This window comes from Eurosta solidaginis, chromosome 5 (genome assembly GCF_040869045.1).
Source record: "Eurosta solidaginis isolate ZX-2024a chromosome 5, ASM4086904v1, whole genome shotgun sequence".
NCBI classification, from domain to species: Eukaryota; Metazoa; Arthropoda; class Insecta; order Diptera; family Tephritidae; genus Eurosta; species Eurosta solidaginis.
This window is the reverse complement of record NC_090323.1, coordinates 67,890,177-68,034,355: the sequence shown is the minus strand read 5'-3', so window position 1 is coordinate 68,034,355 and position 144,179 is coordinate 67,890,177. Positions and strand designations below refer to the sequence as shown.

General features: G+C 37.8%; 1 protein-coding gene across 1 annotated transcript; it reads left to right on the top strand.

Moving 5' to 3' along the window:
- Window positions 1-46,409: 46,409 nt before the first annotated feature.
- LOC137254171 (piggyBac transposable element-derived protein 4-like) lies at window positions 46,410-99,133 on the top strand. Its single transcript, XM_067791903.1, has 3 exons — window positions 46,410-47,354; window positions 47,424-48,185; window positions 98,945-99,133. Exons 1-3 carry the CDS (start codon window positions 46,410-46,412, stop codon window positions 99,131-99,133), a joined length of 1,896 nt encoding a protein of 631 aa, XP_067648004.1.
- Window positions 99,134-144,179: the final 45,046 nt, after the last annotated feature.

Genomic DNA, 144,179 nt, shown 5'->3' with positions numbered 1-144,179 from the left:
TTCAGGATTCGTCCGGGAACCCGTCAGGGTATTTTCTGGACTTTTCCGAAACTATTTCGGGATAATTTTGGGACCTTCCCAAGATCATTTCTGGATGGATGTCGGGATCAGTCCGGGATGCCGTCAGGGTCATTTTGGGACTATTAGGTGATCATTTGAGGACCTTTCCGGCATCACTTCTGGATGGTTTTCGGTATCCGTTCAGGATCCCGTCGGATTCATTGCGGGACTTTTTCGGGAACATTTGGGGTCCCTCTCAAGATCATTTCTGGATCGATTACGGGATCTGTTGGGGATCCCGTCAGGGTCATTTAGGGATGCGTTCGAGATCCCGTCAGGGTCATTTCGGGACTTCTTCGGGACTATATCGGGATCGTTTCTGGATGGTTTACGGGATCCGTAAAGGGCCCCTTAAGGCTAATTTCGGGACTATCAGGTGATCATTTGAGGACCTTTCCGGCATCACTTCTGGATGATTTTCGGTATCCGTTCGGGATCCCGTCGGAATCAATGCGGGACTTTGTCGGAATAATTTGGGATCCCTTCCGGCATTCTTTCTGGATGGTTTTCGGGATTTGTTCGGGATCCCGTCGGGGTTATTACGGGTCCTTTTCGGGGCTAATACGGGATCATTTGGGGATCCTCTAGGGGTCGTTTCGTGACTTTTTCTGTATTATTTCGGGATCATTTGGGGACCCTTCCGGCATAATTTCTTGATGGTTTGCCGGATCCATCAGGGTCGTTTCGGGACCATTTTGGGATCATTTGGGGACCCTTCCGAGATCATTTCTGGATCCGTCCGCGATGCCGTAGGAGCCATTTCGGGATTTTTTGTTACTTTTCCGGGATAGTTTTTGGACCCTTCCGGGATCATTTCTGGATCTGTGCGGGATCCCATTTGGGCCATTTCCGGACTATTTCGGGATCAATTTGGGACCCTTCCGGGTTCATTTCTGTATGGTTTTCGCGATCCGTCGTGGATCCCCTCGGAGCCATTTCGGAACTTTTTCTGGAGTATGTCGGGATAATGTAGGGACCCTTCCTGCATATTTTCTGGATGGTTTTTGAGATCCGCCCGGGAGCCCGTCATGGTCATTTCGGAACCTTTTCGGGATCATTTTGGAACACATTCAGGGATCATTTCTGTGTGGTTCTCTGGATACGTCTAGAATCGTGTGGTTGTCATTTCTGGTTTTTTTGGGACTATTCCGGGATCTTTTGAAGACCCTTCCGGGGCATTTCTGGATGGTTTTCGGGATCCGTCCGCAATAGCGTGGGGGTCATTTCGTAGCTTTTTCTGGATAATTTCGGGATCATTTGGGATGCTATCAGGTTATCAACTCATTTAGTTCTTTTTTTTACTCAATTACAAAAATAAAATGCATTAGACAAAAAAAAAAATTTTAAACAGATAACTTGATAAGTAGGCTAACGCGAATAGCCCATATATTTAAATTTCTCCTTGCGGACGGGGCCGCGGGTAAAGGCTAGTATATTATAAATGGGAAAGTTTGGATGTTTGGATGTTTAGATGTTTGGATGTTTGTCCAGACGTTTGTTTTTGTGACTCAATCACGCAAGAACGGCTGGACCGATTTGGATGAAATTTTACACACGTATAGCCAATAGTCTAGAAGGATCTACTAGCTATATATTTTTCAAAAGGGGCGTGATCGCCACCCCCCAGGAACAGTTATAATTTAGTTATTATATTTTTTCGTCTTTGTGACTGAATCACGCCAGAACGGCTACACGGATTTTGATGAAATTTGAGACACAGACAGTAGTCTACTAGCGAAATTTTTTTCGAACATGGAAAGAGGGGCGGGGTCCCACGACCCCTTCGAGCAATTATTTTTTAATAATTTCTACACATTATAACTTTACGTATACTGGCCTTCACCAATATCACAGACTCAAGGGGTCAAATAAGTCGAGGGCTTACAAAGTAAGCAGTGACACCCTCCCCCCCCCCCCCCCCCCCCTTTCTCTACCCCTCTGGTGTAAAATCTATAAATTGTTATAACTCAATATAAATTTTCTCCTAAATCAATAGTTTTTGGTATCTGGCACATACAGTTTATAATTAGCTTCACCTTATTTGTAATCCCGTAAGGGTCATATCGAGACCCTTCCGGCATCATTTCTGGATGGTTTTCGGGATCCGTCCGGGATCTCGTCGGGGTCATTTGGGAACTTTTTCGGGATCATTTGGGGGCTCTTCCGGCATCATTTCTGGATGGTTTTCGGGATCCGTCCGGGATCTCGTCGGGGTCATCTGGCGACTTTTTCCGGATCATTTGGGGGCTCTTCCGGCATCATTTCTGGATGGTTTTCGGGATCCGTCCGGGACCCCGTCAGGGTCATTTCGCGACTTTTTCGCGACTAATACGGGATAATTTGGGAACCATTTCGGCATCATTTCTGGATGGTTTTCGGGATCCGTCCGGGGTCCCGTCGGCGTCATTTCGGGAATTTTTCGCGACTAATACGGGATCATTTGGGAACCATTTCGGCATCATTTCTGGATGATTTTCGGGATCCGTCCGGGATCCCACCAGGGTAATTTCGGGACTATTAGGGGATCATTTGGGGACCTTTCCGGCATCATTTCTGGATAATTTTCGGGATCCGTCCGGGATGCCGACGAGGTCATTTCGGGACTATTTCGGGATTATTTGGGATACCTACCGGCATCATTTCTGGATGGTTTTTGGGATTCCTCCGGGATCCCGTCGGGGTAATTTCGGGACTTTTTCTCGACTAATACGGGATCATTTGCGGACCCTTTCGGTATCATTTCTGGATAGTTGTCGGGATCCGTTCGGGATCCCGTCACGGTCATTTCGGGACTATTAGGGGATCATTTGAGGACCTTTCCGGTATCATTTCTGGATAGTTTTCGGAATCCTTTCGGGATCCCATCAGGGTCATTTCGGGACTTTTTTCGGGATCATTTAAGGATGGCTTTCAGGATTAGTCCGGGAACCCGTCAGGGTAATTTCTGGAATTTTCCGAGACTATTTTGGGATCGTTTTGGGACCTTCGTAAGATCATTTCTGGATGGTTTTCGGGATCCGTCGTGGATCCCCTCGGTGCCATTTCGGAACTTTTTCTGGAGTATGTCGGGATAATTTAGGGACCCTTCCTGGATATTTTCTGGATGGTTTTTGAGATCCGCCCGGAAGCCCGTCAGGCTCATTTCGGAACCTTTTCGGGATCATTTTGGAACACCTTCAGGGATCATTTTTGTGTGGTTCTCTGGATACGTCTAGAATCGTGTCGTTGTCATTTCGGGTTTTTTTGGGACTATTCCGGGAGCTTTTGGAGACCCTTTCGGGGCATTTCTGGATGGTTTTCGGTATCCGTCCACGATAGCGTGGGGGTCATTTCGTATCTTTTTCTGGATAATTTCGGGATCATTTGGGATCCTATCAGGTTATCAGATCATTTAGTTCTTTTTTTTACTCAATTACAAAAATAAAATGCATTAGACAGAAAACTAAATTTTAAACAGATAACTTGATAAGCAGGCTAACGCGAATAGCCCATATATTTAAATTTCTCCCTGCGGACGGAGCCGGGGGTAAAGGCTAGTATATTATAAATGGGAAAGTTTGGATGTTTGGATGTTTAGATGTTTGGATGTTTGTGCAGACGTTTGTCTTTGTGACTCAATCACGCAAGAACGGCTGGACCGATTTGGATGAAATTTGGCACACGTATAGCCAATAGTCTAGAAGGATCTACTAGCTATATATTTTTCAAAAGGGGCGTGGTCGCCACCCTCCAGGAACAGTTATAATTTAATTATTATATTTTTTCGTTTTTGTGACTGAATCACGCCAGAACGGCTACACGGATTTTGATGAAATTTGAGACACAGACAGTAGTCTACTAGCGAAATTTTTTTCGAACATGGAAAGAGGGGTGGGGTCCCACGACCCCTTCGAGCAATTATTTTTTAATAATTTCTACACGTTATAACTTTACGTATACTGGCCTTCACCAATATCACAGACTCAAGGGGTCAAATAAGTCGAGGGCTTACAAAGTAAACAGTGACACCCTCCCCCCCCCCCTTTCTCTACCCCTCTGGTGTAAAATCTATAAATTGTTATAACTCAATATAAATTTTCTCCTAAATCAATAGTTTTTGGTATCTGGCACATACAGTTTATAATTAGCTTCACCTTATTTGTAATCGCGTAAGGGTCATATCGAGACCCTTCCGGGATCATTTCTGAATGGTTTTCGGGATCGGTCCGGGATCCCGCAGGGGTAATTTCGGGACTTTTTCGGGACTATTTCGGGATCATTTTGGGACCCTTCCGGGATCATTTCTGTATAGTTTTCGGGATCCGTCCGGGATCCCGTCGGGGTTATTTTGGGACATTTTCGGGACTATTCCGGAATCATTTCGGGACTATTTCGCGATCATTTGGGGACCCTTCCGGCATCATTTCTGGATGGTTTTCGGGATCCGTCCGGGATCCCGTAGGGGTACTTTCGGGATTTTTTGCGAACCTTCGAGAGATAAATTCCTGGTGGTTTTCGGGATCATTACGGGACTTTTTCGGGGTTATTTTGGGACCCTTTAGGCATCATTTCTGGATGGTCTTCGGGATTCGTCCGGCATCCCGTCGGGATCATTTCGGGACTTTTTCGCGACTAATGCGGGATCATTTGGGGACCCTTTCGGCATCATTTCTAGATGGTTTTCGGGATCCATCCGGAATCTCGTCGGGGTAATTTGGGGACTTTTTCGGGATCATTTGGGGGCTCTTCCGGCATCATTTCTGGATGGTTTTCGGGATCCGTCCGGGATCTCGTCTGGGTCATTTGGGGCTTTTTCGGGATCATTTGATGGCTCTTCCGGCATCATTTCTGGATGGTTTTCGGGATCCGTCCGGGATCCCGTCGGGGTCATTTCGGGACTTTTTCGCGCCTAATACGGGATCATTTGGGAACCCTTTCGGCATCATTTCTGGATGGTTTTCGGGATCCGTCCGGGGTCCCGTCGGGGTCATTTCGGGACTTTTTCGCGACTAATACGGGATCATTTGGGGACCCTTTCGGCATCATTTCTAGATGGTTTTCGGGATCCATCCGGGATCTCGTCGGGGTAATTTGGGGACTTTTTCGGGATCAATTGGGGGCTCTTCCGGCATCATTTCTGGATGGTTTTCGGGATCCGTCCGGGATCTCGTCTGGGTCATTTGGGGCTTTTTCGGGATCATTTGGTGGCTCTTCCGGCATCATTTCTGGATGGTTTTGGGATTCGTCCGGCATCCCGTCGGGGTCATTTCGGGACTTTTTCTAGACTAATACGGGATCATTTGGGGACCCTTTCGACATCATTTCTGGATAGTTTACGGGATCCGTCCGGGATCCGGACGGGGTCATTTCGGGAATTTTTCGCGACTAATACGGGATCATTTGGGAACCATTACCCATCAGGGTAATTTCGGGACTATTAGGGGATCATTTGGGGGCCTTTCCGGCATTATTTCTGGATAATTTTCGGGATCCGTCCGGGATCCCATCAGGGTAATTTCGGGACTATTAGGGGATCATTTGGGGACCTTTCCGGCATTATTTCTGGATAATTTTCGGGATCCGTCCGGGATGCCGACGAGGTCATTTCCCTTCCGGCATCATTTCTGGATGGTTTTTGGGATTCGTCCGGCATCCCGTCGGGGTCATTTCGGGACTTTTTCTTGACTAATACGGGATCATTTGAGGGCTCTTCCGGCATTATTTCGGGATGATTTTCGGGATCCGTCCGGGATCCCATCAGGGTAATTTCGGGACTATTAGGGGATCATTTGGGGCCTTTCCGGCATTATTTCTGGATAATTTTCGGGATCCGTCCGGGATCCCATCAGGGTAATTTCGGGACTATTAGGGGATCATTTGGGGACCTTTCCGGCATTATTTCTGGATAATTTTCGGGATCCGTCCGGGATGCCGACGAGGTCATTTCCCTTCCGGCATCATTTCTGGATGGTTTTTGGGATTCGTCCGGCATCCCGTCGGGGTCATTTCGGGACTTTTTCTTGACTAATACGGGATCATTTGAGGGCTCTTCCGGCATCATTTCGGGATGATTTTCGGGATCCGTCCGGGGTCCCATCAGGGTAATTTCGGGACTATTAGGGGATCATTTGGGGACCTTTCCGGCATTATTTCTGGATAATTTTCGGGATCCGTCCGGGATCCCATCAGGGTAATTTCGGGACTATTAGGGGATCATTTGGGGACCTTTCCGGCATTATTTCTGGATAATTTTCGGGATCCGTCCGGGATGCCGACGAGGTCATGTCCCTTCCGGCATCATTTCTGGATGGTTTTTGGGATTCGTCCGGCATCCCGTCGGGGTCATTTCGGGACTTTTTCTTGACTAATACGGGATCATTTGAGGGCTCTTCCGGCATCATTTCTGGATGGTTTTCGGGATCCGTCCGGAATCCCGTCGGGGTCGTTTCGGGACTTTTTCGCGACTAATACGGGATCATTTGGGAACCCTTTCGGCATCATTTCTGGATAGTTTTCGGAATCATTTCGGGATCCCGTCAGGGTCATTTCGGGACCTTTTCGGTATCATTTAAGGATGGCTTTCAGGATTCGTCCGGGAACCCGTCAGGGTAATTTCTGGACTTTTCCGAGACTATTTCTTGATCATTTTGGGACCTTCCCAAGATCATTTCTGGATGGATTTCGGGATTTGTCCGGGATGCCGTCAGGGTCATTTTGGGGCTATTAGGCGATCATTTGAGGACCTTTCCGACATCACTTCTGGATGGTTTTCGGTATCCGTTCAGGATCCCGTCGGAATCATTGCGGGACTTTTTCGGGATCATTTGGGGTCCCTTCCGGCATCATTTCTGGATGGTTTTTGGGATTCGTTCGGCATCCCGTCGGGGTCATTTCTGGACTTTTTCTCGACTAATACGGGATCATTTGCGGGCCCTTTCGGCATCATTTCTAGATAGTTGTCGGGATCCGTTCGGGATCCCGTCAGGGTCTTTCCGGAACTATTAGGAGATCATTTGAGGGCCTTTCCGGCATCATTTCTGGATAGTTGTCGGGATCCTTTCGGGGTCCCGTCAGGGTCATTTCGGGACTTTTTCGGGATCATTTAAGGATGGTTTTCAGGATTCGTCAGGGTAATTTCTTAACTTTTCTGAGACTATTTCGGGATCATTTTTGGGACCTTCCCAAGATCATTTCTGGATGGATTTCGGGATCAGTCCTGGATGCCGTCAGGGTCATTTTGGTATTAGGCGATCATTTGAGGACCTTTCCGGCATCACTTCTGCATGGTTTTCGGTATCCGTTCAGGATCCCATCGGAATCATTGCGGGACTTTTTCGGGATCATTTGGGGTCCCTCCCGAGATCATTTCTGGATGGATTTCGGGATCTGTCCGGGATCCCGTCAGGGTCATTTCGGGACTTCTTCGGGACTATATCGGCATCATTTCTGGATGGTTTACGGGATCCGTCCAGGACCCCTTAAGGGTCATTGAGGGACTACTAGGTGATCATTTGAGGACCTTTCCGGCATCACTTCTGGATGATTTTCGGTATCCGTTCGGGATCCCGTCGGAATCAATGCGGGACTTTTTCGGAGTCATTTGGGATCCCTTCCGGCATCATTTCTGAATGGTTTTCGGGAATTGTCCGGGATCCCGTCGGGGTTATTTCGGGACCTTTTCGGGGCTAATACGGGATCATTTGGGGATCCTCTAGCGGTCGTTTCGTGACTTTTTCTGTATTATTTCGGGATCATTTGGGGACTCTTCCGGCATAATTTCTTGGTGGTTTGCCGAATCCATCAGGGTCATTTCAGGACCATTTTGGGATCATTTGGGGACCCTTCCGAGATCATTTCTGGATACGTCCGGGATGCCGTAGGAGCCATTTCGGGATTTTTTGTTACTTTTCCGGGATAGTTTTTGGACCTTTCCGGGATCATTTCTGGATCTGTGCGGGATCCCATCTGGGTCATTTCCGGACTATTTCGGGATCATTTTGGGACCCTTCCTGGATATTTTCTGGATGGTTTTTGAGATCTGCCCGGAAGCCCGTCAGGCTCATTTCGGAACATTTTCGGGATCATTTTGGAACACCTTTAGGGATCATTTTTGTGTGGTTCTCTGGATACGTCTAGAATCGTGTCGTTGTCATTTCGGATTTTTTTGGGACTATTCCGGGAGCTTTTGGAGACCCTTTCGGAGCATTTCTGGATGGTTTTAGGGATCGGTCCACGATAGCGTGGGGGTCATTTCGTAGCTTTTTCTGGATAATTTCGGGATCATTTGGGATCCTATCAGGTTATCAGATCATTTAGTTCTTTTTTTTTTACTCAATTACAAAAATAAAATGCATTAGACAGAAAACTAAATTTTAAACAGATAACTTGATAAGCAGGATAACGCGAATAGCCCATATATTTAAATTTCTCCTTGCGGACGGGGCCGCGGGTAAAGGCTAGTTATATATATAATTAAATTAGCGGACAACAACAGATGATGTTCTGGGTCAACCTGGTCCACCTTTTAGTCGATATCTGGAAAAGGCCTTCACTATACAAAGACCACCACTCCCTTTTAAAAGCCTCATTAATACCTTTAATTTGATACCCATATCGTACAAACAAAGTCTAGAGTCACCCCTGGCACAACTTTATGGCGATATCTCGAAAAAGCGTCCAACTATAGAACTAAGCCCCACGCCCTTTTGAAATACTCATTACCACCTTTCATTTGATACCCATATCGTACAAACACATTCTAGAGTCACCCCTGGTCCACCTTTACAGCGATATCTCGAAAAGGCCCACTGCCTTTTAAATAATCATTAACACCTTTCATTTGTGTGAAATTGACCACTGCTGATATCGATTACATGAAAGCAAGTAACGTAAAATTTTGCTGCGACAAATGTACATCTGGCCGTCGCAGTTCTCTTAATCAAGATACGTTTTCGCCACTTCAGCCATTGCAGCAACAATTGCCATCAACATTACAACAACAGGGCATAAAGGTGGACCAGGGGTGAATCTAGAATTTGTTTGTACGATATGGGTATCAAATGAAAGGTGTTATGCGTATTTTAAAAGGGAGTGATCCTTAGTTCCATAGGTGGACGCCGTTTCGAGATATCGCCATAAAGGTGGACCAGGGTGACTCTAGAATGCGTTTGTACAATATGGGTATCAAACGAAAGGTGTTAATGAGTATTTTAAAAGGGAATGGACCTTAGTTCTACAGGTGGACGGAGATATCGCCATAAAGGTGGACCAGGGGTGACTCTAGAACGCGTTTGTACAATATTGGTATCAAATGAAAGGTGTTAATGAGTATTTCAAAAGGGCGTGGGGCTTAGTTCTATAGTTGGACGCTTTTTCGAGATATCGCCATAAAGTTGGGCCAGGGGTGACTCTAGACTTTGTTTGTACGATATGGGTATCAAATTAAAGGTATTAATGAGGCTTTTAAAAGGGAGTGGTGGTAGTTGTATATGTGAAGGCGTTTTCCAGATATCGACTAAAAGGTGGACCAGGTTGACCCAGAACATCATCTGTTGGATACCGCTAATTTATTTATACATATAATACCACGAACAGTATTCCTGTCAAAATTTCAAGGGTTTTTTATTTCGCCCTGCAGAACTTTTTCATTTTATTCTACTTAGTATGGTAGGTGGTGTCACACCCATTTTACAAAGTTTTTTTATAAAGTTATATTTTGCGTCAATAAACCAATCCAATTACCATGTTTCATCCCTTTTTTCGTATTTGGTATAAAATTATGGAATTTTTTCAATTTTCGTAATTTTCGATATCGAAGAAGTGGGCGTGGTCATAGTCGGATTTCGGCCATTTTTTATACCAATGCAAAGTGAGTTCAGATAGGTACGTGAACTGAGTTTAGTAAAGATATATCGATTTGTGCTCAAGTTATCTTGTTAACGGCCGAGCGGAAGGACAGACGGTCGACTGTGTATAAAAACTGGGCGTGGCAGCAACCGATTTCGCCCTTTTTCACAGAAATAAATTATCGTCTGAGAATCTAAGCCTCTAACAAATTTCACAAGGATTGGTAAATGTTTGTCCGACTTATGGCATTAAAAGTATCCTAAACGAATTAAATGAAAATGGGCGGAGCCACGCCCATTTTGAAATTTTCTTTTATTTTTGCATTTTGTTGCACCATATCATTACTGGAGGTGAATGTTGACATAATTTTCTTAAACACTGTAAAGATATTAAATTTTTTCTTAAAATTTGACTTTAAAAAAAATTTTTTTTAAAGTGGGCGTGGTCGATCTCCGATTTTGCTAATTTTTATTAAGCATACATATAGTAATAGGCGTAACGTTCCTGCAAAATTGCATCATGATATCTTCAACGACTGCCAAATTACAGCTTGCAAAACTTTTAAATACCTTATTTTAAAAGTGGGCGGTGCCACGCCCTTTGTCCAAAATTTTAATAATTTTCTATTCTGCGTCGTAATTTCAACTCACCTACCAAGCTTCATCGCATTAGCCGTCTTTGGTAATGAATTATCGCACTTTTTCTGTTTTTCGAAATTTTCGATACCGAAAAAGTGGGCGTGGTTTTAGTCCGATATTGTTCATTTTAAATAGCGATCTGAGATGAGTGCTCAGGAACCTACATACCAAATTTCATCAAGATACCTCAAAATTTACTCAAGTTATCGTGTTAACGGACGGACGGACATGGTTCAATCAATTTTTTTTTCGATGCTGATGATTTTGATATATGGAAGCCTATATCTTTCTCGATTCGTTTATACCTGTACAACCAACCGTTATCCAATCAAAGTTAATATACTCTGTGAGCTCTGCTCAACTGAGTATAAAAAGAGAAACGCTATAAGTATTTATGGGTTAGGAATTCTAAAATAATGTTAAGAAAAGCTGAAAGAGGGGTTGTTGTTTTTGTGAGATCGTTTGATGATTTGTCTGTGTTACCAGACTAGTTCGTTTACCAACTTTTTAAAAACCTTAAGTATGATAACATTTATACCGAATGATCTCTACAGCGACAACATACTTAATGACAGCCATATACGCAGTGCAAATCTGATTGTTTCTGATAAATATTGTCTTTATATAGTCCACCAAAACATTCGTAGTCTACGGCAAAACTTTGATTCCTTGTTGTGTAACTTGGGAGCACTTCCCGTTCTTCCTGATTAAATATTCGTGTCAGAAATATGGATTTACTCCCATTAAACTGAGTTTTATAGTATCCCCCACTACAATTTCTTTGCTAATACCAATGATGAATATTCTGGAGGTGGTGTAGGAGTTTTTGTGCATAATACAATTGAATGCGATATATCACGCTATAATCTGTCGAGCACAGACGTATTGAAAGTTGTATTAAAAAATAATAATAAGTTTTTAACTCTAGTCTTTGTATACAGACGTCATACTGAATCTGGTCTATGCTTTCTTTAAGAATTTACAAACCTTAGAGATCGAGGAACGTTATTATAGTTGGTGACTTGAATCTAGATATACTCCAATCGAATACTATATCTGAAAATTATTTAGCCCTTGTGGCAATTCATGGATTTATTTCTTATGTAAATGAACAAGAATTAGGTGGAACTTGCTTGGATCATGTTTTTTGTAGATTCAGTAGCATTTGTGCTTGCGCGGGTGTTGATTTGGATCTTCAAATTACCGTCCATACTATGACTGGAATTAAAGTTGCCAATTTCTATTACGAGAATAAGAAACCAAAAAATAAAGGCGTCATAAATAAAATCAATTTATCGATATTGAATGACAGGCTACGCCATGAAGATTAGGTTGGTTGGGGTTTACAATGAGAGGAATATCTCTAAAGCGTACGCAATTTTTATCGACATAATGCATTCTCACATACGGTCTGCAAGCTACAAATATACTCCACGGAAGCTAAAAACTAAACTTAAAACCTGGATTAATAATATCCTCATTAGGAAAGCTAATCTAAAAAATAAGCTAGGTGGTAAATGTCGTAAGCATCCATCAAAACGGGAACTTCGTTCTCGATATAACAAATTATGCAAGCACCTAAATAAAGATATTCAATCTCAACGTGATAGTTATTTCCGTGATAGATTCTTAGACTGCCGAGGTAATTCCAAAAATGAATGGGAAGATATTAATAGTGTCGTTAAACGGAAACGGGTATATGATGAGCAGGCTGTCACTCTAACCGAAAATGGGAATACTATCTCCGACCCTTCCACTGTGTCTGGCATCTTCAATGATTTTTTTGTATCGGTGGGGCAATCTAGCTCTACTCCTTGCAAGTGTATCTGCTCTGACAATGATACATATACTCACAATAACAGTTTTTAATTTGAAGCTTTCACAGGTTCTGAGATTCTAGCAGTTATAAAAAATTTAAACAACTCCAATTCTTGTGGGTATGACGGTATTTCAAATAAACTACTTAAGAGCACAGCACTTAATTTAGTGGGTATTTTGAAAAATATTTTTAATAACAGTATATGCTCAGGAACTTTTCCTGACCTGCTGAAATGTGCGATAATCGTCCCTTTATTCAAAAAAGGTAACAAGAAAGATAAAAACAATTATAGGCCGATTTCCCTACTGCCATCTATTTCAAAGGTTTTTGAAAAAGCATTTAAAAATCGTATTTTAAGTTTCCTTGAAAGAAATGGGTTTTTTAGTTCAAAACAGTTTGGGTTCAGGTCCGGACGTTCAACTGAAGAAGACCTTTTAGAATTTTGCTCCTTCATTTACAAACAGCTCGATAGTAATCTAAAGAGCTCTAGTCTCTTTGTTGACATTACTAAGGCTTTTGATACGGTGGACCATGAAATTTTACTACATAAATTATACTACGCCGGCTTCCGGGGGTTCGTACACGAGTGGTTTAAGTCATACTTGTTTAATAGGGTCCAAAAGGTAAATTACACGGATATCTAAGCAGCAGTAATTCAGTAACGATTGGGGTTCCACAAGGTTGTCTCTTGGGTCCTATTCTCTTCTTAGTTTACATTAATTCATCATTTGCCTTTCGTAGAAAATGTCACTGCTTTTGCTGATGACCTTGCGATTGCGTATGGCTCAAGCAATGCTGCTGACTTAATAGCAAATATAAACTACGACGCTTCTCTGTTAAGAACTTGGTTTGGGAAACAAAAGCTCGTAATTAGCAGTAAAACCAAACTAATGTTTTTTTGGTTTTACCTCGAGGCTATCGCCAGATATGAACATAACTTTTCGTTCTTCAGGTTGCGAAAGTGTCCGGATTTAAAAACCAATACTTTTAATTCTCGTGTACTTGTAGTACCAATTGCTTTGTAATTGACGCGGTAGATGAATTCCAGTATCTAAACAAAAAATGAATTGGGGCAACCACATAACGCGTTTAAAGCAATATCTGAAATTTTCATTACGCTGCTTCTATCACCTCAGAAGTTACTGCTCAAAAAGCACCCTTAAAACAGTCTACTACTCATTATTTCACTCTAAATTGCTTTATGGTATCATTTGCTGGGGAGGTGCTAGCCTAAACAAGATCCAACCTTTATTAATATTGCAAAAGTGTGCTATTCGAAAAATATGCAAGGTAAATCGAAGGGAACCCTCAAGAGAGCTCTTTAGGAGTTTACAGATTCTTCCACTAAGAGACCTTTATTATTTCAAAGTCTTAAAATTTTTTTTTTTACAAGTGTGGTTAGGTGTGGAAAGCTTGACATCGGAAATTTATAGTCTGAGGATAAACTCGCACACTACCGTAATAGTACCTTCTTGGGGAACCACGCTTTATAGCAGGTTTTATACTATCTTTTTTCGTAAGCTATTTAACGCGCTACCTGCCGGCATTCGAGCCATAAGAAATATGAATCAATTTTTAAAGAATGTGAAATCCTTCTTTTTACAACAATCATACGACGAAGTCGAGTTTTTCCGCGGATAAATACTTAATATTTGTATGCTCGATATTGAAAATATATTTGAATATTCTGAAATTTGCTTTTACTCCTTTTAATCTTTCTAAAAACCTTAAAAATGTTACCCACGTACCTGATGTACATTTTTTATACTCAGTTGAGCAGAGCTCACAGAGTATATTAACTTTGATTGGATAACGGTTGGTTGTACAGGTATAAAGGAATCGAGATAGATATAGACTTCCATATATCAAAATCATCAGTATCGAAAAAAAATTTGATTGAGCCATGTCCGTCCGTCCGTCCGTCCGCCCGTTAACACGATAACTTGAGTAAATTTTGAGGTATCTTGATGAAATTTGGTATGTAGGTTCCTGGGTGATCATCTCAGATCGCTATTTAAAATGAACGATATCGGGCTAAAACCACGCCCACTTTTTCGATATCGAATATTTCAAAAAATAGTGCGATAATTCATTACCAAAGACGGATAAAGCGATGAAATTTGGTAGGTGAGTTAAACTTATGACGCAGAATACAAAATTTGTAAAATTTTGGACAATGGTCGTGGCACTGCCCACTTTTAAAAGAATGTAATTTAGAAGGTTTGCAAGCTGTAATTTGGCAGTCGTTGAAGATATCATGATGAAATTTGGCAGGTACGTTACTCCTTTTACTATACGTATGATTAATAAAAATTAGCAAAATCGGAGAGCGACCACGCCCACTTTAAAAAAAATTATTTTTTTTAAGTCAAATTTAAAAAAAAGAAGTTAATATCTTTACAGTATATAAGTAAATTATGCCAACATTCAACTCCAGTAATGATATGGTGCAACAAATACAAAAATAAAAGAAAATTTCAAAATGGGCGTGGCTCCGCCCTTTTTCATTTAATTTGTCTAGGATACTTTTAATGCCATAAGTCGAACAAAAATTTACCAATCCTTGTGAAATTTGGTAGAGGCTTAGATTTTAGGACGATAACTGTTTTCTGTGAAAAAGGGCGAAATCGGTTGAAGCCACGCCCAGTTTTTATACACGGTCAACCGTCTGTCCTTCCGCTCGGCCGTTAACACGATAACTTGAGCAAAAATTGATATATCTTTACTAAACTCAGTTCACGTAATTATCTGAACTCATTTTGTATTGGTATAAAAAATGGGCGAAATCCGACTATGATATCGAAAATTTCGAAAAATTAAAAAAAATGCCATAATTCTATACCAACCACGAAAAAAGGGATGAAACATGGTAATTGGATTGGTTTATTGACGCAAAATATAACTTTAGAAAAAAACTTTGTAAAATGGGTGTGACACTTACCATGTTTAGTAGAAGAAAATGAAAAAGTTTTGCAGGGCGAAATTCCCTTTTAAAATACTCATTAACACCTTTCGTTTGATACCCATATTGTACAAACGCATTCTAGAGTCACCCCTGGTCCACATTTATGGCGATATCTCGAAAAGGCGTCCACCTATAGAACTAAGGCCCACTCCCTTTTAAAATACTCTTTAACACCTTTCATTTGATGCCCATATCATACAAACGCATTCTAGAGTCACCCCTGGTCCACCTTTATGGCGATATCTCTAAAAGGCCTCCACCTATAGAACTATGGCCCACTCCCTCTTAAAATACTCTTTAATACCGTCCATTTGATACACATGTCATACAAACACATTCCAGAATTACCCTAGGTTCATTTTCCTACATGGTGATTTTCCCATATTTTGTCCCCAAAGCTCTCAGCTGAGTATGTAATGTTCGGTTACACCCGAACTTAGCCTTCCTTACTTGTTATTTATAAGATTTAATCATATAATAAATTATCAGTTTGCTCTCTTTTTAGCAATTATAGATTTTTCCGGCTTGGGTTGTTCCCCAAGGGGTAACGTATTTGGTAGCTTTTCGGTTTGTGTGAGAAACAAAAATTTGCAACATTATTTTCTGAGTAGTTCCAAAGATATCGGGATGGTAAACATGTAGACCGACATTTTCGCTATCTATAAAATTATGGAATCTTGAAATTAGCATGCATAGTATTTGTATAAATTTACGCTAAAGTGAATAAGTTCAGGCAGAAACTGCAACAAAATGGGGTCAGCACTCGGTTTGCCCTTTTCCAGCGCATTCGACATGCTTTTAATGAGTTTTAGCCCACCAGAAGAGGCCAGCAACATCACGATGTGCCAGAGCAAGTGAATATCTATGCACATTAACATACGTAAGTATTTCATTTTTCTACAAATCTTATTTTTCATGCATTTAAGCTTTAGTTGCGATTTGTTCACGTATCGAATGGCAGTAAGTAGAGAGATACTTTTATTACTGAATGTCTTGTACTACAAATACAACCAACATTGAGTTCTGCTGTGGATGTAAACGCCGACTACTGCATGCTTTTATTAAAAACTCCGAGAGAATTTCACTTTTTTTTTTTTAGTTTTAATTTCTGCTTTATATTTGTATTAAAATTTGTATTATAAGTTATGTGGGAAAGCAAATGTTGTTTATAAATATACACATACACATATATACATATTAGGCTGACTGCTTTGGTATTACTTAAATTTTTTGCCGGTAGTTTGGAATATCTTTCATACAACCGGGATATAAAACTTACTTAGGCTGCCAGGAGTCTACATTTGTAGCAAGAATGCGGCTGCAGCCTAAATTTTACTCCTCCTCTTAGTTAAAGCACATAAGGTCCGGGTTAAACTCGTTTTAGCTGAAACTGTTAAAAAAATGGACAACGTATAGGATGAGTAGGCTGTGCTCGTTGGAGACAACATAAGTCGCCGAAATCGATCGATCTAGTGACATTTCGATAGTTATACGCGTGTGTTATATTCTGCCGTCTCTTACTCCTCACACTGGTTGATGAACCGAGGCTTTCTCGCAGCAAAACTCTTGAAATACATACGGCGTATGTCTACCGCCTCAAGGCTCATTCCAAACGCCTCCTCTCCAGGTCTGTTGTAGCGATCACAGTTTCTAAGCTCTATAAAATTTTTAATACTGCTATGTAGTAGGCGAGACTCATGCTCACTCTGATCCGTATCTTTCTCCAAACTTATTCTCTAATTAAAACTCCCGACGTTGAGTTTACGGTAATTTTGCTCTCAGAGTCCGTCGCATCGCTTGTAATGCTATTGTCTTATCTGGTTTGTGGCTCTATTCTCGCTCTTTCCTCTTTGTTATCAACACAAGATATTGGGAAGGTTACATTGAAATACAGGCCGGTTACATCATCCTACTGCAAATTAACCAATTAACACGGATGTTGCTCGGCGGAGTCCCGCCGCGCTAATATGAAACATAGCGGCGCAGATGAAATGCTGTAAAGACTTCAGACACATAGTTATGGTTCGATTTGTCTAAAATTTGGTATATAAAGCCCTTTGCCTTTATAAGTATTTATGACACTTTTTCCGGGAAATGGAGAAAGGATCGACTGGGACTGGAACTTGGGCTGGGACGGGACGGGGACTGAGACTGCTGCTGGGACTGGGATTAGAGGTTTAAACACACCTTTGAAGTTATACATATTGTAACGAATTTACTGCAAATCCTCTTATTTGCAACCTTCTGCTAACGTTCGTATCGCTAAACTGTTGAATAAATAACTCCAATATTTAATAATGCAAAATGGCCTTTATTCAAGTACTTCACAATAACTCTACTATTGCCCGACAGATAGCGTGCTTAATGTAAACTGAGTTATTGCAGCTCTACAGTTGTTGCCTTTTATACTCACTGATTTCTTTGTTCGCATCTTCTAGGCGCTTCCATTCCAGAATCTACTAGTTGGCCATCAGCTATCAAATTTCTCAGCTGTAACTACAATTCCACGATTCTATAGCTTCTCTCATTGCATACTTTCGTGAGTATCTCGATATATGCATGTGGTTTTGCGTTGCTTCTAAGCTGCGTGTCCGTACATATGTGTAGACATAATTATTGATTCGTTTGTGTAGATACAAGTGACTGTCTGCTTTATTGTTGTTGTGACTTCATTTACTTAGCATCAGACTAGGGATGTGAGTATCACTTAGAGTCAATCATATTCGTCACGTTGCCCTCCACCTAAGTCTGATCGTCCCGATCAGACAAATCTCCCGATCTAAACGCTGCTAGCATCTCCAAATGTACCACTCTTCTACTCCGTGGTTTCCCAGTGGTTTGTATGCGGTAGATGGTATCACTGATCTTTTTCACAACTTTGTAGGGGCCTTTCCAACTGCACCGAACCTTGGATGGAACACCTTTCCGCCGGTGAGGGTTGTATAACAGTACCAAATCTCCCTCAAAGAAACCTTTCGAAATATTGTTCTCATCGAACCTGCGTTTCATCTTACTACTCAGTATCCTGGATCGTTCACTCGCACTCTGTTGTTTGGCCAATGAACTACTTTGAAGAGCTTGCTCTTGACGGATTGGCTTCACATATTCAGTTCCGTTCCGACGTTTCCCAAGAGTGGTGCGTCCTGGGTTGAAACCACCCTTGCATTCTTTCTGGAAAATTCTTTCAGTCATTTTTGTGCGTCCCTTTGGTTCTGTTAATGCCAGTGGTTCTCTCGCAGGTACTTTTGATTTCGCTTTATTTGGCCCATTCATTCTATCAACTTTTACCTTTGACTTTCGTGGTCTTTGTCAACTCTTCTCCACCAGTACTCGATTACTGCTGAACCCCTTTTCCAAACTGAAGCTAAGTGGCACATCCTGGTTCTTATAGCGCATAATTTTCTCCTCATATCGATCCTGATGTCATTCTCAACCAAGAAATCCACTCCCAATATGACTTCATCAACAATCTCCACCACAATGAATTTGTGTAAAACCATGAGCTTTCCAATTAATACCTCACATACTACTTCTCCTTGGACTTGGTTATACTCGCCAGTGACCGTATGAAACCTTGCTCCAGGTAACGGTTTTACTCTCCTGTTGACCAAGTCAGATCGGATTAAGGAATGAGATGCGCCCTTATCTACAGTCAGTACACGCTCCTTGCCATCCAGCTTTCCTTCGACGGCAAGACTGCTCGATTTTCTCCCAATTTGCGACACATATATCACAGGACATTCAATAACTGGGGCAAATTTTCGTTCTTTACATCTGTCACGCTCTTGCTCATCTCCCCCAACTTTGCGTTTACGGCCACCCACATGGTTGGAACTATTAAGACCAAGATCGCAAAGACGTGCAATGTGACCGGGCTTCCCGCATTTGAAGCATTTGATAACTCTTTCTTCACTCCGCTTTTGCGATCCTTTCAGCGCCTCCAATATTGCCTCTTCCCACTCTGGCCTTTGTACTTCCACACGGCGTGCTTTGAAAACTGGCTTACACAGAAGACACGCTGTTTCCTGAATTAGAGCTTTTGACACGTTTTCTGCGAATGTTGGCTTTGGGTTTGCGTATGTAGCTCGCCTTGTTTCAACGTCCCGTATGCCATTTATAAAGCTCTGAATCTTTACCCTTTCCACGGGTGCGTCCGTATTCGCTAAATGCGCCAGCCTTTCAACGTCCGACGCAAACTCTTGCAATGTCTCACCAGGCTTCTGGAAGCGGTTCAGTAACTCCATTTGATATATCTGTCTCCTATGCTCAGTTCCGTATCGTCTCTCTAGAGCACCCATCAATGCTTAATAGCAGTTCCGTCCGCCTTCTGGAATGGTTTGTAAAATCTCAGCTGCAAGCCCTTTCAATGACATGAACAGTGCAGCAACTTTATCTTCAGCATTCCAGTTGCTCACTACTGCGGTCTTCTCAAAATGTAGGTTAAACACCTGGAAAGGAACAGAACCGTCAAAGGATGGTGTTTTTACCTTTGGTTTACCCGCCAAAACAGCTGGGCGGTTTAGTTGTAACTACTCCATACGAATTGTAACGCTTCTATCTCGGCATAAATTTTGTCCTTGAGTTGTAAAATTTGTGCATCCTGTTCTTCCAGTTTCACAAAGAGCTGCGATGATACCTGTTCCGAAATTTGTGCCGACATTTCAGATATGCGTGGCTCTTGTTCTTCGAGTGGAGATGCCAAATATGTCTTCTGTTCTTCCAATTGTGATGTTATACGGGTTTCCTGAGATTCCAATTGGGATACCATATACGTCTTCTGTTCTTCCAGTTGTGATGAAATTTGTGTTTCTTGTGCTTCAATCTTTGATGTTATGCGTGTCTCCTGTGATTCCATATATTATTTATTATTAATTATTGCGCCTCTACGGTTGTTGCCTTTTATACTCTCTGATTTCCTCGTTCGCATCTTCTAGACGCTTCCATTTCCAGAATCTACTAGTTGGCCATCAGCTATCAAATTTCTCAGCTTCTCTCATTGCATACTTCCGGGAGTATCTCAGATATATGCATGTGGTTTTGCGTTGCTTCTCAGCTGCGTGTACGTACATATGTGTAGACATAATGATTGATTCGTTTATGTAGATACAAGTGACTGTCTGCTTTATTGTTGTTGTGACTTCATTTACTTAGCATCAGACTAGGGATGTGAGTATCACTCAGTGTCACTCATATTCGTCACAATATGTACGTATGAGAAGGGTTTGAAAAATTACTTAGCCTTATATTCAACCATCTGTTGTTTATTTGCAAAACTTTAAAATAGCGTCTGAAATGTTAATTTTGAATTTCACACTTCATCATTCAACACATTTCTTAAAGTTGCCGGCCTTATCCCAACTTGTCCCTTTGAGTTAATCACATTGATTATAGACAACAGGTTGGACTTACCTTAACATCTTTCAACTTCGGCTCGTATAGTTTTCCTGACGACACCCATATTTGGACGTAGTGCAAGTGGAATACCTGCATTGAGTTGGGAGGAGTGTTCGACAGAATACTTGAATCTTCTTAGTGCTGTTTATAGGCGTAAATTATTGCGAAACAGCGATAGCTGGCGTGAATTATTACACATAATTGCCTAGGCGGCTTATGACGATGTTGATGGGTTTAGTCTTTAAAAATGGATACGTTATGGCGGTTGAAGCACTTAATTTATTACTCTCGGTGATTCCCTAGGATTAAAACCGGACCTGGTTGTCTGATGGCCGCCAGTATAAAACGGAACTTCAAGTTAAAGTTTCCAAACAAAACAAAGAAAAAAACTACCCTTACGTGTGTATGTAATTGCGTGAATGACCGGATAAAAAGTTGTCATATCTTTCGTAACACCCATCCCCGGTATAGCATATTTTTCAACCACCTCTCTTTCCGATACATTTATATAAAATACGGTGAGCTTCGTCTCAGGCCACTCGTAGGTACCAGTCATAGGTTTTAACTTTCGCATTTTTCACCTTGTCATCAGGACTTTGCTTGAATTTTCCTTTCTGCGAGCACATTCTTGGCCATTGGTGTTCAGCTATGTATGTCCCTCCTGGATAGGTTTCACTTCCTCGAGCTACTTGGTAAGTCCCGAAATCAAATCGATCAAGGCAAATATTCATTGAATCGTTGTCGCCAGAAGAGACCAACCACTTTTTGTGTATATGTGCGGGTTCGTCATAAAATTTTACTTCTCATTCCACTCTAACAGCCTAGCAAAAAATGTTTGGTAGTAAGAAAATTTGTTAATGTGTTTGGTAAAAAGTTGCATATTTGGTACTCTTAATGGATTAGAAATATTTGACCCAATTTATACAAACCTTTTAAAAAGTGCAATTTTTTAGTGGGTTTTTACATACATACATACATACGCGTGTAGTCTCCCTGTACTCGATAACAGAACACAGAGTATCGACTTAATTGTTTACTCAAGAATGTTAAGTATATGGTCCCCCATTCCGGCCACCTAGCAACTTTCTTATGACCGGTAACAAAAATGATAAATGATAGTGTTGTCAGGGATGGAAAATAACCTCTTATAAATTATATTTAAATTAAAAAAATCACGAAAGGAGCCAAATTCGAAACGTTGATGGAAACATTATCACGGGCTAGCCAAAAAGATTCTAAAATCATATTAAGAGTATTATGACAACTGTGATGAAATTATTTTCATACATGCACATATGCTTGTAAAATAGTAATAAGAACTGAACGCGATTAAAGTTAGATAAGATTTAGGCCAAGCTCTTCCAATTCGCGGCCTGCTACTTTTTCACCGGCGGGACTTAACCTTAATATTTTATACAGACTCCGAATGACAATTGAATTTTCGCTCAGAATCTCATAAGAAATTTGTTGGTTGCAATATAAATGGTAACGGCTGGAATAAACCCGTAGGAAATATATTAAATACTAGTAGACCCGGCAGACATTGTTCTGCCCTAAATTTGGTCTATCTGCATATATTTTAATAAGCTCTTTTTCCGTCTAACTCTGCCCCCCCCCCCCCCCCCCCCCCCCCCCCCCTCTCCCCCCCCCCCCCCCCCCCCCCCCCCCCCCCCCCCCCCCCCCCCCCTTCTTCACTTTTTCTTAATCCTTTTATTCACTTCTCCCTCCGTCTTTTTCGCCTTCATCTATCTCTATCTTCGTCTCACTCTATCTCTTTCTCAATCTCCTTCTCCTTTCCTCTTTTCTCTTCTCTCAAGTTCTTCTCATTCTTCTTTATCCCTAATTGCCAGTACCAGAGGGTGGTATGTAGTCCTAATCCCAGTCGTCTCTGGTCTACTTCCCGGAAAAAGGGATCGTATATACAAATATAGGCAAATTTATATACCAAATTTTAGGCAAATCAATAGGACATATGTAAATAGGTATATTTGTATTATTAATTCATGTCTATATTTCGGCTTCGCATGCATACTTATCAGTTTTGCCGCGTTGATGCGACTAAATCGAATATCACAATGAAAATTACTTTAAAGCTCTAAGCAACAGCTTTCACTTGATATCCATATTACACACACATTCTAGGGGTATCCGGATCCACGTTTTGGCCTATATCTCGAGACTCTAGTTACCCAGAGGTATAAAAAATACCTTGTACTGAAGCACCTTTCAACAGCTCCAATTTGATAACCATAATATATAAACACATCCTAGTGTTACGCTGACCAACGTTTTGGCCTTTATCTCGAGACCCTAGTCACCCGGGGGTATGAAAACTACCCTGTGCAAATACGTATGAAAATTACCCGGTACTAAAGCACTAATCAACAGCTTTCATTTGTTATCCGTATTGTATAAACATATTCTAGGGGTACCCGGGTCCGCGTTTTGACCCATATAACGAGACCATAGTCACCAATAGGTATGAAAACTACCCTGTACTAAAGCACTAATCAACAGCTTTCATTTGTTATCCGTATTGTATAAACACTGTCTAGGCGTTCACGGGCCCACGTTTTGGCCTCTATCTCGAGACCCTAGTCACCCAGGGGTACGAGAAATACTCCGTATCAAAGTACTCATAAACATCTTCCATTTGGCACCCATATTGTACAAACACATCCCAGTATTACCTAGGTCCACGTTTTGATCTCAAGATGCTATCCGGAACGGGATGAAAAGTATCCTATGTCCGTCTCCTGGTTCTAAGCTACCTCTCCACCAATTTTAAGCCAAATTGGTTTATCCGTTCTTGAGTTATAAATAGTGTAACTAACACCACTTTCTTTTATATATACCTATATCTTTGATACCCATAATATATGTATATAAGCCTTCTGAGGTTACCCTGGCCCACATTTTCGATATCTCTTAAACCAACTAAGGTAACAAAATTAAAACTACCATGCATTAATATCCTCGTCAATGCCTATCGTTTGATACCCATATCGTATAAAGACATTATATAGTTATCCTGGTCCACATTTTGGTCGATATCTCGCAAACTAAGTTGGACATTGAAATGAAATCAACTCCACATTAAAACCCTCGTCGAAACCTATCGTTTTGATACCCATATCGCATGGCCACATTTTAGGGTTACTCTCGTCCATATTTTGGACCATATCTCGAAAACCTTTCTAAATCTTTACAGTGTCTTTAGCCTATAACCATGTCGAGCTACCATCTCAATCGGTTCAGCCGTTCTCGAGCTTTGCGATGCAGAAAAAGCGGCTTTCAAAATATATATTAATATAGAAGTGTAGATAAGTAGTTTTACTTAATTAATTGTTATCATTTCCATTTGCAAGTTGATTATTTAATAAATGTTTATGATGTGTGCACATGCATACTTATTAATTGAATTGTCGCTAATGTGATTCAATACTCAGCACTGTTAACACCTCAACAACAAGAATACACATGTGGATGTTGCAAATGTAGAGTTTTAGACGCCCATAGAGGAGTTTCCACTCTAAAAATCGAGATACTTTTGTGCAAACTTGATAAGAAAAAACTGTTAAAATAATCGCTAAAACATAGTACGCGAAAATGTCTGTCCTAAGTGTGCCCTCGGGCAGCAACTTCAACCTAACCTAACTAACCACTTTAGTCAGAGAGAAAACAAAAATTTCGATAACTTTACCAACTAAAGCTGGTGAAATCGGCGCGCAGAAAAAAAATTGTAGAACCCAGAATAGGGTAAAGAAGAGCGTAATAACGGGCTCGACGTTGGAAAATTGATAATTAGTCTGGAATCTATTTCTATAAGATCCCGTTAAACTTATTATAATGGGCTTCAGTCAAGTGCTAAGACTTTATATCTCCATCATCCCAGAATGTTGGTGGTTGTAGGATACAGTATCTGGAACGTAAGTTTTTTCATCCTTGACATTATTTTCGATAAAAAAAAGGTCAGTAAGTTTCAAATTTCATGCAAAATATGGTCTGACGAGTGCATGTGCGATGATTGGAATCCAAGTGTTCTTTACCCAATTCACAGCGCTTGCTGTAGCGAAATCTGCCTGCTGTGTTGTGCGAAAAATTGAATCTACTGATTGGACCTGATCATGGCGGCTTCAGATCTGGCAAATCTACCATCTACCGGATTTTCAGTCTGCGCCAAAATTTTGGGGAAAAAATCGCGAAAAAAGAATTGACGAATATTACCTCTTCGTCGATTTTATAGCCGCCTTAGGCAGTACGAAAAGGACCTGTTTTTAGCCCGCTAGGTGGCCTAAACGCCTGCGCTGTTACTCCAAACTGGAAAGAGAAACGGAAAATATGGGTTTGATGTTGAATGAGAATAAAGCGAACTACCTGTTGTCATCAAGCAAAGAGTCAGCGCATATGCATCCTGGCAACCACGTCAATGTTGGCGGCTATAATTTCGAAGTAGCAAAGGACTTCGTTAAGTTGGGAACCTACATCAACACATACAACATCATCAGTCTACATTACACCTTTTCCAGTTTAAGTTCAGAAAATTACAATTTAAGTTCAGAAATTTACAACTAAAGTTCAAAAATTACAATTCAAGTTCAGATATTCCAATTTAAATTCAACAAGTTACAGTTCAAGTTCAGAAAATTTCAATTCAAGTTCAGAAAATTACAATTCAAGTTCAGAAAACTACATTTCAAGTTCAGAAAATTTAAATTAAGTTCAGAAAGTTTGTCAGGAATATTTTCTTTCATGCAATGGAAATACAAGTGTGTAAGATGGTAAATGTTATAGCTTACAATTTGATACAAGGATAAGAAGGCCTACTATCTGTTAAGGAAGCATTGGACTTCTTAACTCAATCAAATCAATTTTGCTCACATGAAGGAGATAGCTAAGAAAAAACCCCTTCCTCTCTTCTCTCTCCTCCTCTCATAAGAGGTCAGTTACAAGGAAATCCAGCTATCGAATATATGTTGTGGGTCACAAACATTGATCAGCATTGAGTATGACAGAGTGATGGCGAAATCAACGGTGCGTCCACAATCCCGCGAGCAATGTATAAGTAATGTGTGCACAGATCAAGTTATCCTCCACCTGCCTCTCGCAACTCGGTGGATGTCTCCCCTTTCCACTGCTTCCAAACTGCGATTTCGACTGAACTACGTTCATGGCCGGAGCGTCCTCATGTACTTCTTGCAAAGAGTTATCCTCCGTTTGATTTCTTACCTCGGGATGTACACGCCTTGGGGAAAATTTGGGGTACAGTATATCCAAGCCACCATTGTCAACGAAGCATCAACACATCCGCAAATAACATATAAGTATTAGATTAAGTAGTATGAATTGGAATAAATTTTGAAAAATAACACCCTACTTATAATTTTCTGAATTGGAATTGTAAATTTCTGAAGTTTGATATGTAATTTTCTGAACTTGAATTGTAATTTTCTGAACTTAAATTGTAATATTCTGAACTTGAACTGTAGCTTTCTGAACTTGAATTGTCAATTTCTGAATTTAAATTGGAACACCTGAACTTAAATTGTAATTTTCTGAACTTGAATTGGAAATTCTGAACTTTAATTGTAATTTTCTGAACTTGAATTGCAATTTTCTGAACTTAAGTTGTACATTTCTGAACATAAACTGGAAAAGATGTAGAAACCCAGGGAAGAATCAATCTTGAAAGCAAATGCTACTTTGGACGGAGAAGGGCTTCTACTTTTCGACGATGGTGAGTACCCACGAATATTTTATGATTAACTGGCCCAGCTTTATGCAGCAGCTACTCTGGCTTGGTCGTGTTCTGCGAATGAAAGATGATCCTTCTGACAAAAAGGTATTCTTTTAGGAACCCTTCGATGGAAGCAGAGGAAGACGGCGATTCTACTTCGCTGCAAGAGTCAAGTGGAGAACGTTTTAAGTCCCTTGGTGTTACCAATTGACGCTAGCTAGCACAGCGAAGAAGCGTCTGGTGCTCCTTCTTTAGGCTAAACCTGTTTACACGGTCAAGCGCCAATTAAATAAGTAAGGATAAGCTTTATTTAGAGCAACACTAAACAAAATCAGAACCGCCCCGTATTGCAAAATAAAGCAAATTTTTGAAAAACTTACAAAAAAATAATTATGCAGATCCCTTCTTTGTCACAGTTAATTTTGAGCTTAACATGCGTGGCGTAGAAATCGATAACTTTTGCAGCTACAACAAACAAACAAATGTTGGAACTTTTTTAGACTGTGTTGCACAGGTAACTGCAAAACAAAAGTGTTCAAATTATTGCGTGATATTTGTTATCTTCAGGTTGCTTGTTACTTTTTACCCATATCTCAAGCATATTTGATTTTGAAATTGCAAACCTCTACCAAAAATTGACCAATGCCAACAAATAACACTCTGAAACAAATAAAAAATGTACATACATAAATAACTTCGCAAGATTTCAAGTTCAGTGTTCAAAGTTTCCATCAGCTTTTGTGGCTTTGTTGTTTTTCTATTGTTGTATGCTCATCACTGCCGTGCTGTTATATCTATAATAGTCTTCGAATTTGGTTCGAGTTCAGCACCTTCCCTTGATTCCAAAAAGCTGCCTTTATCTCAATGTATAAAAAACACGTGTCACAACATTTTTGGGCCCAATGGACTCCTAAACTACTGAACCGATTTTGAATTTGTTTTGCATGCGTGTGTGGTTTGATCTAACTTGAGAGATAGGATAGGTTATATCTCAGTTTATAGTCGCAATATGATTTTATTGCAATTTTTTATTTGTTTATACGTAATAATAAAATGTTACGTATACGCAGTGGTACTCACATTTTCAGGTGGTGCGGATATACTTCCGTGTAATTGCTTGGTGTTTAATTAAACAACCTGCTTATCAATAAAAAATATTATAGCGAATGCTATCAAGTATAGCACATCACCAGGACCGCCGAGAGGGTAGGGGGGTTTCTGAGGGGGCCCGCGATTTAGAGGTACTATGAAATTTTTTTTTAATTCAGGACAGTCTTTGGTTGTGTAGAGGGTAAGAATGAGAAGGAATTGAGAGAAGAGAAAAGAGAGAAGGAGAAGGAGATTGAGAAAGAGATAGAATGAGACGAAGATGGAGATAGATGAAGCGAAAATACGGAGGGAGGAGTGAGTAAAAGGACTAGAAAAAAGGGAAGAGGGGAGGAGGGCAGATTCAGACGCAAAAAGCTTATTAAAATGTATGCAGAGAGGCCAAATTTAGGGCAAGACAACGTCTGCCGGGTCTTCTAGTTTAATTTAAAAGATAGGTGCGACCTTCATAATTTAATCACGCTCTCGCATTCTCACACTAATTGCTAATAAGCAGTTAATAATTAAAATTTAGCAGGGAGCACTCAATACTGTGACCATTCCTGGTTTGTAAACAACTTTTACAAAAATTTAACGGTGAGGTTTCCCTCAAAATGGGACTGGTCAGCCGACAAAGTTTGCAAAGAGGTTTTTTACCTCACTCTTCACCGGCAGGTCCAAATTGACCTACGTTGTTGGTGCGGGGGTTCTCTCCGAACAGCTAAATGTCACAATATCCATCCATCCCCAGATACTAGGTTCAGAGAGGGCCTCTCTTTTCCTGTTAGCTAATTGGGTAAGCGACGGTGAGATACGCATATATTCGGACAACAAAGCAGGCGATCGAAAACTGTAATAGAGTGTTTCGCGAAGTCACACGCCCATCACGATAACTTGGGTATACCCGGTCACGCTCACTTGTGTATCCGAAATGAAAAAGCGGATAAACTGTAAAAGACCGGTGCATCGTTAGACTCCTCTGAGGCAGCGCTCTGCACCGGCCACTTGCAACAATAAAAAGTGACGTTGTTATCAAAATCAAGAACACTACAATTCGCACATGCGCTGACTACGGCCAGAGAAGAACAGAGTCACTACTGAATATGTCCAAGAAAGAAATATTTATATTACATACACCATTACATGGCACTAGCTATTTGAACCACACGCGAAGAGCATTGTAGTCCACTTTAAAGAAAGGTGCAGGAGCTGTAGTGTGGACGGTTGTAAGGAGACAGTCACCCATTTCATCTGTGCCTGCCCACCGCTGGTGAACCCTAGGCAGTTTTGTGATTATCCGACTTTAGGCCGTTGTCGAAATACTTCATGGAGGACTTTAGAAGGTTCATTGATCTAATTATATGTTTTGAGTATACACACAGGTGCCATTATGCAATTGGTTCCAGGTCTATATGGCCGGACAGCACAGTAACCAACCAACCAGACCTACAACTTGAGTTATGTCTCACATTGAATATACATATTTCCACTGAAACACAGTGTAATTAATTGGTTTATGTCAGCGAGATGTAAATTTCAAAGGTAAATAGTGCACAAGTTAAAAAAAAATGTAGAAATATTATTTATCTATTATAAGTTCCGTACTTGGTAAAGATTCCTTTGAAAATTTTAGTATAAAAATAAATATATTTTAATGAACTTTCATTCCATTTTTGTATTTTCTACACCTGGTACAAAAGTCGCCAATAAGAAAAATGAGATTTGGTATGTCAGAGCAAAAAAAGTGTGAAATAATAACGCAACGGTTATACATATAAATATATCTTCATCGGAGCAATTCCATTGTGAGACAAAAAAAAAACTGTTTATCCTTTTTGAGAGACAAAAATCACGTCGTAGATCCAGTCTAGTTTAAAACAGCAAATTAATTCCCAATAGACCCCAAAATCTGGGCGGTGAACGTGGTGTGGAGGTGCAATGCTCTCTCTCATCCCAAATATTCGAGGCTCAAGTCCCGGGAACAGAAAATAAAAGTTCGGCAAACACCCCGAGTGTATATTTGCCATAAAAAGCTGTTGGTCATCTGTCTGCAGATTCCAATTTGAAAAAAAAAAAAAATAGCAATACACATACCGCATTTATATCCAGCAAAGAACAGTTCATGTCCAGAGGTAGGTAGGTAGGTTGAACTGACCGGCCCATGAGGACCTCACATAGACTGATTGAGTCCGTAGTGTTACAAGAAGTTTGTTTTAACGACCAAACTGAAAAACCCTATCAAAAATCGTGTTATAAAATAACTTCGTCCTCTTGGCAAATACTAGAAGCTTCCTAGGACTTAAGCCACTGCTGCTTCTAGATCTGACAGCTTTTTTCACTCCTAATAGCTGGAGTCTTAGCCTGGCAAGTGCAGGGCACGAGCACAGAACGTGCTCGATCGTTTCCTCCTCCAACCCGCACTTCCTACATCTGCTATCACTGACCAAGCCTAATTTAAAGGCATGTGACGCCAGAAGGCAGTGTCCAGTCAAAATACTCGTAATGAGTCTACAGTCATCTATTTATAATGATAGAAGCAACTGTGTTTGTCTAAGGTTGTAAGACCTACACATAAACTTCGACACTTTACAGCCCCTCGCTTGAACCCACGCCTTTCCCGCTTGGTCGATCATGTGCATCCCCCGCATTCGCTTAATCTCGCCCAATCAAATTGGGACATCTACGGAGCAAGCTTCAAGGGATGCGTCCGTTTTAGCTAGTTCGTCCGCTTTTTCATTCCCATCTATTCCCATATGCCCTGGGCCCAATATAGATGTATGCTTCTCCCTGTCCCGATCTCCAGAGACTGTTTACACTCAAACATGCATTTAGATGCTGTGCTATGCGAGATTATTGCCTTAATTGCTGCTTGACTGTCAATATAAAAGATAACACGGTTGCAGCTTAAGCTATTCTCCTCCAGGGTTTTTGCTGCTTTCGTTACGGCCAATATATCCGCTTGGAAAACGCTACAGTAATCCGGCAGCCTGTAGGATCTGCTTATTTCCGGATCAGCGCAGTATGCCGCAGACCCTACTCCTTCCACTAATTTAGAACCATCGGTATACACATGTATCGCCCCGTCCGCCATTTGCGCAACCTTGCGCCAACCGTCCACATCTATTGTGGCCTTAAGATCTCTCTCGAGGCGCAGATAGGGAATCATGTAGTCTGTTCGTCTTGTTATTGATAACGCTATACTACTATGGCCATATGGTCGGCGCTCAAGCTGTCCCGAAGCACCGATCCTGGTTGCGGTCGTTAACGTTTTGTTCTTTGCTACCAGGTGTACAGGTGGGATGTGCAGAATGGCACACAGTGCAGCCGTCGGGGTTGTTTTCAAGGCTCCCGTAATGCTAAGCATCAATAGTCTGCATACCCCCTCTAATTTTTTGAGGTATGTTGTTTTTTGTGTGGCTTTCCACCAAACAAGAACTCCATAGTATAGAATAGGGCTTGCAATCGCTGTAAAAACCCAATGAGAAAGAGAGGGCGATAGGCCCCACGTACACCCCAGCATTCTTTTACATGCATAGAGTGCCGTTGAGGTCTTCTTGGCCCTCTCCTCTACGTTGAGCTTCCATGGCAGCTTACTATCTAGGATGATTCATAGATATTTTTTGCAAGGTTTCTCCTGTAAGGGCAGCCCTCTCAACTTAGGCCTGGTCCAGATTGGGACCTTGTACCTCTTTGTAAATAAGACCATATCCGTCTTCTCCGCATTGACTTTCAGCCCGACATTAAATGCCCAGGTATGAATATGCCGAAGCGCCCGGTCCATAAAAGAACTAATCTTTGGAAGGCACTTTCCACTTATGACAATTGCAACGTCACCTGCGTAAGCCGTTAGTTTTACGGGTCCCTCAACGAATTGCTTGAGCAGTTGGTTGATGACCAGCGTCCACAGCAGAGGTGATAGCACCCCTCCCTGCGGCGTTCCCCTGTCCACTGATTTCGTGGCCTCATACAATCCCCATTGTGATGTCATCTTTCTGAAATTTAACATGCAGCCGATCCATCTGACTAAGGCAGGATATACTTTAACGTAATTAAGACCATCCATAATCGCCCATTTTGCAACATTATTGAAAGCCCCGGCAATGCCCAAGAAGACTCCTAGAGCATACTCCTTATATTCCAGGGATTTCTCTATGCTTATTACCAGCCTATGCAATGCCGTGTCTACCGACTTGCCTTTGTGTTCGCATGCTGTGTTGTGGAGAGCAGCTTTTCATCCACGTTGGACTTTATGTACAAATCTATCAGCCTCTCAAAGGTTTTGAGCAGAAATGATGTTAAGCTAATGGGTCTATAGTCTTTGGGATACACGTGACCGATCTTCCCCGCCTCTGGTAGAAAAGCTACATGAGCAGTTCTCCAAGAGTGCGGTACATGATTTAGTCTTATGCACCTCTCGAATATTATTTTAAGCCATTCCACGACCGCCCTACTTGAGACTTGTAGCATGGCCGGGAATATACCATCTGGGCCCGGTGATTTAAACTTAGAAAACGTCTTCACTGCCCACTCGATCTTGGTATCGGTCCACAAGCCCGGCACTACTAAATCCGTGATCGAAGTGTGAGTGATGTATGCTGGCTCTTCTAAACCGTCTCCCGATGGGAAATTTGTATCGAAAAGCACCTCAAGGGATTCCTCTATATTACCTGACCATTCCCCGTTCTATTTCTTTATTAGTCCCTGGACTATGTTTCCTGTTGCTAGGACTTTTTTAAACCGTGCTGTTTCGCTGGAGCACTCTATGTCCGTACAGAAATATTTCCATGAGTTTCTCTTCGCTCTAGTAATTTCACGCTTGTAGATTCTCAGTAGATCCCTGTACTCGTCCAGACACGCTTCCCTTTCCGCGGTCTTTGCGAGCTTAAACATTCCTTTTACCTGTCTTCTTAGAAGACTCAGCTGCTTGCTCCACCATGGCGGCTTTGCTTTTCCTCTGAATCTTCTTAGAGGGCAAGCTTTGTTATACGCAGTCATAAGCGTCCTTGTTAGGAATTCATTCGACTCCTCCAGTTCCTCTACATTAGCAACTTCTTTGGGTTGTCCCAGTTTTTTTCCACATCTTTCTGGAATTTAGTCCAGTTCGTTGACCTAGGGTTTCTAAAGGTTCCTCCCTTCTCTACCCTCTTTAGGGGGATGCTGAAGCTGATATACTCATGGTCGGAGAAGGATGGTCCATAACCCTCCCGTAAATCTTCCACAAATGCAAGGCATTAGTTGTGCTTTTGCCGGTCAAGGATATCCCGTATACCTTCGTACAGGTTTCGAGTGCAAGGCAGTAAGTCGCGCTTTTTCCGGTGAAGGCTAAAAGCAGAAAAAAGTTTGGCCTGCGGTGAATGAGGGCAAGACAAAAAATGTCAGTCTGGATTTCCAACAGGTAACAGCTCCAGCTATTTTAAATTTAGCTGAATAAAGCCCTCTCTATTAACAAAAAAAGCTAAAGCTACTTTGAACTAAGTTGAATACTGAGAAGTAAAGTCTTCTCTTGACGTACAAGATGTTGCGATGGTTCTAAGGTTTATGAATTTTGCGAGGAGTTTGCGAATTTGTATGACCTCATTTGCTGTAAAAAAGCGCATATATACATATTTTTTCATGAGTTTCAAAAATATATTCAAAAGTCTACATATATTTGGAAATAAAAAAAACGGCCACAAAATTTAAGCATTTTCACTTATGTGTCCGGTGGTCAACTAAGCCTTTCTTTTACCTTTACTAAAAACCAAAATCTTTGCTTAAGAAATTTTATGCAAACATAGCATATTTTAAAACTTAGTGATTGCATAAAAACTTATACATAAATCTTTATATATTTTTTCATTTCTTTTAGTGTTAGCTTTCTTCGCTTTAGTCTTTGTTGTGGCAGTTCACGCCATTTGCGACCCATTTGTGACTCCTCTAATGAATGCTGTTTCGCGAAACTTCTGGGATCCAACTCAATACTGGCAATGCCAAAACGGAAGTGCTGTCAACATGCGGTGTCTAAGTCAAACAGGTTTCTTAAATGCTACTGTAGGCTGCGTTCCATGGAGCCAATGGAGATGGACGCCTCCATGTACATGGAGAAGTTTTAAATATCAGTTATTATAATTTGTAGTCTTGCCCATTTCTATATAAAAACACTCTATGTGGAGCTTTTTAACTTTACTGCAAAAATTAAAGTGTTTGTGAAGAAGATTAGTTAAATATAACAAAGATTTTGGCAATTCCAAGGTGCCGTATTCGTAATCTTTTTTATCTTTAAGAGGCAAAAATTAGTATCGATTAACGCAGCGACGATATTTTACGATAAGTACAAATTGTACTGGACACACAACAATAGTTTTTTATCTTTCTATATATAACCGAAACTAAGCCAAGCTCACAATGTGGATTAATTTCGTTGACATAACTGTGGCTTGTAACGGCATAAGCTAATCGAGATAAATATTGACCTCCATATATATATATAATGATCAAGGTGAATAAAGAAATTTAGCCATGTCCTTTCGTCCGTCGGTCCGTCTATGAACACTATAAATTGTGTAGGTTTTGGGGTATGTGGGCTTTAGAAAAATACCAAAAGAGTGCATATTCAGTAACTAAATTGAGCTAAAATAATCAAGTTTCATGTGTGTTCAAAAAGTGGTGCCGCACCGCTGGTTTATGTTATCATTACAAAACTCGGCAAACTGCTTACCCTTACTTACTCACTTAATTGATGCTTAGCCGCTTAAATGGCTATGGCCGTCCAACAAGAGGTGCCAGTCGCTACTTCGCTTTATCAACTGGCGCCAATTGAGTGGGGCCGCTTTCTTTCTCTGGAAGTGCGGGTTGGAGAAGGAAACGATCGAGCACGTTCTGTGTTCGTGTCCTGCACTTGCCAGGCTAAGACTCCAGCTATTAGGAGTGATACAGCTGTCAGATCTAGAACCAGCAAGTGGCTTAAGTCCTAGGAAGCTTCTAGTATTTGCCAAGAGGGCCGAGTTATTTTATAACATAGGCCCTGGTTTTTAATAGGGTTTTTTCAGTTTGGTCGTTGAAATAAACTTCTGGTAACACCTTGAACTCATTCAATCTATGTGAGATCCTTATGGACCGGCCAGTTAAACCCCCCTGTCTCTGCTCCCACATACGGCTTCCGATAAAAATACTTTTTTTTTAGCCGAAGCATCATTGTTCATTCGTATTCGTAATTCACTGGATTATGCTGACGTCTGCGTGAAGCACGTACAGCTCATCTTTAAATCTTCTTCGGTATTCGCATTATGGGGTTCACCCTGTCTGAAACCTCGTTTAGTTTCGGACGTTGCGGACAGGTCTTTCCAAATTTTAAACGAGCTGATGGGGTTGCTTAACGTCATTTTGCACAGGCGTTTAAGTTTTGCGTTGATGTGTGTATATTCTTTTTTCGTCATGTTTTTCCAAGATTTGGCGAATAGTGAAAATATGGTCGATGGTAGATTTACCAGGTATGTAGCCCGCACCTCAATCCAATTACGTGTATTTCGATCGGGGGACAGCCATGTAGCTTGATATATATATTTATGATTAAAGCTGTTGCTGGCTATGACCGTGTCTCGAGCACCTGCTATAGTCCATTAGCGTGAGTCCCATAGGGGAGGTTTTTTTGTGGAAACTAAACTTTCTGACCATGGGGACATGAAATACCTTTTATACTCACCCTGACATTAAATTCGCCAAGCAGGACAGAGGCAGCGTTCGTATTTGCGTTCTAAGTGTTTAAAAAATGCGTCTTTAACCTGATCGCCTTTTCTTCCGTCGGTGTATGGGAGCAGATGATTGGTATATTTAAAAGATTGTTTTTTATTAAGATAGCGGCGAGACTTTCGTCCACATGCATGCACGACGAAAGTACTTTGCGACAAAGTATCTCTCCCACCACGAATCCGAAACCCGAACTGTGCTCATTTTCATTACCACACCAGTTAATGTCACATTTATTGATGCTTTGTTGCCATTGTCGTTCGAATTTCTTGTATGGCACTGATGTAAGCTTTTGCCTTAACGAGGACATCGACCAGCAGGGCATCTGCACCAATTCAAATAATAGTTCTTTAAATGTTTGTAGTGTTCGTCATCAGTAAAGGGTTGTGTTTTTATTCGAAGCTTTTTGTTGCGTTTCATGGATGTATAGTAATACGTGGCGGGTTCCAAGCCCAGCCCAAACCTGCACTGCGTTGATGAAAGTATTACTTGCATGTTTATAAAGCGAGCCGCTTAATCCAAGTAAACGCTCGCTTGAAGCCGCATCTTATGGTGCTGATGAGATCCCCGCGCTAGCCCTTAAACTGATTATATCGGAGTGGCCAAGTTGCTGCCTTCTCACACTAGGGTCCAGATTATTTAAACGATTTCGATATCGGTACCGTGAATAAAGAGTTTTTGCGATCTGAAGAAGTCAACGAAATAATTCTTCGAGGTCATCAAAAGTGTTCTGTTATTTTTCCATGTGATTGTCATGACGAGGCATTTCCTAACTCGTTGTTAAACAGAATCTTGTCAAATGGAGAGAAAATGGAGCGTGACTGGTTAGTGTGGAGTGCCAGTAGCAATGCTTTTTATTGCCTACCATGTCGTCTATTAAGCACCAATACTTAAAATCGACCTAAACTTTGTTCTGCGGATATTCGAATTTCCATGACAATATTTACAAAATCTAATTCAAAAGGAGGCTATAATTGATACACTTATCAATGAACAGGTAATCACTGAAACTCAAAAGTGGAAAGAAATTTTATATATAATTGGGACACTATTTTATTTTTGGGTGAAAGAGGCCTAGCTTTCGAAGGCGAAAGTACATATCTTGGTGAACGAAACAATGGACATTTTTTGGGTATCTAAGATCTCATAAGCCATTATGATCGGATACTTAGAGATCATTTGGAGAAAGTTAGGATTTCACAACAGCAGCACAAACGTTTACAAGTCCCACTATCTTTCCCCAGACATTCAGAACGAATTTATAGAAATTTATGCAAAGCACGTGAGGGAAACTATATTAGATCAAGGCAAGAAAGCCAAGTATTTTGCTATTATCGTTGATGCTATGCCTGACGCTACTCACGTTGACTACGTTCATTTTGCGCTAATTTCATTTCAATTCGAAATCAACAAATTTTACAATTCAAGAACGGTTTTTGGCTTTCGTGAATTGTAACCAAAAAACTGGTCAGAAAATCGCTGATCTAATTTGCCATACTCTAGGTAAACATGAAATCCCATTAAAAGATTGTCGTGCACAAGGGTGCAATTACGGCGCCAATATGAAAGAATCTTACAGCGGAGCACTACGTCACATTCTAGAAAAAACTCGAATGCTGATTACTCGCCTTGTGCAACCCACAGTCTCAATTTATGTGGTGTTGATGCTGCAGAATGTTGTACGACTGCAATTACTTTCTTCGGAGTTGTACAAAAATGTTTTATTATTTTCAGCAGCAGTGCACAACAATGGGACATCCTCAAAAAAAATGTACCGAGCAATCTTCAGAGTCTATCAGCCACTAGGTAGCCGGCTAGGATTGAGGCAATCAGACCATTCGCAAACCATGTTCCAGGATTAACACAAACACTAAACGCATTACTTAAGCTAAATTTGACTGCACAAGCATACGGAGATATTACCGGAATCCTAAAGTACATCAACAAGTTCGAATTTATCTTCCTGTCCTCAATTTGGTTCAAAATACTGACTACCATTAATGAAAGAAACGTCGTACTCCAAGCTAGAGACGCCACGATAGATGTTGAGGTACGACATCTGGTCCCCCATAAATTCAGAAAAAAAATTCCGAAACACATTTTTTCAGAAAACATTAGTCACAAACCTTTTTTCAGAAAGCCAGAATTCAGAAACAAAAATTCAGAAATAAATATTCAGAAGTCAAATTTCAGAAGCCAAATTTCAGAAGTGAAAATTAAGAAGTCAAATTTCAGGAGTCAAAATTTAATGTTTTTTGCTGTCTGATTATGGAATATGTATAATATCACAAAATTCGGTGAAGTCCGTACAAATAATTTTATCAACGTCATTCGAAGTGTGTTTGGGTCACACGCTAACATATTTAATTTCATAAATTAAATAAAAAACGAACATGCAATAATAGAAACAAAACTGCAGCAATTTTCAACTGGACGTGAGCCATATCGGAAACGCAAGATAAAAAAAATATAAAGACTTCGTTTTTTTAACATTGTAAATTCATTTCAAAAAGATAAACGCGAAAAGATTTAATTAATTACATGCTTGCTATTGTACACAAAATAAAATTTTAGATTTTACTACTTTTTCATTATACATAATTCCTTCCAAATAAATGAACGTTTCTGAATTTTAAGAAAAATTTTATGTTTTTTCTGTCGTCTGATTACTTTCTGAATTTTCAGTTTTAAATTTTGCCTTCTGAAATTTGAATTCTGAATTTTCACTTCCGAAATTTGACTTCTGAAATTTGATAAAGGTCTGTCACCACTGGAATTGCAGTCTATTTTCAAAATCTGTATACATTTTTCTCCAACATTTGTGTTGCTTTACGTATCTTTTGCACTATACCTGTCACTGCAGCTAGTGCAGAATGTTCCTTCAGCGTCCTTTCAAGAATCAAATACTTTCATAGATCGTGTTCATCTCAAGAGCGAGTTTCAGGACTTGCCACGCTTTGTGTTGAATCCGTTTTGGCAAGATAGTTAAAAAGCAAGAAAAGCCACTCTTTGATATCCGAACCTTCTATAGTGAATAATTAAAATTTATAATCAGCTTTAAAATTATCAGAAATGTATTAAAATGTTACCAAATAACTAGAAAAGATTATTTGAAATAATATGTGGCTGTTAAAGAATTTTATTTCTACGTTACAATAAAATAGTATAAATAGTAAATATTCTGTGTTAATTTTATTTTCAGCTCTTAGTCAAAAAATCATTTATTTGGTGTTGCAAAATTTTTTTTTGATGTAGTCTATCAATACTGATTCATGAATAAGACGTCATTAATTCAAATTAATCAAATGTATTAGTGGCTTTTTTATAGGGGGGCCCGTAAATTGTTTAGTCCCGGGCCCGGATTTTCTCTCTACGGCCCTGCTCAGCGTGCTTTGCGCACAGAGTATATTAACTTTGATTGGATAACGGTTGGTTGTACAGGTATAAAGGAATCGAGATAGATATAGACTTGCATATATCAAAATCATCAGTATCGAAAAAAAATTTGAGCCATGTCCGTCCGTCCGTCCCTCCGTCTGCCGTTAACACGATAACTTGAGTAAATTTTGATGTATCTTTATGAAATTTGGTATGTAGGTTCCTGGGCACTCATCCCAGATCGCTATTTAAAATGAACGATATCGGACTATAATCACACCCACTTTTTCGATATCGAAAATTTCGAAAAACCGAAAAAGTGCGATAATTCATTACCAAAGACGGATGAAGCGATGAAATTTGGTAGGTAAGTTGAACTTGTGACGCAGAATAGAAAATTTGTAAAATTTTGGACAATGGTCGTGGCACCGCCCACTGTTAAAAGAAGGTAATTTAAAAGTTTTGCAAGCTGTAATTTGGCAGCCGTTGAAGATATCATGATGAAATTTGGCAGGAACGTTACTCCTATTAGTATATGTATGCTTAATAAAAATAACAAAATCGGACAATGACCACTCCCACTTTAAAAAAAAAATTTTTTTAAGTCAAATTTTAACAAAAAATTTAATGTCTTTACGGTATATAAGTAAATTATGTCAACATTTAACTCCAGTAATGATATGGTGCAACAAAATACAAAAATAAAAGAAAATTTCAAAATGGGAGTGGCTCCGCCCGTTTTCATTTAATTTGTATAGGATACTTTTAATGCCATAAGTCGAACAAAAACCAAAAAACAAATCCTTGTGAAATTTGATAGGGGATTAGATTCTAGGACGATAATTGTTTTCTGTGAAAATGGGCGAAATCGGTTGAAGCCACGCCCAGTTTTTATACACAGACCACCGTCTGTCCTTCCGCTCGGCCGTTACCACGATAACTTGAGCAAAAATCGATATATCTTTACTAAACTCAGTTCACGTACTTATCTGAACTCACTTTATATTGGTATAAAAAATCCGACTATGACCACGCCCAATTTTCGATATCGAAAATTATGAAAAATTAAAAAAATGCCATAATTCTATACCAAATACGAAAAAAGGGATGAAACGTGGTAATTGGATTGTTTTATTTACGCAAAATATAACTTTAGGAAAAACTTTCTAAAATGGGTGTGACACCTACCATATTAAGTAGAAGCAATGAAATAGTTCTGCAGGGCGAAATCAAAAGCCCTTGGAATCTTGGCAGGAGTACTGTTCGTGGTATTACATATATAAATAAATTAGCGGTACTCGACAGATGATATTCTGGGTCACCCTGGTCCACATTTTGGCCGATATCCCGAAAACACCTTCACATATACAACTACCACCACTCCCTTTTAAAACCCTCATTAATACCTTTAATTTGATACCCATATCGTACAAACACATTATAGAGTCACCCCTGGTCCACCTTTATGGCGATATCTCGAAAAGGCGTCCCCCCTTAGAACTAAGGCCCAGTCCCTTTTAAAATACTCATTAACACCTTTCATTTGATACCCATATCTTACAAACAAATTCTAGAGTCAGCCCTGGTCCACCTTTATGTCTATATCCCGAAATGACGTCCACCTATAGAACTATGGCCCACTCCCTCTTAAAATACTCTTTAATACCTGCCATTTGATACACATGTCATACAAATACTTTCCAGGGATACCCTAGGTTCATTTTCCTACATGGTGATTTTCCCTTATTTTGTCCCCATAGCTCTCAGCTGAGTATGTAATGTTCGGTTACACCCGAACTTAGCCTTCTTTACTTGATCTTTTTGGTGTTTACGGGTGTTCTACCGTACCTTCTACATTACAAACACTAGGGTGTCTGAAAACGTTAGTGAGAATTTTAAGGTGGAGTTGAATAGGCATACCCTCTTTTAATGTGCTCACGATCGAAATCAGACAGCAATTAGACATCATCGCAAAACAGGGCAAGGAAAGGAAGACAAAAAAAAGTAAGCGAAAAGAAAGCAAACAAAAGGTTTGTTATAGGTGTTTCATCTGCGGGGTATAAGAGAGTAATCATATGTTATCGATGTGCCAAAAATTTGCTATCGATTGTTCTTCGATAGATATGTTTATTGTCGAAAGGTTATGGATCTCTATTATCGCAAAAACATCGATTATTTAACGAAAGTTATCGATATGCTATCAAAAATATATCGCTTTTTTCTTATCGATATATTGTCGAAAATAGTCGATATGTTATCAAAATTATCGATTTAGAATAGCAAATGTATGGTGGTTTCAAGGAGTTTTTATCTTTGCCAACAATGTAGCAACCAATCCATTGCAAAAGTTGTTTCAGAGAACTTTTGGCAAGTTTTGGTTAGTTGCATTCTATATATTTAAGCCCCTTTGCGTAATTGATTTTTTGGAAAGAGAATTAAATATTTAATTTAATGCAATCATTAAAATGTATAGATTACCTTGAGAAAACATGGGATAATTTTCCATATTATCGAGTGACGGCTCTTCATAAATAAAACTATTTATTTTTGTTACCGTTTTTTATCAGTTATTGATGTGTACTCGACTTTTTATCGAAGAATTTTCAATTTGTTTTCAAAAAGTTATCGATTTCTTTTCGGCGTGTTATAGATTTGTTAACGACGGCTCATAGGTTTGTTATGAAACGGATACCGATAAAACTTCAAAAAAAAAACTCGTTGACGCAATTTAAGCCCATCTATAACAAGACGATAAGGAAGCAACGATTATCCAATGACGATAGCAACCCATTACTTACTTAATTGGCCCTTAACCGTCTAAACGGTTATGGCCGTCCAACAAGGTGCGCCAGTCGCTCCTTCGCTCCGCAAACCGGCCCCAATTGGTCACACCAAGGGAGTTTAAATCGTTTTCCACCTGGTCCTTCCAGCGGAGTGGGGGCCGCCCTCTACCTCTGCTTCCATAGGCGGGTTCCGACAGAAACAATTTCTTGGCCGGAGCGTCATCTTTCATTCGCATAATATGGCCTAGCCAGCGCAGCCTTCCAGCGGAGTGGGGGCCGCCCTCTACCTCTGCTTCCATGGGCGGGTTCCGATAGAAACAATTTCTTGGCCGGAGCGTCATCTTTCATTCGCATAATATGGCCTAGCCAGCGCAGCCTTCCAGCGGAGTGGGGGCCGCCCTCTACCTCTGCTTCCATAGGCGGGTTCCGATAGAAACACTTTCTTGGCCGGAGCGTCATCTTTCATTCGCATAACATGGCCTAGCCAGCGCAGCCGCTGCGTTTTAATTCGCTGGACTATGTGGATGTCTGCGTATAGCTCGTACAGCTCACCATTAAATCTTCTTCAGTACTCGCCATCGCCAACGCGCAGAGGTCCATAAATCTTTCGAAGAACTTTCCTCTCGAACTCGTGCATTTTTGCGCATCCGACAGCACTTTATCGCCAAAAGCGATGGAAACTTTGTCATTGTGCCTAGATGGATTCGATAGGGACTTTACGGTGGACCAAAGTTTACCTACATCGGAAGAGAGGTTACAACCGCTTAGGTGCTCCTCCCATTTCGCCCGCTTGTGTTCATCCACAAGCAATATTCGGGGGTCTTATAAGGTCACGTTCTCATTATCATTGCCGACAATCTTCAATCTGCGCAAAGCAAAATTTAAGATCTCTAATTTTTTGTGCAAGAAGCGCGTAGGCAGCAATTGAACGAAGGGTAGAATCACACCAAAAAACTTGAATTTTGTTTTCGAGAGTCCGGAAAGGCGCTGTCATTTATATCCGTAAGCAAATACTATCGGAAGAAATTATTCTCTTTATTTCGGAGTATCTATAGAAAGCAACAGTTTACATGCAATTGACCTAATGAATCTAATACACTTTATTTGATCATTCTGCGCACGAAACCAAGTTTCTCAATAAAAGCTTGCATAATAAACAAAGATTTCTTACACTTAACTAATACTTATTAAGTGCTGATACTAGCTTGGGATCCCCGAAGTTCTTCTGATGCGTCGTTTCGTATGCCTTTGCTTGAGTTCTTTTGTAGCGACCTGGATGGTGTTGTAAAAGTAATTGCCTCGCAGGTTTATTTATACTATGTTCAAACAGAAAAATAAATTGAGGCAATTTTGATTTAAATTGAGTGGTGTTCATACGGCTCAATTTAGCTTACACCATAGTAATTTCACAGCTGGTGGCGTTCTCAATTTAAAATTTATTTGTGAAACGTGTAAACGTGTGTTGTTATTTAAAGACATAGAATTAAGTTTGGTTTCCATGTTGGCTTCTAAAATTTAAAATTTACTCACCATTTACGTTGTTCGCCGCAATTTTTAACAAAATATTGATTTATTTTATTTTTATTTGACGTTTTGTTAATTTAACATATGGGGTTTTCGTAAAACTGACGTTTAAGTCTACTCAATAACCACATTTTAAAAGGTTGCATTTGCAGTTTGAAGCAATTTATTACGCAATTTTTTTAAATTGGCAATTTATTATATGATAAATTGCGTAATAAATTGCTCAAATGGTATAAATTACCAATTTGGTGTGTGTTTGTAGGTAGTATTAGATTGTCGGCTTTCCTCCTCTGCGGGGCTCTGATGCAAAATATCATTTTTAAATTAGCTGACGTACGTTTAAAGTCTCCAAACGCTACTATTCATATTAGGGTGTAGCTCTAAAGAAGCAAAACATGCTTAGACGACATTGACACGCGATAAAAGCACAGTTTAGGAACGTTTTCGACGAGGCACACTTCATGTAATCTTTTGGAACTTGTTTGCGACCCCTAACTTTGGGTCTGTACACGTATACATATATCTTCTCATGGTGAACCACTTTTAGTTATTCTTAGTTGAGCTCTGACTTTAATCGCAATCATACATACGGAGTAATCCATTTGTAGAACAATTTTATATAAAAAATTAGTATCTTCAATTGTTTACATTTACTTTGTTGAAGATTCAGATGGTGAAAGCAAAAAACAGCAGCCAATGTGTCTCTTTGAGGGGCATAGATACAATTCACTTACAACAAATTGTAAACTTTACTTAACGCTGTGAGCATCACGAACTTACTTCTTATATAAACAATTTTAAAGTTCAATAAAAATTGTTTCTGCAATATGAACGACATTGGTTATTGGAATTGTTTAAATTAAGTTGCACAGATTATATTTTTTTGGTGTGTAATGCGAAATAAATACAATAAAGCTTTTTTCGGGAGATCTGCTATCATCTTTCACTCCATCATACAAAATTCATGCAAAATTTGTCAACAAGTCCGGATTGAGTTTAATGGTACAAATTGATCCAGTAATCGATTCTTATCTCGCAATATCCTGAGAAATAGCACCTAAATCCGAGGTTCAAAATATTCACTTCCAAGAGCAACAAAATAATAACCTTTTCTTAAATGGTGTCCCTTCTCCATGAATATAGTCGTGATTGACGTAGTGAAAACCCTAGTTTACCCATCGCATCTGAAGTACCCGTAATAAAGTCTCAGATAGCTACATGAGAGTAAATTAATAGCCACGCCAGCTAGAGATGCAGCATCATGCGTCGGTAGACGAGTAGAATTAAGTAAACAAAAAATAAATACTTGGCGCGCTTTACCACCGAGGAGATATCCGCCGAGCTTGTCTTCTTTTACTACATAATACATACTTGGAAAACTTTTGAAAACACCTTTGACCCCAACTAACCAACTGGTCAGTTGGAATCATTTTAATGGCAGTCATTTTGACCTAATGAAAATCAAGCATTCAACAGCAAGCAATTCAACAGCAGAAAAACTGTTGATCTCAATATAATAATATTCTGTAAAAATTACAGATTCTCAATCAATCTAATTGATTTGTCTTTTAATAGAGAAATCTCTGTAATATCAACAGTCACTGTTATATTTCAACAGTTTACATTGGTATTGTAGAGCTACGCGTGCTACGCTTATCACACCAAAAATTCTGGTCTCAAGGCATGAAAAAAGCAACGTCAAAATCTTTGGAAAAAACTTTTCTATTTGCATTTTTTCCTTAACAAAGCTAAAGTTCACTTTGATGAAATTTGATTGATTTGGCTATTAAAATGGTTGGTTCAACAATTTATACGAAGTTATTTGCGATGGCTAAAAATTTACAGAAATATTGGTTGAATTGATCCGTAATTCGGCTAATTTTACCAGTTTTTATACCTTTCATGAACATGAAATGGTATATTAACTTTGGTCCGATGTTTGTAACGTTGAGAAGATAGACTCACCATTAAGTATACCGAATTGATCAGTGCGACGAACTGAGTTGATATAGGCATGTGTCTGTCTGTCCGTCCGTCTGTCTGTTTGAACGCAAACTAGTCCCTCAAATTTTGAGATATCGCAATGAACTTTGGCACAAGGATGTATTTTTGTATTATATTAGACATTTGTCGGATTCGGACCACTATAACATATATCTCCCATACAAGCGATTGTTCAGATAAAACGATTTTGGTCATTCCTGCCGCAATTAAGAAAGTATAAACGTGAAACTCGGTGATATATATTCTAATATATCCTAGAAGATATCCTGAAGAAATCACTTTGATCGGAGCTATGTATAGTTATATCGCATACAACCGATCGTTCAGATAGAAAGATTTTTGGCCATTTCTCCCTTAATTTAGAAAGTACAAACGTGAAACTCAGTGATATATATTTTAATATATCATAGGAGATTTTCTGAAAAAAATCACTTTGATCGGAGCTATATATAGTATATATCCCAAACAACCGATCGTTCAAATAGAAAGATTTTGGCAATTTCTCCCTTAATTTCCAATATAAAAACGTTAAACTTGGTGATATTTATTTTAATATATCATATAATATTTCATGAAAAAATAATTTCGATCGGAGCTATATATAATATATATCCCATACAACCGATCGTTCAGACAGAAAATTTTTTAGTCATTTCTCCCTTAATTTCCAATATAAAAACTTTAAACTTGGTGATATTTATTATAATATATCATAGAAGATTTTCTGAAAAAATCACTTTGATCGGAACTATATGTATATAGTATATACCTATCCCATACAACCGATCGTTCAGATAGAAAGATTTTTGTCCATTTCTCCCTTAGTTTCCAATATAAAAACGTGAAACTTGGTGATATATATTCTAATATATCATAGAAGATTTCCTGTAAAAAGCATTTCGATCGGAGCTATATATAATATATATCCCATACAACCGATCATTCAGATAAGGGGGTTTTTTGCCATTTTTTTTTTATATTTATCTTAAAAATCATTTAGGTGTATACATCGGTTCACTATATATTTCTTATCTTATACATCCTATTATTTGGAGATGACGAACGGGATAAGATTATTGTTCAGCCCCATTCATGAAAAGTATGAAGTCTTCGGCACAGCCGAACAAAAGCACGAGAGAGGGCTGATATGATGGCTTTTCATGTTAAGTTCGTTTTAGCTCTGCAAAGAATTTAATGTTTTAACCTTTATGTCAACAGCAGAACTTTTTTACGCACGTCAACAGCAACACACCCGGGTATGTACATACGTTTTATATGGCAAATGGCATGCCGTTATAACCCGGCAGGTACACATCTCTGAAAAAATCGATAGTACCTGCGTTAATCACTTGCGCTAAAAAGTATAAAAAAGGGTTTACCAGTATTACGGATTTTATCATGCACGTATGATTCGAAGTGAAAGGACGTTTCTGTTTATTTTGTGGAAATAAAAAAATAATATCAAAGTGAAATGGCAGATGGTAAATGGTTTAATCCACGACAACTAAGCGCACTTTCGTACGAAGAACAGCAAGCATATATTCGTCAAACGCTTGAAGAGAGCCAAGAAGAAATAAGTGACCACGATTCAGTAGTTGGTGACGAGGCTTTAGATGAATGTGTAGGTGATATTGGTGGTGATGACTCAGACTTAGAAGAGCCCACGTTACCAGAATATGACCCAGAGGACGGCAGTGATTCAGATGAAGAACTTGAAGATGCACCAACTGAAACTGGGGAATATTTTACTGCCAGAGATGGTAATGTTTGGTCTTCGATACAACCACAACCTGTAAGATTCCGTACGCACAACATTCTAAGAAGTGCACAATCTGGACCAGTACGGGCAACGCAAGGTTTGACCATTTCAGAAACGTTCAAATTGATAACGTCAGACGAAATATGCGACATAATTATTCGTGAATCAAATCGAAAGGCAAGGCAATTCTTTGATGATGACAATGCAAAACATCCAACAAGAGAACCGAGATCATGGATTCCCATAACAGAAAGTGAATTTGATGCATATTTGGGCGTACTTTTGCTAAGTGGCGTTACACATTCTGGTTACGTGCATACGAAAGATTTGTGGAATACTAAATCACATCCATTATATCGTGCTGCAATGAGTTTACGACGATTTTGGGAAATTAGCCGCTTCATTCGTTTTGATAATGGAAACACACGCCAGCAACGCAAACAAACTGACAAAGCAGCAGCAATATCGGACGTTTTTTTGATGCTAAACAACTGTCTTCGTAGATATTACGTGGCAGGAGCCAACGTCACCGTAGATGAACAATTGTATGCTTATCGTGGTGGAACTGGCTTCACGCAATACATACCATCAAAACCTGCCAAATATGGGATAAAAGTGTGGTGGGTGTGCGACTCCATTTCGTTCTATCCATTGCAGGTACTATCAATATTGTTGAAAATTGTTGAAAGTATAAATAACTAAATTGAATTTAATTTTTCAATGCAGGGACAAATCTATACAGGAATGGCACCGTCTGGTGAACGTGAAAGAAACGTTGGTGAAAGAATAGTCAAAGATTTATGTATCAACCTTTTTGATGGAAGTGGAAGAAATATTGTATGTGACAACTTTTTCACTAGCTACAACTTGGCAAAATCTTTGATGATAGACAATAATTTATCTATATTGGGTACTTGCAACAAAAGGCGTACATTCGTGCCAGCAGCATTTGCCAACCCCAAGGGACGTGAAGCTGAATCGTCAATGTTTGGGTTCTATAATCACGTTACGATGTGCTCGTACGTGCCCAAGAAAAACAAGGCAGTTGTATTATTTTCCACTTCTCATTATACAACAGAAACGTCCGGTCCTAAGAAGAAGCCATTGCTTATATTGGACTACAACAAAACCAAAGGTGGAGTTGATAGCATGGACATGTGCTTGTCCGAATATAGTACCAAGCGGCGCACAAATAGATGGCCTTTGGATTTCTTTTATAATATTGTGGACGTTGCTGCGTTTGCTGCATACATAATATACGTTGACAACAACACTCACCTGAAGTCATATACAAGCCGCCGTAGGATGTTTCTCCATCAGCTAAGTGAGCAACTATGCATGCCAGAAATAGAGAGAAGGGCGAATAACAGCAGAATATCCAGAGTTTTTTCAACGCGCAACGCCATCGAAGCCATGATAGGGCCCATCCGAGTTGTGGATGCTGGAGCACATGAAGCGGAGGAGCGTGATAGTACGGGACGCCTAAAAGTAAAGGGGAATTGCTAAATCTGCTCCAAACGACGCCCTACTCGTAAAGCATGCACATTATGCAACAAACCAGTGTGCGCAGAGCATTCCAAAGACTTGCCGCAATGCGATAGATGTAATTGAATTTCAATAATTTTAAATTTTTTCGTAGTTTTTTTAATATTTTTTTCATAAGTATTTTATAATTTATAATAATTTTTATGCCATAAGTATTTTTTTCACTCAAAATAAACTATACTTTTCAAATATTATAATATTTGTATGCGATTTACTATACATATGGTATGGTATACCCTGGTATGTATGCTGTTGACGTAAGGGTGCAACTTTGTAAATGGGCTTTATCTACCAAACGGATGATCCAATCCTAACCAAAATTAGGACTCTTGCGTAAAACAGTTTTCGCTAGGATATCCCGAAATTTCAAGTCGATCCGATTATGCAGTTCAGAGCTACAGCGTTTTGAAAACGCAAAACATACCCAGGTATGTTGCCGTTGACATAAGGGTTAATAATAGGACAATTCTCTCAGTTTAGGAAGCGTAGTAACACAGTTGCCACACCATGTTTTCATTTGGAATTCGTCGAAAAAAATGACCAAATCTCAAAAAAAAAAAAAAAGTACCACATTTTTGTTTTATTTGGTTGGTATAAAAACAATTCGGCAGTTCAATTGAGTGTCGTATTCGTTGTCCTATATAAGTATAGCGCATAGGCTTTGATTGAATTGGCTTTAATTCAAATTGCACAAACAAAAATAATTGTACCTTTAGGTATTACATTTCCGCATTTCTAGGATAAGTATATGACTTTCGAAAACCAAACGCTGTGAACTTAATTTTGCTTGATTGCAATGAAATAAAATGTATGGCGCAGTTAGATTGAGAAAGGAGCGGTCCAAAAATTTGCGTTTTGGCAAACTCTATAAACGAGCTAGGCAATGAGGCTAATGCTATTTCTATAGATGCTAAGTTTATACCTAAACATTTAAACTTCATACCAGAGCCTAGATTCAGTATGTGTGAATTTTGAACTCACATTTACTGAATCTAGCGCGAGGCCTCAGATAACAAATCAAGCGTCTTAAAAGTTTCAACTGTGCAATAACATGTATCAGGTACGGGAAACTAGTTAGCACTGTTGTTATTGAAGTTTATGGGGTTTTGCAAGCACCTACAGTAATAACTTTTCACAAAACGCTTCTTCCGAAATCATATATTTGTTGGATCAGCTTCAAAAGCTGAATACAAAAATATATCTTTTAATCGCAATTCGTTGAACATTTATAAAGTTATCGCTTTCAAAAAGTATTTCTGTTCTACTTCCAGTTTAAATATTTCTTGTACCAAGATACTTAGTTTTCAAGTGTCTTTCGTGGCTTTACACCACAATAGTCCTGGAATTCCTTGAGCTGGGTAAGAAAGTTTTAAATATCCACATTCCAAACGAGAAGTCACGCTTTCAAAATTTTTGCATATAATTTGTTTGTAAAAAATTTTATAAGTTTTACTTTTTGTTGGGCACGTTGTACTTCACAAATTTTCAATACCTCTCGGTATGTTATTTATTTATTTATTTAAAGTCGACCATAAACGAAAACGGTCGACTGGTAAAGTATAAAATTAGTACAAAAAGTATTATAACTAGTAAATTATAAGGTTAACATGGAATAAAAGTAAACTTAAGCATTTAACAATTCAAATTGATCAGATCAGTCATCGTGAGGAGCTCAGAAGGGAGCTTACGCGAGGTGCTCAGAAAGAGCCGGATGCCCACTAGGGGGATCACGCGAACTCGTGCCTGTTTTCTACGGAAGAAATAAATGACGTATTAGTAATTAATATACATACATATAATGGATAGAATTAGTAGAAAATAAATTAAATATATTAATGAATGCAGTTAGTTACTATTAAGAGAGGAAAGAACAGATTTTTTAATGCAAAAAAGCGAATCCGAAACATCAAATGTGCTAGAGTGGGAGTTATAATTCTGACACAAACAGCGGAAGGGCTCATTTAATTCAAAATATGTTCTACAATGTTTTAGGTAGAGAGGTTTGAAATGTCTTGAGTGCCGGGAAGGGACATTGAAGCTTACTTTGCTCAACAGAAATGAGCTAGAGACCGAACCATTTAATAAATTAATCATAAATACAATTCCAAGCATTTCCCTACGACTAGCAAGGGTGGGAAGATTAATAAGTTTCTTGCGGTTAGTATAAGGTGGCAGATTACACGTAAAATCCCAATGGAAATCTCTTTAGTAGAAAAGTAAGAATTGTGTTTGGACTGATTCTAGCCGATCAATATGAACCTGGTAGCTCGGGTTCCAAATTATTGCGCCATATTCTAATATCGGCCTGACTAATGTTGTATAAAGAGCTTTAGTAACGTACGGGTCACTAAATTCTTTAGACCATCGCTTTACAAACGGTAGCCGTATTAACAGTTGCAGTAATATGAAGGTTAAAGTTAAGTTTATTGTCCATATTAACACCAAAGTCTATAAAACTGTATACCTGTTCAAGATTATAATTGGTAAGAGAGTAGGAAGCTGGCTGAAGTAATATATGAGAAAAGCACATAAATTTGCTTTTTTAAAATTAAGTTGCATATAGTTGATGGTGTACCAATTGTGCAATGCGTCCAGATCAGATTGTAAAAGAGACCTTTCTTCGCTTGACGCATAGGATAAACAAATTTTTACATCATCAGAGTACATCAACATTTTAGAAAATTTTATTGTTGTAGAAATATCGTTTATAAACAGCAAGAACAGAATTGGACCAAGATGACTGCCCTAAGGAACTCCAGAAGTTACATCAATGACATCAGGCAAAGCATTTTTAAAGATAACTCTTTGGGTTCTATCAAGAAGATAAGACGACATCTACTGCGTGAGACCTGGTTGAAAGCCCAGAATGTCCAGTTTATGAGTAAGTAGCGAGTGACTTACTTTGTCAAGCGCTTTACTAAAATATGTGTATTCAACGTCCGTGTGGATGTATTCTCGAAACCCATTTGAGACATGAGTTGTGAATTCAATTTGAATTTAGTAATTGTGGATTTTCCCTTGCAAAACTGGCAACTAGCAATTGATGTAGAGATCGGAAGTAGGAGCAGGCTGGTAACAATAGCTTCAAAAAATTTTGAAATAGCGGAGAGCTTAGCTATGCCCCGATAGTTTTCAATGAGAGACCTACTCCCGTTCTTATGAGGAGGAACGAGACAAGATTCTTTCCACGCTTACGAAAAGATGCCATACTTCAAAGATAGATTAAACAAGATAGTTAAAGGCTTATTGATATAATATGCGCATTTTATTAAAAAGCATGTGGGAATCCTATCAGGACCGCTTTTGGAAAATTCCTTAAGGTCCTGAGGTAAAATAAAACATCTTCATGAGAGATAGTTGGCGTAGTGATTAAGGTGCTAGAGTTAAAATGATAGGATAATTGTGTGACTGAGCAAAGCCATCTATGGAAAAATTAGCTTTGAAAAATTGTGCAAAGAAATTTGTAGTATCTTGATTATCGTTGGATAAAAAAATCTCTGAATTTCATAACTGAAGTGAACCCCTTTACGTTGCGTTTGGAGTTTACGAAACCACAAAAAGATTTCGGCTTGCGGATAATATTATTTTTCATCTTAAAGATATAAGCCTTATAACACTTTTTATTGAGTTCAAAATACTTCTGACGTAAATTCGAATACCGTATTCTTTGCTTAAACCTGATTTCTTGTATAACTTAAATGACCGGGTTTTTTTTATTTTTTAAAGCTTTAAGTTCTTTAGTAAACCAAACTTGTGTTGGTTCAACATAGGCAAAATTACGTTTAGGAACATACTTTTCGAATAGGCTGTAAATGGTGTTATTAAAATGCGAGATGTAGACTTATATCTCCACTATATTCAGGCCACGTGAAATTAGATCGTTCTCGGTTTAAGTTTTTAAAATTGGCTTTGGCAAAATTAAAGTCAAACCCAAAGTCTGAAGCACACAGATTAGTACCGCAATCTTTAACGGTTTTTACAATTTCGTAAAAAATCTCTACAGAAGGATGGTAAGCGTCTTCTGGTAAGACCAAAGGATCACAACGGCTCAAAGAAAATTTAGATGTGTCGTCAACGTATACTAAATCTAATATTCTTCCAAAGTTTTTAAGGATAATATTAATCTGGTTAAGGTAGAGATTTGACATATCGTCCAGAAAATCGTTATATGAATACATGCTTGAACATAAACTAAGTGAGTGGCAACTACACTTAATATAAAACGAATTAATTTCATTCTGTTACTTAGTTTTCAGTTCACATTTTTTTGTACACTTAAGACTCTAAGTGACCCTTGTCTTTGAAATAAAATTAAGTTGAAACTATAAGTTAAAATTTTTAATTTTTAATTTTGTGGTTCTATTTTTATACCAAAAGCGGCTCTCTTACATTTTATTGGCATCCATCTGCAAACGATAAAAGTTCGCGCCTTTCAATAAATTAATCTCAACTTAAATATTTTTTTGGGCCAACGCTTAACTGATTTTTTCAAAAATATTTCCACGCTTTCTGATTCACGATTTCAAACTATCCGACGTTCGTTTCAATTTCGGTAAGAATACAAAGGTTTGTATGCTTATGTGCACTATTTATGCAACATTTTTAAAACCGCATTACAGTAGCCACTTAGAAAATTTTTCATATCAGTTTGCTATGCAATGCAGTTCTTGAATACTTTCGCAGCCTAGCTATCAATATTCCATTAAAGACCGAATCGTAGTAAACAAGAACTGTAATTTGGGTCTCTAGTACAATTTGTGTGAGAGTACTTGAGCGCTTACCAGATTGCTGCATACGATTACACATTCAACGCCGTAATGTAGACACACTGGTATTGTGATTAGGTCAACTTCTAGTTCATTTAGTGACTTCCAATTACAATTGAATTCGAACTCACCCTTAATCGGTGTCGTTGCGGTCGCACCGGTGGTGTCACTGTCCTAGCTGGTGTTCCTGGCCGAATTATTGCTGGCAGCCGCTTTTGTTGTTGGTGCTATTTTTGTTGAGCTGCCGTTAACCTGCTATCTTTGCTACCTATCTCAATGTAGCGGGATTAGCTTTTCTCGCGCTTAAATTCCTACAACACTTGGTTGCTGTTAAATTTTTCGATGCAAAATTCATTTCTTGCTGTTTTTGGAAATGCACTTTAGACTTGACTTTGTTAACATAAAGACTTTGAATGATAAATGAGTGAGTGAATGAATGAGTTAGCGCGTGCGTCATTTGCCAATTGCAAGAGCTGTCTGCGGCAAAACAGTTGGCATGTGAATTTCATGTCGATCGGAGCTACACGATTCTCGCACGTTCATTGCACAGGCACCTTCTGTATTTGTATGACTTTGTGGTTTTGCATACTTTTTTGAAAATACGAATTTACGTACAGTAGAAACATTTTGCAACTGCTGTAACAATAACTATATCAACAGCATATGTGCAAAAAAATGTCTGCATACAATATTGGTAAAGAGTTAGACCTTAGGTGCAGGGTCCTTTAAGGGTTCTTAGCCTAAGTTGCTGCTTTTATGTAGTAAAAAAATTCGTTTTACACATAGGACTCATTCCAGAGTTATCAATGTCGAAGCGGCAATAAACACGCTTACAATTCCACCCTATCCCAGCTAACGGTTTGAAATTGATCTTCATATCGCAGCCTAGCCCAAAAAAGTTCAAAGATTGACGCTCTTAAACATGTTGCTAGGATTAGGCATTTTCGTGCTTGTAGCTAGAATCGGGTCGAATTCAATGGATCGTAGCAAATTGAAAAAATAAGTTCAGTTGTATGAATGACCCTTTCATTATTATGCCCTGAGCGGTTTTTGGCGGCTTGCGTGGGGTGATGGTAGCGTGTTCCGCCTACCACACCAAAGATCCTGCGTTCACGTCTCGGGCAAAGCCATATCAAAATTTTAGAAACAATTTTTTTTTAAGTAAAAGAAAATTATCCTTAGCGGGATCGCGCCTCAGCAGTGATTGGCAAGCACTCCGATTGTATATCTGCCATGAAAGGCGCTTAGTACTTTAACCACCTAAAACAATTTTCATTTGATATACGTTCTTCACGAGGAAGTACAAGCCACCTGCCTTCAGACTACCATTCTTAAACGGCCAGCAACTAACCCTGACATCGAGTACTAAGTATCTAGGACTAAAAATTGACTGCAAGTTGAATTGGAAAGTATGCATCAAAGAGCGGGTACGGAAGGCCTGCATCGCCTTCTATGCCTGCAACTCAATGTTTGGTAATAAATGAGGGCTCAAGCCAAGCATGGTACTATGGATGTACGAGGCGGTGGTGCGGCCGGTGCTTACCTATGGTTCCATAGTCTGGTGGGAAGGTCTAAGTAAGAGCTACAATCTCAACAGCCTGCAAAAAGTCCAGCGCACTGCGTGTGTTGGTGCCATAGGGGCCGGACGCACTTGCCCCACAGCTGCTTCCGATCGACTTGCATATACTTTGTACATCGTCACAAACAGCACTGAGACTCAGGAAGTCTGGGTGTTGAAAGGATACTCAGCAAGGGCATAGTAGTATCCTAAAGAAACTTCCGGATGGTACATGTAGTACCGAGACAGATTACTACTCTCGCAAACTGAAGTTTGAGTATGATTGTAATACCGCCATTCCAAGCAGGGACAAGTGGAAGAGAAACCCGGGCATAAGGGTCGACGACATCCAAATCTACGCTGACGGCTCTCAGATGGAATCGGGAGTGGGAGTCTACTCTGAGTCCCTAGATTTGTCTGCATCATTCAGACTCCCATTGCACTGCAGCGTGTTTCAAGCAGAAATCGTCGCGATTTGTCAGGCCTGCAAATCACTGGAGGGCTTGAACGTAAATGGTAAAGTTTACATCCTGTCGGATAGCCAAGCAGCGATAAAAGCGGTTTCCTCGCCGCACCTTAACTCAAACTTAATGTAGGTTTTTAAGCGACTTATCTCCCAGTTAACCACCAATCTAGAACTATGCGTTATCTTGGTCCTGGGTCATAGGGGGATAGAGGGTAACGAGAAGGCCGACGAGCTGGCACGCAGGAGCTCATCTGAGATGAGCGAGGAAATAACCAGTGTCGAAATAGGCATACCCTTAGCAGTAGCCAAGGGGAATATCCAAAGCTTCTACTTGAAGAATGCACAAACAAAGTGAAATAACATCAAATATCAAATATCAAAATCCATTTGCCCAAACCATGATTGAAAGGGATGAGAAGTCTTCTGAACAAATCCAGGGCCAACACACGCAAATTGATAGCAATCTGCACCGGCCATTGGGCAGTAGGTACGCATGTGGAAAAATGGGCATTCCATATAACTACTACTGCAGAAGCTGCAAAGATTCAAATTCCAGGGAGACAGTATAACACTTTATGCGTAAATGCCCGGCTCCAGCTAGAGCCCGACTAAGGTTCCTTGGAACCCCGTTTCTAGAAGACCTCAGAGATTTATCTGTGATAGCAATCCCGAATATCCTTAATTTTATCAACAACTCTGGCTGGTTGTAGTGCATTGACCGTAACATTCCGTAGGTTTTGTCATCAAAATGGCTTTAAATAGCTACTTGGGCGACCAGAGTCGCAGCCATTTCACCTACCTCCCTACCTATACGTTAAAATATTAGCATTTTCTTTAACTTTTCTTTTAAACAATTCCATACTTTGCAAGAAAAATTTAAAGTGGAAGATATTTTAATAATTTTTGTTTTGAATTAATCGTAGAGCTTTAAGCACAAGAAGGTTTTATTGGTATGGACTCGGATGACTTTTTCAATGCAGAGAAAATATGCGTCCACCTCTGCGCTGCTCAAACCAAAAAACGAAAAACACAAGGAAAGCTTGACTTCGAATGGTTTCAATCGCAAAAGACTACCAATGATTTCGCAACTCGACTCTTACACCTGCTTTTGAGAGCATGAGTCAACCCGACACGCATAAGCAGTGGGGGCATAACTCTAAGGCACTTCATACCGCCGCCGAGGAAAAAATTGACCAGCGTCCACCAAGAAAAGACAACTGGTACATGAAGAATGCCGCATTGCAACCGAAAAAATAGACAGAGATGTGTTAAAAGCGAGCGCAACTAGAAGAGAGTGAGCGCTACCCCGGGTTGAAAAAGGAAGGAAAAGGGAAATTTTCGTCATCGGAGCAGCCTCAGCTGGAAACTCTCCTGCTACGGGAAGATATTGATCCTAACCCCGGTCCCAGGATGTGGCTCTGCTGCATATGCCGGAGAAGGATTTACCTCAGACGGTCATACTCTTGTCAGTGTGTCGTGGGTAAAAGATGGTTGCACCGTTCGGGTTGTTATCGGTTAGAACCCAACATTCATCGCCACCAAAGTTTCTTTAAAACTTATGTGCCTACTCAAGTGTACCTTGGCCACTTTCCAGCAGCAACTCTGCCCAGCAGGCAACATCGAATGTCCACTCTTACTCGCGCCAAACGGCGCCTCCAGCTATCCGACAAAGTCTAAAAACCCGTTTGAGATTTTTAAGAAATTTACTTTATTTCAGTTACCTTTTTTCAGCAAAAATTTGGTCAAATTCTCAAACTTTCAGGTTTGTGGAAGTCCTGATAAAAGCGCGCAAGTCAATTATAAAAAGTTTAAAGGAAAATCGATCCATGAATTTTTTTCACCTTTGGCCGCTTCACGACATCGTGCGAACTTCTGCCAGTCAATTGACAGAAACATGTTTGCAACGTATCAATAATAGTTGTGTTCGCTGAAAGCGTTCATTGGGTTCAGATTAGAGGTTTACGCCGATCACTTTATCGGCTGCGGCGGCGTAGGCTCTATTTTATACCGGCGGCGGCGGCGTGGTTGAAGCTTGATTTTTCTATTTAAAAAAATAATATTTAGGAAAGGTTTTGTTTGTATGTATTTAAGGAAATCAACGTCTTGGCCATTTCGGAAAGATCCGGGGTTTTGCCTCAAAATGTCGCAGGTCGTTCAAAAATTTTCAGGAATAGCTCCTTGCGGATGGATTGTCCCTCGTTCACTTACTCCAGAGAGGCTTCGAACCTAACCCCGGACTTTGGAATTGGTACTGCTGCGTCTGCTGAAAAGAAATAGAGATACATAAAATGGTCACACTTTTGTCTGTATATCTCGTGCAAAGCGTAGTTTCACCTGGGATTAACTCCTAATAATCGTCTCGCACACATAATTTCTTTAAATCATTTGTGGCTTCTTGGCGGTCACGCACAAATGCGACTTACAGTTGCTATTAATGATCAATTAATACTCACCACTCTCGTGGCACAGGGCGCATCCACTTTTTTCGAGCTCCAATCCCCGATGATTAAGAGCTACAATTCCCGATGTGCGAACAGTAGCAATCCCGACCACCAGTCGCTACCACGCCTCCTGACCCTCACACCATATGCCAGCACAGAAGCTATAGGACTGCGACTTCAAACTCATACTTTCGTCGACGTCATTGCCTTGAAGCTCTAGGTGTAGCTCCGAAGATTTTCTAAGGGATGTTTATGTCACGCTATGCTGCCGAGCTACACCCGAAAAACACCTTCAAACGTTAGAGAGTGACTATTCGGTCAAGGATGCCGCCCTCGAAATCATAAGCAGTCTAAATGGATGCCATTTGCGTAACAAGGACCCTGGATAAAATTTTTAAAATGTAGACCAAAGTTTGCAGACGTTTGTATTCACAACATTGATTTCAATAGTCTTCCTTAAATCAAAACTATATTTTAAAATGAAAGTCGACCGATTTTAAGTTGAAAGTTGTTAACTGCTGTTTTCCGGCCTTATGATATAAGAGCTCATTATGGAGGCCGCGTAGTTCAGTTCTCAGACTAGTTCGACTGTCCATTACGTTAGGGTAGTAGCACACATGATCATTAGTTCGACTGTCTTGGGAAAGCTTTTGTTTCACCACTTTGAGTGTTCTGCTAAGGACAAAGCCTGACCTGGTAAAAATATGTGCCTACCTATTCACATTCAATGTGATTCACTCCAAGGGACTAGTTTTGGATGAGGCCGCCAACTTTAGGAAATGTCAAACCAAAAGACTTGGGTGTTGAGGGACAAAGTGTGAAAATCAAAATTAAAATTTCAGACCCTATTGCATAGTTTCGCAAATAAACAACAGATGTTTGAATGTAAGACTAAGTGATTTTTCAAACCCTTCTCATACGTACATATATCCTCGACTTAAGTATGAGGTAAGGAGAGTGTTTATGCCCCTAGAACCTACCAAAGGATTTTGCATTTCTGATTTCGCTTATTTTTTCAGCCAATCGCAATATAAATTTTTTTTTAAATCGACACCTTTTTTGGGTAATTTGCTTTTTTTACAACGTGAGGACAATTTAAAAACATGTTCGCCTTGGGTCATTTTATTTGAATTAATTATTCATTATTAATTATTTGAAAAAAATATGCAAAGTGAGCATATAAATTTATTATATAACTTTTGTTTAGTGTTTTGTTTTAATAACTTGGTGAATTGGGTAATGCAAAGTCCGTGTTAAGCTGACATTGAAAGTGCTTGTTATGCCTTTCATGAACATGAAATGGTATATTGACTTTGGTCCGATGTTTGTAACGTTGATAAATATAGAAGATAGACTCACCATTAAGTATACCGAATTGATCAGGGCGACGAACTGAGTTGATATAGCCATGTCCGTCTGTCCGTCCGTCTATCCGTCCGTCTGTCTGTTTGAACGCAAACTAGTCCCTCAAATTTTGAGATATCTCAATGAAATTTTGCACAAGGATGTATTTTTGTTTTATATTAGACTTTTTCGGATCCGGTAGGATCGGACCACTATAACATATATCTCCCATACAACTGATCGTTCAGATAAGACGATTTTGGTCATTCCTGCCGCAATTTAGAAAGTATAAACGTGAAACTCGGTGGTAGATATTCTAATATATCCTAGAAGATATCCTGAAAAAATCACTTTGATCGGAGCTATATATAGTTATATCCCATACAACCGATCGTTCAGATAGAAAGATTTTTGGCCATCTCTCCCTTAATTTAGAAAGTATAAACGTGAAACTCGGTGATATATATTTTAATATATCATAGATTTTCTGAAAAAATCACTTTGATCGGAGCTATAACATACAACCGATCCTTCAGATAGAAAGATTTTTAGCCATTTCTCCCTAATTTCCAATATAAAACGTTAAACTTGGTGATATTTATTCTAATATATCATAGAAGATTTCCTGAAAAAATGATTTGGATCGTAGCTATATATAATATATATCCCATACAACCGATCGTTCAGATAAGGGTGTTTTTTGCCATTTTTATACTCAGTTGAGCAGAGCTCACAGAGTATATTAACTTTGATTGGATAACGGTTGATTGTATAGGCATAAAGGAATCGAGATAGATATAGACTTCCATATATCAAAATCATCAGTATCGAAAAAAAATTTGATTGAGCCATGTTCATCCGTCCGTCCGTCTGCCCGTTAACACGATAACTTGAATAAATTTTGAGATATCTTCATGAAATTTGGTATGTAGGTTCCTGGGCACTCATCTCAGATCGCTATTTAAAATTAACGATATCGGACCGTAAGCGCGACCACTTTTTCGATATCGAAAATTTCAAAAAACCGAAAAAATGCGATAATTCATTGCCGAAGACGGATAAAGCGATGAAGGTTGGTAGGTGAGTTGACCTTATGACGCAGAATAGAAAATTAGTAAAATTTTGGACAATGGGCGTGGCACCGCCCACTTTTAAAAGAAGGTAATTTAAAAGTTTTGCAAGCTGTAATTTGGCAGTCATTGAAGATATCATGATGAAATTTGGTAGGAATGTTTCTGCCATTACTATATATGTGCTAAATAAAAATTAGAAAAATCGGATGAAGAATACGCCCACTTTAAAAAAAAAAATTTTTTAAAAGTAAAATTTTAACAAAAAATTGAATATCTTTACTGTATATAAGTAAATTATGTCAACATTCAACTCCTTTAATGATATGGTGCCACAAAATACAAAAATATAAGAAAATTTCAAAATGGGCGTGGTTCCGCCCTTTTTGATTTAGTTTGTCTAGAATACTTTTAATGCCATATGTCGAACAAAAATTGACCAATCCTTGTGAAATTTGGTAAGGGCATAGCTTCTATGACGGTAACGGTTTTTTGTATAAATGCGCGAAATCGGTTGACGTCATGCCCAGTTTTTATACATAGCCTACGGTCTGTCCTTCCGCTCGGCCGTTAATACGATAACTTGACCAAAATTCGATATATCTCTACTAAACTTAGTTCACGTACTTATCTGAACTCACTTTATCTTGGTATTAAAAATGGGCGAATCAAAAATTACGAAAAATGAAAAAAATGCCACAACTCTATACCAAATATGAAAAAAGGGATGAAACATGGTAATTGGATTGGTTTATTGACGCAAAATATAACTTTAGAAAAAAATTTGTAAAATGGGTGTGACACCTACCATATTAAATAGAATAAAATGAAAAAGTTCTGCAGGGCGCAATCAAAAGCCCTTGGAATCTTGGCAGGAATACTGTTCGTGGTATTTCATATATAAGTAAATTAGCGCTACCCGACAGATGATGTTCTGGGTCACCCTGGTCCACATTTTCGTCGATATCTCGAAAACCCCTTCACATATACAACTAAACCCTCATTAATACCTTTAATTTTATAACCATATCGTATAAACACATTCTAGAGTCACCCCTGGTCCATCTTTAGAACTATGGCCTACTCCCTTTTAAAATACTCCTTAATACCTTCCATTTGATACCCATTTCATACAAACACATTCCAGGGTTACCCTAGGTTAATTTTCCTACATGGTGATTTTCCCTTATTTTGTCTCCAAAGCTCTCAGCTGAATATGTAATGTTCGGTTACACCCGAACTTAGCCTTCCTTACTTGTTTTATATTTATCTTAAAATCGTTTAGGTATGTACATCGGTTCACTATATATTTCTTTTCTTATACAGCGGATTATTTGGAGATTACTAATGGGATAAGGTTATTGTTCAGCCCCATTCATGAAAGATATGAAGTCTTCGGGACAGCCGAAGACAGTCCCGTCCTTACTTGTTTTTTTAAATAACTTTTGGATAGTCAGAAAGAATTAAATTTTGCAATTAGTTTCTTCTGACTGGCAGTGATGCGCATCCGTTGATGTCACTTTCGACCATATGCGACCAATTTTCGAAAAGAACAATAAATAGCCTAAACAGTCTTAAACGAGTCGAAAATATAGTACCGCGCCGGACGCCGCTGTCGCCGCCGCCGCGCCGATATTTTTGACATTCGGCGGCGGCGTGAGAAAAACGACCAAAATCGGCGGCGGCGGCGACGTTTATCGGCGGCGTTTATCGGCGGCCTATATCTCTAGTTCAGATCACCGCAGTACAAGAAACGTAATTCTTGTTGTAATTTCTGCAAAGGAAAAAACAAACCCCCAAATTTATAGCGAAGGCTGCCAAAATTATAGTTCTTGGGTTCAGATAACTCATTCAACTATTCTGGTAATGATAGGCGCAGTTTTGCCTAGATCGGGCCGGAGAAAAAGGGTTATTCTTCTCATTGTACTTGGTGTAGCAACATGTTTTGATTAAACTGCTATCGCACAAGCACTTACAGGGCTAAATATCTAAAATACATTTTTCGTTTAACATGTGCATATTTTTATTACACTCACAATCTCAGCGCACACTTTTTTCTAACAAATATTCATACACTTTATTGCGCATTGTTGCACAACTTTCCTTAACAACAGTTAGTTGCTTGCCCGTCAATTTGAATTGGAAATATTTTACGCGCCAAATGTGGTAAACGATACATTCCTGTCACTGTCACCAACAGCAAATAGCTGTTTTTAAGTTCTGACTGTTGGTAGTTTTCATCATTCAATAGCCAATTATTTAACACCATCGCCAAAGACAGAGGGTGACAATACCAGCCCAACAAAACGGTGCTTTTAACGATAAAACGAAAAAATCTCAGATATACATACATACATTGTAGAGAAAATGTCCGGACCACTTCGAGTGTATTCGGGGAACCACTACTAGTTTGTGCTCAATCTTCATTGTATGCTTCGAATGGCGACTTTACCATGGCGATGTCCTAGGCAGTGGACATTGTCCCCCGCTGCATTATCTTTTATATATTTCCTAGATAAATATTCGCAGTTAAATCTACATACATATGTACATAGGTAGTTGTCTCTATTTCGATTGCTCACAATCTTAATATATATAAAACACGTGTCACACAAACGAGGCCAATGGACTCCTAAACTACTGAACCGATTTTGAATTTGTTTTGCACCCCGTATTTAGTTTATTATAACTTGAAATATAGGATAGGTGACTGGGTGGCTGGGGTCTCGAGATATAGGCCAAAACGTGGACCCGGGTACCCCTATTGTTGTTGTTGTTGTTGTTGTTGTTGTTGTTGTAGCAATGCTCGCCCCACCTAATAGCCGCGACCGATCACAAATTGTCATCAATATCCTCTAACGGGAGTCCAAGGAAACTTGCCGTTTCAACGGGGGTGGACCATAAGGAAAGGGGTGTTAGAGGCGTTGGTTCCACATTACAATTGAAGAGATGGTTGGTGTCATGTGGGGACACATTGTAAGCGGGGCATACATTTTGTATGTCGGGGTTGATTCTGGTTAGGTAAGAGTTTAACCTGTTACAGTATCCAGAACGAAGTTGAGCAAGAGTGACACGCGTTTCCCTGGGGAGTATGCGTTCCTCTTCCGCGAGTTTTGGATAATTTTCGCTAAGTAATGGATTCACCGGGCAATTCCCGGCATAAAGGTCCGCCGCCTGTTTATGGAGTTCACCAAGGACCTGCTTGTGTTTTTTCACTTCGTACCGCTGGGTTCTCAGGTGCCGTATTTCCTCAAAATGCTTACGGAGATGAGTCCTTAAGCCCCTAGGCGGTGCTGGTTCATCAATCAGATGTCTGTTGGGATGCCCAGGTTTCTGGGTGTTCAACAGGAACTGTTTCGTCAGCATCTCGTTTCTTTCCCTGATGGGGAGTATTCTCGCCTCATTATGCAGATGGTGTTCTGGGGACATAAGAAGACAGCGATTTGAGGATTTTGTTACGGCTCTGAATTCTCGGAACAATTGCGGCTGCGTGCTCACCAAAATGTAGATCCTGATCAAACGTCACACCCAAGATTTTGGGGTGTAGGACAGTCAGTAGCGTAGTGCCATCGACGTGGATGTTGAAAATGGTCGACATTTGGGACGTCCATGTTGTAAATAAGGTCGCGGAAGATTTAGTCGGTGATAATGCGGGGTTTCGCGAGGCGAATAAACTGGAGAGATCAGGCAGGTAGCCGTTTATTTTATTGTATAGCGCATCGATCTTTGGGCCTGGGCCTGTGGCCATTATTGTGCAGTCATCGGCGTAGGAAACGATTGTGACTCCTTCCGGTGGTGAAGGTAGCTTAGATATGTAGAAATTAAATAAAAGTGGAGATAGGACACCACCCTGTGGCACCCCTTGTTTAATTCTCCTTGGTTTTGATGTTTCGTTTCTAAATTGCACCGATGCCTGCCGACCACCCAGATAATTTGCGGTCCACCTTTTTAGACATGGGGGAAGGGTAGACCCTTCCAGGTCTTGCAGTAACGAGCCATGGTTGACCGTATCAAAACCTTTTGATAGGTCTAGCGCTACGAGTACTGTTCTATGGTGGGGGTATTGATTTAAACCGCAATTTATCTGGGTGCTAATGGCATTTAGCGCGGTGGTAGTGCTATGGAGTTTTCTGAAGCCATGCTGATGAGGGGCTAGCTGCAAATTTGCTTGGAAATAAGGGAGCATAATGGCTTCAAGCGTCTTTGCCACTGGCGATAGGAGAGATATCGGACGATACGACTCACCTATGTTAGCTGGTTTCCCAGGCTTTAGTAGCGGGACCACCTTGGCCATTTTCCATTTCTCAGGTATGACAAAGGTGGAAAGAGGCAGGTTGAAGACATGCGCTAAATATTTGAAACCCTCTTTCCCTAGGCTTTTAAGCATCGGCATGGCTATGCCGTCTGGGCCCACTGCTTTGTATGGTTTAGCACGACCAATGGCGTCATCAACCTCTTTAGCGGTGACGGTGATTGGTGACGCGCTGAATTTGTGTTTATGGGCGTATCTGTTGGCTCTCCGTCTATCTTTGTCGACCGTAGGATGCATTATATATTGTCGGCAGAAAGCTCTCGCGCATTTTTTCGCGTCCGACAGCACTTTGTCGCCAAAGGCGATGGAAACTCTGTCCTTGTGCTTAGTCGGATTCGATAGGGACTTTACGGTGGACCAAAGTTTACCCACACCGGTAGAGAGGTTACAACCTCTTAGGTGCTCCTCCCATTTCGCCCGCTTGTGTTCATCCACAAGCAATCTGATGTGTTGGTTTATATCCCTTATTTGGGGGTCGCCTGGATCAAGCTGTCTTATAAGGTCACGTTCTCTCGCTAAGTTTGCGGCCTCCGCCGGGAAGTGGGGCCGGATTTCGGGAATTCTCCCGGCGGGAATGAAATGTGCCGAGGCGGATTTAATGATCTTACGGAAGGCACGCTCCCCTTGGCGGGCATCAGTCGGGATAGGGAGGGCAGCAAAGCTGCTGGCTGTAAAGGATTTATATTCTTCCCACTTTCCTTTTTTGAAGTTTATGAAAGTGCGTTTTTCAGTAACGATGAAGTCGGCGGTACGCTCAAGCGAAATAAGTATGGGCAGGTGGTCGGATGCCAATGTTACCATCGGCTGCCAGTTGACGCAGTTTACGAGTTCTGCGCTCACGATTGAGATATCTGGCGAGCTGTGACAGCTTCCTACCATACGTGTGGGGGCGTCTCCGTTTATTGTGCAGAACGTCGTTTCTTCTATTTGATCCGCCAACATCTCACCCCTACTGTCCGCCCGCAAGTTTGAATGCCATAGATCATGATGGGCATTGAAATCGCCTAAGATAATGCGATTGTTGCCAGTGAGTAAGGCCCTGATATTAAGGCGGTATCCACTGGGGCAACAGGTGGCAGGAGGGATGTAGATAGGTCTTGACATTCTAAGACATTGTCCCTGCGGTCGATGCCATGATCAAATATATAATATTGCACAGAGTGGTGTATGATAAACGCGAGACCGCCTCCATTTCCGCTATCGCGGTCTTTCCAGGTCGCGGAGACCAGAACATCTAGGAAAGTGGCACCACCCAAGGAAGGAGCTGCTGGAAGGTAGTGGGGGCGCTTAGGCGTAGAATACGGGGTGCCCTTGGGCGTGAACAGCAAGGAGCCACAAAAGATTTATAAAAGTTACGTGGACGTCGGGTTTTGGGATCAAGCCCAGAACAACCTGTCCGATGCAACCATCCCTTGCAGGAGACACACTGAACAGAGTATGACCGTCCTAAAAAGATTCTTTTCCGGCAGATGCAGCAAAACCTTTTCTCAGGGCCGGGGTCAGGAGACGGACCCGGATTGGATTCGATGCCTTCCCGGAGTAAGAGAATATGGAGCAGTCCTGCTGCAAGGAGCTGCTGGGAGGATGACAATTTGTGGGAGGGACGAAACAAATTAGATGGGGTCACACTGAAATGACAGTCCTTGGTCGGGAAAAATCCCGGTACATAGAACCGACTGCCTTGGGAAGCGCCGGGTACCCCTAGAGTGTGTTTATAGAATATGGATATCAAATGAAAGCTGTTGATGAGTGCTTTAGCAGAGGCTTATTTTCATACCCTTTGGTGACTCGGGTCTCGAGATATAGCCCAAAACGTAGACCTGGGTACCCCTAAAAGTTGTATAGAATATGGACATCAAATGAAAGCTGTTGTTGGGTGCCTCAGTAGAGGGTAATTTTCATACCCCTGGGTGACTCGGGTCTCGAGCTATAGGCCAAAAAGTGGACCCGGTACCCCTAGACTGTGTTTATAGAATATTGATATCAAATGAAAGCTGTTGATGAGTGCTTTAGTAGCGGGTAATTTTTATACCCCTGGGTGACTAGGGTCTCGAGATATGGGCCAAAACGTGGACCTGGGTACCCCTAGAATGTGTTTATAGAATGTGGATATCAAATGAAAGCTGTTGATGAGTGCTTTATTAGAGGGTAATTTTCATACCCCTGGGTGACTAGGGTCTCGAGATATAGGCCAAAACGTGGACCCGGGTACCCCTAGAATGTGTTTATTGAATATGGATATCAAATGAAAGCTGTGGATGAGTGCTTTAGCAGAGGGTAATTTTCATTCCCCTGGGTGACTAGGGTCTCGAGATATAGGCCAAAACGTGGGCCAGTGAAAGGAGTGAATAAAAGGATTAGGAAAATGAAGAGGGGGGAGGAAAGAGTCAGACGGGAAAAGCTTATTAAAATGTATGCAGATTGGCCAAATTTAGTGCAGGACAACGTCTGCCGGGTCTTCGAGTTATTTAATAAAATTTTTATATACTTATATCTGTTTTGCTTATTGTTACTATTTCGATAGGTTCGTGCTTTCATTGGGAAAGGCTTGAAGCTAGTAGCAGTATTTTTTTGCGATAGCATATTTAAAGTTTTATCAATACATATGAGCCGTTTATTTTGAAAGTGGCATAAGTCATTTCCAACTCATGGTCTTAAATGCATTGTTATTTTTGAACGAATGCATGTATAGATGGTTCTGCAATTATAAAATAATAATAAGAATTGCATCTTTTGGATATTGGACTCTAAAAAACTGGAGGCGAGGAGAGATACAAACAAATTACCACTGAACCTAAACGACATGAAATGACTTATGCCACTTTCAAAATAAAGACTCATATATGTATGGCAAATATAAAAATCAAATATGTATACGTCAGATATAAAAACGAGATCTTTCGGTTTTTGAACAAGTGAAAATCCAGCATTTATCTACTAATTGTCACTTGGTAGTTAATGTCTAGTTCTGAATTAGAAACTATTTTCATAAGTTACGGGCTTCCGTACAGTGTAGATATATGTACTTATATATGCACTCTGTAGGTATCCCAACACCTATATATGTATAAGCAACTGGAATTTTTTACGTGGGGATACCGTAAGATATTGTCAGAGAGAAATATACAAGTATGAAACGATAATGTAACCGGAAAAATTTTAGGCAATTTATGGTTATTGTAAATAATTTGAAAGAAAAATTTTAGGCAATTTATGGTTATTGTAGATAATTTGGAAGCTATCTAGCCTGGTGGATAAGGCTCGCCTAGTATGCTCATGGGTTCGAGCACCTGTGTTGGAAGCAACAAAGTATGTGTAAGTTAAAAGACCTAGCGAAAAATTTCCAAACTTTGAACATACCCATATTATCCAAAACTCGGAATTTTTTTTGGTACCTACAAGTTTGCTATTTTTCCTACTAGTTTGACATTAGTCAGAAAATTTTAGTTATAGACTAAACATTTTTCTCACTAGTTTGGTGTTTCACTTCAGGATACATACGTTTGTCACCATGGGATTTCATACATATGTAACTGTAGATGAGGTTGAAAATGCGGAGAAGTGAGCAGATCGGTTCTGGCAGATGGCTGCCATCGGCTTCAAATTTAGCGAACAATGCTACGCCACACAAAAGTAGAAATCACGATTTTTCCATTGAAGTGTTCAGTGGTTACAACATGAGTTTCATGTTCGTATAAAAACCGCTTGAAAAAAATGAATGACAAAAAGTAGAGATAAAATGTAAATAAAATACACAAATGACATGAAAAAGGAAAGGAAAGAATGCTTGTGCTGAATCTGTAGGCGCCCGTGCATCCACAATGCGCTTGTTCCAAAGGGAATAGCATAAAAGTGAGGATAAGTGACGACGCCAATTAGAATAAATAACTGCTAGTTGGAATGTATACAAAAACAATTTCTTTTCACTATAATGGAAAGTGAAAAAGAGCTACGCGATGAATGGAGAAGAAGGGCCTACATATTCAATAAAAGGTGTCTTTGTAGGACATGAAAGCCATACACTCCGCTTAAACGATCTTATGATTTTAACTCGCATGATGCAACAACGACCCCTCTTTTATCTTTTGTAGAACAACGAGCTTTCGAATATTTTCGGATTCTATAAAATATTTCCGATAAATGTACGGTTAGGGCGGTATTTCCCATTTTCTATAGGAAAACGGCAAACGCGCAAAAACAAGCAGCTTTTTATCTCAATTTGAATGGTATTGAAATCTTATAAGTCTTTGACAAATAACGTTAAGAAGCAAATTTTTCGTAGATAAGCTTAACTAAGTTGATTACGCGAACAAATTTAAAAATGTCCACTTTTTCTCAAGATTTCGCCTTTATTTTTTGCATCATCAGGGGATATATCTTTTATATTAGCTCTGTAAGTATTACCTGATAATACTTTAGAGGTACTCAACTATTATTGTTCCTCATAAAAAATTTTACAGTAGATATGTTAAAATTTTAAAGTTCAATATATCTTTGTTTGCATCGTTCAAGGGGTGCCGATTTATTTCTAAGTTTCAAGAATGAAGCCCAAAGGGAAGTTACTCAAATAGCGGCCGAAAGATTCCAAATTTTGTAAATGAACTTTCTAAATAACTTCAAATATCTCGATCCTTGTCCCATCTAGAAAACTCTTTTATCCTAAATATTACAACCTAATCAAGCTATATTAAAAGTTTCAGGTGAGTTCATTGTTACAGTTATCGGTCAGTTCCTTGAAACTCGAAAGCTCACCTTCCATGTTCGGATGATTTTTAGAATTTTCACTACCCCTAGACCACCCTGTTCATCGGGTTCCAATGTGTGTTCCAGGTTTAAAGACTCCAGCGGAAAAACATCAAACGAGACTAATACAAAGGAAGTACAAATAGAAACTTGTTAAAATTTTGGACGAAAGGCATGGCACATTTGGATTAAGAAAATTTAAAAGAAAACAGGCAATACGTAGAGACGAATTGCAAATCGAGCAGCAGGCATTCATATGGCTGAGTGATTAAAGGCATCTGCTTTTACGCTAGTATACAGTATCAATGTTGGAGATTTCGAGTTCAATACTCAGCTCCAGAGAAGCTAGCTGATGAAGAAGTGAAATTCAGAAACACGTCCTAGTAACCATCGCCTTTTGTAGACTTTGTAATTTTTCTCTAATATCAATAACAAAAACAATTGTATAAAGCAATATGAGCATGTCTCTCTAATTAAATGCAGATAATAAAAGCTTTTAAGATTATAATAAAAATCCGTTAAAGTTATGTTAAAAGTTTGGACGGAGGCTGTCCTCGTTATTATATACATATACACTTTAAGAAAAATTAACAAAATTGATTGACCACGCCCACTTTAAACTTTTTTTTCAAAGTCTAATGGCAGAAAACAATTTAATACCTTTGCGGTATATACTAAGTTTAAACTGATCTTTCACCTTAGTAGTAGTAAGGTTTATCAAAAAACAAATGGCGCGCCATTTTTAGGTGATACCTCTTTAATACTATTAATTACAGCTACAAATCGAAGAAAAATTGACCAATACTAAAGAAATTTGGTATAATTATTGTTTATAAACAATGAGCACACGCAGAAACAACACTTATCTAAAATTTGAAAAAAGTTTCCAGAAAATATTGTCGTTTTTAGGAAAATTTCAAAGTAATGAGTAAGAATTTCTAATTTTTGTATAAAATTTTCATTTATTTGAGGAAAAAATGAATACTTCCAACAATATAGGTCAGTGGTTAGAGGAATCAATCGACTGTGAAGTTGACGAACTTAACTCGAATTTCATTGCCATGACACTTGCACATTTAATTTTTTTCTTTAATACAAATTTATCTATTCCTAAGTTTTTTCTATAATCAAAGAAAAAAGTGATAATTTTTAAGAAAAACATTTGTCTAAATTGAGGGAAGGTTTTCTATGGCCCAAAATCGGCCCCAATTTTTAATTGTCGTAGTACCGCCCATATTTAGGAGAAGAAAATTTTAAAGATTTGCAAGCTGTATGTCAAATTACAAATTGACCGATGCCGTTTAGAGTTTAACCTTGACTGATTTATTAACAGAATTCATAATCAAAAATGAGTACAAGAAGAAATAAGTAATATATGCACATATGTATGTATGTATATACCTACACAAATATGTATGTACATATCGTATATGAATTACTGTAAGTAGGTAAATCAAGACAAAGAATATAAGTTTAGTTATTACAAATATTATTGACCAGCGATAACAATTATCGATTATTACATATCAAAGATTATGATATAAATTTAATGAATAATACTAAGGGAATATCGGTCGCGAACACAAGCCGTATATCAGCAGCCGTTAGTACCACTTTAAAATTTTGCCAAACTATGATTTTTGGAATTATATACAGATCTGAGGAAAATTCAATATTGCCCAATTTTCTCTTAAAAATTATTAATGTAGTTTCTTAGTTTAACTTCTTTTTGTTAAACTCTACACAAAACTTTCAATAACAAAGTCGAACAAAGCGACCAATTTCAATGAAATTTTTATATTTTTTAGCTTCTTACCGAAGACGATATTCGCTTGTATATAGGTAGTATATTACAGCTTTAATATCGTTTGATGTTCATGATATTTCTCCTTCAATTTATCCCTAGTAATGTATATGAGAGCACACACATGGGTGTTTCGGGTTTCGCTCGAACTTAGTCTACCTTACTTGTTTCCAATGAATCCATAAATATACATATGTATATACTTGCGTTTCTTACCCTGCTAGAGATCCGCCTGCCCTGAACTAAATATATTTTTTCACATGTAGTTAACGCTTATTCATGTCATGTCTCCTTATTTAGATATTTCTAAAATCGAAAAGTGTTATTTTATACTTTTTACATTTTTGAGTAGCTACTTCGCAAACAACTTCGGTGATACATTTGCGTTGGGAGTTCTATTATAAAAATCGATTTGCATTCATTGTTCAAATGTAGAGTGGCCTCGTAGATCCATATGTGGTTCTTAGTATAAAATTTATTATTTATACCATAAATGTATGTTTGATATTTTTATATGTGTTTGTAAATATATTCGTATTAGAGATTCGTGCACAGATTGTATTCCACCGAAATTATGCAAAAAAGTTCCCAATTGCTTGACATCAAAACAATAATTTATTTAAATCGGCAAATATACATAGAAAATTATTGGAAAATGTCCAACACGTCGGAAAATTTGTCGTTGTAAAACACATACTTATTAACAAAAGATATCTATAAAAGCAAATATTTTGTGGTCGATTTGCTTCATTGTTTTTTACAAAAATTGTAAATATTTTATTTTTATGCTGTTTATGTTTTGGATCTACCAGAAAAAGTGTTAAGAAATGTAAATTCGTTGTTGGCTTGTCACGAACATTTTGGTATTGCCAAGTTGTTAGTATTAAAGTGTTAATGTTGTTGTTGAATATTTGCTAATACTTTGGTCCATTTGAAACAAAAGTTGCCCATTTGGTTTAGTTTTGGTGCACTGCTGCCTTCTCTCCTACTTTGGTTCTTTTTATGGAAGTGGTTGCGAGCATGATATAAAAATGAGTGCTGTAAATAAGTCATCGCTGTCAATGTCATTGCAACTATTTTGGATTTAGTATTGGCTGCAATTGTGGTTAATTATGGCAATAGTGAAAAAACTAACATTTACATAGGCAAATCCAATTGTGTGAACCAAATAGTTTTAGTGAATATTTAAATTTTATTTTCTTGTTTGGCAATAAAACAAACAACCAAGAACGAAGTGTTATTCCTTTTCACCAATTTCTAATGCATCTTTCAAATGTGTGTTTCTGTTGTTTTATCATTGTTGACCCACTTCATTGTTAGCTAGTCAATCTGGTTGGCCGGTTGGCCAATGTTTATTTGGTTTTATTGAAACTGTTTTATGTTGAATCAAATTGTGAACAACAGCGACATCTACAGAATCAATTTGTTGTTAATGTTTATTTAAGCCTCGTCACTTTAAATGCAATTTTAGTACCTATAAAAGAAACGAGGGTGCACTCAGAAGCAGTGATGGTGAAACTAAAAAATGTTGGAATGCAACGCTTCCCTTTATTATTGGAAAACAAAGGAGATAACGACAATCCCTGACGTCGAATTTAAGTTCCAGTTCCCAACTATGACGAATTGAAAATGGCAATAACACGACTAAAAATATAAATGCAGCGAGGGAACGACGGAATATCAATGGCGTTAAACATGGAGGCGAAGTAGATATTGGTAAAACCAATTCTAATGGCACAAAATCATGGAGATGAGGCATTTAAGTTGGAAACTGTTTTCTGACTTAGTGAGTAGCGTACGTACATACTGTCGATTTTATAATTATAAATTATTTATTTTTTGTTATCTAAGACGTTCAGGACAAGAATTCTTAACAGAGATAAAATATATGTAAATTGTATTTCAAATTGAAACATTGTCCAAATTCAAAAATTTATCAGACTTTTTTCTATAATAATGATCAAACAAAATTACTGTGGCGAATATTTGCAAGTCACGGGTGGGACAATTATACGCAATATTTCATCTTTGTTGAAGCATTCTTATAAAACCGGCTGGAATTTTAGGGTATAATAGATGAAATAGAATTAGCATACGTATATGTAAATTATAATAAGTTTTATCATTGTGATGGGTGGGACAACAAAAAGGAGCTATCCATTAGTGATCTTATATATTAATCAAGCTCTGCGTATATATAAGCAGCTTGTTTTGTTTGATAATTTAAGATATACGAACATTTGGGGAATCGAATTCCGTAAAAATAATAAATTTTTCTTAAATGATTTTATTGCTATAATGAAAAATACTATTGTCACGGGAGGGATATGTTCGAATTAAGAGAGTTTAATAACCTTGTTTATAGGAAATAAAGTATTTTAAATGTTTAAAATATGGTTCATGAATTCGTGCACTGCACTTATAGCGTATCAAAATCACCGTAATTGTACATCACTTGGACTGCGCCGCTTTTATACTCTCAGTTTTCCTCGTTCGCCTATTTTTCCCAAGGTCTAGATTTTCGCGAACAGCCCTCTCGAATAGTTGCTTATTTATTTCTCGTTTCTGTATAGTTGTTTATTTATTTCTCCTTTCGGTATCTTATATTGGCTTTGTCTATATATATGTATATATGTAGTTTATGTAAGGTCATATGCGCTCTTTATTGCTGTGTACATGCAATCTTTTTTACTATATATGTACATTTGTGCGTAATATTGCGCTCTTAGCTGCTGTTCACATGTACTACATGTGACTGTTTTCTTTTTCATCTGACTGCTATGCTGTTGTTGTGAAAAGATGTTTATCAGTGCGTATACGTAACATTTTATCTTTTTTAATATTTGCTATAAAAACAAGGGTTTCATACATACTGTGGCGAATATTAGCAGTTCTATACATCACTATGCTGCTAGTAAATAAATGCACAACAACGGCAAAGTAAGCAGCCACACATATATACATGTAAACATCAAAGCAAGCTGCCACAAATATATGTAAACCGCCAAGCTAATAGCAAAGAGAATATTTCACATACATATACGTAGTCGGCAGCTAAGAGCAGAAGTTGTTACTCACACATACACACGCACATAACTAGAAAAGAAACGTAAATATCAAGGAGACATAAAGAAGCAGTAGTTCTGGAAGGCTGTTCGTAAAAAGTCTACACCCTTGGAGAGATATGCGAACCTGTCAGCAGAGAGTATAAAATCAGCGAAATTGTTATATTTAATACTAGTCCCAAGGTATTCTTAATAAAGCACGTTTTGTTATACTGAATATTTTAGTTATTTATTCGACAGTTCAGAGCATTGTAGATAACACAAGTGTGATATTTTATCCGTCAACTGCCTGACAGAATGTTCAAGATGTTTACTTTTTAGCGTTTTGACAGGATGTTCAATATGGCGGCGCATAAGGCCGGCTGTCTTCAGCGGGTGATAGGAAGAGATACAGAATGAGACCACGACAGTCAATTCAAAATCAGGTGATCGGTTCTATTTATAATTTTGACGTCTATGCAGAAGTTATCACACTTGTTTTATCCACACTGGCTCAGAGATTAGAGCGTTGACAGAAGCTGTAAAATAATCAGGAATTTCCCAAAATTCGTTACAATAAAAACATTCAAGTAAAGCTAATACAAGCGTTTTAAAAACAGGTAATTGACAAAAAGTTTATTCCACAAGTTTCTTTCGCGCTTACTTATTCATTCTCTTTTAGGTAAACTGTCGAATATTCGCATATTTCTCTTCTATATAGGGAGTGAATAAGGCCCTTTTATTCTCTATTGCGAAATGATGTTATGCTAAACGATCATACTTACCAAAATACAAAAACAGCTAATTCTTATGCAAGGATAACGTAAGAAATGAGAATTACCTTTGACGAATAGTCGACAAAACAATGAAACGTATAGCCAGGTGACTTGCCAATGTAGGACATTGCACAAGAGTGTCCACTCCAGTTACCGCATTCAAGCTGTGAGGCTCATAAGGCAAATATTGATGAACTACCATAGCGATAGCAGACTCTTCCAATTAATCAATCACCGAAATGTTAGTACTACTACTTTTGGTTCAATACGCCATAAAGCACCACGGATAAAAACTGGAGCTGATTGGCTGTCTGGCATAAACAACGTGAGGCAGATATACAAATCATCTAGGAATAATATTTTATTAAATATTATCTCCGAAAAGAGTTCAGACCGAGCTTCTCTTCTCTACTTTTTCTGAAAAAATAAAATCTAAAAAGTAAAAATGAAAAAAATGCATACGATTTTTCCCGTACCAACGGTGGAATGCTCCATTAGCTGTTATTGTGAAGAGCAGGTGGAGCATTATCATCTTCGCTGGGTGCTTCAAAGCTGCCTCAATTAAGATGACGTAGACGACTTCCCTCTAGAATCTGAATACTCTCTGAACATTGATTGCAACGTCGTCCCTTTCGTTCTGACACAACTTTGACCCCGGCTTGAGACCTTCCATCATTCTCCAAATTTTTGGTAACTTTGGATCTTTTAATGCTTAAACTTTGAGCAGGATATGAAAACATTTCGGGAAACAGCAAAGTCGATCGTCAATATAAATTTTTTCATCGTCAAATATATGGGAAAACGCGATAGCTGCTACAGATTTTGAATTTGTATGTATTTTCTATATGTGTATTTTTCATTTTTATATAGAAAGTGGACGTGGTAATCAACTGATTTTGTCTAGGGCAATTCGATTTTGAAAAGGATAGATGATTATAAATAATATCAAAAAATGTTCAACCATTTTTGAAGGCGATGCAAAGAGTTTCAAAAGATTCGAGCAGCCTTAGTAGGCGTTTGCACGAGCTTTTTTTCAAGATAGTTAAATACAGTTTTTAAGTCTATCATATAATATATTAGCATTGCAGCTTTGCAAATGATGGAGATATCCCGTTAAGTATTGAATTATGTATCAGAAAATTATATTTCATTTTGAAATAATACTTATTATTAACAGGAGTACTAGTCGGGGTCAAAAGAAGTGTGGTGTTAAATATCATTGCAATACATTTTTTTAAATTAAAGTGATTGCAAAAAAACGTGTGATGATGACCCCTCGGACAAATAGGTTGACGGATAATCCGATGAATGGATGAGCAATGCTAACATAAACTTTTTTTTTTTCAGTTGAGACTTAAGATTTTTTCGGTTGACTTTTTTCGTGAAGTTCCTCCCACACAAAATGCCTCTCTGGATACACCCCCCCCCCCCCCCCCCCCCATGCATATCTTTTGAACCGTTTATTGTATATCTTTACTTTTTTGCAAATTTTAAGCCTACCGGCATATAATGAATTGTGGTCTAACAAGTAAAGGTGTCTCAATTCGGGTGTAGCCACCGAAAATTAAATAATCGACTGAGAGCTTCTGCCACTTAGTTTATTTAGCTTCGGGTTTTTTCTGTACGTATTATCAAACGAGGGATGTATTTATTTATCGATTTCGTCCACATGTGTTATAAATATTTCTCTTCATAAATGAATCAGGTGTACCGAGTTTTTTTACGATAAGTTAATTCTTCTTGGATTTGAGGATTTGATGACAATTTGTGAGTTATCGCTCCCATCGGATGAGACAAAGCACTTCTACAACAACAACATCAAAAGCTATAATGAAGCAAGAAGTTGGGACAAAATATTTTTAAAATAACAAGTGTGCCTCTTTATTCTTTAAGCATTCTTCTGCATTTCGGAAGCCGTAACTCGTAAAAAACGTTGGTGAACTTATTTCCATTAAGACGCAGAATTTAGCAGTTTTTGATAAAAGGGGACAAACTCAATTGTGTTATGGGACCTTTTGACAAGCATACTTACTCTGGGTTGACAATTGTTTCGCAGTTGTACCAAGTTTACCTGGTGGCACGAAGAAGATGATCGGCGTCTGCCCGTGTGCATCTAGCTGTCCCGGAGCTTCAGCCACTTATGTGGGTTCGTTGACCAAACGACCGACCAAACCACCAGTTACGACAAACCCAAGGCCTAACAAGAAAAAATTTACGCACACGTAAGGGTTAAGGAATTTCTTATCTCATCACTCAATATGATCGTTGATTAACCTTTTTAGAAAGCGACACAACACTTTGTCTTTTGCCTAGCGGTTCTTCTACCAATTACTTACCGCTCTTATCCCACCCAACCATGACTTCTCAGATGTTAATGAGATGTCCCAATGTAAAGCAACAACAACAACGAATTTAAGACCATTCTTATAAACTTAACAATTCATGTTTTATTTAATAAAAGACTACTCAATTAAAAAGAAAAAGATCAGAATTTGATTTCATACTAAATTTAGTACTAAAGAAAAAAAGGTACTATTTTTACTATTATGTTTAAGTCGGAACATTTATAGGAACGGCATGGAATCGGAACGACTTTTGAATAACAAGCCTACTAGGTATGTGATAATTCAAATTAATAATCTACAAAATTGCTATACTGCGGTAGTAGAAAAGTGGTAAGCATTTGAAAAATAGTCCCGTTAATGGCAATTGGAAATAATATTAATTTAATTTAAATTTAATTGGAAAAATTGCAATGAAAGCATATCTACTAAAATACTGGGGTTTTTCTTTTTTTTTTGTAAGTTCTCTGTATCCGCTCTTACCTTTAACAACTGACCATTAGAGCGGGATAGCACTATTCTTATCAAAGTATGTATGGAGACATACTACAAACCCAAAACGCGAAACAAAATGGAAATAATGGAGATAATAAATAAAATTTTGCAAACTCACATGATTTGATGCAGGAACTCGATGAAGGCCTTCGACGATTCCGCTGATTTGCTGAAAATTAAAGCTTAGTGCACTCAAATTATTTTAATTCGATTTTGTTTCATGTCACTTCGTTTCTATATTATTATTTTTAGATTCCACTCTTCACTCTCCCAATACCACTTACATTTGTCTCTTTCTAACTATTATTTTATTTATTTTATATATGTACTTATATAATTTTTTTCTCTTGGTACATAATTTTAGAATTTGGACATTTATAATTTAAAAGTTATTTGTTGTTAAAGTTGGCAAATTTAGCAAATTTCTATAGCACTTTAAATTACAATTTACACATCTCTCAAAACCTTAATCCACATACACATCTATACAAATTGGCAACGATAAACTTAAATGGCATTTTATTTAGATTTCACATTTTTTTTTCCCCTCTTTTCAGCAATCAACCAAATAGATTTTTAGGAAAATGTAATAATTAAAAAAAAAAACGACAATGCATATGCGCACAAAAATTAGGTTATTGAAGTGAGATAAGAAAATTTATGCAATTTTTAAGCTAAATCACTGTTTTTAAGTGGGATTGCAAATTTCGCACAAATGGGTCGAACCCAAAGCCAGGAAATTCCTGTTCAGGATACCACAGATCCTCATCTTCACTCGCACTTAATTTGGAAGCCCTTTCAGGAACCAGGAACACTGCAGCCCGGAAATCTGCAACTCAGGAGCACCGCAAGCAGGAACACCCGTGCAATTTAATTTTAATTAGAACCGAATTACGCGATTATTTTATTTTATTAATCTTTAGCAAAAAGAACTTAGTAAACTTATCTACTTTCCATCAATAGACATTACTTTTTCGATCGCAACCAAAAAATATTTGCCCGAGAGTATACCTCCACTGCCAACTTTTTCCAGCCAAAAACTGCCCGCTATCCTAAATCCGAGGCTTTTATAGGCACGGAAAAACAAGTAAAAAAAAGGTGGCGTGATGCGAAACAGAGATAATTAAATAGGGATGGAGATAGATATTTATATAGGTTTGTCCTTTTTTAGTTGTTTTATAGGACATTATCTGACGGTAACTTGTGTTTTAACCCTTGCATTCCTTAATATCTTTTCCGTGGTACCACCCTATCTTACCATGTATGTCTTGCAATTGATACCTGGAGTTTCCTTTTGTAGCGAGAACTGTAGCTTTTACAAAAACGGGTGCTAGCTTGGCGTTAAACTTATACGCTTTGTCGCTCAGACCGAAATTGCGCCGATATACATTTTCACCTACACTGAATGGTTTTACTCTGCTTCGGAGGTTGTAGCGTTGAGCTGATTTCTCAAAAGCGTTTTGTATGTTCTTGGCCAACTCAGTACGCACGAGTCGGAGTTTGTCTATGCGGTCTATTACAATTGATGTACACGCCCACTTCCGTTAATATTCAGTGTAAACGCACTGAAAGTAATTAACTCGAGCTAAGAAAGCCTGGTGTGGTGGTAACGTGCTACGCTTACCACACCGAAGATATTGGGTTCAACTCCCGGCCAAAGTAACATCGATAATTTAGAAAAAACTTTTTCAATTATAAGTTATTTGGCAAACACTCGTAGGATATTTCTGCCATAAAAGGCTTCTAAAATTCTAAATTGTTACATAACTTTTTTTATTAAGAATTAATTGCTTTACCAGAAACTTCTGTTCATATTAAATCGCTACACAATTTCGATCCATCAAAGTTTGGATGGATGGCGTTCTAATTAGCAACTATGGTGTTAGCCATTCAATCCTGAGCTATCAAATACTTAGTTGAATATCCAAACTGACTGATGGGTAATTGTTTGACAGTTGAGTAAAGTTAGATAACAAACAAATTGCAGAAATTTAATTTTGTCAACGACAATTGATAGCTGCACCTCACTACACTTTAGAAGATACCAACAATTTAGAACCAAGACCAATTCAAAAGTGCTCAATCAGAAATAAACAACATCTTCTGAGTATAGAATGTACAGCTTACGGGCAGAAGGAAAGAATCCGGAAATTTGAGGTTTTGAGTAAATAAGTTTATAGGCAACGTATTGGGCAAGCTAATAAAAAATCAAAGAGTTGTCAAATTAAAAATGTTATTTCTCCAATGAAAACTTATTGAAGACTAAACTTTATTGCGGTACATTTTTCGTACACCGTCCAATAATTTAAGCACATAGAAATTATACTGAAAAAAAATAATCTGCATATTTCCATGTCGGACGTATTGTGGTCCGATGAGGTAAAACTCGGTAAACGCATTATTTGCATCAAATAATTTGACACTACTAAGATTAGATCCGTCAAAGTTTGGGTTTTGAGGAACTAGCAAGTCATAAGTAAATCCTCGCACCTATTAGGGGTATTTCTGTTCGATAGTCAAACAAATTCTTGTTACACCATGGACATATTCAGTCAATGTAAGATCCTTATTAACCAGCCAGTTCAACTCAACCTAACCTAGGCAAGTCATGTACTTTTTTAGTTAAATTAACAAGTAAACGGAGCAAGCTTTGTGAGAAGTGAAAAATTGCAGAGATTCCAAATATAGCATATTCATAAAAGCTGAGCTAGCCGGCTACGTGTAGGCATTTGAAATCTAGGGGGGCTCATGTTGTTGAAACCTCAATATAACTCTCTGTATATGGCATTTTGCAGTTATATTCCTAGTTCCAGTCCCAGTCCCATTTCCAGTCCCAGTTCCAGTCCCAGTCCTAGCCCCAGTCCCAGTCCCAATCCCACTCCGACTCCCAGTCCCTGTCCCAGTCCCAGTCGTAGTCCTTGTTTTGGTCGACCATACTTATCATTTACGGGTATGAAAAACATATGCTGGCCGATTGTCAGACATACTCAAATGCTCACATAATTTCATAGCGATCGGTAGAGCCATTTCTAAGGAGTTCAAGCACAAATACAGTGACACGAGAGTTTAATATTCTAAAGAATTAGGATATATGTTCTGCTAATGGTACCCATATAAATCTCTTTTTATTTTAAGATGTAACAAGAACAGTGGTGCACTCTAGAGCTTCGACGAGCATCCGAAAACTATTCGGCATTTACCTACATATCCTGTAGGCGGAGCGACAGAGATACGGTTTTGGCAGAAACAAGAACAGGTAACGGCCGGAAATCAGCTGATTGGAACATTTTTAATTTGATTTGGCACATAAACTTCCCGAGCAATACGATGTTGACATTAGTTCATCGATTTACAATAAAAAAATATGGTTCCGCCATGCATTCAGTAAAGCAAGCATTCAACGAGTTTGAGCTTTTGCCCAAAGCAGTAAACATCTCATGTGGGAATTCTGTGCTCAAACATCTCCATGTAAACATATACTACTACAAAAAAAGGCGCCTGTGCAGTCGAAGCTTTGCTGGCGTTGTGCACGGCTGAATTCTAAACCGAATTATATATATTTTAACGAATTTAGGGAAACTCCACTTCTTTCACACCTTCTACTAACGTTCATATCGCTAAACTGTTGAATAAATAACTCCAATATTCAATAATGCTAAATGGTCTTTATTAAAGTACTTCACAATAACACTTATACTTCGCAACTCATAGCGTGCTTAAATCAAACTGAACAAATTACTCAGCTTTAACTCCTTTTATACTATCTGATGTCTCGTTCGCATACTTCTAGGCGTTTCTTCTTCCAGAATTTACAACTTGTTTACCAGCTATAAACTATAGATGCACGATTATAGCTTCTCGCATAGCCATATGCGTGTGTGTATTTGAGTGATACTTGCACCGATGATTGCATACTTTTGTGAGTATCTCAGATATATGCATGTGTTTGTGCGTTTCTCTCCGCTACTTGTACGTACATATGTGTAGACATATTGATTGATTTGTTTATGTACATACCAGTGATTGCTTAGCATCGGCTTAGAGATGATAGTATCCCTTAGTGTTGCTAATATTCGTCACAATATACTTACATATACCCCACTACATACCAGAACACGGTATAGCTACATATCTAGGTAACATATAACGTGTTTCGAACACTATTCAGTTCAACGCTCTCCCCACCACCATAACACCACTTTCCACGCAGTCAATAATCACTCTAACTACAATTTAAAGATTTTGACAAGACAACTAGATATGTGTATATAGTTAGGAATGTCCATGGCTACATTATCAAAGTAGGGCGTGAATATGAGGGAAGTCAAGAAAAGTGCGGTAAGGTATGAATAACTAAGCATAAATGTATACAAAGATGGTTGGCAGCACAGTTCAATGGATATGGACAACGATTGAAATGAAGAATACGTGGCTAGATTCACTTCGAGTTAAGACATTGATATGACATAGGCGGCAACATAAGCCGCACCACAGCAAATAAATATATGATGCTGCTCATTTAATATTTAAGATGAAAGACTCGGTGGTTGAATGAGACCACAGAGGGGAATGGATGCAGTAAAGCAAATGTACTTGCATAGTTGTAACAAAAAATACAAAATCTAATACCCAAACACATTATATCGGAAATATGAACATCCATGACAGCAGTGACATTGGCAACAAGCATCAATATTATACAAAAAATTGCATGTACGTATGTATGTATGGCTGTTCCTAAGTCACAATTCTTCAATACAACGTTTAGCCAATCATTCGTCCGTCCATTTAACAAGGCGTACGACTTACGAATATAAATTGTTTAGCTTGCAGACGTTGCACAGTAGAACGTCTCTATACAAAGTTCGCCCAAAAGTAGTTAGCTTCTTCTTCCTTAAACTAGTGTAAGGGTCTGCATTCCAAAATTTGGAATATCTAGAAAACCTATTGGTTGCTCAAAAATTTAGTTTTGCATATTGTTAGCCAAAATTATGGAGAGCATTTCCTGATAACATCGCAGAAAAATCCAGTGCAGACCCGCTTTCTTGAAGGTTGGAGAGGCCTGTTTAACTTATTGTTGTTATACAAGCTCGAGCTTGGTTTTTTTGTTGCGGTATATTTTATCTGAAATTTACAACATCCGTTGTATAGATCCCATCGCTGTATTTATAATCGTTGATTATGGAGGTTGCAACTACAGTCTATAATTCGTCCTGATGATGTTGGCTTCTTATGCCACTTCAACTTTAATTTATTTTAACGTTTGTTTACTAGGAAATCCAAATAAGACAATTTTCCTTCCTATTCTAGTTCTTGTGCAATCTTAATATTTATGTCAAAATTTGTCAGTGCGTTAGGCATATTTTCATTATTTTATTTAAGAATTTGGAAAAAATATAAACAACGCGACATCAGGATGGACAAAGCGACAGCTGCTTCAGTTGAATCTATCGGTTGTAAATTTATTCAAAGTCTTTTCTTGAATGAGACTAAAACTCGCAATTCTGCTCATATGATCATGCCAACAACAAGCGTAGCTTTGGTACTAGTAAACATACGAAGAATAAATATATGCGAAGAAGGCAATTGGGAGAAGTTGCACTACAACAACACATGGCTTTGGCTAACCGCAGGAGTGCGAGTTCGAGTCCCTCTTCCGGAGGATAGGCTTTGAAACCCTCTCCCGGTAGTAAAAGGTATTTAATTTTCGTTGACTAACGCGAATAAATCATTGATGTACTTCGCAAGCAATTTTCGTTAACGTTCCAATTTGTCAATTGTGTTGCCCAAAACCTGTTCTATATGTATGTAGGCTATAACTGGGGAATCACGTGATCCGGTTGGCGTTGCGGATTATAAGTAATTTTATTTGTTGATACTTACTAACTTATTCTATGATAATAGTTATTGTGATTTAAAAAATTTCAAATCTGCTGCAAAGCTGTAAGGATGTTTTCATATGCCACATTGAAGCACTTTGCATAGAAAATATTGTGACGAATATCAGCAACACTAAGGGATACTATCATCTCTAAGCCGATACTAAGCAATGACGTGTATGCACATAAACAAATCAATCATTATGTTCATACAAGCAGCGGAGAGAAACGCACAAACACATGCATATATCTGAGATACTCCCAAAAGTAGGCAACCATCGGTGGAAGTATCACTCACATATACACGCGCATACGGCTATTTGAGAAGCAATAACCGTGCATCTGTAGTTATAGCTGATAAATTTATAGCTGGTAAACAAGTAGTAAATTCTAGAAGAAGAAACGCCTAGAAGTATGCGAACGAGATATCACAGAGTATAAAAGGAGTTAAAGCTGATTAATCAGTAATCAGTTTGATTTAAGCACGCTATTAGTTACAAAGTATAAGTGTTATTGTGAAGTACTTCAATAAAGACCATTTTGCATTATTGAATATTGGAGTTATTTATTCAACAATTTAGCGATACGAACGTTAGTAGAAGGTTGCAAATAAGAGGAATTTCGCTAAATTCGTTACAATATTATTAATGTAGCACTTATGTTTTTTTTAAATATTTATACTTTGGAAACACCAACAAATAAGTCAGAATTTGCAATAGCAGATCACAATACGATTCGCTTCAATTCGAATTATACTCATTCTGGTTTTCAGTATAAATTATATAGGAATCGAAGTGTGCTAATATCAATAACAACAAGTAAGGAAGGCTAAGTTCGGGCGTAACCGAATATTACATACTCAGCTGAGAGCTTTGGAGACAAAATAAGGGAAAATCACCATGTAGGAAAATGAACCTAGGGTAACCATGGAATGTGTTTGTATGACATGGGTATCAAATGGAAGGTATTAAAGAGTATTTTAAAAGGGAGTCGGCCATATTTCTAAAGGTGGACCAGGAGTGACTCTAGAATGTGTTTGTACGATATGGGTATGAAATGAATGGCGTTAATGAGTATTTTAACCTTCATATGCCCGGGATATAAAACTTACGTACACGGTCGGAAGTCTACATTTTTAGCAAGATATAACTGCATATAAAACCACGATAATGTTTAGAAAAAAAGACTTGTATGGTGATTATTTGAAACTTACGTGTGTACTAACGTTTTTATTTAAAAATATTGAATTCAAGTAATAATTTTAAGTAAAAAAATGTATTAGTTTTCAGGAACTGAACAGCATTTTCCCAAAGTATATGTTTCGGCATGAGCCTCGCACACTTCTTTTTTACACCAACTACAGGTTTTGCGTGTACTTTTACGATTTCCCATTTCAGAGTGTTGACAACGTACAGGATATGCTGGTTGTTTATCGGTGGCAATTTAAGTAAAGTAGATAAATCACCTTTAGAATTGGCAGCAAGGGATCCATCTAGTGCCATTTCGATAGGTTTATGTGTTTGGATGTACCCACCGCCCGCGGAACTTTAGAGCGTTGTTCAATTGCTGGCATAAAAAGCTGCTTGGCCAAGATCCGCAAGAACTTTCTTCGCGCGTCTATACTACGGTCATATGGGTTATTTTCCGAGTACATGATGAATGATGCAAGTGCACTTATATCTATCATGTTATAAAACATGGCAAAGGGCCAACGCAAAGTTTTGCGTTTCGTTGAATATGCAGAAAGCATTTTGTCCATTGCGTCGACGCCTCATTTGTTTGCATTGTAATCAAGGATATATTGTGGCTTTTTTCTTTTCAACTACAATTGAATCTGTAAAAGGTGTACTGGCAAGTATTATTACTGCTCTGCCTCTTTTTGGGACGTAAGATACCAAAGAAAACTTTCCGTCGAGAAACCCGAAAATGGTAGACGCTTCTGCTGGATAGCGGTAAGTCTTCATTTCATTTGGTACAAAAGTCTTTTTTTGGCGAACAGTATCATGAAGAGCAAGACCTTTGGACATAAAATACTTCCCAAGTTTAGCGGTGTGAAAAAATTTTCACAAATTATAGTCCTTCCAGTGTTCTCCCAACACTTTCTACGTTGGTTGCTCGACTAGTATTTCAGTTATTTCCAGTATATATCTCACTCTTGAGTGGATAGAACGATTTAGCATCGCACGCAAACCAAACCTTTATCCTAAACTTGGCAGGCATAGAGGGTATGTGCTGAGTAAACCAACGTACTTCGGTGTAAGGCAAGCGTAGTGACAGTTGCAAAAAATCATATTGCAACAAGCTGAAGTCAACAATATAATAATTATTGCATACATTTATATGGTGACTACAAATGTAGACTACCGGCTGCAAGATGATGTTTTTTTCAAGTAGGGTCTGGGGGTCAGGCAAATAATAGTTCGAGTGATACTATGCTCTTAATCGACTTAGAATTGATAATTAGAAAGCTAATGAAAACCTCGGGCATTTTTGTTTCGGAACTTTTTGGTTTATTTGACTTTTTTCCCAAATTGCTACAAATGTAGACTACCGGGCACATGAAGGTTAAAAGGGAGTGGACCTTAGTTCTATATGTGGACGCTTTTTCAAGATATCGCCATATAGGTGGACCAGCGGTGACTCTATAATGTGTTTGTACGATATGGGTATCAAATTAAAGGTATTAATGAGGGTTTTAAAAGGAAGTGGCCCTTAGTTGTATATGTGAAGGCGTTTTCGAGATATCGACCAAAATGTGGACCAGGGTGACCCAGAACATCATCTGTCGGGTACCGCTAATTGATTTATATATGTTATACCACGAACAGTATTCCTGCCAAGATTCCAAGGGCTTTGGATTGCGCCCTGCAGAACTTTTTCATTTTTTTCTACTTAATATAGTGCCACACCCATTTTACATAGTTTTTCTAAAGTTATTTTTTGCGTCAATAAACCAATCAAATTACCATGTTTCATCCCTTTTTTCATATTTGGTATAGAATTAAGGGCATTTTTTTCATTTTTCGTAACTTTCGATTTCGAAAAAGTGGGCGCGGTTTTAGTCGGATTTCGGCCATTTTTTGTACCAAGATAAAGTGAGTTCAGATAAGTACGCGAACTGAGTTTAGTAAAGATATATCGGTTTTTGCTCAAGTTATTATGTTAACGGCCGAGCGGAATGACAGACGGTCGACTGTGAATGAAAACTGGGCGTGGCTTCAACCGATTTCGCCCATTTTCACAGAAAACAGTTACCGTCATGGAGTCTATGGCTCTACCAAATTTCAGAACGATTGGTAAATTTTTGTTCGACTTATGGCATTAAAACTATTCTATAAAAATTAAATGAAAAAGGCCAGAGCCACGTCCATTTCGAAATTTTCTTCTATTTTTGTATTTTGTTGCACCATATCGTTACTGGAGTTGAATGTTGACATAATTTAAATTTTTTTAAAAGTGGGTGTGTTCTTCATCCGATTTTTCTAATTTTTATTTAGCACATATATAGTAATAGTAGTAACGTTCCTGCCAATTTCATCATGATATCTTCAATGACTGCCAAATTACAGCTTGCAAAACATTTAAATTACCTTCTTTTAAAAGTGGGCAATGACACGCCCATTGTCCAAAATTTTACTAATTTTCTATTCTGCATCATAAGGTCAACCCACCTACAAAGTTTCATTGCTTTATCCGCCTTTTGCAATGAATTATCACATTTTTCGGTTTTTCGAAATTTTCGATATCGAAAAAGTGGACGTGGTTATATTCCGATATCGTTCATTTTAAATAGCGATCTGAGATGAGTTCCCAGAAACCTACATACCAAATTTCATCAAGATACCTCAAAATTTACTCAAGTTATCGTGTTAACGGACAGACGGACATGGCTCAATCAAATTTTTTTTCGATCCTGATGATTTTGATATATGAAAGTCTCTATCTATTTCGATTCCTTTATACTTGTACAGCCAACCGTTATCCAATCAAAGTTAATATACTCTGTGAGCTCTGCTCAACTGAGTATAAAAACAAAAACAAGTAGGGAAATCTAGGTTCAAGCGAAATCGATTGCTATATACCCAGCTGTGTGATCTCGGGATATATTTAAAGAGAAATGCTACGAGCATTAAATAATATGAAAGCTGAAAAATATTACTTATATATACAAATGCCAATACCGTCTTTAGTAAAAACTTGGTTTCCTTGGTCTATATATTCATCGCCGTTATAAAGGATTTATGACAAACTTTTTTTGCTTATTTGGCACGTTTTTGAAGGTTTTCTTATAAAATCCCGTTAAAATTGGTTGCTACGTGGTCGTTAATGAATTTTCCATAGTATATACTGCAAAGTGATTCACGGCTTGCAAAACGTTTAAATTTACTTCTACTGAATGTACGCCCATTTCTAAAACTTTGCTGAATTCCAGTTTTTTATAAAGCAGTCTGCATATCAGGTTCCATCACTTAATCAGTCTTTGGTATTGAAATATCACGTTTTTTTTAATTTTTCGGAACTTTTGATGTAGAGAAAGTTTTTCAATAACAAATTTCGCAAAGGTGTATCAATTTTTAATCAAGTTATCGTGTTAACGGACAGCCGGATATGGTTTAAATCCATTTCGATGCTAATAATTTAGATATAAGGAAGTCTATATCTATTTCGATTCTTTTATGCCATTACCTACAACCGTTATTCAAGCCAGATTATTATTCACTTGTGTTCACTGGGGTATAAAAATGCCGCTAGGTATAAAAATATCGAAATCGGAATACAATTAAAATAATATTCCGTTAGAATGGTGCACGGTTAACAATTAATTGAAATATTTTAATTAGTTAGACATATGTATGTATTAGCAGCTGCTTAAATGGAAATATAAGTAGATATATTAGTCAGAGAATCAAGGAATTGCATCTCGAATAGGTCTGTATTGAAAAGAAACTCAACCGTGACTGAGCCGATGGTGTTCTTCAACATTTTCATATTATTTTCTTCTGAATTTTCCTAAAAGAATGGGCCAAACATTTTTTTATTCGCACTCGCACACTGTGCGCCGTCGGCTGCGAGGATTAGCACCAACTTGAAATGATGAGCGGACATTTTGATGGACCGATGACCAATGTGTGTACGACGAACGAGCCGCCCAAAGTAGCACCCCGTTGCTAGCATCAGCGGCAAAGCTTGAACGCAATTCTCCACACTTACCACCTCCTTAGACGTGGTAAGCCGCCGTAAGCTACAGTATAAATTGTTAGTATGACTTTTTGAGCAGATTTGATTTTTTTTTCCTTGTAACTGGTGTCTATTCATCTTTCTTCATCCACTTATTTTGCGAAAATTATGAAGAATTAACAATAAATTGCGTCAAATGTTGCAAAAAGTTATTTGCCAAATGACAACGCGCGACAAGAGTTAGTTGCTACATAAACGCGTATAAGATTGGCTGCAAGGGTGAACATGTAGAAGAGGGGGAAGGAAAAGTTGGTAATATATTACCGGTACCAGTATGATGTTAACAATATGTATGATTGTGACACAAATGTCATAAATCATAACTACAAGTCGGCAATGTTGTTCAGATAGTCGTTGCAAGAACTTAAGTGCTATTTAAGCACAACATCATTTAGGAAAAATATACCTACGAATATACATACAAATACACATACAAGAAAATTATTTCTTGTTTTAATTTTGTAGTTACTCAAATAGACGTAGACTATTTCGTGTCCAATATCAAATCTAATGTTATTTGAATTTTTTGTTTTATGATTAACTAGCCAACAGTTTTGCCAGCGTGTGCCAGCAACTGACGAACAATAACAAAACAGATTAGAAACAAAAACAGGAAATAACAAAATTGGATAAGTTGAAGGTCAAGGCATTTATTACAATTTCTTTCAAGGTTACGTAGGTTTAACATTTTCGATACTTTACGCTACGATAAATTTGTCATTTTCTGTTAATATTTATTTTAATGAAACATAAACATGATATTGTTAAATTTTTGATGATCATAAAATATTAGATAGAATTTCTATCAGTGTTTTGGACGATATTTGAGGAGCCCCATACATGATGACATATAACTTCAATTTATAATATCTTTGCAATTATCTTTTAGGGAGGTAGTATGAATACTCCACAACTTACCCTTAATCATATAAAAATTGTTTTCAATTTACATTACTATCAGGTTCCCTGTCCCATGTATCATATATGATTCATGTTATCAATTTTGTGTCGTGTCCGATCCGCTCGTGTATCATATATGAGCAACTTTTGATATACTTTATACTATGGAAATTACTTAAACGTTGTGAGCTATTTCTACTTTTCGTATGGGACGTGGCTGTATAGACTTTGTAAACTGTAGACTTAAAAAATTAGGTGGTTTTCAAATACTTACCTAAAGATCCGTCAAAATTCGTCAATTCTTTAGAGTTTTTGTATAATTTTTTTTACTATTGCTACGAATATTAGCAAAACTAAGGGGTGCTGCTATCTCTAAGCCGATGCTAAACAGTGATATCATGCACATCCATACATCAATCATTATGTATCTATATAAACGAAACAATAATTTCGTCTACACATATGTACCATGCACGTATACGAGCAGCGGAGAAGCAATGCACAAACACATGCATATATCTTATCAGAATTGCTCACAAGAGAGGGCAATAATTTGTGCAAGTATTACTCAAATTAGAAGCTATAAACGTTGTTGTGGCTGGCGAATTTGTAGCTGAAACTAACTAGTAAGTTCTGGAATGGAAAAGCCTGGAAGTATGCAATGAGAAATCAAAAAGTATAAAAGGTGCGACAGTAGAGGCGAGGAGTGAGTTTCATTTGAGCTATCAATGAGTTTGGTTGTTAAGCAAGCTAGTTGCAAAGTATAAGTGTTATTGTGAAGTACTTTAATAAATGCCATTTTTCCAATATTCAATATTTATATATTCAACAATTTAGTGATTCGAAATTAGCAGAAGGGCAAATAAGAGGATTTGCAAGTAAATTCGTTACACTATTATCTTTAAAAAGTTTATAACTTCATTATTTGTTTCAACGTAATTACGAATCTTGAAAAAAATCGTTGAGCGTGGAGCACTTCATGGATATTGTTATTTGGAATATTTAGAATTGGGCTGATATTCTTCCAGACCAAAGCCAAATAATTACAACTGGGCTATTCAAATCTGAAAGTGCACCTGTATTAGTGAGAGTGCAATCGTCGCGATGATCGTGCGGGTGAATTGATTTTTCATTAGTCGCTTACTAGCAAGCAACGAGTTAAGAACAAGCATATGTGTTGCGCATAATTTTTCGTACATATTTTGATACTAATCAGCCAATACCCATCACCGATGTTGCTACGCCAAGTGCCAAGCACTGATGACCTGATATGAAACTTCTCGCTCTCTGAGAGCGCTTGAAAATGTGCATTTTTTATAATATTGGCCATAGATACCATCATACTCAAAATCTAATTTGGGCATTACAAATCCGAAGAAAAAAATAACTCTTTTTCACCTGTGGAAAATTTATCAATGAAAATACCTTTCATCGAAGGGCTGCACACGAAACGGGTTTTGGTAGCAACTTTCGATTGATATAAAAGTCAGCTTCGTAGTCTTCGCATTGATGTAAATGGATGCATAAAGGCCATGTTTTTGTGGAGCGTTGCGACATTCCATTTTTGACAGCTGAGATAAATTGTAGGTATACGTATAGATTAACGCAACATGTCTAATTAATAGCCTTTTGCGGACGACAACGCAGATACTTCACCAAGTGATATAATTTCGTAATTTCTTATACATTTTTTGCGTTTTTTATTGTATGTGGATATACATATGTATGTACATAAACGTTTTGGTCGCATCAAAGTGAAAAAAGGGGCCAGCCGCTTATTGTTATCTTATGGCGGTGCCAGAGCAACAAAGCAAAGCAACGCAATTGAGATATATTATTTCATATTTTTTCACTTATCTACCACAAAACATTTCTACAAAACTTAACCTTTTTTATAAATTTTAATAAGTTTTTGTAAGCTTATTTGCTGATTTATTTGAAAATAATGAAACCGAACGGATTTCTTGGAGAATTTTTTTTTTGTGTATTTTAGGCATCTCTATAGCCATCTGATTTCAAGCCCCATTCCTGGAAACGAATTGAGAGAGAATGAAAGTTTCGTATCAGGTCATCAGTGGTGCCAAGCGACGACTAACTCAATTAACGACGACAGAGCGAATCATATGCGTGTGAATTGAGAGGGCACAATTGTGCTATGAAATGAATAGCCCTGAATTACAACCAAGTATCTTTCTTAACTAAATGAAGTAGCCCGAACTCAGATATGAGCAATGTACGAATAATGTGTACATACATAGTTGTTTTATTGCAAGTATACCGAGAGAGACACCAAATATGAGTAAATGTGTAATTCTCTTTGCTGATATTCAAATTGTTCACAAAAACAAACGAGAATATTAAAATTAGAGTTTCATTCGTTTTGTTGGTTGCGACAATATTGTATACTACTTTGTTAGTTAACATAATAAATAAATAAAAATTAGGTCAAATAAAATAAAAGAAAATTAAATAAATAAATTAAAAAAATTAATTATGAAAAAATAATGAAATAGAATATTAAATAAAACAAAATATAGTAAAATAAAATACAATAAAACAAAATTAAATAAAATAAAATTAAAACAAGTAAAGAAGGCTAAGTTCGGGTGTAACCGAATATTACATACTCAGCTGAGAGCTTTGGAGACAAAATTTTCTTTTTCATGGATACATACAAATGGCAATACTAAAAAGTGGAGCAACTTGCCTTTGCTATCTTTATTCAGCTATCTATTCGTTTTATTTGAATATTTTTTTTAAATATGAAAATTTGGTTAAATTTGATCGCATTTCTTTATCATTTTTTTTTTAAATCATCCCTGAATTATTTTCGAAGCGCTCTTAATTATGAGTCCTATAAGAGTCCGAAATTATAGACCAAAGGTGACGTTTTTTGGAACGATTTTCCTCCATCCTTTGTCAAATAAGGGAAAATCACCATGTAGGAAAATGAACCTAGGGTAACCCTGGAATGTGTTTGTACGGCATGGGTATCAAATGAAAGGTATTAAAGAGTATTTTAAAAGGGAGTGGGCCTTAGTTCTATAGGTGGACGCCTTTTCGAGATATCGCCATAAAGGTGGAGCAGGGGGACTCTAGAATGTGTTTGTACGATATGGGTATCAAATTAAAGGTACTAATGAGGGTTTTAAAAGGAAGTGGCCTTTAGTTGTATATATGAAAACGTTTTCGAGATATCGATCAAAATGTGGACCAGCGTGACCCAGAACATAATCTGTCGGGAGCCGCTAATTTATTTATATATGTAATACCACGAACAGCATTCCAGCTATGATTCCGCCCAGCAGAACTTTGTCATTTTTTCTACTTAATATGGCTGTTTTTTCTAAAGTTATATTTTACGTCAAAAAACCAATCCAATCACCATGTTTCATCCCATTTTTGTATTTGGTATAGAATTATGGCATTTTTTCATTTTTCGTAATTTTCGATATCGAAAAAGTGAGCATGGTCATAGTCTGATCTCGCCCATTTTTAATACCAAGATAAAGTGAGTTCAGATAAATACTTGAACTAAGTTTAGTAAAGATATATCGATATTTGCTCAAGTTATCGTGTTAACGGCCGAGCGGAAAGACAGACGGTCGACTGTGTATAAGAACTGGGTGTGGCTTCGACCGATTTTGCCCATTTTCACAGAAAACAGTTATCGTCATAGAGGTTAGGCCCTTACCGAATTTTGCAAGGATTGGTAAATTTTTGTTCGTCTTATGGCATTTTGAAATTTTCTTTTATTTTTGTATTTTGTTGCACCATATCATTACTGGAGTTGAATGTTGACATAATTTACTTAAATACTGTAAAGATATTCATTTTCTTTGTTAAAATTTTACTTTTAAAATTTTTTTTTTAAGTGGGATTGTTCGTCATCCGATGTTGCTAATTTTTATTTAGAACACATGTAGGAGTAACGTTCCTGCCAAATCGTGCAAACGTGAAGCTGTGAAGTTTTGGTTTGCTTTTTACTGTGCCTTATTTTGTCTACAATCAATAAATTTGTTTGTTTAAATAATTATTGTAATTAAAATAAGTGTAAACACATTGTGTACTACATTCAACAACTTAAAGTTCTGCTTTTCTTTACTAAAATACATTTTATCTTAAAAAAATTAATTGATAAAGTGTATTATGTACATACATATTTGCCGAGTCACTTTGCATATTTGTTGTTGCATTTGATTGGCATTTACTTATTTTTTTGCTCGTCCACATTTGTTTCATTTTCTTCTCACTGTCACAGCTGTTCACATTGTGTGTTGTGAAGCGTCATTTAATAGTGATCTTAAACTGCTCATAGAGTGATTTTCAAACTGTGATCTCCAATCTATTGTATTGCCTCCTTCTGATTAACCATTTCTTACTTTTTAACTACATGAACTAATAAACTTTGCCTTATACTGTGTTGCAATTTTGTGAACTGCCAAGTGAAGGGTGATACTGATCGTATCGTGCTGGCCTTGTGATGAGCTTGCTCACATGAAGTGCGCTAGTTTTACGGCAAGGGTATGTGACGCGATCAACGATAACAAGGGCGTGCGTTGGTCGTGCTTGAAATGCAGATCCACGGAAGTGGATCTTTTTAAGCTTTTCAAACATACTAGAAACGCATGCTCCGAAATCGGTAAAGAACTTTCTGCATTGGGGGATAAATTCAAGTATTATGAAAACTTGTTTAAAACTTTTAACTTTTTTATTAGTGATTTACCTCCTAATGCTAATAGTGACAGCCGCGATAATAAACGAAAACGGACTCATGTCTCGGCTGGCGTACTGACCCTCGACCCCGTTCAAAGCATCCCAAACCCAATCGTTACCGTACCTAGTACCTTAGAATTAATAAACTTAGCATCCCCAAATCCACTTAGAGTAGAGCCTTCAACATCAAACGCACCTCCAACAAAACCAGCAGCTAAAAAAAATATTGAGCCTGTAAACCGTTCTCAGGCGACTGAGCCTGAAACTAGGAAGCTGGTTGTAATCCCTCCTAAAAAATCCATTTTTGACCCAAGGTTCGAGAGGGAGACTACTGAAGAGGATCTGAAGTCCTATATCAGCTCAAAAAAAAAAAGCGACCAAGTAACAATTCGGAAATTTAATTTTAGCTATGAAAGAAATGTATCTTCCTTTAGATTAGATGTACCTATTGAACATTTTGATACTATCTTGAGTAACGATTTTTGGCCCCCTGGCGCATTTGTGCTGGAATTTGAATATAGGCGGAATAAGAGTGTTCCACACTTAGCAAAGTTCCCTCTTATAGCACTGAGTCAAAAAACTGAACGTAAAGCCTGCTTTAGATATATTTTATCAAAATGTTAGATGCTTAAACACCAAAATAACTTAACTGTTTTTAAAAAAATTTAACTTATGCTATGATATAATTGCTTTTACTGAAACTTGGCTGAAACCTCATGTATTTAATTTAGAGATCCTCTGCAATGACTATCAAATATATAGAAATGACCGCCTGAATATAATCGGAGGTGGAGTTCTGCTTGCTGTACACTCTTCAATACCATCTGAAGAGATTAGCGTACCCGCCATCGATACAATCGAGTTCTTATGCATATGCACCCAGCTAGCAAAAATCCACATTTATTTAGCCATCTGTTATATCCCGCCATCTTCTGAACTCCCCGTTTATATGCATCACATTTCCTTGTTAAAAACTATAAATTCGATGATAAAGCCTTCCGATTCCATTATTGTCTTGGGTGACTTCAATATTCCGCACATTTCATGGTGCATCTCTGACTGTAATATCGTACCAGTTTCGTAAAAGTCTTCCAACAATGAGTTTCTAGACGGAATGGCCGAACTTTGCCTTCAACAAATCAACATCTAATCGAATAAATTCGGAAAAGTATTAGATTTAGCCTTTGTGGATGATGGCTCTTTAATATTCCATTAGGCGATGCGAGCTCATTATTGAACCTGAAGATGTTTATCAACCTTCCCTCAAAATAGTTTACGAAGTGTTAAGTAATGCTTGTAACCGCGATAATAAACGATTCAACTCCAGTTATCGCTTTGACTTTGCGAAGGCCAATTTCAAAAAATTAAATCGTGATCTATCTCGAATAGTGTGGCCAAAATTTAATGCTGACTTGGAGCAAAATGTTTCTCACTTTTACAACACCATTTACTGTCTTTTGGAAAAATACTTACTTAAGCGGATTTGTGTACATTCCGATACAAGCCAAGTATGGTTCACTAAAGGGCTGACAATTTTAAAAAATAAAAAGTCTCGGTCTTTCAAGTTGTTTAAGAAGAATGGTTTACATAACCATTACTTACAGCACTCAATCCTACGCCATAAGTATTTTCAATTGAACAAAAAGTGTTACAAAGCTTATCTTTGCAAAATGAAAAAAATATAATTTGCAATCCGAAAGCATGTTATGGATTCGTAGACAATAAACGCAGGGTTAAAAGGTTTCCATCATCCATGAAATTCAAAGATAATATTTCCAGCGATAGTCAAGAAATTGCCGACTTCTTTGCGAAATTTTTCAAATCAAATTTCTCTATGGAGACCAACGTTTCGCCTAATGAATACCCATACCATCTTGGTACATGTAATTCAATCAGTGCGCCATTTATATCTTCAGAAGATGTATTATCTTATTTAAAAACTTCAAAAGTATCATATACATACGACCCTGATAGGATCCCGACATACTTTCTTAAAAAATGTGCTGCATACATCTATCAGCCGCTAACAGATTTATTTAATTTATCTTTAATATATGGGTCTTTCCCAATAATGTGAAAGTAATGTTTTCTTATCCCGCTCCATAAAAATGGAAGCAGGTCTGCAATATAAAACTACCGGGGAAAGTTATCCGCAATTCCAAAGTTATTTGAAGCTATTGTTACCCACCATCTAACGTTCTCTATTTCCCCCATTATTGCAAATTCGCAACACTGATTCTGTAAGGGCAAATCAGGCATCACCAATTTACTGGAATTTACCACCCACGTTTTCAATGGATTTAGAAAAAGCGTCCACACCGATGTAATTTACACCGACTTACGTAAAGCCTTCGACAAAGTATCACACCCATTACTTATTTATAAGCTCAGTCAACTTGGTTTTCAATCCCGTCTTATGTGTTGGATTTCTTCGTATCTTGGTAATCGTACGCAAAAAGTAATCTTTAAAAATACACTTTCTGGGGGTCATCAATGTTCCTTCTGGTGTTCCTCAGGGCAGCCATCTTGGTCCGATTCTGTTCTTGTTGTTCATAAACCATTTATCCAATACAATAAAATAATCAAAAATCTTGATTACGCTGACGGTGTAAAACTTTTCAAATCATGTGCCTCGGTTGAGGAACATTCCTTGCTTCAAATGGATTTAAATCACTTGGTTACCTGGTGCAATGTAAATTATATGCCGCTCAATCTCAAAAAATGTAAATTCATGTGTTTTTCTCGGAGAGTTTCGCCACCAGCTTCATATACAATTAACAACTATAGTCTAGAAACTGTAAATAATTTTATTGACTTGGGAGTCATGATGGATTCCAAACTTAGTTTCAATCTTCATATTAATGCTACAGTGAATAAAGGCAAAGGTGTTTTTGCATTTGTTAAACGGTGGTCAAAAGAATTTAACCACCCTTACGTAACTAAAGCACTTTTTACAACATTAGTTAGGGCAATATTAGAATATGGCTCAGTAATTTGGAATCTGCGTTATCAAGTTTATGCAGACAGTCTCGAATCAATACAAAAACAATTTTTACTATTTGCCTTAAGAAATTTTCAATGGGACTCTTTATATAATCTTCCACCTTATACTAATCGATTAAAGCTTATCAATCTTCCAACTCTTGTTAGTCGTAGGGAAATGCTTGGTGTAATATTTATGACAAAACTTTTAAACGGATCAATTTCAAGCCCATTCCTACCGAATGAAGTGAACTTTTGTGTTCCCTCTCGGCCTTCGAGACACTTCGAACCTCTCCTGCTGAAACAATGTAGAACAAATTTTGAACTAAATGAACCTTTTCGGTGTTTATTTCAAGATAATAACTCTCACTCAAACACAATTTGATAGCTCCGACTCCCTTTTTTCTATAAAAAAGGCTGTTCTCACCACTCTTAATAATTAATATATGAAACGATTGCTTCTGTTCCCTTTAAGCATTACGCTTGGCTGATTATATCTCTTCTGTAGCTGAGCAGTCTCAGATCTCGACGCTTGCCAAACCGCTACCCATCAAAGAATAGGCAAAAAAAAATTTTAAGATATAGATATATATGTAAGTCGATCGAGTGAACAGGATTAGCCTGGTTTCATTGGGCCACTTGAGGGCAGCGCGCTGCCACAATGTCACTTAAAAAAAAATAAAAAAATTCATCATGATATCTTCAACGACTGCCAAATTACAGATTGCAAAACTTTTAAATTACCTAAAGTGGGCGGTGCCACGCCCTTTGTCCAAAAATTTTACTAATTTTCTATTCTGCGGGGTCAACCTACCTACCAAGTTTCTTCGCTCTATCCGTCTTTGGTAATGAATTATCGCACTTTTGGGGTTTTTCGAAATTTTCGATATCGAAAAAGTGGGAGTGGTTATAGTCCGATTTCGTTCATTTTAAATAGTAATCTGAGATAAGTGTCCAGGAACTTACATACCATATTTCATTAAGATATCTCAAAATTTACTCAAGTTATTGTTTTTACGAAGAGGCGGACGGACGGACATGGCTAAATGAATTTCGTTTTCGTCCAGATCATTTTGATAAACAGATGTCTATATCTATCTCGATTAGTTTATGCCGTTACGGGGAACCGTTATGCGAACAAAGTTAATATACTCTGTGAGCTCTGCTCAGCTGAGTATAAAAACGAAGTAGAAAATTGTAAAAAACTTTGGAAAATTGTTTAAGCCGATGAATCATTTAAAATTTATGCCCAAAATTTTAACCGTGTAGGTCTGACGCTTACATGATTTTTTGAGCAGACCATTCAAATGAGTCTTATACTGTGTAGGGTTTTTTGGTACGGAGTACATTGCATAAAACAATGCAGTGATGAAAGTTGAAGGCGCAATGAAAGCTTCATTTTATCCTGCCGCTACCAACAAAAACAAACATATTTGGCGGTACCACTAATAAAATAAATCACCATCTCGTAATTATTGTTGTCTCCATTTCTGGCTTTATTGCCGTCACACAGGTTGACTGTCGTCACCGATGTGCGAATCCATTGCTCATGCCATATTTTGACATAAATTGACATTTTGTTGACGTCTCGATTGTTTCGTTTGGCGATATATCCACTGTCTGTGCGATTATGTATATGCACTTATGTACATACTTTTGTTCGAAATAATGTATAATGTATGGTGTAGTTGCATATTACAGGTAAAACATTATTGTTGGTACATCAGTTTGATTGTTGTTGCGAAGAATTGTCTGAAAGCAAGATAATTGTGTGATAAATTATGTATCAATAAAATAAATATTATTGAATTAATTTTTCAACACAGTGCGCAGACAATTTGGCATTGCATGTGCATATAAAAATTATTGGCGGTAATGATAATCATTTAAAACTGAAAAATGGGAAGAACAAAATATGTACACTACAAAAGATGCAACTACCTCTGGACTACCGTACTGCTAGACCACTTAACAGCAGTACTATTTCCAACTCTATATCCACGGAATTCTCCTAGCATTTCACTTATACACAGCTATGCCATTTGCGATTGTAAACGTTGCCCAGTGCAATACCTCGCAACTCGTTCTAGCTCTCCAAAATATTAGTTTTCGCTTATTCTCAGCCTTTTCCAATTAGAGATCTGCTTTTAAATGAGATATTATCGATGAAAGATACTTCGGAAAGAAAAAGCTTAGACACAGTAAAAAGATATTGTTTTAAAGGGTTGAACTCGCCTGTCTAACCAAGACTCATAAGTCGATAGTGTTTGATTTGAAGGTATATAAACACGTTTATTTACCACTTTCTTGCCCGAAACATGAATGTGCAAACATTAAGACGTTGGAAAATAAAGTTTTAAAGTTTGGTGTCTTCGAAAAATCCATAAATTTTTTCACGATCGCGGGTTCGAATCGAGCTCAAGGCCTAACAATAATTTTTTATCATTATTATTGTTATGATAAATTTTTTCTTAATTGAAAAATTTTTTAAATTAGAATAGAAGAAAGAAAAAATTAGACAACTGCCAAAGTTCGTTGTATAGATCCATTTCGGGAACTGCTAAATTCCTTCATCGGCAACGTTTAGGCGCCGCTGCTATAACCATTCAGCCACCACAGCGGTTTTTTGTTTGTCTTCATTAATCCTACTTCTATTCTGGTTCGTGCCAATTGATATTCACAACACTGCGACATCTGTTGCAGAATGGCTGTGAAAATTGGACTTGTTTGTTGGCAATGCTGCCATAGTGTCATATTTCTATTGACACTTTTTTCCCCGTGCTCTGGGATGTATTAACAATTTTTGTTGTTATATCGGCCTACTGATTTTAAGATCGCGGGTTCGAATCGAGCTCAAGGCCTAACAATAATTTTTTATCATTATTATTGTTATGATAAATTTTTTCTTAATTGAAAAATTTTTTAAATTAGAATAGAAGAAAGAAAAAATTAGACAACTGCCAAAGCTCGTTGTATAGATCCATTTCGGGAACTGCTAAATTCCTTCATCGGCAACGTTTAGGCGCCGCTGCTATAACCATTCAGCCACCACAGCGGTTTTTTGTTTGTCTTCATTAATCCTACTTCTATTCTGGTTCGTGCCAATTGATATTCACAACACTGCGACATCTGTTGCAGAATGGCTGTGAAAATTGGACTTGTTTGTTGGCAATGCTGCCATAGTGTCATATTTCTATTGACACTTTTTTCCCCTAAACGTTGCCGATGAAGGAATTTAGCAGTTCCCGAAATGGATCTATACAACGAGCTTTGGCAGTTGTCTAATTTTTTCTTTCTTCTATTCTAATTTAAAAAATTTTTCAATTAAGAAAAAATTTATCATAACAATAATAATGATAAAAAAATATTGTTAGGCCTTGAGCTCGATTCGAACCCGCGATCTTAAAATCAGTAGGCCGATATAACAACAAAAATTGTAAATTTTTTCACGTTCTACCTATTAAGACCGTAAAAACGTGTAGCGCAATTAGTGGTTAACCCAGTGCACCCTTTACACAAAATTGTAAAAAGAATACGTCCCCGTCTCTGGCAAGTTTGCATGAAAATTTCATTTATAAAAGTCTAATAGAGCTCTCATATAGTTTAAATTTTACCACAAATAATCAATTAATTTAACTTGAACCAGTCCATTTTTATACCCAGCGAGTGTGCTCGTGCACGTAACGGTATTACGTGATGGCATAAAGAAATCGAGATAGATATATGCTTCCTTATATAAAAATTGTCGGGATCGAAAAAGATTTTGATTGAGACCTGTGCGTCCGTCCGTTCGTTAACACGTTTACTTGAGAAAAATTAGCATATCTTTACGAAATTTGCTACACTGTCCAGCCTGGATCCAGACTAGATTTCTATTGAAAATGCCCGAAATCGCACGAAAAATTTAAACGTTTTTCAAAAGTTTTTGAAGATATCATGTTGAAATTTGTCATGTAGGTTGTTCCGCTAATATATATGGACCTTATGAATATCGAAATTTCGAAAAATGGAAAAAATACTATACTAACACAAATAGAAATTTGTAAATATTTGCTTAAGTGTGTTGACTTTATGACAAAAAAATGAAATTTGGTAAATTTTTGGAAAATGAGAATGGCCCTGCTTCCATTTAAAAGTTTTGCAAAGCCATTGAAGAGATCATTTTGAAATTTATAAAAAATTCAAAGTGTAATGGTAACGAACAATTGATAATCTTTGCGGTTTATAACAAAATTATACTGAAATTTTAACTCAATATTGGTATAGTGAAGCAATATACAATTTAAAAATTTTGGAAAAGGGGCATGGCCCCTTTTTAAGTAATCTTTCTATAATACTACTATTTAATGCCATAAACCGAAGAAAAATCTACCAGACCAATAATAACGAAATTTGGTATAAGGATTGGTTTTATACAATAAACATAACAGTAGTTAGTTAAAGTTAAGACAAAATTGTATAAGTTTTGTGGCCAATTTTAGTAAGAACATTCCTTTTACAACTGTTTTACAGCATCTTACCGAAGACGATATTTGCTTTTTCATTTATTTCAGCTTTCATATCACCACGGCGGGGCCATAGAGGTGATGACCGGAAATTTGCTGATAAATTTTTTTTATAACACTTCAATTTCGTCGCACTGCGATAATCACATTAGTCCATCGAATCACAAAAACAAAGTACATGGCATTTTTATGTATGTTTGTATATATGTCGCCCTCCTGCCACCAGTGTATGGTTCCGCCATGTACATCTCTAAAAGTCCACAAAATTTCTCTTTATATATATCGCTAATGTGTATGTATATAAAACGACTTTTGCTAGCATAAGCATAATCTGTGCACCATAGAGCACTGTACGTGTGATTTCATTTCTGTAAGTATTACTTCCTTACTCCCAGGCAAACTTCCATTTAAAAGGGATAAAAATGTTTGAGTAAAAAACTAATCACTTTAAAACTCAATACCATATCTATGACAGTTTGACATACTAATTCAATTAAAGATTTTTCTTAAGACAAAAAAAGTGACAACAACATTTTCGACCTACGCCAAATGCAAGTTGCAGGTTGAGCTTGTGAAAATTGTGGCACACAGTGATTTGAACGATCTTATAAATGCCTGCGTAGAATGATAACTTGTATGGTGGTGCGGATGATGGCTCGAATCATCGCATTCAGCTGCTTCGCAAATATGTTTAAATGCAACAATGTTGCAGACTCACTAGCACAAAATAAACTTGATGGACGATTGAGTGATGTTATTAATACCAAGAAATAGCACGTGCAAATCACATTCATATGATATACATACATGTACATTAGGTTGGTTCCTTTAATTCAGAAATAGATTTTTCCAGTATCATCCCTTCAAAAGCTAATATCTAGAACTAAAACATAACACAAACATTTTTGGTAGTCTATATAGAGAAATCTTAATAGAGCACGAGCCCGTGACTGCCAGACTTTCGTCATTTTAGCTGAAATTTCGACAGCGCATATTTCCACCTGCAATAGGAATGTTGGAAAACTATGGAGCTTCAGTCATAGGGGCTCTAGCAGATATCGTGCAAAAAATGTCCAAAAAAATAGACCTTACTTTCGTCATTTTATTAAGGCTGAGTTTTAGATATTGTCGTCGTAACATCATTAGAAGTCACTAGCCTGATTACCAGACACTTGCCATTGTGGATTTTTCCAGCCAGACCTCAGGTGGAAGTATGCGTTGACGAGCTTTTATAAATGACAAAGGTCCGGCTGTCACGGGCTCTTAGACTATAACTTTGACCACTGTGCGGCATCTTTTCTTCGTTACCAAAATTTGTGTGTGATATTTTTGTTTTGGTATAGGGTTTGAAGGGGAGGTAATGGAAAAATCGACAATTTTATTTATAAGGACTACCCTAATGTAAAAAATATGTGGAAATATGTAAGTAGTAAAAAAACAATTTAAGAAAAAAACAAATCGTTAGTGGAACGTGATAATAGAAAAGATAGACATTTTGCAATCAGTGGCTAAGAGCTTGAGAATTGTTCATTATAGAGTTAACGATTGAATGGCTATAATTTTTTGTTATCATTTTGCATGTCTGGCTGACTGATTGGCTGCCAGTATTCTAACTTAAGCCGTATTTTTTGTTACGTTGGTATGATTGCATTGCACAAGCTTTAAGCCTAACGAAGCATTGCCAATTGTAAGGACAACTGCAATAAAAACAACAACAGGCATACAAAAATGCATTCATAACATAGTTTTGCTAGCCCCTGAGAGTAGTCATATACACAGATACCTTTTAATTTATATATGCACCTGTATTTTATATCTACCTAAATAAGCTGTCATTTCATCTGTATGCGTCTTACGAATGCATATCCGTGTAATTGAGATTAAAAATAAAGCGTTACCGCTTAAGCGGTATTAAAATCATTTCATGCCTCAAAAGCTGGTTGTATATGACTAGCGCTGCAGATCGGGATTTCTAGCTATTACGAACTCCGCGTTGACTGTTGGCGCTCTTTCAATATATTGGAATAGCTGAATCGTATGATAGTACATGGACTAACTGAATGGTGAAACGAGTGACACTGGTTGGCAGCTTCAAGCAAAACACACAAAGGTACACTCAAAAGAAAATGTCCTAAAAATGAGCAAAAGAGCTATTCAAATAAAGAAAAATAGTAAATTGTCGGCTTAAAGCCCCGTCACATAAGCAGTTTTTCATATAAATACGTTTGCCTCAATCTTATGCATTATAAGTAGATTGCACTTATTTCTATGGAGAACGGTAAATTGGGCGATAATGGCGCCATCTGATATGAAAAAGTAGCCAACATGCAAATTTTGTTGCAAGCAAAGAATTTGACATTTGCTTTGTCTAAGGGTGCTGGCACACTTTGCAAATGAAATTATTTTTCCCACTCGTTGGTAACTTTTCTAACATTTTTCGCAATTAAAAACTGCAATATAACAAATAAATGCGACACATAATATGTTAGTAAGTATTTTTGTTGTATAGGGAGAAGGTTTATACCAGTGCATCTCGAAATTTTGTATGTGAATGGGCAAGACGGAATAAACTTTAAGGGCAAATTCTAAAGTTCCTTCGTATTTATTAACGCAACATCTTGGTTGATTGTGGCGATATTACTTGAATGCTTTAGCTTGTGTTAAACGCATCTATATGAAAAATGTCATTGTGCCGCGGCCTTTAGAGTGCAAAACTGCTAACCGGCATAGAAAAAATTTTACATAGCAGGCAAAAAACTATTTGAATTTTTGTAATGTATAATGTAATGTATTTATTTATTACGGCTTTCCTAAGCCTAACTTAAATCTATTTTACATGTTTATAATTGTCTTCTGGACTATGCAATCTAGAATATTTACATCTATGTCCTACCTTGGAGTACTATGGATGGAAGACTTCCAGATCATGCGAACAAAGCGTTGTGCTTGTGTAGTATGTAGGCATTTTACGCATGTTAGTAAAGCGCGAAGGCAACATCTGCACGGCGATGCACTGAGTTAATCGATTGATGCGCTTCAGTATGTGCTTCGGCAACCTTTTTTGTATGCGTACAAGAGCTTGGAAGTCTTGGCGCTACATAGCAATATAGAGTATAGTTTCGCTGCACTTCTATCGATGCTATGGAAGTCCGCCTGTCCAGCACTAAATTGGTAGTGTTCTGCAATAATTGTACAATTTTTGTTTAAATTTATTGGAATGACATGATTTAATATCATTCGGTAGTTCATTATAGGATTTAAAACCTTTATAATACAGATTACATTTGTCTGCTTCAGTTTTATAAGCCGGCAGATTAAAATCATTTTTATTACGAGTATTTACAGAGTGTATATCTTTTACATATTTTATATTCGTCCTCAAATACGCAGGCAAAGTTCCTTCTATTATGTTTTTAATAAATTTTATGGTATAATAAAAAAGTTGCTGTCTAATGCTAAGCCAATTAAGAGAGCATAGCATGTCTCTGATAGGTGTGTCATACCGTTTTTTGAGAATGAATCTCATAGCGCGGTTCTGTTGCTTTTGTAGCTTGTATATCTGACTATCTCGCAAGATGAAAAATATAGTTGGGCAATAAATAAAATGAGGTTCGATTATAGATCTGTAGACGATGATTTTATACCTTCTATTTAAATATGTGCAGGTTCGTTGTGTAAAATATAACTTTTTCGCTATTTTTCCTACCGTATAATCCACGTGCTCGTTGAAATTCAGCTTATCATCTATTTTTATTCCCAAGTATTTTAAGGTGCTGACTTTTTCAATTAGTTCGTTATTTATATTTAAGTTTTGTAGCTCACTGTTTTGAAAATTGTGTCTAGATATAACCATAAATTTCGTTTTATTGACATTCACTTTTAGTCTGTTTACGCATAACCAACCATATACGGCTATGCATTGAAAGCGTAGGAAGTGAGCTGCTCATTAAGTTGATTCACTTTGTGTGTGGCCAATATTTGATGTTACTGTTTGCCTGGTTTCTTTTTTCTCGGTGTTTTTCCACGATCTCGCGCATAGTGAACATCTGCTCGATGGTGAGCTTATCGGGTCTGAAGCCGCACTGATAAGGTCCAATCGGCTGACTCAATCTTTCGCGCACTTCACTTGACAAGACCTAATATGCGATATTAAGAAGGCTCATTCCAGGATAGTTGGCGCTGGGCGAAGAACCCTTAGATTCTAATCGTTGCTCGACCATATTTGGCATAGAAGTTGATGCAGGCAACTTACCAACTCCTCGCCGCCGTATTTGAATAACTCAGACAATCCATCAGCGCCCATGGCCTTGTTTATTTTTTATCTGCTTATCGCTCTTCTTATTCTATGTCATAGTCGTTTGGTGGAACGCTTATTTCATCTTCCCCGCGAATTTCATTGCTTTCTCCATTTAGGAGCCTAGAAAATTGTTTCCTACATTATTTAAGTATCCTCCGGGCAACTGTTACCAGGTCGCCGTTTTTAAAGGAATTTGAACCGGGCTAAAGACCTACTCTCTGGCGCGGAATGTTTTGGTAAAATTTGCGGATGGGCATTCCTGGTGGCTAGCAGCTCAGGCTCTTAGCACTGAAGCCTTTCTGAGAATTGAGATACGTCATCTCTTCGTTTATTTCAAAGCAGCTCTCGACAGTTGGAAAAAGGGCTGCTTGTTTACCGCTATGCCAGAGTTTGCTTTCTCCGCAAAACTTATACGGCTATGCAAAATGACGTTGACACCACCAGCTCGGTCAGAATTGAATAGGACCTCTCCGGGCAGTTTGAAACTAAATGAGGTTTTAGTGCATATCACTGGCATATGCTGACGACATTGGCATCATCGGCCTTAACACCCGTACCTTAAGTTCTGATTACTCTAAACTGGTTTGATGATAAATGCGGACAAAACTAAGTAACTGCTGTCATCCAGCAACGAGCCAGTGCATTTGCGCCTTGGAAACCACCTTCGAAATGATAAACTACTTCGTATTTTTGTTGGGCCAAGGAAAGTTATATTTTTATTGCTATTTTTGGAGCTTTTCGGACGGTTGAATTAAATAAAACAGGGATTTATTAGATCCTATGCGTTCCGACGCTTATTCGCGTCTTCATCAAAGAATTTATTTCTAAATATGAAATAATAAATTACAACACACAAGTCAATTAATATTGGTTGTAATTTATTGCATTCATATTTAGAAATAAATTCCCTGCTGAAGACTCGAAAAAGCGTCGAAACGCGTGGGATCTAATAAATCCCTGTTTTATTTAAATCAACCGGCCGAAAAGCTCCAAAAATAGCAAAAAAAAGGTACTTTATCTTTTATTTTTGTACCAGCACTAGCACAAACAGCATGTTAGTCTAGAAATGCAGCGAAGAATTACTTTTGCCAACAAAGTGCTCTCTTGGCAAACGAAAATCATGCTCTGCAATCAATGCTGACTTATCGCACACGTCCTGCTATATAGCGTATAAGCACGAATCATGTCAACATCAGATGTGGCGGGAGTGGGAGTGTTCTTTGAAAGATGTATGGACTTCTACAGTGGGTGACGGCGAGTATCGAAGAAGATTTAATGATGAGCGGCAACGCTGGCTAGGTCATGTTATGTTAATGAAAGATGATGCTAAGGCCAAAAAAGTATTCTTATCGCAACCCGTCTTTGATAGCAGAGGAAGGGAACAGTCAGTTAAATAAGTAGGTAAGAAAGAATTTCTCAAAAATTCGGAAGCTCTACACACTTGTGAATCTGCTTTCTCACATATGAGCCGTTTATTTTGAAAGTGGCATAAGCCATTTCCAACTCATGGTCTTAAATGCATTGTTATTTTTGAACGAATGCATATATAGATGGTTCTACAATTATAAAATAATAATAAGAATTGCATCTTTTGGATATTGGACTATAAAAAACTGGAGGCGAGGAGAGATACAAACAAATTACCACTGAACCTAAACGACATAAAATGACTTATGCCACTTTCAAAATAAACGGCTCATATAGCACAGATATGAGCAGCGAGCAGATTACTCTTTCTATGCACAGCTCATGTGCGTGAGTGAAAAGTTCAAAAATGTGCTGCATATGTTCGTGCAAATACGAATCCTGCCGACTCAGTGCAAAGGAGGTGCACTAGCTTCTTTTTAAATATTTTTGTACATACATATTTAAGCTGTAAACGGATGGAAAAAATCTGCCATACTATTGATAAATTAACAAATAAAGGTTTTCAAGCAAACATTTTGAACAACGTAAATATGTACATGTATTCATATATACATAAGTATGTAACTTTTCTCGTTTTGACATATAAATAAACCAAAAATCAAAGAAGTACCATTCGATGACGAGCATTCATTATAATTGATGATCTACCCAAAAGCTCTTAGTTATCTGCTTTGATTTGAAAAGCAACTAAAACTTATAATGATAATAATTGTGAAAACATAGTCAAGCTGGAAAGGTTTGCCTCTTAATGAAATGGTCGTTGGGAGTTTTTTTTTGTGGTTTGAGCACGCGATCGATTTAATTGAGCTTACGGCCAATAACAACAAACATACAAACAAATGAGTGCTTGTAAATTTCTTTTTTAAACACCCACTGGAAAAACAAAGCCGTCTGTGCATTAAGGATCTTTTTCGAGCGCAGTTTTTTTAGTTTTATTCGCATTTCTAGTGCAAACAAAAATGACACACCTGTGTTTAGTTTAGTATAAACCCAATCAAATTTATCATAGTTAGACTGGAGAAACTGATGTTAATCGGATACATTGCGGGACAGTTCCTACACTCAGTAAATCACACTTACCTAAAATGAAGAAAACATTTCCTAAAAGTAGCTTTTTAAATTGAATTAAATTAAAATTTCCACTTAATGAGTATTTCTAATTTTTGTGTATAACATTTCATTAATTCGAGGAAATATTTTTCAAAATATTTACATGTACGAGTTAGCTCAGTGAATAAAAGTAGTGGAATGTTAAGTCGGTAACTAGTGATACAAATTTTCGGGGCTAGACCTAAAGTTCAAAATAAGAACTAAGTTGTTAATAACTACATTTTATCCGGTTTTAAAATCGGCACTTTTGATTTTTATATGTCATATTTGCTATATATTTGAGAAATAGGCCGCCAACAAAAAAACTGCTACTAGCTTTAAGGTCCTTTGACTATGAGTATGTTTTTACCGACACTATTCCATTGGTTGCAATATGAAGAATTTCGGTCCGGCTCGGAGCAAACGAAGAGTACCAAGTACAATCCTTAACTATTGAAAAAGTGCCATTAAACAACTACTAGAGAACTAGAGAAAAGGTAATGCAGCGGATACAATCTCCACCGCCTAGGACATCGCCATGTTAAATTTGCCAGTTGGAAGCATGTAAAAGAAATAGATGTAGAACAAGTAGTGGTTTGGGATGCTACTAGAAGCACAAAAGCTTTGAACTAGAGATTTTCCCTGCAGGCAAGAAAGCAAAGGTTCGCCTCCTACCTTAAAGGAGTTGCGACTTTCCTTTCACTAAACCTTAAAATCATTCTCAGTGGTGTGGAACTATCGAGAAAGAGAAAAATTCATCCTAGAACAGATATGTAGAATTCCGATCCGGCTGGAAAACAACGAAATAGAATCAACAAAAGAACTAAATGTTAACTGTACATTTTCACACTAGTTCGCAACTATCCAAATAGTGCCAATTAACTAATTACACTGGACCACGAATTTCAACTTTTTTTCTTTACCAGAAACGCCGTTATGAAATTCGTATGTAAAATCACCCCCTGATTTCAAAAATTGAGTTCATTTTTGATTCTATGGCACCGTTTTTGAGATATTTTCAATTTACCGTTATTCGAAAAAACCAAAAAGATGGCTCCCTTTAATTACGTATATTTCACGAACGGGTCAAGCAATTGCAAATAAGTTTACAGAATCGGAAAGACGATAAAATTTGCTATAAACGCATTATACATTGGTTTTTTGCTCAACCATAAAGTTTTCGAGATATTAGCTCATCATTTCAGATTTTTGTTTTTTTTCAGAAAAAATATGAAAAAAATTACTTTTTGCGAGGGCAGCATTCCAAAACCACAACCTTTTTTCCAAATATTTTTTATTTGCGTAAAGTTCTGTTTAATTAGAAAAAAGATAAGCTATCATCGAAGAAAATCGATGCAAAATTACATAAGTTATAAGCGATCAAATAAAAATACCCAGGTTGCGCAACTTCAATGTATGTATACATACATATATTAAAGGTATAAAGTGCAAATGTGATATTATCCAGATAAACGAATAACAGCATAGCAATTATAATAATTTTTCTTTAAATAAATCAAATAGTACTTTTAATACTCGAATTATTTTAGAGTAGGTAGAGTGGTTGGGTTCGAAACCTGATGTGGGCATGTAGTTATAAACATTTATTTCCGTCAGTTATGGGTAAGTATGCAGGTAGATTTTCAAAATTATAAGACACAGAAAATTTTTAAAGCCTACACCTAAAGCAGGTAGTATTTTCTTTTCCCGGCTTCGTATAAAAAGGAACCTTTCTGTCTAGGTAAAATTTGATTTTTTCAATTTTTTTCTTGTTCCGTGTATAAATATGAGTTAATGCGCCTTGAAACTTCATAACATCTGCAAGGCTCGCCGGAGATAGTTCAGTTCATAAGTCAAATTTCAAAACCGTGATTTATTAAAAAAAAATAAAATGAGTAAAAGGACGCGAGAATTTGAGCGTAATAACGATCCAGATATGTCCTGTTTCATGTGTGGCCAATATACTATCATAAGGCGACGACGAGAGTTCTCAGATCATATGAAAAATTTATGCTCCAAGTATTTTGGCATTGAGCCTAAAAATGCTGAAAAACCATGGACGCCGAACACTTTGTGTACATCGTGTCGAGTAGAATTGATTAAGTCGGAAGCAGGACAACAAATAAAATTTGATACACCAATGATATGGAGAGAACCTACCTGCTATTCAATAGAGTGTTATATTTGTCAAACAAAAGTACTTGGCGTTGGAAGATCAAGAAGATTAACCTATGCCAGCGTACCTACAGTGACATTACCAGTACTGCATTCAACGGCAGTTGCGGATCCAGTTCCATTGTCAACAGTAATACCTGAGTGCGGGGAATCAAGCTGTACTGAATTTCGCATGGGAAACGAGAGAAACGTTCTGTCACAAGCACAACTTAATGATTGGATAAGAGATTTGGAACTATCCAAGGAAAAGGCCGAGATCCACACTTCACGTATGCATCAATTTAAATTTGTATCATCCGATGTTAAGGTGATATATTGTAGAACTCGTCACGAACCATTTTCCAAACACTATACCAAGAAAGACAGTATATGCTACTGCAACGACATTCCTGGTTTATTCAAAGAGTTTGGTCAAACATATGATTCAAAAGAGTGGCGATTGTTCATAGACAGCAATAAACTGAGTTTAAAGGCTGTATTATTGCATATTGGTAACAAAAAGCCTTCTATCCCGCTAGCACATGCAGTAAATACAAAGGAAACCTACGAAGAAATGCAAAAACTACTCAACTTTATCAAATATGAAGAGCATGATTGGAAAATATGTTCTGATCTCAAAGTCGTTACAATGCTATGCGGTCTACAAAGTGGCTACACCAAGCACTGCTGCTTCCTCTGCAAGTGGGATAGCCGAGCTCGTAAGGACCACTACGTCAGAAAGGATTGGCCGGAAAGAGTCGAGTTTACCGTTGGTGTGTATAACATCAAATACACCCCTCTTGTCAAGAAAGAGAAAATCATACTTCCACCCTTACACATCCAGCTTGGTCTCATTAAAAACTTTGTTAAGGCTTTGGACAAAGAAGGCGAAGCATTCGACTATTTGAAAACAATTTTTCCAGATATTTCTCAAGCCAAGATAAAGGAAGGTATTTTTGTCGGACCACAAATAAAAAAGTTGATCAACAATAATCAATTCAAAGGACTACTCTCATCAGTTGAGGCAGCAGCGTGGGAATCCTTTGAAAACGTCGTTGCTTCTTTTCTCGGTAGACACAAAAGCCCTAACTACGAGCAGATAGTGAACGACTTAATCAATAATTATGCGAAAATGGGTAAATATTAAAGGCTTATTAAAATTAATTTCCCAAAATTCTATAACTTGTTTACCTAACTAATATTTTCTTTCCAGGCGTAAATATGTCGTTAAAAATTCACTTTCTGCACTCACATTTGAGCTTTTTTCCGGCAAATCTTGGCGACGAAAGTGACGAACATGGCGAAAGGTTTCATCAGCAAATGAAATTAATTGAAAATCGATATCAAGGATTCTGGGACGTCGCAATGATGGGTGACTACTGCTGGTTTCTCATAAGAGAAACCGATCCTTAACTGAATAAGCGTCAAAGTCGAACACATAATTATTTCGACTACATAGTAAAATAAAATTAAGGTAAAGATTGTTAGAATATAGTACAAACATAAATAAATTAAAAAAAAAAAGTTAAAAATATGGGTAATTTCATTCATAAATTGAACTTTTAACTAAATAGAAACAGAGCATAGCTAGATATTTCACTCTTCTTTATACCATACATACGTTTTGAGGTATACGTTGAAATTGCGCAACCTGGGTAATTTTATTTGATCGCTTATAACTTACGTAGTTTTGCATCGATTTTCTTCGATGATAGATTATCTTTTTTCTAATTAAACATAGCTTTACGTAAATAAAAAATATTTGAAAAAAAGTTGTGGTTTTGGAATGCTGCCCTCGCAAAAAATAATTTTTTTCATATTTTTTCATAAAAAAAAAACAAAAATCTGAAATGATGAGCTAATATCTCGAAAACTATATGGTTGAGCAAAAAATAATGTATGATGCATTCATAGCAAATTTTATCGTCTTTCCGATTCTGTAAATTTATTTGCAATTGCTTGACCCGTTCGTGAGATATACGTAATTAAAGGGAGCCATCTTTTTGGTTTTTTCGAATAACGGTAAATTGCAAATATCTCAAAAACGGTACCATAGAATCAAAAATGAACTCGATTTTCGAAATCAGGGGGTGGTTTTACATACGAATTTCATAACGGCGTCTCTGGTAAATTTTGGCCGTCGACACAATTTGAAATATGTTCCTATTTCGGAGCTAAAGAAAAGGTAATGCAACGGGGACAATTTTCACCACCTCGTCAAGTTGAATTCTATGAACTAGTTGTGATTCCGAATGCCCTAAAAGCGCGCCAGTTTTGAACTAGAATTTTCCTTTCAGGGGTTGAACACCACAACTAGAAATCCACTGCCGTGATGGATGCACAATTTAATTTTATTTTTAATTCAATTGAATAAGTGCGTTTTTCTTATTTTTATACTCAGCGTGCTTTGCACACAGAGTATATTGACTTTGATTGGATAACGGTAGGTTGTACAGGTATAACGGAATCGAGATAGATATAGACTTCCATATATCAAAATCATCAGTATCGAAAAAAAAATTGATTGAGCCATGTCCGTCCGTCCGCCCGTCTGACCGTTAACACGACAACTTGAGTAAATTTTGAGGTGTCTTGATGAAATTTGGTCTGTAGGTTCCTGGTCACTCATCTCAGATTGCTATTTAAAATGAACGAGATCGGACTAAAGCCACGCCCACTTTTTCGATATCGAAAATTTCGAAAAACCGAAAAAGTGCGATAATTCATTACCAGAGACGGATAAAGCTATGAAGCTTTGTAGGTGGGTTGAACTTATGACGCAGAATAGAAAACTAGTAAAATTTTGGACAATGGGCGTGGCACCGCCGACTTTTAAAAGAAGGTTATTTAAAAGTTTTGCAAGCTGTAATTTGGCAGTATTTGAAGATATCATGATAAAATTTGGCAGGAACGTTACTCCCATTACTGTATGTGTGTTAAATAAAAATTACCAAATTCGGTTGACGAATATGCTTGCTTTAAAAAAAAAAAAAATTTAATAAAATTTTAATACAAAATTGAATATCTTTACAGTATATAAGTAAATTATATAAATATTCAACTCCAGTAATGATAGGGTACAACAAAATACAAAAATAAAAGAAAATTTCAAAATGGGCGGGGCTCCGCCCTTTTTCATTTAATTTGTCTAGAATACTTTTAATGACATAAGTCGAACAAAAATTTACCAATCTTTGTGAAATTTGGTAGGGGCGTAGATTCTATGACGATAACTTTTTTTTGCGAAAATGGGCGAAATCGGTTGAAGCCGCGCCCATTTTTTACACACAGTCGACCGTCTGTCCTTCCGCTCGGCATTTAACACGATAACTTAAGCAAAATCGATATATCTTTACTAAACTTAGTTCACGTACTTATCTGAACTCACTTTATCTTGGTATAAAAAATGGGCGAAATCCGACCTCGCCCAATTTCGATATCGAAAATTACGAAAAATAAAAAAAATGCCATTATCCTATACCAAATATTAAAAAAAGGGATGAAACATGGTAATTGGATTGGTTTGTTGACGCAAAATATAACTTTAGAAAAAACTTTGCAAAATGGGTGTGACACGTACCATCTTGAGTAGAAGAAAATGAAAAAGTTTTGCAGGGCGAAATCAAAAGCCCTTGGAATCTTGGCAGGAATACTGTTCGTGGTATTACATATATAAATAAATTAGCGGTACCCGACAGATGATGTCCTGGATCACCCTGGTCCACATATTGGTCGATATCTCGAAAACGCCTTCACATATATGTACAACTACAACACTCACTTTTAAAACCCTCATTAGTACCTTTAATTTGATACCCATATCGTACAAACATATTCTAGAGTCACCTCTGGTCAACCGTTATGGCGATATATCGAAAAGGCGTCCATCTATAGAACTAAGGCCCACTCCCTTTAAAATAATCATTAGCACCTTTCATTTGATACCCATATCATACAAACACATTCTAAAGTCACCCCGTGTCAACCGTTATGGCGATATCTCGAAAAGGCGTCCACCTATAGAACTAAGGCCCACTCCCTTTTAAATAATCATTAACACCTTTCATTTGATACCCGTATCGTACAAACACATTCTAGAGTCACCCCTGTTCCTCCTTTATGGCGATATCTCGAAAAGGGGCCCATCTATAGAACTAAGGTCCACTTCCTTTTAAAATACTCATTAAATCCTTTCAGTTGATTTATTTGATATGCATATGGTCAACCGTTATGGCGATATCTCGAAAAGGCGTCCACCTATAGAACTAAGGCCCACTCCCTATTAAATAATCCTTAACACCCTTCATTTGATACCCGTATCGTACAAACACATTCTAGAGTCACCCCTGTTCCTCCTTTATGGCGATATCTCGAAAAGGCGTCCATCTATAGAACTAAGGCCCACTCCCTTTTAAAATACTCATTAACACCTTTCATTTGATACCCATATCGTACAAACACTTTCTAGAGTCACCCCTGGCCAACCTTTATGGCGATATCTCGAAAAGGCGTCCACCTATGGAACTAAGGTCCACTCCCTTTTAAAATACTCATTAACACCTTTCATTTGATACCCATATCGTACAAACACATTCTAGAGTCACCTCTCGTCCACTTTTATGGCGATATCCCGAAATGGCGTCCACCTATAGAATTATAGCCCACTCCCTTTTAAAATACTCTTATATACCTTCCATTTGATACCCATGTCATACAAACACATTCCAGGTTTACCCTAGGTTCATTTTCCTACATTTTCCATTATATTGTCTCCAAAGCTCTCACCTGAGTATGTAATGTTCGGCTACACCCGAACTTAGCTTTCCTTACTTGTTGTATAAAATTTAAATAAATTTAGGGGTCTAATTTTTCTAAGATTGTTTCATAAAGAATATTTGATATTGACACAATATTTACATGTACCAGTTAGTTCAGTGGTTAGAGGAATCGACTCTAAAATTGACGACCTCTACTTGAGTTCCAGTGCCATGACAGTTGCAAGTTTAGTTTTATTTTTTTCCATGACAGTTGAAAATTTAATTTTATTTTTTTAATACAAGTAATAAAATACAATACAAAAAAATTAAACAATTTATAATTTTTAGAAAATATATTGTTTCGATTGAAGGAAGGAATTTTTTTTTTTATTTTAATAGCATTTTTGCTCATTTTCAGGAAATTTATTTTTATATCCATACCAACAGCGCTTATGTTTAAGATACATATGTGAATTCAAAAAAATTAATCAAGGTCAGCGACCATATCGGAAACACCTAAAACTGGATGACTTAATAACGTGATCGAAAGGTTTGGAGATGGGGGAAATTGTCACTTCGCAGGATATCACAATGTTGAAAGCTTCAGTTGAAAGCAAGGAATGGTTCTGCACAAGTTAAAAAAAAATGCGTATCGATGCATATATCAAAGAGCTTAATTATTTGTTTTATTTTTTTCTGGTCCTGTTTAGGGGGGAACGCTTTACCTGGTGAGATGCGCCGGTGATGGCGATGATGGTGGTTGTGATATGGCGCTTTGATGTTGGTGGCGGTTGAATTTGGTGACGGTAGCTCCTGGGCTGGATAATATAGAATTCAGTTTGTCTGCAATGGGTGCGGCAAAAATTGCGTCAAAGCTGGAAATGTATAGCGAAGGGATAGTCGCACTGAATCTGCCAGTATTGCATGTGGAAATGATATTCCAAGCACTGACTCTGAACCGGAATGATTAAGAGTGGCACTTTGTTAATTTGTTTTAACTATTTTCTTTAATTTAAAGAGGGGTTTTTCAATTCTAATTACAAAATTTTTATTATCACACCGAATGGTTAAAGAGAATTCGAATTAATAATGTAAAAGCAAAATGTCAACAACATTTTATATACATATGTTCATATGTTTTGTCAACCAATGGTTGGGGTTGCCAGGGGGGCGAAATATGCTCAAGCATTCATTTAAAATTCTATGAGTGATAATCCGAGTTCAACATGAGTGTTACATAGAATGGTTATACGTATTCTAAGTAATTAATGAGTAGTTCAAATATAATATAAAAGTATAAAATATGTAATAAAGTACATATTTGGACGTATAATAATTCATAAATTCATATAAGTTTAAATTCCATAGAAAGAGGTACGAATACATAGCGAACCATATAAGTAATTCACGTCTTTTTATAAATTCAATGTTCTTAAGACTAATTTAGGTAAAATAAAGGAGTTGGTGGTTGACGCCTGCGCCAGTCGCTCCAACAGGTCCTTTTATTGGTTATTCTAGACTTTTGTTCGGCGAATATTTGTTTAGAACATTTTGATCATATCTTGTAAGTTTAAAATAGATAAATGTAAGACGCGATAACCTTCGAAGAGATTTTAAGCAGAGCTTCTCTTCCAATTTGCATCGTGCTTCTTTTAAATTTTTCTACAAGATGGCGGGAGGGGACCTACTTATATTATGCCGACTCCGAACGTCATCTGTAAGGCAGATGAGTTTTCACTGAGCTTTTCATGGCAGAAGTACAGTCGGACTGCTTGCCAAACACTGCAGAGGGGCGACCGCTCATAGAAATATTTTCTTCTAATTGAAAAACTTGTTTCTTAAATTTTGATGTTGCTTTGACCGGGCCGTGAGCCCAGGATCTTCGGTGTGGTAGGTGGAGCACGCTTCCATCACACCACGGCGGCCGCAACCAAAAATCGTTTCCTTTTATAGGATAAAATTTTCTATACAATTATTTTTTAAACAAATTTATTACCAAAGATTAACTCTGCAATAAATCCCTCAACAACAGTGTTAAGATCGTTGCTTAGGGTTAGCAAATTGTCATGGAATATAGCGCCGGTGTAAAGTTATTTTTTGAGAAAAAAGCGAGCAGTCTACGATGCCAAAGAAGAACCAAAGTTTTTCCAAAAGGGTAGCTTAACACTATTTCATAGAATTGATTTCACAGTTAACTGTACAATGATTAACTTTAATTATATGTTAACTTTCGACGTGAATGCCACTTTTGTTGGCATTTTGTATAAAATGTAAATATCACTACAGATGCATATATGTACATATGTACATATTATACATTTCAAAATTTATGTATCTACATACAATCGTAATTAAAGTGCTGCGATTATTGTGTAAGATTTGTGTCAAAGCTTCTTAGAGCCAATGGCTAAATTTCTAATGATATGACACATTTCATAATGCCATCAACTTAGTGACTATGCTTAGTAGCCAATCACTAATTATATGTTAGTAGAGAGACATAGTTTTGCTGGTAAGTGGATGTAGGTATTTGGTATGTGGTAATCAAAATAAAATGTGGTCAGCCTAAGATAATTTGCAAAAAAAACATTTGATCACAGGAAAGTTATAATTAATTTATCATAGTAAATTATAAAACTAACTTTGAGCAGCATCATTTCGACAGTCAGGATTTGGAAAACTATTTCCGATCCATTCATAACCACGCAATGCTTCAGCCATGTCGACTCCCTATAATGCGAAATTTTTAGCCTGATTATTATTATTATTAGGCCTGGAAGCACAGCGACCTTGGTGTAGATCTATTATGTATGAACTTTCAGCCAAATTTAGTATGTGGATGCTTTTAATATATTTAAGTACCTCTTCAGGCTTTTTTCTCCATATCACATAGAGATTGAGAGTCACATCACCCAGATGGGAGAGTCTCTGCTTTGCAAGACCAACGCATTCGCAGAGAATGTGAACCCGTGTTTCATACTTCAGCTCACAGACACGAAAAATTTGAGTTTATGATAAACTAGCCTTTACCCGCGGCCCCGTCCGCAAAGAGAAAATGAAATATATGTGCAATTCACGTTAGCCTGATTATCAAGTTATCTGTTTAAAAACTATATTTTTGTCTAATGTATTTTATTTTTGGAATTTATTAAAAAAAAAAAAGAACTAAATTAGGAGATAAGCTGAAAGGCACGCTTTCATGAATAGTACAATACAGTTTTTTCGAATTAAAAAAATACATTTTGTTTTTAAATTCAATTAACTGATATGAAAGGGGTGAAGAATTACTACTCATAGAACAAAGGAGTGAAACTACAATTAGCTAAAACCAAAGGGAATTTTTAGACGAAAATAGCGTTGCTTTTTCGGGTATTTAGTTGGTTAAAATATTACAAAAATGTAATTATAGTTATAACAGTTCCTTACACGATTATAGAACGAAAAAGCTGTGTTAGATTGAAGACAAAACATACCCAATTTTAATAACGAATAATTAGCAGCAAATCCACGGCCATAAAAGCTCATAATTTAAAAAGGCATGTGTGCTCAGCTACCGGTTGCGAAGAGACCTAAAATGATCCCGGAAGGGTCCCAAGATGATACTAAAATTCCAGGACAGAACCCGAAAATCATCCAGAAATTAACCAGGAGGGGTCCCAAAATGATTCCGAAATAGTCCCGAAAAAGTCCCGAAATTACCCTTATGGGTTCCCGTACAGATCCCGAAAACCATCCAGAAATGATACCGAAAGGGTCGCAAATCATCCCGTATTAGTCCCAAAAAAGTACAGGAGTGGCCCGACGGGATTCCTGACGGATCCCGAAAACCATCCAGAAATTATGCCGGAAGGGACACCGAATGATCCCGAAATGGCCCCGTCGGAATCCCGGATGGATCCCGAAAACCATCTGAAATGATGTCGGAAAATACCCCAAATGATCCCGTAATAGCCCCGAAAAAGTTCCGAAATGATCCCGACGGGATCCCGAAAACTATCCAGAAATGATGCCGGAAAGGTCCTCAAATGATCCCCTAATAGTCCCGAAATGACCCTGACGGGATCCCGCAGACTATCCAGAAATGATGCCGAAAGGGTCCCCATTTGAGCCCGCATCAGCGATAAAAAGTCCCGAAGTGACCCCGACGGGATCCAGAAAACTATCTAGAGATGATGCCGGAAGGTACCCCAAAATGATCCCGAAATAGTCCAGAAATGACCCCTACGGGATCCCGAACGGATCGTGAAAACTATCCAGAAATCATGCCGGAAAGGTCCCCAAATGATCCCCTAATAGTCACAAAATTACCCTGCTGGGATCCCGAACGGATCCAGAAAACCATCCAGAAATGATGCCGGAAGGGACCACAAATGATCCCGAAAAATTCGCGAAATTAACCCGACGTTGCGAACAAACCCTCCCAGAAATGACGCCGGAAGGGACCCAAAAAATCCCCAAAAAGTCCCCAATTGACCCCGACGGGATCCCGGACGAATCCCGAAAGCCATGCAGAAATGCTGCCGGAAGAGACCCCAAAAAATCCCGAAAAAGTCCCGAAATCACCCCGACGTCATCCTGGACGGATACCGAAAACCATCTAGAAATGATGCCGGTAGGTGCGCCAAAATGATCCCGAAATTGTCCCAAAATGACCCCGTCGGGATCCCGGACGGATCCCTAAAACCATCCAGAAATGATGACCTGAAATTACCCCGACGGTATCCCGAAAACCATCCAGAAATGATGCCGGAAGGAATCCCAAAAAATTCCGAAAAAGTCCCGAAATGACCCCGAAGGGATCCCGGGCGTATACCGAAAACCATCCAGAAATGATGCCGGTAGGTACCCCAAATGATCCCGAGAAAGTCCCGAAATAACCCCGGCGGGATCCCGGACGGATACCGAAAACCATCCAGAAATGATGCCGGTAGGGACCCCAAATGATCCCGAAAAAGTCCTGAAATGATTGCGACGGGATCCCGGACGGATACCAAAAACCATCCAGATGTGATCCCGGTAGGTACCCCAAATGATCCGGAAATGGTTCCGAAATTACCCCGTCGAGAGCCCCGACGGATCCAGGAAACTATGCAGAAATGATGCCGGAGAGGTCCTCAAATGATATCCTAAGAGTCCCGAAATGATCCCGCGCGGATCCCGGACGGATCCCAAAAACCATCTAGTAACGATGCCGAAAGGGTCCCCAAATAATCCCGTATTATTAGAGAAAAAGTCCCGAAATGACCAAGACGGGATCCCCGACGGATACCGAAATCCATCCAGAAATGATGCTGGAAGGGAACCCAAATGATCCCGTATAAGTCGAGAAAAAGTCCCGAAATGAGCCCGATGGTATCTCGGACGAATCCCGGAAACTATGCAGAAATGATCCCGAAATAGTCCCGAAATGACCCCATCGAGATCCCCGACGGATCCCGGAAACTATGCAGAAATGATGCCGGAAAGGTCTTCAAATGATCCCCTAATTGTCCCGAAATTACCCTAACGGGATCCCGGACGGATACCGAAATCCATCCAGAAATGATGCCGAAAGGGTCCCCTAATTATCCCGTATTAGTCGAGAAAAAGTCCCGAAATGACCCCGACGGTATCTCGGACGAACCACGGAAACTATGCAGAAATGATCCCGAAATGACCCGGTCGAGATCCCCGACGGATACCAGAAACTATGCAGAAATGATGCCGGAAATGTCTTCAAATGATCTCCTAATAGTCCCGAAATGATCCCCGACGAATCCCGGGAGCTATGCAGAAATGATGCCGGAAAGGTCTTCAAATGATCCCCTAATAGTCCCGAAATGATCCTGAACGGATCCCGAAAACCATCCAGAAATGATGCCGGAAGGGACCCCAAATGATCCCGAAAAAGTCGCGAAATGACCCCGACGGGATCCCGGACGGATCCCGAAAACCATCCAGAAATAATGGCGGAAGGAACCTAAAATGACCCCGAAAAAGTGCCGTAATGATCCCGGAAACCATCAAGAATTTATCTCTCAAAGGTACGCAAATGATCCCGAAAATACCCCGACTGGATGCCGAACGGATCCCGAAACCCATCCAGAAATGTTGCCGGAAAGGTGCTCACTTTGTAAGCCCTCGACTTGTTTGACCCATTGAGTCTGTGATATTGGTGAAGGCCAGTGTACGTAAAGTTATTATGTGTAAAAATTATTAAAAAGTAATTGCTCGAAGGGGTCGTGGGATCCCACCCCTCTTTCCATGTTAGAAAAAAATTTCGCTAGTAGACTACTGTCTGTGTCCCAAATTTCATCAAAATCCGTGTAGCCGTTCTGGCGTGATTCAGTCGCAAAAACTAAAAAATATAATAATTAAATTATAACTGTTCGTGGGGGGCGGGGACCTCCCCCTTTTGAAAAATATATAGCTAGTAGATCCTTCTGGACTATTGGCTATATGTGTTCCAAATTTCATCCAAATCCGTCCAGCCGTTCTTGCGTGATTGAGTCACAAAGACAAACGTCTGGACAAACATCCAAACATCTAAACATCCAAACATCCAAACATCTACACTTTGCCATTTATAATATATATTAGATTAGATATTAGATTAGATTAGATGTAATTTACTTGGGCACGACCGATCACAAATTGTCATCAATATCTTCTAACGGGAGTCCGAAGAAACTTGCAGTTTGAACAGGGGTGAACCAAAGTGATGATTAGGTGATTTCGTACACCACAGTGTCCCGTATAGTACCCAGTGAGTTGATAATCGTTCAGGTGTAATGTACTACAAAAGCATGCAATTGCTAGTCTATACTTCTCAATATTAGCAAACTTGTCGTGTGCTCCACCTTTTTCGACCTGAATAAAGAGGTAAAAAGGTGTATTTTTTACGCAAGTCACTATTGACAGACAACAATCCGATATTGCAAAGGAATTCATTTTTAAAGGAACAACTGTGAATATTTAATAATTTAAATACATTCTATAAGTACTTTATGTTACCCGTCCTGATGTATACCTTTCAAACGCATATGATTTTGAAAGAGGATGGCTTTTGGAAGTTGGTGGGTATACTTCTGCAAGGGCATGTGGAGAAGGGACTTAAATGATAGAATTTACGAGCTTTTGCAGGCAATAATGTAGTACAACGAATAAAATGCCGTCGGTCAAGCTATGCTTTTTACCGGTGAAATAAATTTATCAAGACCGGCAAGAGAGGGAGAAAGGACTCATCTCTCTGCACCAAATTGGTGCTAAGAAGAAGTGACAAGACAGTAAACATAGCCTTGGCATATCATGGGTCTCCAAAAATTTAAAGCGATTGCCATTTCGCATACGCAAAGAGAGCACAATTGCGGAATGAAGACCCCCTATTTAATGGTGAGGTGTAAATAAATCTATACATAAACGTGTATGAAGCAAATTTATTGTGCATAAATATGATGTTATCGGCCACCGTGGTGTGATGGTAGTGTGCTCCGCCTACCACACCGTATGCCCTGGGTTCACACCCCGGGAAAAACAACATCAAAATTTTAGAAATAAGTTTTTTCAATTAGAAGAAATTTTTCTAAGCGTGTTCGCCCCTCGGCAGTGTTTGGCAAGCGCTCCGAGTGTATTTCTGCATGAAAAGCTCTCAGTGAAAACTCATCTGCCTTGCAGATGCCGTTCGGGGCCGGCATAAAACATGTAGGTCCCATCCGGCCAATTTGTAGGGCAAATCAAGAGGAGCACGACCTAAATTGGAAGAGAAGCTCGGCCTTAGATCTCTTCGGAGGTTATCGCGCCTTATATTTATTTATTTTTATTTAAATATTTTACATTATTTAAATATATTCAGGCCTGTTCAATTTTTTCGGAATCGAAATGGATTGGTGTTCTCAATTTCGATTCCGACAAAAAATTGTCGGTTTGAAAAGTATTGCCTCTGAGCAGTCGGAATGAAAATTAATTGGCAGATTATACACAAATGTTGCGATATTTGTCTTTCAAATATTTTTTTTTAAATTCTTCAATTTATTTGGAAGAGTTGTGTGTATTTTTTGTTTAAATTTGAGTTAAATTGGCATAATAAATCTTTCTTTAAAAACTTCTATCAAGAAATCTATTAGGCAAACAAATCGATGCTGATCGAAATGAAGTCGACCTGTTCTGATTTCCGATCCAGCGCATTTTTACGATTCGCACGCACAATAGCACGTCTTCTTGCGTTTGCGCATCCAAAAACCATATCTGCAGGCATTTTTTAATTAAAATAAAATTTTATGATACTTAAAACAAAACACATAAACAACAAGTAAGGAAGGTTAAGTTCGGGTGTAACCGAACATTACATACTCAGTTGAGAGCTATGGTGGCAACATAAGGGAAAATAACCATGTAGGAAAATGAACCGAGGGTAACCCTGGAATGTGTTTGTATGACATGTGTATCAAATGAAAGGCATTACAGATTATTTTATGAGGGAGTGGGCCATAGTTCTATAGGTGGACCCCATTTAGGGATCACATATGTATATTTTAAAGATATAGCCATAAAGGTGGATCAGGGTTGACTCTAGAATGCGTTTGTACGTTATGGGTATCAAATGAAAGGTGCTAATGAGTATTTTAAAAGGGAGTAATCCTTAGTTCCATAGGTGGACGCCGTTTCGAGATATCGGCACAAAGGTTGACCAGGGGTGACCCTAGAATTTGTTTGTACAATATGGGCATCAAACGAATGGTGTTAATGAGTATTTTAAAAGGGAGTGGGCCTTAGTTCTATAGGTGGATGCCGTTTCGAGATATCGCCATAAAGGTGGACCAGGGGTGTCTCTAGTTGTACGATATGGGAATCAAATGAAAGGTGTTACTGAGCATTTTAAGAGGGAGTGGGCATTAGGTCTATAGGTGCACGCCTTTTCGAAATGTCGCCATTAGGGTGGGCCAGGGGTGACTCTAGAATGTGTTTGTATGATATGGGTATCAAATGAAAGATGGTAATGAGTATTTTAAAAGGGAGTAATCCTTAGTTCTATAGGTGGACGCCTTTTCGAGATATCGCCATAAAGGTGGACCAAAGGTGACTCTAGAATGTTTGTACGATATGGGTATCAAACGAAAGGTGCTACTGAGCAATTTAAGAGGAAGTGGGCATGAGGTCTATAGGTGGACGCCTTTTCGAGGTATCGTCATTAGGGTGGGCCAGGGGTGACTCTAGAATGTGTTTGTACGATATGGGTATCAAACGAAAGGTGTTACTGATCATTTTAAGATGGAGTGGGCATTAGGTCTATAGGTGGACGCCTTTTCGAGATATCGCCATTAGGGTGAGCCAGGGGTGACTCTAGAATGTTTGTACGATATGGGTATCAAACGAAAGGTGTTACTGAGCATTTTAAGAGGGAGTGGGCATTAGGTCTATAGGTGGACGCCTTTTCGAGATATCGCCATTAGGGTGGGAAAGGGGTGACTCTAGAATGTTTTTGTACGATATGGGTATCAAATGAAAGGTGGTAATGAGTATTTTAAAAGGGAGTAATCCTTAGTTCTATAGGTGGACGCCTTTTCGAGATATCGCCATAAACGTGTACCAAGGGTGACTCTAGAATGTTTGTACGATATGGATATCAAACGAAAGGTGTTACTGAGCATTTTAAGAGGGAGTGGCCATTAGGTCTATAGGTGGACGCCTTTTCGAGATATCGCCATTAGGGTGGGCCAGGGGTGACTCTAGAATGTTTGTACGATATGGGTATCAAACGAAAGGTGTTACTGAGCATTTTAAGAGGGAGTGGGCATTAGGTCTATAGGTGGACGCCTTTTCGAGATATCGCCATTAGGGTGGGCCAGGGTGACTCTAGAATGTGTTTGTACGATATGGGTATCAAATGAAAGGTGGTAATGATTATTTTAAAAGGGAGTAATCCTTAGTTCTATAGGTGGATGCCTTTTCGAGATATCGCCATAAAGGTGGACCAAGGGTGACTCTACAATGTTTGTACGATATGGGTATCAAACGAAAGGTGTTACTGAGCATTTTAAGAGGGAGTGGGCATTAGGTCTATATGTGGACGCCTTTTCGAGATATCGCCATTAGGGTGGGCCAGGGGTGACTCTAGAATGTTTGTACGATATGGGTATCAAACGAAAGGTGTTACTGAGCATTTTAAGAGGGAGTGGGCATTAGGTCTATAGGTGGACGCCTTTTCGAGATATCGCCATTAGGGTGGGCCAGGGGTGACTCTAGAATGTTTGTACGATATGGGTATCAAACGAAAGGTGTTACTGAGCATTTTAAGAGGGAATGGACATTAGGTATATAGGTGGTCGCCTTTTCGAGATATCGCCATTAGGGTGGGCCAGGGGTGACTCTAGAATGTTTGTACGATATGGGTATCAAACGAAAGGTGTTACTGAGCATTTTAAGAGGGAGTGGGCATTAGGTCTATAGGTGGACGCCTTTTCGAGATATCGCCATTAGGGTGGGCCAGGGTGATTCTAGAATGTGTTTGTACGATATGGATATCAAATTAAAAGTATTAATGAGGGTTTTAAAAGCGAGTGGCCCTTAGATGTATATGTGAAGGCGTTCTCGTGATATCGACCAAAATGTGGACCAGGTGATCCAGAAAATCATCTGTCGGGTACTGCTAATTTATTTATATATGCAATACCACTAACAGTATTCCTGCCAAGATTCCAAGGGCTGTTGATTTCGCCTTGTAGAACTTTTTCATTTTCTTCTACTTAATATGGTAGGTGTCACACCCATTTTACAAAGTTTTTTCCAAAGTTATATTTTGCGTCAATAAACCAATCCAGTTACCATGTTTCATCCCTTTTTTCGTAGTTGGTATAGAATTATGGCATTTTTTTCATTTTTCGTAATTTTCGATATCGATAAAGTGGGCGTGGTTATGGTCGGATTTCGGCCATTTTTTATACCAAGATAAAGTGAGTTCAGATAAGTACGTGGGCTAAGTTTAGTAAAGATATATCGGTTTTTGCTCAAGTTATTGTGTTAACGGCCGAGCGGAAGGACAGACGGTGGACTGTGTATAAAAACTGGGCGTGGCTTTCACCGATTTAGCCCATTTTCACAGAGAACAGTTACCGTCACAGAATCTATGCTCCTACCAAATTTGAGAAGGATTGGTAAATTTTTGTTCGACTTATGGCATTAAAAGTATTCTAGACAAACTAAATGAAAATGGGCGGAGCCACGCCCATTTTGAAATTTTCTTTTATTTTTGGATTTTGTTGCATCATATCATTACTGTAGTTGAATTTTGACTTAATTTACTTATATACAGTAAAGATATTAACTTTTTTGTTAAAATTTGAATTTAAAAAAAAATTTTTTTAAAAAGTGGGCGTGTTCTTCATCCAATTTTGCTAATTTTTATTTAGCACATATATAGTAATAGTAGTAACGTTCCTGCCAAATTTCATCATGATATCTTCAACGACTGCCAAATTACAGCTTGCAAAACTTTTAAATTACCTTCTTGTAAAAGTGGGCGGTGCCACGCCCATTGTCCAAAATCTTACTAGTCTTCTATTCTGCGTCATAACTTCAACCCATCTACCAAGTTTCATCGCTTTAACCGCCTTTGGCAATGAATTATCGCATTTTTTCGGTTTTTCGAAATTTTCGATATCGAAAAAGTGGGCGTGGTTATAGTCCGATATTGTTCATTTTAAATAGCGATCTGAGATGAGTGCTCAGGAACCTACATACCAAATTTCATCAAGATACCTCAAAATTTACTCAAGTTATCGTGTTAACGGACGGACGGACGGACGGACGGACGGACGGACGGACGGACGGACGGACGGACATGGCTCAATCAAATTTTTTTTCGATCCTGATTATTTTGATATATGGAAGTCTATATCTATCTCGATTCCTTTATATATGTACAACCAACCGTTATCCAATCAAACTTAATATACTCTGTGAGCTCTGCTCAACTGAGTATAAAAACAGCTGATTAAACTGGTTGCCGAATCGGAATGAAAACGATTCGAAATCGACTTCGAATCGATTTTTTACAATCGGAATTGAGAACACCAAATAGAAACCGAGACGAAATCAATGTCGTTTTACTTTTCATTCCGAGTCAGAATTCAGAACAGGCCTGATTATCATTTACATCAATACAACTAAATTTGTTCGAGTTTGTGTCTTTAGTCTTTTGTTACAAAGAAGAAAGTAGCGGCTTAAAGCGGAGTCAATGCTGCCGTTTGTCGTATCGCTGTAGTCGTATCCCTAACGTAATCCTATACGATACATTGTGATCGTTTAATTGTGCCTTAACCTAAAAATCGTGAAGATTTCATAAAAATGAAGAAAACGAAAAAAATTACATATTCCACAAAAAATAAGTCTCTTACTCATAACGTATCTAAAACAATAAATAAAATCTACAAAAAGTTATTACATTCAACAATTCAAATATTTTTAGGTTATGGATATGGCGAGAAACCAAAAACCAATTGATTGGCTATGATACGGTTACGACCTTACCGTTACGATATGTCACCAATAATCTATTACATTGATTCCCATGAGGTTGGTCGAATCAGCTGTTATAAGGTTACCGATACCGGTACCGATAACGCACCAATGTCTGCAGCTATACTTCTGTGGCTTCACGGCGTAACCGAATAAGTCACAGATGTTTTCGAGAAAACCAGCCAACAAGGTTATGATGTGTTCGTCAAAAGTAGCAAACTTTCATGACTTTTTCTTTTATAATATCATTGTTTGCGTTGCGAAAGTTAAAATATTTTTAAAATATTATTATCTGTATTTAATAAGCGGGGCGTGCTCATATTACTTTATACAATTGTTTTTGTTATTGATATAAGAGAAAAATTACAAAGTTTACAAATAAAAGTATAAAGTATGAATGTTGGGGATTTCGAGTTCAATACTCAGCTTCCCAGAAGCTAGCTGATGAAGAAGTGAAGTTCAGAAACATCTCCTAGTAACCACTCTGGCAATATTAACATTTATAGATATCGAACTTTGACTTTATCGGTTATGTCGGGAAGCCGGAGACTTTTCAGTGCGCTTTGAAGTGGCTTTTTTTCATTTTGACTGAAAACTCTTAAAAAATAGTAGTTTTAAAAGTGTTCAAGTTTTATTTGATATTATATATTATAATATGCCGTCTCTTGTTATGATCAACTTGAAACCCTCTTTATATTTATACGAGTCAATTTATCTTGCACGAAGTCTCTGTTGTATGCTAGTCGACAAAAATATTACTGAAGCATTAGTAGGAAATAACTGTTTGTGGATAAAAACAAAACGATACCACAAAAACGATTAGCCAAATAAAGTTAAAAACGGCCATGAACTGTATTCCGATTCGCAGTGAATACAATGCAAATTGTTCTAGTTGACGCTGCGCAAGTCATGTGCTAACGAAATTAAAGGCTGGGTAAAATCCACCCCTTAATTTAAAGTTTAATCATCATTTTTGGAGTTTTCACATATGCATGCACACAAACTTTGAATTTTCCGAGTTTTTAACAGCACGAACGGGACTCAATGGAGGTGCTTAATCATTCGCTTTTTTCTAGAAAACTCCAAAAATTATTAAGAGAATACAATATCGGAATTATTAACGAAAGTTTAAAAATTTTAGCTCAAGAGTCCATTCCCAAAGTTATTGACCCGAATACACGTAATATTATTGTTTTTCGTATTATGATCATTTAAGTATTTTCCTCATATCTCGAAGCCAGTTGAATCATATTGAGCCGCCTTTTTCGAATCTCAAAGCTCTTCAAATTTTCTAAATTATGCAGTAGAAAAACTAATACCGGCATTGTGTTCAACGACCTCAAAAACATATAGTTAGCCTATTATCGGCTCAATCTTTTATCATCAAATATCCCCACCTTCTCTACAAGGAAGCTATAAAATGGAGTCGTAAAAAACGGACACTCGCATCGGCTAAATTTTCGAGATCCGCCTCCAAACTCCGGGAAATGACTTTTGAGATCTATTGGAAGGTTTTTAGCGTTCAGCATCAAAAATATAAATATATGATGCAAAATCGGGTCAGTCTAATATACTGCGGTGAATATTAGCATAACTATGCTATGCACTACGTTAGTAAATAATCACAACAACAAAAACATTAAAGCAAGACACACTTGTGTACATGAACACATCATTTATACACCCATACAAGGCAACGAAGAGATATCTCACACAAACATATGTAGTAATCAGCCGAAATAGTTACTCACACATATGGCTATAAGAAAAGCGTAAACTACAAATATACATTAATATAGCTGATCACCATGCATGAGATACAACTGTTCTCGAACAGATTTTCGCGAAACAACTAGACTTTACGAGAAATGGGTGAATGAGAAAATCGATAGTATAAAAGCAGCGCAAGCTGAGAATCAGCAAATATTTTGATTTAAACACGCTTTTGTCAAGTACATAATGTTGAAATATAATTGTCCTACCCCCAAAGTAGTCTAATAAAGACCATTTTGCAACACAATATTGGAGTTATTTATTCAACAATTCAGCGATTCGAACATTAGCAGAAGGTGTATAAATTTCAAGAAATCCCAGAATTCGTTAAAATACATATATAATTTACATATTTCCTTTTGGACAATAAATTGCTTCTTATACATAACTAATCTGCGAATCGTTCATATTCTTCACAAATTGCAAGTAGAAATACTAATTAAAATTTAATTACAAACTAAACTAGATGAACACGCTTATCAACTAGCACTTTTGCTTTCACATCGATGTGACAATCAGACATCGTTGGAAGCATTCATAAACATAAACGGTAGTCGAAACAACAACAAAAATACCACAGACACTAATTGCATGAATGCGAGAAGCACTGACTGACAGGAAAACGTCACAGCAGGCGACAACAAATGAAGAGATGTATGCATGAAACCGCATATGTAGACTTTGCCATATGCAAATACTTATCAATATATATACAAATATATACGAATGTATCAGTTGTTGGATTTCAAAGGAGCCAAGCTTCTATGAATGCGCTAACAAACGAAATAGGAAAATGCCTACACTCCTATTCACAAATATGATTTTATGTATGTATGTAGGTTTGGTAGCAATCAGCCAGCACATCCATATAAAATGGGTTTACCTTGCTTGTCACTCAGCTGTGCATAATATCAAATAAGTTTTAAATGTGGCTTGTTGGTGGTTAGCTAGTTAACAGCAAAAATAAGAACAACAAAATAGTACCAGAAACTTACAAATGAGTATGCATTTAAAGTGGTGTGAATCGAAATGAAAATCATCAGTTCGCCGCCAATTCATCTGCATATGTACATGCTCGTGTTCGCTGTGTGCTTTCATTTGTCCAAGAAGAACTGTCAAAATGTCCAACGTTTTCAGGTGTAAATGAGCTGGCTGGCGCGTTCACTGAAGTGTACACGACTTGCTGCGCTGATAGACGGCTGAGTGGCTGTGAAAATTGCTGGCGGTCGGAATGAACGGATCTATGGATATCTAAATAGATGACAGAATTGGCAATTGAAACGTGTGCAATACAGAAAAACGAATCATCAGTCGCGGTGTATATACTAGGATACTCAGAGCTAATAATCAACAACACTCAGCAGCCAAGTTAATGTTGTTGTTGAGCTCCCAACAGTTACCGATTTTTAACACGCTTATATTAGCTTCACTTGTATGTGCTTAATAGCGGAGACTACTGCCACAACAACAACAAAAACAATAGCGGAGATACGAACCTCTGTGCTACGGTGCTATCAATATCAAATATTTAAGTGGATTGTAGATACTAAAACGGCCTGTTTGTTTTTTTTAACTATATTTATATTATTTTTCAGGATATGGTTTATTATCATAGTTAAGTAGACTTAAATAAATAGAGTAGAATTCTTTCGATAGGTGAGTTTCTCAGAGTTGAAATCTAGCGAACCACACAAAAGAAAAATTTATCTTAAGATAAATTTGAAAACAAAAAAAATCCGTTTGTTCATAAATCTTTTAACTAAATACACAATTGTGTGATTACAATTGTCTTTAACTAAACAATTTCGCTAGCGAAGAATTAATCTTGCCAATAAATGCTACTTTGGGCTAGGTAGGCAATAGAAAAGTAAAGTCCTCTCTCGGCGAACGAAAATCATACTCTACAAGTCACTTATCGTACCCGTCCTGCTATGTGGGGCAGAAGCATGGACCATGACAACAGCAGATGAAGCGGCTTTGGGAGTGTTCGAGAGAAAAGTTCTTCGAAAGATTTATGGACCTCTACGCGTTGGCGATGGCGAGTACCGAAGAGGATTTAATGATGAGCTGTACGAGCTATACGCAGACGTCAACATAGTCCAGCGAATTAAAACGCAGCGCGTGCGCTGGCTAGGTCATGTTATGCCAATGAAAGATGATGCTCCGGCCAAGAAAGTGTTTCTATCGGAACCCGCCTATGGTGCCGATTGGCAGAGCGAAGGAGCGACTGGCACGCCTTGTTGGACGGCCATAACCATTTAGACGGTTAAGTGCCAATTAAGTAAGTACGTAAGTAAACAATTTCGTACATGGATATTGCTGCTCGAGTGATGCCGGTCATAATTAGTTCGAAGAAAAATAAGCATGTTGTTTTATTAAAAGCCAGCCAAGTACACGCAAGCATATACGAGTCAGGTACCGGTGCGTATACGTAAATTTCTTTTTAATAATTTGGTATAAGGCAGTTACATACTCCTATATACATACAACTGAAGAAAATATAAGCATGTTAAAACCCTCAGTTTAAAAAAAGACTTTAAAAACATGTAAGGAAGTCTAGAGTCAAGCGAAACCGAAAATTATATACCCAGCTGTGTGCTCTCATACATGTATATATATAACAGGTACATTTAAAGAGAAATATCACGAATATTAAGTCATTTTTTAAAAATAATTGCTTGAGAGGGGTCGTTAACGAATGTTCCCTAGATCTTTATTTTATATTTGCAAATTTGCATACCACTTCTGATTAACGGCTTGCGGCCGTTCCTTTCAACCGAATTCTCCCATTTTTACAAGACAATTTTTTCTGTCTAAAAAGCCATTCTTATACCAAATTTAATAAGGTTTGGTAAATTGTTGTTTGATTTATTGCAATAGTGGCCTACCACACCGAAGGCCCTAGGTTCAAAGTCAGTGAAAAGCAACATAAACACCTTTAGAAAAGAGGTAGAGAAATATTTTTTCAATCTGAGTCGCCCCTCGACAGAGGTTTGGCAAGTACTCCAAGTGTATTTCTGCTATGAAAGCTTCTCAGCAAAACAATTCTGCTTGCAGATCGAGTTTAAAATAGGCGTTAAACATATAGGTAACGTCCCGTAAATTTGGAGGAAAAACTAAAAAAGTATCACGACGCAATCCGGAAGAGAAGCTTGGCCTAAATCTTTATATACATTAGTATATCGCGCCTTGTATTTATTTTTATTGTTATGACATAAGTTTTGTAGGAAGATTTCTAAAAAATGGTGGAGCCACTCCCGTTTTCATAAATTTTTTAACTACCCTAATCTGCTACAGCAATTCACTATTTAGCTGAAATATCAGTATAACTTATGTAGTTTTATACTTCACCAACGTTGACTGGTACTTTTAGACTTTGAAATAGTTTTTTTTTAAGGTTTGTCGCCAACGGATTCTATAAATATTAATGGGAAGGACATCCTCCATCCCATCCTCCACGATATCCTCAAAGGCTTCTTTTACGGCTTGACAACTTTTAAATTTTCCTCTTCTAAATATGGGCGGCGATACGCTCATTTTCCAAAATTGTACCTTATTTCTACTTTTCATTATAGGGTCAGCCCACTTATCAAATTTCATCCCTTTATCGGTCTATAGTTATAGGTTACCACATTTTTTCCACTTTTCGATATGAATTTTTTTTTAAGTGGGCGTGATCGCCAACCAACTTTATTAATGCACACTAAGTATATATATAATAGCAAAGAAAACCTCCATTTTAGTTTCAAAATTGCATTTTCAACGTCTTTTGATTTACAGCTATCAAGCCGCTGCTAAAAAATTAAAGTATTATTTGCATTTTAGAATTTTCGATATAGAAAAAGTAGGCGTTTTTATCATTCGATTTCGCTCATTTTCAATACAATATAAGCTGAGCATGACAAAATAGATCGACTTTCCTCAATAGCATACAATTTGTTTTATCCATTGTTCCGTGTTAAGTGGGCCTAACTTATATTACGACAAGTTATATCTTTATTCGCTGGGCTCCAATGCCCAAAGTGAAAATAGCATTCATTTTTTTATTCTTTTTTTTGCACCATTACTCCACTACCAATAGCTTTTATTTTGCTACTTACTCTGCTCTCAAATACGACGCAGCTCGCAGCAGAACCTAAGAAATGATATCACCTTTTATGATATGGCTCTTCTCTATGCTCTATTTAGGTTCAGAGACGGAGCAGTAGCAGAGCATATTTTTCCACGCTACTGTTACTCTGGAGTAGCAAAAGAAAAGACTGACTTTTTTATAAGCTTGAACCATCTCCAGTGATTTCGCCGTTGTGAGGTGGTAGCGTGCTCCGCGTACAACACCGTAGGTCCAGGGTTCAAGTAACGGGCAAAGGCACATCAAAAACTAAGACAAAAGTTTATCAAAGCATGATTGCCACTCGGAAGTGGATTGTCAAACACTCCGAGTGTATTTCTACCATGAAAAGGATTTCAGCAAACATGTATTTGGTTGTAGATGCCGGCCGGAACATTAAAAAGGAAAACGATGCGAATTAGAAGAGAAGCTCGGTATAAATCTCCTCGGAGGTAAATCGCATCAAGCATTTAATTATTTATTAAACCACCTCCAATAACCTGATTCCATTATTCGCCGAAAAATTGCCTAAAACTACTTGTATTAGTTCCATTGTTTATTAAAATCCGAAAGATTCATAATCCTTTTTAAAATAACATTTCCGAACAAATGTCCAATTATAGCAGATTGTTACATACATACATATATATTATTTTTTTATGAATTATTAGGAATGTGAAGCTTAAAATATAGGGTAACTGTTTTCAAAATATAAGCTAAGATAATACATGTTTTTTTTTTAACAAAATACAACGTTCTGTGTGAGAATTTTGCCCTTTTCGTCCATTTTAACTGATTTGTCCAAAAAAACGTCTAATTTTTCAATGAAATCAACTCCTACGGATATAAGCTTACTGTCATACATAACACTTTATGCCATTTTTCAATATTCATTTTTTAGTGGAATGAAAAAATTGTGCTAACATTAAAAACACTTAAAACCATCAACAGTGTCCGCCATCAAAGCGACTGTCGTGATCACCGGTGCTGTAAATGCCCGCACTCTTTTGGACTAACGTGTCATCGCTTAAGCGCTTGCACTTAATAAAATAACTCAAGCTGAGCGTCGCCGCCTCAAAAAGTATCATATTTCACTCGAAGTACAATTTTGAACTTTTTACTAAAAAAAATGTTTCTTTTAAATGCTGATTTTTTCAACGTCGCCATGTCATTGAAATACCATACACATACATTCATATATACATTGACATGTTTACACAAATTTCAGATTTTTTAGTTTTTGATTTTTTTATGTAAAAAAGTGATCAATTTAAATGCGAGCCATATGCACGCCGTTATGCTGTAGGTTAAGTAATTGTTAGTGAATATTTTTTTTTAAGTTTTTTGCTTTACCTCTTTCTTTTATAATTGCCACACATTAGTGCTGTTTCTGTGGTATGAAAAAAATATCAAAAATCCTAATATTTTTTTAGTCAGCAAGTAGAGTTTGCCGACTGGGCTTTTGATTTTTTATTTTACTTATAGCAGTTTGCTCGCTTTTTTTTTATTAATATTTGGGCTTCACTTTGAATGCTCTTCGCATTTCTACTGAATATTGCTAATTAATTTTCCCACAAAAGCGTGCACATAACTGCCTTTTTAGCAATAATTTGATACACTGCAAAAAATGATGCAGTGCGAACTTTTTACTCTTAAACTATGAAAGCAAGAGCTACTACCACACATCAAACATATCAGTTAAAGACAGTTTACAATATTCCAATCAGATTCTCTGTGCGAGACAAAATTCAAGTTGTAGGCCTAGCCGAGTACTGTATACTTAAAACAGTACCCAAGCGGGTCCTCGTCCATGGCGTTTGGTAGGACCGATGACATCAATATCATTAGCACACACCAGCAAAGTGTCGCCCAATAACAAGTCGCGTTATCTGAAGCCTTTGGTTTGGTTTGGACTGTCCCGAAGAGATCCTTTCCAGCTATTGCGAAGCTAGAGGGTTGCTCAACGTCGTTTCGCAAAGTCTTTTTCATGAGCGACCAATATATGATGCGTGTCGTTTCTCGTATCGTGAGCCTTCTCCAGGATTTGAGTTCAAAATAACAAACATTTCAGGCTGATTACATTTTCAAGCTGTTTCCTTTCACGGACGACACACTTAATTAAAAATGACTGTACTGCAGATCATTTTCAAGCTTGTGTTAATTGATAGTGGGCAAGTGGGACCGAATTCGCCATCAGCATACCGGGCGTTAAAGGCTCCTTAAACCACGTATTTCAGACGCCGTAGAACAAACAGGAGGACTAGCACCCAGGCAGCACGGCTTCAAGACCCGGAAATGGCGCTATAGGCACAATTGAATACGTCCTTACAAGCGTAGAAATAGCACAGCTGGGTTATGGTAAATCCAAGCGAGTTGTCGTCTTTGCAATCTTAGACGTAGGAAACGCTTTCAACAGCGCAAGACAAATACCATGCTACCTAAGGTGCGTCAACAGAAACTACCTCAGTGATCGCAACCTTATATATTACATATATAAGTCACATGCGGAGCAGCATAAGGATCAATTGTTGGTCCTGATTTGTGGAACGCCACTTACGATGAAATTTTCAATCTTGAAATGTCTGATAGTTCAATTTTAGTTGGATTCGCAGACAACATTGCTGCAGTCATTACAGTCCGGAACATAGAAGGATAACGCATTAAGCTCAATATATTGAGTGGCAACACTCGCGCGTACTCCAGCTGGTAGAAGAAGAAACAGAGTTAGAAGTTAGTTTTGATATCTTCCCCGGAAATATTACATCAAAGTCAACTATGAAGGAGTATCGTTTCTAAGCAGGCTGATGGCAAACATCGGAGGACCAACAGAAAGCCAAAGGATGCTGCTGATGGACATAATCCCATCCATGTTACTGTACAGCTCCGAACTGTGGGCAAACACATTTCATAAAAATAATCATTGTAAGCTTCTAATACTTAGCTTTAGCATTTGCTCTGAGGGTAGTTTCGGCGTATCGAACTGTACCAGGACCAGCGGAACAATCGCCATCGACATATAACCCTTGGAAAGAAGAACGTTATGGGAAACCAAAAAGTGGATAGCGCAGGAAAGTCATTAGCAAAGAGGGCAGGGAAGAAATTTTTAGATTGCGGCAAGAACGGTGCGAGAATAAACAACGAGGCATACGAACTCTGAAACTAGTATGTAGAAATGTAGTATATAGAAATATTGTCCCAGAAACTTTAACAAGGTAAATTACTACGTTACCCAAATAATCTACGGGCACGGGTATTTCAAAGCATATATGCACATGATAAAAAAGGCAACAAATCAGAAACTTCGTAGGAAGCATTTTCAGATCAAAAAAGCGGGACCTAGACTCGGGAACAACAGAAAGCTATCAAAAAACAAGAAATGTGTAACGCCACCTTGAAGTCATGCGAAATCGATCTCTTGGTGGTCGACTGTTCGAAGTGGGGTGGTTTTTAGTCAACGGACACAGGGCTGCGACGGCAGAATTTAAGGCGCAATAGAAGTTGTCCATTCCAACCTGAAAAAAAACAAGTAAGGACGGGACTGTCTTCGGCTGTGCCGAAGACTTCATACCTTTCATGCATGGGGCTAAACAATAATCTTATCCCATTCGTAATCTAAAAATAATCGGCTGTATAAGATAAGAAATATATAGTGAACAGATGTACATATCTAAACGACTTTTAAGATAAATATAAAATAAAACAAGTAAGAACGGGACTGTCTTCGGCTGTGCCGAAGACTTCATACCTTTCATGAATGGGGCTGAACAATAATCTTATCCCGTTCGTAATCTCCTAATAATCGGATGTATAATATAAGAAATATATAGTGAACAGATCTACATACTTAACGGTTTTTAAGATAAATATAAAACAAACAAGTAAGGAAGGCTAAGTTCGGGTGTAACCGAACATTACATACTCAGTTGAGAGCTATGGAGACAAAATAAGGGAAAAACACCATGTAGGAAAATGAACCTAGGGTAACCCTGGAATGTGTTTGTATGATATGCGTATCAAATGGCAGGTATTAAAGAGTATTTTAAGAGGGAAAGGGCCATAGTTCTATAGGTGGACGCCTTTTCGAGATATCGATATAAAGGTGGACCAGGAGTGACTCTAGAATTTGTTTGTACATTATGGGTATCAAACGAAAGGTGATAATGAGTATTTTAAAAAAGAGTGGGCCTTAGTTCTATAGGTGGACGCCTTTTCGATATATCGCCATAAAGGTGGACCAGGGGTGACTCTATAATGATTTTGTAGAATATGGGTGTCAAATTAAATGTATTAATAAGAATTTTAAAAGGGAGTGGTGGTAGTTGTATATGTGAAGGCGTTTTCGAGATATCGAACAAAATGTGGACCAGGGTGACCCAGAACATCATCTGTCGGGTACCGCTAATTTATTTATATATGTTATACCACGAACAGTAATCCTTCCAAGATTCCAAGGGCTTTTGATTTCGCCCTGCAGAACTTTTTCATTTTCTTCTACTTAATATAGTAGGTGTTACACCTATTTTACAAAGTTTTTTTCTAAAGGTCAATCAAATGAAAAAGGGCGGAGCCACGCCCATTTTGAAATTTTCTTTTATTTTTGTATTTTGTTGCACCATAGCATTACTGGAGTTGAATGTTGACATAATTTACTTATATACTGTAAAGATATTAAATTTTTTGTAAAAATTTCACTTTAAAAAAAATTTTTTTAAAAGTGGGCGTGGTCGTTCTCCGATTTTGCTAATTTTTGTCAAGCATACATATAGTAATAGAAGTAACGTTCCTGCCAAATTTCATCATGATATCTTCAACGACTGCCAAATTACAGCTTGCAAAACTTCTAAATTACCTTCTTTTAAAAGTGGGCGGTGCCACGCCCATTGTCCAAAATTTTAGTTGTTTTCTTTTCTGCCTCATAAGATCAACCCACCTACCAAGTTTCATCGCTTTATCCCTCTTCGGTAATGAATTATCGCAATTTTTCGATTTTTCGAAATTTTCGATATCGAAAAAGTGGGCGTGGTTATAGTACGATATCGTTCATTTTAAATAGCGATCTGAGATGAGCACTCAGGAACCTACATACCAAATTTCGTCAAGATATCTCAAAATTTACTCAAGTTATCGTGTTAACGGGCAGACGGACGGACGGACATGGCTTAATCAAATTTTTTTTCGATACTGATGATTTTGATATATGGAAGTCTATATCTATCTCGATTCCTTTATACCTGTACAACCAACCGTTATCCAATTAAAGTTAATATACTCTGCGAGCTCTGCTCAACTGAGTATAAAAACAGGTAGGTACTTTGTGTGAGGATGCAAAGTTTCAGGTTTTTTGTGGTCTGCGTGTAAAAACTATGACTACGAATCACGTGTTTCAACAATATATGACGTAAATGTAACTGTTTGATGAAATTTGATGAATTTGGAAGCTTCTAGCCGTAACAAAGTGGCAAAAATTATAGTTTATGTGGGGTATATAATATATATACTACCGATCTCTATGATTTTTTCAGACAACAATATATGCTATATACGTATGCATTTGGTGAAATTTGAATCTTCTAGCTGTTAAAACGGGGAAGAAATTGCGCAAAGTTTCTTATCTGAACAATCGGTTGTATGAGATATATACTATGTATACCACCGATCTCAATGATTTTTTCAGACATCTATATTTGCTATACACGCAAGCATTTGGTGAAATTTGAAGCTTCTAGCTGTTAAAAGGCGGCCGAAATCGCAAAAAAATATATATATACTATATATATATACTATATATACCATCATATATATATTATATATATCACCGATCTCTATGATTTTTTGACACAACAATATATATTATATACGTAAGCAATCGGTGAAATTTGAAGCTTATAGCTGTTAAAATGGGGTAGAAATTGCGAAAAGTTTCTTATCTGAACAATCGGTTGTATGAGATATATACTATATATAAAACCTATCTCTATGATTTTTTCAGACAACAATATATGCTATATACGTATACATTCGGAGAAATTTGAAGCTTCTAGCTGTCTCGAGACCTTAGCCACCCAGGGGTGTGAAAATTATCCTCTACTAAAACTCTCATCAACAACTTTCATTTGTTATCCATATTCTATAAACACATTCTAGGGGTACTCGGGTCCACGTTTCGGCCTACATTTCGAGACCTTGTACGTCGATCGCAACCAAACCTATGACTAACCACCGCGTGAGGTTTACGCAACTTGTGTGAAAGTTTGAACAAAATCGACCGACGCATCTCTTCAAACACCGGCGACAAACTAACACACATTTTAGCCTTTCTTTTTATATATATAGATTTTTATTTTTCACACTTCACTATAATATTAAAACGAAATGCAGATTTTCGTTGCTTTTGAAATTCGGCTTAAAAATTGCACATGGAACAACTAAAGACTCTCCTGAATTAAAAAAAATGTCATAGTACCTCTAAATCGAGGGCCCCCTCAGAAACCCCCCCCCCCCCCCCCCCCCCCCACCCACTGCGGGCCTGGTGATGTGCTTTACTTGATATCATTCGCTATAATATTTTTTATAGATAAGCAGGTTTTTTAATTAAACAACAATCAATTACACGGAAGTATATCCGCACCACCTGAAAAAATGAGTGCCACTGCGTATACCTAACATTTTAATATTACTGTAACGAATTTACTTGCAAATCCTCTTATTTGCAATCCTCTGCTAAGTTCGAATCACAAAACTGTTGAATAAGTAACTCCAATATTGAATAATGGAAAAATGGCCTTTATTAAAGTACTTCACAATAACACTTATACTTTGCTACTCGCTGGCTTAATAACCAAACTGATTGATAACTCAAATGTAACTCTACTATTGGCCGCCAGATCGCGTGCTTTATCAAACTGATTGATAGCTCAACTCAAACTGAATTACAGCGCCTCTACATCTGTCGCCTTTTATACTCTTTGGTTTCCTCGTTCGCATCTTCTAGACGCTTCCAGAATCTACTAGTCCAGTAGTTCTCAAACTTCTCAGCTGTAACTACAATTGCACAATTTTATAGTTTTTCTCATTGCATACTTATAGGAGTATCTCAGATATATGCATGTGTTAGTGCATTGACTCTCCGCTGCTCGTATACGTACATGGTACATATGTGTAGACGCAGTTATTGTTTCGTTTATGTAGATACATAATGATTGAATTATTGATGTGCATTCACGTCACTGCTTAGCATCGGTTTAGAGACGGCAGCACTCCTTAGTTTTGCTAATATTCGTAACATTACGTATAAACAAATTAAAAAATTGCAATAAAATAATATATAATAAGATATAACCTATCCTACCTTTCAAGCTAGATCAAACTACACACGGGGTGCAAAACAAATTCAAAATCGGTTCAGTAATATAGGATGACATCGTGGCCAAAAATTTTGTGACATGTGTTTTTTATATATTAAGATATACCACCGATCTCTATGATTTTTTCAGACAACAAAATATGCTATATACGTAAGCATTTGGTGAAGATTGAAGCTTCAATCTGAAAAATCGGTTGTATATAGGATATATGCTATAGTGGTCCGATCCGGCCGGTTCCGAGAAATTTCTAATCGGACACCTAAATACACCCGCTCACCAAATTTTCTCCAGATATCTCAAAAATTGAGGGACTAGTTTGCATGCAAACAGACAGACGGACTTGTCTAAATCAACTCAGCTCTTCATCCTGATTATTTCGGTATACTTAATGGTGGGTCTATCTATTTTCCTTTAAGGACTTACAATTTTGAGGTTCGTGCCAAAGTTAATATACCATTTCATTTTCATGAAAGGAATAAAAATCAAAAAATGTATTGCTTGTTGCAGCGGAAATCACTTTAAGAATATATGAGAAACAATAGTTTTGAGCACTCTAACATGGAAGCGTTAAAGTTCTCAAATAATAAATCCACTCAAAAAATTCCAAGTGTATGAAATGATACCTAAGGGTGTACCCAGAGTATGAAAGCGATTGTACTGATTTATTATTTTACATATAGTCCGCCTGCATATCACACTGGAGCATGCCAAACACATTGACAAGTTTGGTCATTTTCTTTTATTGTTATTTTAGTTTTTATGTAGGTATAATTTCCTACAACAAAATTCATTATAAATGGCAGGTGTCAGTCAACATTGACGTTGGCATTTATGTGGACTCATAAAAATGGAAATGGAAATAAAAAACACATAAATGAGCGAACATTAAGAAGGCGGAAAGTAAAAATCAAACGGAGTAAAAGTTGCTAATGCCAAGGAAGTGACATGGGTATGAAGTATTTAATTTAGGAACGTCGACGAAAAAATGTATCGTGCGTGGCTCGTTAAGTTAAGTACGGCGCTCGTGCTCGGTTTAATTCAAAACGAGCTGTCAACAGTTGAGTCTTTTTTTCACAGATACCATCGTACTGCATAATGTCTCAAGTTGGTATACGAATTTACTTATATGGAGTCTGGTAAGGTTGGTGGCTTAGGCTTGCAAAAATGTATATACGTATGTATCTGTGCAGTGTCGCATGAAATTATAGGACCCAATTAAAATATTGCTTAATTAAAAACTATACTTTTTATTTCTTGTATAGATTTTGAAAGAACTTTTATATATTAAAAGTGGCATTGTGAAATAAAAAAGAATATTAATATGGTGTGCTAAATTAATCAGTTCGGAAGGAGGATGGTCACATTAGGGGAGTTAAAAAGGGAGCAAAATGTAAGGAGATCTGCGAAATAAATGAGCGGTCCAAGGATGGGTGGGACTTCAATCTGTTGTATGCGTATATGTAGTCAAAATAGTTACAGTTAAAATAGTGGATTTTATGCGCCAAAGTATCAAAAAATGGGCGGAAGCGTACAATATCATCGCAGAAACAATTAGTCAGCTAAGAAGTCTAGAAGGGGTGTGCCAAAAAAAGCGGATGGAAAACCTGGTGTAAATCAAGAATCAGATGTCAAATTATAAGCACGGATCGGAGGCAAGGCCTCTTCAACCGTCCAAATAGCAACACGGTAATGAAAGGGTATAGCCTACAAACATAAATATTTTTGTGGAGGGGGTGGTTGGGGGCACGGATTGGAGAATAAGCATCGACAACCGACACGGATTGAAGCACCCCAAGAACAAAAAAAATAACAATAATAATAACAATCGATAAATAAACAATATAAAAACCAGCTACACAAAAAAATTTTAAAATAGGAAACAAATTAAAGATTCCAACAGGAGCTTAGTCCGTGGATTAGAGACATGTTCCTCTACACTTAGTCCATGGTAAGATAAACAAGTAGAAAATTCCGTAAGTAATTACGCATAAATTTTAATTTCTATTTACTAAAATATATGTTCATAACTATATTTGTAGTGAATTGTAGAAATTCTTGACTATTTTGCCTTATGTTTATTATTCTTCGAATCGCTGAACTGTAGGTTAAACAAACCAAATATTCTGCATTTAAAACTCTCTGCTCCTTATTTACAACTCAACTGTACTGCTTCACAATTAAATTACTCCAGGAATTTACGTATCAAACTGATACACTGTCCTCAGCTTGCGCTGCTCTTATACTCTCAGTTGCCTCGTTCGCCTATTTCTCCTAGGGTGTAGACTTTTCACGAACAGCCTTATTGAACACTTGTTTATTTATTTCTCTGTTTTATTTCATAGTTGGTCATTAAGCTATATTGATGTCAATGCGCGAGTAATGTCTTCTTCGCTCTTACCTGCTCACTACATGTACATATGTGAAATATTCTCTTCGTTCTTATCTTTGCTGTTTACATGTTTGTGTCGCTGTTTGCTTTCATGTAAACATGTATGTGTGGCCGCTTACTTTGCTGTTGTTGTGCATTCATTTACTAGCCGTATAGTGACGTATAGAACTGTCGCAATATGTATTGTACGTGCCAACACGTCCATGTATGTACGCAGTTAGCGAGGGTGGGAATAAACTGTAATACGCGTATTTGGGTTCTAGCCCCAGATTATTATGTCGATCGCCTTTGAAAGAATTTAAATGTGACCCCAAGAGACGTAGACCCTAGTGCTCAACCCAACTCCCAACGGAATAATTGACGGTTGTACTAGGGGGAATGGTACTTAGACGGTAGAAAGTAAGGTAGGTTAAAGTCCAACACTGACTTTGAGGATTTCGATGATTCCGCCTCTGAAAAATAAGGTATTCTATTTTTTAACTGTTGGGGTAATCCTCAATTAATTAATGGAAGTATCTAATGGATTTCAGATATTCCAAAACTTGTCTACCAACTAGTAAATACGAAATCTTCACAATTATTTAAGATCCTGTAAACATTCATCAAGGTTGTTAAAAGCTGTGAGTGTGCGGACTGATATGGCTTCAGCTCATTTGTAAACCAAAGTCTGGTCGAACATTTGGCTTTGGTTTCGGTTTGAGGACT

Bases quoted from the DNA above. Each gene is read 5' to 3' on its own strand.
- LOC137254171 (XM_067791903.1), top strand. From the start codon at position 46,410: ATGGCAGATGGTAAATGGTTTAATCCACGACAACTAAGCGCACTTTCG. The intron at 47,355-47,423 runs GTACTATCAATA...TTTTCAATGCAG, and splicing joins TTTCGTTCTATCCATTGCAG to GGACAAATCTATACAGGAAT. The intron at 48,186-98,944 runs GTAAAGGGGAAT...TTTTCAACACAG, and splicing joins ATAGTACGGGACGCCTAAAA to TGCGCAGACAATTTGGCATT.